General features: G+C 43.2%; 2 protein-coding genes across 3 annotated transcripts; one reads left to right on the top strand and one right to left on the bottom strand.

Moving 5' to 3' along the window:
- Window positions 1-11,069: 11,069 nt before the first annotated feature.
- On the top strand, window positions 11,070-46,777 carry lrig1 (leucine-rich repeats and immunoglobulin-like domains 1). 2 transcript variants are annotated; one of them, XM_086291669.1, is made up of 18 exons: window positions 11,070-12,034; window positions 22,037-22,108; window positions 22,979-23,053; window positions 31,364-31,501; window positions 31,725-31,868; window positions 32,846-32,989; window positions 33,437-33,580; window positions 35,222-35,365; window positions 37,487-37,567; window positions 39,148-39,219; window positions 39,402-39,473; window positions 39,600-39,763; window positions 40,055-40,411; window positions 41,097-41,378; window positions 42,628-43,062; window positions 43,200-43,334; window positions 43,564-43,848; window positions 44,306-46,777. In XM_086291669.1, the coding sequence occupies exons 1-18, from the start codon at window positions 11,832-11,834 to the stop codon at window positions 44,500-44,502; spliced, it is 3,144 nt and encodes a 1,047-aa protein (XP_086147795.1). In that variant the 5' UTR covers window positions 11,070-11,831; the 3' UTR covers window positions 44,503-46,777. The 2 variants fall into 2 exon arrangements, with proteins under 2 accessions (XP_086147795.1, XP_086147796.1); XM_086291670.1 differs by having other exon boundaries at window positions 44,309-46,777.
- A 1,938-nt stretch (window positions 46,778-48,715) lies between these two features.
- Window positions 48,716-106,733, bottom strand: slc25a26 (solute carrier family 25 member 26). The gene is made up of 10 exons (XM_086291671.1): window positions 106,569-106,733; window positions 105,900-106,056; window positions 103,636-103,754; window positions 97,121-97,225; window positions 96,317-96,364; window positions 70,992-71,036; window positions 61,995-62,064; window positions 59,186-59,250; window positions 54,336-54,409; window positions 48,716-49,145 (listed from the first exon to the last, which is right to left on the bottom strand). The coding sequence occupies exons 1-10, from the start codon at window positions 106,599-106,601 to the stop codon at window positions 49,049-49,051; spliced, it is 813 nt and encodes a 270-aa protein (XP_086147797.1). The 5' UTR covers window positions 106,602-106,733; the 3' UTR covers window positions 48,716-49,048.
- Window positions 106,734-139,002: the final 32,269 nt, after the last annotated feature.

Raw genomic sequence — 139,002 nt, forward strand, 5'->3', positions numbered from 1 at the left:
TTTGAGCCGACCATGCAGTTCTCTTCATACCAAAGAATTCTAGACAGGCAGATGTGAGGTCATCTGTCCAACAGCTAAAGCATGGATGAAACTGGATCTCGCAACAGGACAATAATCCAAAGCACAGCATCAAATCTATGAAAGAATGCCTGAAAACTAAAAGAATCTATGTGTTGTAATGGCTCTGTCAAAGTGCAGAAGTAAATCTGGTTAATCTGGAGAAAAAAGGCAAATAAGAAGAAAGAAAAAAGTGGACTTAAAGTCGTCTACAATGATATGTGAAACTGAGAAAGACACAGAAAAGGTGCAGAGTGTGTACTATCTTTTACTATGACTAACCAAATTACCAAAATAAAAATCATAATTATAATCATAATTTGATATAAATATTCAGGAGGAGCTGTTAACAACTTTGCTCACTAGTCACTAGTCAACTAGCACTACTATCACACTAAACTTTTATTCAAAGGTTTAATCCACCAACAGTCCAATGAGCTAGTTTGAAAATGACAGCAGTAAACATCTGGAGAATTCACAGAAAGTGACTCAGTGTGCTAAATACAATACTCTTTGCCTGGGTGCCACCCCTCACCTAAAAGACATCGTCATCAGGCCTCTAACCTGGACAATCTGCTGACAAAGGGCTGGGACTCTTGACCTAATTCCCCTGACACTGTCTGTAGTTCATGTATGAAAAAGGCTGAGGTAAACGTTAGCACTCTGAAAACGCTAAGGCAACAATGGTGAGCATGGTACCAAAAATTATACCAGCATATTGACTTCAATAGCCTTTTTAGCTCAAAGCGCCTGTGCCTGACAGAGCAGCTAAGGTGGTTGTAGCCTACTGTTGTTTCCATTGTAATTTGCTGAACAGATTACCTAGCCAAAGCATTTTTTCCATCTCTTTAACAATCAGAAAGGATACACATAGCAAGGGAGTGTATCTCTTTACATTCTTTAATCTTCTCATCTTTCTTCGACAGCTGGCAGAAGCTTCACTAATCTTTCCAATCAGGCAAGCATTTCCTGTCTGATCCACTGTCAAACAGAGCAAAAACAAAAAAAAAAAAGAACAAAAAAGAAAAAGAAGAGGAAGAGGGAAGAGAAAGATGAAAACCCACTGTGAGACGGAATAAACTCTTCCAGGAATCATTGGTGTCATTATTGCATTTGACTGTGCACGTCTGCAGGCACGCAAGCACATTTTCACACCTGCAAATGGGTCTGCAACTCACAGAGCAAATGTTCCCTCACATGCCGGCATGTAAGCATTCATGCATGTTGACATACTGTGTATACAGACACACATAGCAGGCAGGGCATGTGGAGAAACGCAATACGGCAGGCACACACGGCCATAAAAATCTGAAAGACAGAAAAGGTAAATACACCGTACTTTCACTATGGAATCATACTTTCAAACTACATCAACAACAAATAGATGTCCCTTTTCATTAGGAAGAGCTCCAATTAATTTGCTCGAGCTAAGTATGATAGTGTAAGATGGGGCCCTCGTCCAAACAAGATGAAATGTGAGACGAGGCAATCAATCTGCTCCACTCGGTGACTGCCAGACTTAAGGGCTCCACATCTCACCTCAACTCGAAATGTGATTTCCACTGCAAATATCCTGCTATAGTCATGTTTTAATCAACTTTGTGTGTTTGACTTGGAAGCGAGTGATTATTATTAGGATATTATACTGACGTCTCACTACATGAGGGACAGGCAGTTGCCGGGACACTCAAAATGCCTGTTTAAAAAGAAAATAAAGCCAAGTGTCATTATAAAGATTTCATTTCCTAGTGCATCATCAGTCTTTACCATTACTAAGTTCGAACAGACCGAGGGAAACAAAGAGAGCAGGTTAGAAAACAAGGGACAGAGAGAAACTGCAAGTGTCTGTTCGGAATTAGATATGCAGAACTGAGGCGCATCTGTCCTGTCACGCTTCTGGTCTCCAACAGCCGGAGGTGCCCACGCTAAATAAGCACAACAAATTCACCACAGGAGTGTGTGTGTGTGAGCAGGAATGGGAAACATCAGGAAGCTCTGGCGCGTAGCAGCACCTTTCCGGTAAAAACAAATTCAGCTGGACGTGTCTGCAATGCCAAAGGTTAAACTGATCTACAGGAGTTAAGTTGGAGGTGGAAAAGATCCAGAAGAGTTTGAGTTTGAAGAGTTTGGGAGTTTGAACGACAGTTCGTCGCTGTCAGCAGCTGTAATGAACTAACGAGGAATAAATGCAACCTGTTGAATGAGCTCAGCTCTGAAGTAAAATGATGTTTACAGCACGGGCCTCAGATGTCCATATCTCACTGTCAGCTCAGATCTAACGTCTCTGCTTCTCCACACATGCAGACATCTGCTGCGTGTTCATGGTTACGACGAATGTTGAGCAACCAGAACCACCAAGAAGCGACTAATTCGTGGGTGTTTTGTGGCTTTTTTTTTTTTTTTTTTTTTTGCATCATGCCAAATGCTACAAGGCAGATGGAAGAGATCGTGAAGATGTTGTGCAATGCGAGATGTTAAGTTATTACATTTGAAGACGGGGTAAATTTGATTTTGGAAAATTTAGTTTGCATAGCGTTTCAAATTTGCACGATGCTGCATGCCCTGCTGCTGATTTGTTTATCTTTTCATCATTGATATTTTATGACCCTGACAGACTGACAACCTGTGACAGCTGAGATGGACTAAAGCTCCCACCCCTGCTGCAATCCTGAGTAGGGCTAGTGGTTAAAAAAAAGGCTGTATAGATGGCTGGATGATTTATTATTCTTGAATTTGACATGTGCGGCAGTGTGCAGGGAATGTGCAGAACTCATATGTGTCTTCAGGTGTGGATGATAGAAGTTGCATGTGTTTGTTTGCCCATATGTGAGTTTATGGAGTCAGGTTGGATTTCTGAACTCCAGCATTCTTCGAGCTCGAGCTCCAAGGGATTAAAGCGTAGGCGTATGATAAAGTGTCATGAGTGTCCATGCCTGCTCTTTTACAGAGGTGAGAGCAGTGAGAGTTTCCCCTTTTGAATCATTCCCCATCATACACATACCTACAGTCTTTCTGCGAGAACAACTGTCCCGTGTCGCTTTAAGAACAGAAAAAAAAGCAAACATCTGTTATGTAGGTTAAAAAGCACCTTTAAAAAAAACACCTGGCTGAAATTCAGAAAAGCTCCCCAAGGTCTTAAGTTATTGTCCATTTTTCTTCCTTCAATAAACAGAAGCAGATAAATGGAACATATTTTCAGTGCCCTATAAATCCGCCTCTATCTCACTTGGTTCACCCTTCAGTAACAAGTGAATCCAGCCTGTAGAAGTGTCAGCGATTTTTTATCCAACATCTTACTTACCTCAAAAAATTACTCAAGTTTGTTTGTTTAAAAAAAAACAAAAAAACATCTATAAACTCTTATAAATGCTCCTCAGGGGCTAAAAACCCAGATGTCCCCAGCCCCGGTGCTGAAACGTTAAAGATAATTCACTCCTCCTGCAATCCCCACAAAGTAATTTTACATAATTTTAAAGACGTCCTGCATCCCCATCTCCACCCCCCAAACAGACAAACCAAGCACACACACACACACAGACACATTGACACACACACACATGTATGCACACAGCCCTCAGCGCTGCTCTGTGGGGCTTAAGTGTGCATAACATGGCAGCCATTATCCTATTAGCAGCAACAGTGGCCTGGGGGCAGGTAAGGGAGCAAAGGAAGGAGGAAAGGAACCGGCACTAAAGAAAAAAACAGGAGCTGCAGCCGGTGGAAGGAGGGTAAAGCAACAGTTCGTAGGTAAAGGGAGAGTATGAATGTAAAGTGCACGGGGAAGGAAAACAAGCTGACATGCATTTTAGCAGCTGTGGCAGCGCAGCAGTGTGGTTGGAGCTGTGGAAAGAAAAAAAAGATTAATAAGCGGAGAAGATAGATGCAAAAATTGACTAAAAATAGAAGCAGGGGTTTTACCCACGGCAATCTTCAGAAGAAAGAATTGGGAGGCCCTCTGTGTGCACATCATTACTTTACCTGGCATGCATTGGAAAGCTCTTTAAATGACTCATATTCTCTTTGAGCTTCAACAGACGCCCTGCCGAGCTTGATTTGGCCACCATTTGCAGATCCCAGCTCCAAAGTCAATCTCTCACTTTGAACTGCCCAAATAATGGACTTCAACCGCTTCACTACCGCATGCTAATTTCCTTTATGATAAACCAAGTTGCTCTTCTTCGCTGTCACACACCAGCCCCAAGAGCTGCGTGCACAGCAGGGGTGTTAGCGACGATGTGCTTATGCAAACCCCACATACCCTCTCTGCTCCCAATTAATCCCCCACCGCACCAACCTCCTCTTTATTCCCCCCCTTTCCTTCCTTCCTTACCTAACTTCCATTCCTCACTTTCTCTCTCATTATTCAGCTGCCCTGTCCAGGCTCTTTTCACAAGGTCTCTATTGAAGTCAGGGGAAAAAAGGCTCAGCAGCAGCTGGCCACTCTTTTCTCCAGAGCAGGTATAGAGGAGCTGAGAGCTCTCTGCATGAGCGAGCCCCATTCCTCCAGCTCTATTCAACTCTGCCTTTGCCTCCACTATTCACCAAGGCTCTACTTTGTCAAGAGCAAGGGAGCAAAGGAAGAAGGAAAAAAAAAGGAGGGATCAGCCTTTTCACTCTTTGTACTCCACATGGCTATACAAGCATTTCCAAAGCCTCCACTAATGAGTTGGCCACAGCGTTGTGTGAGCGGAGAGAGAGTTAGAAACAGGTTTGCAAAAGAGAAAAGGTTTGATTAATACGGGTTCATTCTTTTCTCTGATGGAATGCCGGTCTTACGTTCATCAGCCTACATGGGTGGCTTCACTTTATAAGTCCATTTGTGTCACGTATAACCAGCTCCGGGATATTTAGAGGGAAAGCGCAGCAATTAAAGATGATAATAAATGTACAAGTGCAAATGCAGTGGAGTGTGATTTCACTCAATCACTGTAATTTATGTGGTTCAGAGGGAAAATGTTTTGTGCCCGAGCTGTGAAGTGGCTGGTAAACATGCAGTCTTTGTGGCAGCAGTTAACACGCCGTCTAATTGCCATTTCTCCACAGTTAATGATAGACTCAAGATAAAGTAATGATGCTGAATGAATTGCTCGTAAACATATACAACGCATACCAAGAGGGAGGCCATTTGGCTCACTAGTGAATGGGTATCCAGTTACTTCAAATAAATTGAATTTTCCACCTCTGGTCTGCGGTGCCATTGAGTGTGTTTGAAGACCTAATTGAATTGAGACTTTCAGACCATTCTGATTTCGCTAGCTAATTAAACCGCTCACTGGCTATCTAAATGCCAGGCCGGTGGGTAACCAGCCGTGAAATGTGACAGATCAAACGTAGGCCTAGCGATTTTAAATCCGTGGATTTGAATCAAGTCGTTTTAAAAGCTTTTTTGCTTTAAGAAAAACGTGCACGGTGGAGACAGGTCACCGAGTTCGGTAATTCCAACTGTTTTATAGCTATATTCCACACAAACAACAAAAGCTGTGTTTAATCCCATTCAGAGCCTGAAGAGAGAGCAAAAGACAAGGGCAAGGGAGAGAAAAGACAGAATGAGATCTCTTTTTTTCGTACAAACGTGTTTGCACTAAAAAACACAGAAACAAAAAGCGCTGGCAGACTGAAAGCTGTTTGGCTGCTGCAGCCCTGCACCACCTTTCAAAAAGTGAAACAAGCACATTCCTCTGCTAGGACAGAACAAAAACTGTTCCGGGCCATTGCTTCTTTTATGAAATATTCTATTGACAAGGCCTATTAAAACAACCACAGCCGAATACACAAGAGAGTCACCTTTCCCCACCCTGTCTGTCAAAGTAGCTGTAAACCGACAAGCCGTGGCTTCGACTTCGCAGGGCGAGGATGTGAGCAATGTAGACACAAGCAAACACCTGTTGAAAGGACCTGGAAACTAACTGCCATTTTGGGCCCCACTTTCAACAATGCATGCCTTCACTGCAGCTGACACTGTGGGCTTGAAATGTAAGCATAGTAGACAAGGTGTGCGCTTCTCGCCACGCCTACCTCGTGATGGAACAGGTTAGGGAGCTGGTATGGTTTGTCTCTCATCGCTCGCCGTTGGGCTGCAAAGCTGCGAGTCTTACCTACTGACAGGAACTTGGCATGGCACAGCCTGATTCACCCTCGTCATAAGGAAAACAGTGATGTGAACTGTGAAGGTTAGCTCACTTTCTATGCAGTGAGAAAAAAACAGGAGAATAGCTGGAGCTATGGTGTTTAGACACCTGCAGGTTGCACCACACTTGAAGCTTCTTTGTTATTGTCTTTCATATACCCGTGGTTTAGTTCATTATCTGGTGAAATACTGATTCCTCTCGACGTAGCTATCACTCCTAGCTTATTTCTTTACTACAGGTGTAAATTTCAGGGGTAGTGAAGTGGCACGGTGGTTAGCACTGTTGCCCTACAGTTCTAGGTTTAAATCCACCATGTCGGCATGGCTTTCTCTCAGTGTCTGCATGAGTTCTCTCCATGCACTTCTTCCCAACGGTGTGCCCTGCCTCTTGTACCTGAGTAACTGGCATTGGCTCCAGTAACTCCCCTTGACCCTGGTAAGGCCAAGTGTAGGAGATGGATGCATGGTTGTTCTCTGTGCATTTTCATAATGATAGAGTTTTACACATGAATATCTGTTTGGTTTGTTGCCAGGTCAGTGGAGACTGTACGGTGGCCCTGAAAGGTCAAACGCAATGCAACTTAACAACACCAGGAAATAGAAAAATGCTGTAAAAGCACGAAAAGTTGAAGTTGAAAAAAACACAGCAGAAATACAAAAAAAAAAAAAAAAACCCCACTGTGATCATAAAAAAAATAATGCAAAACTAATGGGGAGATGATAATGTAACTGAGTAGCTGGGGAAGTGACAATGTAGCAGTAAAAAACAAATAGCAAGCATGTATCTAAAGTAATTGTGCAATTAAAACACACATTACCTGCATCCTTTTCTCTCTCACAACACTGAAAAATGCTCTACTCCATTAAATGTATGTGAGTGTAGCCTGTCGCATGCTTTGGTTTTATATCTTTACATTTATTTACAACACATATCTTCTTCAGACTTTTAAAATTTATAAAAATAAGTAGTCATCAAGTAATCAGTGATTATTCCTAATTTTGAGGAAACCCTAAGGTAGATCAGAGTCAAGGCCAGAGTCTTTCATCCAAAATGTCTTGCACGTGGAGTGTTTATAGACATCCTGCACCTTCTTGCCTTTACATTTTTCTTTCTCTGCATCTGTCACGCTTTCCTCTTCCCCCTCTTCACTCACGTCCTCTGCCTTGTAGGCCACGTAATCACGCCACTTAGCAGGCAGTCTGGTATCGACACAAGTGCCCAAACTGTTTCTGCTTCCTATTAGCCAGGCATCTCTGCACTCCTGCAACACCCGTTAGCCATCTAGTCCCAGTTTGATGAGTTGGCTGCGTTTCACGCCTCTCCACTTTATAGTTGATGAATAGCTGCAGCAGATGGTTTGTTATCTTTGAAGATTCCAGTAAGATGAGCGTGATGAATCGCTCCAGGCCTCGCACGTCCACCCCTCCTCTCCCCTCCTCTCGCCATCACGTTACCCCTCCAGCACTGAAATAAAGTGAAATGTGAACAATGTGTATTTGACTCATCGTGAACACATAAGAAGCTACTGCCTGCACTTCTCATACCGGCCCTGAAATCTGTGGACGTGTCTTTATGGACACTTTGATTTTGTTCCAGCTGCATAAACACCAATATGAATGGTGTTAAAATCATAAAAAACAGATATAAAAAAGAAGAAGACAAGGGCTCATCTGGTGCAATCGTTATCTTCTTTAGAATGGACTCTCATGACAGGAACATGTCCACTAACACAGACAAGAATGGGCGTGGGGTGAGTCTGAGGAGTTTCCCAGTTGTGATAGAAAAGGCCGTTAATGCTTTTCTTACAATGTAACATCGTTGTTTGACTGTCAGTTTAATGAACGGCAAAAGTAGTGCCAAAACATATGCTATCAAAGTAAAGAAATATCTGCTACTGAAATAAGAATAAGAAATAATTTGGAGGGAAAAATATGAGAAGAAATATTTCTCATTAGTTTAACCTGCTGTCTGCCTGCTGCACTAGTAGACATTATATGACCAGATAAATCACATTAAGAGACAAGTCAACAGTCCACTCAAAATAGAGCCCCAAAGTACCTGGTCCACATACCCTGTTTGTTGGGCTGGGCATTTGTGGCATAGCTGCGATGGTATATATGAATAAGGACATTTAAATAGCAGTTCAGTGGCTGGAAGTCCAATATAATAAACTCTAGCAATTTGATATTTATATATTTTACTATTGATATATTATATTACTGAGTATCAATTAAAAATATACTGAAAAAAAGACACGATTTAATACTACACCATATATTCCTAAGAAATAGAATTATATAACTGGAATTTACTTTCTAAATACATTTCTTATCAAACGAATAGATATAAATACCATATTATATTTTAAAGTTGAAAGTTTGTGAGATATCAAGCATTTAAAATATTTGAATGATTTTCACAACTCCAAAGAACAGTCTAAAAGAAATGCAGTTTCTGGACAAAACTATAGAAATTTGCAGTTCTCCATCACCATCGAAGTCATGTTTTAACAGTGTCTCATTTTGCAGATATTTTCCTCGCTTCCAAGAGCCAGAGGCCTCACCTGTAGGCCACAGCGCTCACTCATACACATGGTGCAATGTGAAACCTTATCTTATTCACTGGAAAGGAACCGCGCTGCTAAACTGCCTGCAGTGCTCCAGGTGTGAATATCTATGTCCTTGCTACTGTGATTAATAGCAAAGAAATCTGGGACTTCTCCCAACACGAAGCGATCACAATAGCTCCGACAGAGTCAATCAATACTTATCTTTCAGTGCTGAGAAAAGAAATGTGACGAGAAAAAGAAGAAAAAAAAGCGTACAAGGGGCCGGGAGGCTGACAGGGGCATTGATTTATCACAGATGTGCATTTTTGAGGCACAGGGCAAATATGATTTCAACATTTGGGAAATTTTTCTGCTATCATGTGGCCATTACTGGGCATGCTCAAATGGTGAACGATTATTCTGGATGGACAAATGACACACATGTGTATGGGTGTGTTTGCAGGCCCATACACACATACAATTATACACATCCACTTTGCGTGCGATTGTGTATGCAAATTGTCAGGTACATGTACACAAAACATTTGCAGCTTTTCGCGGATGGTTATGAAAAAGGTTCTTTACTTAATCACAACTAATTTTAAAGACACCCCATTCAAAGTCATTGTGCAATATTATCAACAAGATCGAAAATAAATCGATAATTTAATCACATTATGTTAAGAATTTTATAAGAGGCCTTTCAATTGCTTACAGCGTATGGACAGTGTGTCAATATGGAGCCAATTTGAGCTACTTGGAATGTAAGTAGGCTTTACTCATGCACCGAACATTCATACATTTTCGTCCGTTTATCCAATTCAGGGTCACAGAAGGGCCTGTACAAACCTATACCAGCTGTCATGGAGCAAGAAGCAGGGTAGACTCTGCACAGGTTGCCAGTTCATCACTTTCTACCAACATAGGGACTGGCAACCATTCACACTCACACCTACAGACAATTTAGAACCACAAGTTAACCTGTGGGATGAATCTGGAGTACCTGAGAGAACTTAAATACAGTTATATTTAATTATGCTTTTACTGCACTTTTGGTATTTTGACTTTACACTTTTTTATGCTCCACTACTAGGAAGCAAATCCAGTATTTTTCTCCAGTTTTATTTGTAAGATGTTATTATTTAAGATTAAATACATTTAATTATGATTGGATTAGAATTAGAATATAAAATGATTAGAGTAGATTAGATTAGATAACATATACATAGGTGGAATCATCACCACAGTCACCGCCATTAATGATGTTTGCACAATCGTCTATCGTTAAACAGAGTAATATCCAACCACCTTTCCATCAATTTTCTTAATCGCTAATCTATTTCAGGGTGATGAGGGGTTGAAGACATTCTCACCTATCACTGGGTGAAAGTGGACCAGAGTAATTAGTATATTTTATTTTGACATTTTGATAGCAATTAATTTAACCTTGATTTGAGCCTGATAAGTATCTACTTTCACTAGGAGTATAGCATTTTTAAACTTGCAAATTTTGAACTTTATAAACAAAGTATTTCTGTAGTATTGTTATTTTTAAGTGATGTAAAATGTCTAAATTACTTTCACAGCAACACTCACTGCTGGATTCTATTCTTTATCTGAACACCTGCAAAGTGCAATTGTTCTCTGAAGCGGAGTGGAGATATAAGGGTTCTTCTTCTTCTTCTTCTTATTATTATTATTATTAGGCAACAGTCGACTGAGGTGTTCACTTGGAAAGAGAAATGTACTTACTATTCCACAATTGTTAATATTCATGCATACGCAAACTTTACACAAGCAAATGCACATGCACAATTCAACTTTCTCCAGCTGGAACTTTATCGTATTTTACAGAAACTCCTTCAAATGCGCGTGGCTGAGGGGAATACAGCCAATTGCTTATAATCAGCTTTCCCGCTCTTTCTTCTGTATGTAAATCTTGATGTCAGCCTTACTAACAAATACTTAAATCGGGCTTTCAAACCAATTATGTTATTACGGCTTGTTATAATGCGATTACAGAGCTTGATCTGGGTGATTGTCTCTTTAAGAAGCAGTGAGAGTGAGAGGAGGTGGTGCGGTTTCACACCCCGGGGTGGGAAACATGGGCGGGGCCAGAAACCGCTGAGTGACAACTGCTCAAGGGCTCTCCAACTTCGCGAGGCAGTGAGAACCCGCAACGACCAATGAGGTTAGGCTGTAACCCGGCCGTCAACTCTCACCAGCCAATCACAAGCGAACCGGGGGAGGACCATTGAATTGCTGTTGTGTTTCCAACATGGGATTACCGAAAGGTCCCGTAGGAAAAAAAAGGAAAAGTAACTGGGTAAGGGGGAAAAACTCATGGTGGTACTGAACGCTCAGAAGGAGGAGGAGGGGGTACTCAATTTAGCTATTAATCGCATCGTCGAGATTTTGTGACCACAGACTGTACCTGATAAGCAGCTGGTGGAGAACACCGGGCGTGCGGGGGGTTTAAAGTTGGATGTATTCGACCGCCGCGGTATGGACGACATGCAACGTTCGGCTTGAGAGACCAGCGCTGGAGTTTTCACCACTGTTCCTGCGAGCCCGAAATTATTTCCTACATATTCAAATTTCTGGTTTCGTCTGGCAGTTTTCTTTTGCTTAGTGTTTACTTTTTTGTGCTACTCCGCTGATCAACTGTTACTTTGAGAGGTGTACAGGCGCAGTGTCCTTTAACGTCTGACTGTTGCATGTTTTCAGAGGTCGGCAAAAGCAATATCACTACTGACAAACTACATTTAGCCTTTTATGCACAAAGTTTGGAGAGTTAAAGGAGTTCGCTGTAGCAGAGTTTCGCTGCTAGTCCGTGATTTACCTTTCATTATTTTTTTTAGCCCGCCTCGGACGCTAGAGGAGAAAGTTGGAAGTGGGGGACTTGTGTCAGAGATGAATGTTTCTGGGACGGAAAACATTTGGCTGCCCCAAAGTTGTCCGTGCTAGCATCTTTAGTACAAGAGGACAATTAATGCGTTATAACGAGCTTTCGTTTTTTTTCGTAGCCACATTAAAGACACCAGGTTGTGGGCACCGGGAGAGAGCTCAGCAGCCGCGCTATTAAAACTGGATACAAAATGGCGGCCTTCCTGGGACGATTTGGATATCTGTCTCGGTGTATTTTTTATTTAATTTTGTCGGTCGAATTCTTTCAAAGTTACGGATTGAGTTCAGACACACCATGTGCCCAGAACTGTACCTGCAGTGGCGACTCAGTGGACTGTAGTAATCTGGAGCTGACGGCGACGCCTTTGGACCTTCCAGTTCGGACTGTTTCCTTGTAAGTAAAGCGCTTAGTTGCTCTAACCTATTTATTGACCAGCCCATAACGGGATAACAGTGTAAAAACGTGGACAGCAGCATAGAGTGTTAGGGCTTTATTTGCTTAAACACGCCGACAGCACGGCTTTGAAGCAGAGGACCCCTGTTGGTACGGGGCTTCTCCCCAGGAATCCCGTCAGAGAAGATTTTTGTGGTTCTGCTTAGAGTTGCATAGTTTTGCTTATGAACTAAAACAGTGGGGGGAGTGACGGGCAGCTGTCATAGAAGCTATGCCCGTGCCTCCTTTCTAACTGTATGTAAGCAAACAAAACTGCCCCCCTGCCCCGCGCGTTTTGTTTTCAGTTAGTTACCCCGTCAAAGTACTCCGGAGGCCCCCCGCGCCTCTAGAAAGTGACGGAACATTAAAACTTTACGCAGGTAGACCCTGAACATCATGTTGTAACTCCACTTGAGCTTTTTTGTTTTTCATGCTGTTCGTAAATTAAAGTCGCATAATCTTTCACAACATTGTACCCCCCAAACAAATAAAAGCATCTGTGAGTTTGACACTTGGCCAGATGCTGTGTTGAAAGACTTTTTGTGTAGTTCGGGCATTACCTGCTGATGTTTTTTTTTTTTTTTTTTTTTTTTGCTTAAATAGTCAGACTTGGGGAGTTTTATTCAAAGTAAGTAGGTTAACAGGTGTTTTTGTTATCGCGAGAAGAGCCACGTGCGCAAACGTGTATTCCAAGTTGTCTGCACTTAAAAGGGTGTCAAAGGCTTTGCTTTGTGAATTATCGTTAACTTCAAGTCATTATGTATTTTATAACGCACTTACTTTTAGAGATGTGATTGAATGTTCCAGGCTCTGGTTTATCTTCATGCTTAAAAAAAAGATTTATCTTTCTGTGCCTGGCACATGTGCCTTCGGTTGCATCTATCTGAAGGTGTATTCATGTTTCCAGTGTTAGAGTGAGCAAACAGTCCCTGCAGCCTGAGCAAACAAATAGACCCAAACATGTCATAACAAATTAACCGTCATTACTCAGTGAGACTTATGACAGGTATCATCCTGATTCCCCTTTCTGTCTCGCTAGATTCACTTCATAAATTCAATTTCTTGGGAAAGTCACCGGCTCCTGGAAGTAAAGCTGACAACAAATGAAACTCTGTCTGCCAGATCATTTAGGAAATGAGCTAATTTGGCACATTTTTATAAAACATCCCCCAATGTATGGGGAACTTAAGCACTTACCAGACTGAATTAGATAGTTTACTTACAGACAACACTGCTCTCTGTCCTCCCTGTTGACATGTTGTTTCTCACTGGAGTATATTGCACCCACTGTTTCCAGTGACTTTTACAAATCCTTAAACTTTTGAGATTTTTTTAGTGTTTGTGTGTGTGTGTGTGTGTGTGTGTATTCCTGGGAATTTAGAAAAAAAACGGCCTTAGGACTGTTCTGGCTCCCAGGTTCCTGTTTGAGGCAGTTTTTCTTGCCCCATGTAGTCAGGAATGCAATGGCTTTAAAAAGTCCTCAGAAAACACGAATAATGGCACTTGTGCCTGAGTAGCCCCGTTGCCCTGAAGCACCTCTTAGCCATTCTCAAGTGCAGATGCACGCAGACTCACAGTACTGCCCTGTCCTCTTGGACAATGATCATGTATTGTGGGACAAATGTCCCATCTGAAACTGCTGCACTGGACCTTTTGGTTTGTGTGAAGACAGGGTTCCCCGCGCAAGCCCTGTGCCGCTCCAAGTCGGCTTCTGTTATCTCGTCCAAACCTTATCAGGCAGAGATTTAAGGACCCGCAATCTTTGTTGTTTTCAAAGGGAATGGCTTTATGGCTTTGAATTATCTTTTAAAACACCTAGGTTGCATATTTCCACACCACTTGAGATAGTCACATTGTGCTGGCGGCTAACTCAAAGGGAACCAGCTCTTTGCCTCTGGGGTCCGTAAATGAGCCAGATTAGTGGATGATTACCGTAAACCCAAAGAGGCAAGTATGGACAATTTCACCTGTGGCCCAATGTGATCCCATCATAGTGAACCCTGTGCTAACTCTGTCCACTTATGTGAAAACATTTTATTTTATTTTAGGGTATGCAGCAGTTTGGAAGGTTATTTTTTTTATTTCTGTGCACTAGAGCTTGTCTCGTGTGTGGTGCATGATGTGCACAGCTGAAAGGGAAACTTTGGTATTGTTGAAAAAGACAAGATAGAGCAGGGGCTGTGGTACAGTGCAACAATAATAGTTTTAGCCTGTCAAAAGAGCTGAAAGAGTCAGTGTGCACAGTCCCTGGTTTCAAACAAAGTGTGCTTGTCTATCTCCACCTTCAGGCATCTTAGCCAAGTAATCAGTGTGGAATCAGTTCATTGTTATGATTTCCCCCTGGGGAGGGAGCGGCAGTGGTGGTGCAAGAAAAGGCAGCATTGGTGGTTGTCAATAAACACAAGGCACCCACACCAGTTTTCTTCTCTCACTCAAGTGCGCAGTGCAGAGGCTTCCCATAAAGGAAAAATTTCATCATCACCTGAGGTAAACGAGTAGAGGCTGTTAATCCACAACAACAAGCACCCTCCGTTAGTCAAACATACAGCGTGCATGCTACAGTCGGAAGCTTTTAACCCTTCAACCCTCTGCTCTGCTGTCTGTAAAATGAACATGGTTCAAGCAGCAAATAAATGAACATTTCCCACCCTTTTGTGTGGGTGAAGAACGATAGCGCTGTCATTTAGCTGCTGCAGTTATCCTCACACAGGCGCTTAAATTGGGATTACAGTAATGAACCATGGCTCTTATGACACAGCAGCGCACTCGAGGAAGCTGCTCTTGGAGAGAGTTATCATACCTTCACCAAGATGTTGGAGAATTTCAAAGCTTTTAGGCAGCAAATGATTGCAGCAACATTTTTCTTTTACACTTTGTGTTAATAGAACTGTATAATGTCAGGTTAAAGCCACAACCAAAGCAGCTCTTGCAGTTGTTCCCTGTGTTACAGAGTCAGGGAAAATGGATGAAGAGTGTAGTTTATTAGAATGGATCTGGAAAAGCCGATGAGCTTTTTGGCCAGTCAAGACAAGTGGCCAGTGGACCGGTGTTATACTGCAGTTCATCCATTACTAGCAGCCCCAAGTCCACAGAGTCCACATCCCTTGGTGGAGAGAAAACAGTAATGCTTTCCAGTTGTCAAAATAATCTCTCCTCAGGATCTTGTGAGAAAGTGGCCTTGATGGTGCATTCAGGGAAACAAAAGATGTTAGCACATCCTGCCTGGGCCACAGAAAGAACAGAGACAAATAAGACTCAAACTTTTAAGGGAAAAATGGGTGATTGACCAGGTGTGGAAATGTACCCTTAAAAAGAAGCGTATTAGCTACTTTTTGCTATTTTAGATCATTGATTACTGTATCGCAGTAATATTGATCACTATTGATCACACTAGAATGCTTTATTGCCCCCCCCCCCTTTAAGCACATGAGATTTATGAGTGAATGCCTAACAGCCTGGACATCCAGCCTCTTTGAAACCTCTGTGGTTATGAACTTCTTCGTTGCACTTGTCCTTTCCTGTTTTACATCAGTGCTTGTAACATTTAACAAACTGTCCACCACTCTCAGATGTTTGCCTATTGTTTCTGATTGATGAATAGCCTAACAACATATAAAGCAAGTTTACTCTCACAAAGTCACATATTCCCTCTCAGGAGTGGTGTCTTATCTTATTTGCAGCCACAGTAATGTGTATTAAAAGCATTTTTGCCCACTGTGCCACTGGCATAATGGGATTTTGCAAGTAAATAAAAGCATGAGCATTACAGATTTTGGCTGCGATTGCGTGCTGGGATAGAGATAAAGCAGATGGAGGGTGTCTGTTTGCCAGCGTCTCTCCGTCTTTTCTTTTTGCTATTTGTTGTTATGGAAAGTTCCATCTTTTCTACATATATATTTTTCACTTGAATACTGAGCCCTTGAATCACTCACCTGCTCTCAAATGACCCCCTGTGTAATGTGGCATTTTGCTAGTGGTTTCCCAAGTTTTTACATGTGCTGGCCAAACTCTCTGCTGCAAGTCATCCCCAAAGTGTAGCCTTCAACCTCACTTAAAGCCTTATTGGTAAACGCTACCCCCAACAGCTGGTTTTTGGCTTCTACCTCAGGAAATAGGTTTGTGTTGGTGGTTTCGGGATGGAGAGCCCAGATGGTCGATTGCAGACTGGTTACTGGGGGGGGGGTGTAACTCTGGATCACCTGGCCTGTGGGAGTAGGAGTTCGTGGAGAGGGATGCATTAAGCGGAAGTGTCTTGTTAATGCCACAGTCTGCTTCTGCTTACTGAATCTCAGCTCCACTAGTTGGTGAAAGTCCTCTCAGTGGTCAGAAACCTCAACCACTGTCACACATGTTGTAACACACAGTGGAAACCCAAAGGAAATTGCATGTTACACAGCCGTTTGCTTGACTGCCACATATATGCAGAAATAACACTTTTATTTTCAGGTAGTGTTTTGCTTCATCTAAGCTATTAATAGACACACAAAATAGGTTTAACCACTAGTACTATGCTTGCCCTGGGTTTACTTTTTCCATCATGGCCATTTATACTGTCAGGGATTTTGGATTTTATGTTGGGACTGACTGATGTATAAACACCACAGTGCAGAAATGTTTCGTCTCTTGCTTAAACACATCAACATTTGAGCAGCTGGGGCAGAGATACAGCAACAGCACTCAGCAGGGCTGAGCCCTTTGTGGTTTCTAGGGCATTTCTCGCTACGCAGCCTTGTAATCTTGTGGTATTGGTGATTATACCAAGTTTGTTTATTGTCATAGTTTTGCTGGCCTTGCGACTTTCATGTCTGGTAGATATTTTGTAGACCTAACTTGTGTGTTTAGAAGGCTTTAGGATGATATTATCATTGGAGGTGATCTTTATCAGGCCCACGTCACTTTTCCTCCCACATCAGGCCATTAGATTTTCAGGTTAGTAGAAGTATTGGTGGTTCTTAGATGGAAGATTAAATAGAAGTCTTGTTTTTTTTTAACCGGCTGAGATGATTCATGTAACGCATTAGCTGTGAACAAATTAGGAAGAAACGGCTAAAGCTTGATCCTCTACTCTAATAAGAGCAGATAAAGTCTGACATTAATATGGAGATATGGAATGAGCTCATAGCCTCACGCTGGCTCTAATGACAATCAAACAGCTGCTGCCACAACTCATTCGACAGGAATTCAGTCAGCAGAATAGATGGCTCTTTTGTGAAGACACTTTAGGGCGCCAAGTTTTTCTTTTTTCTCTTTTTTTTCCTCTTTTCCCTCTACCCTGAAGTCAGTATCTACAAAGTGGGCTTGATCAGTGAATCATCTGTGAATTCTGTACATCTGGTAAGAGTTTGGGAATCTGGAGAAGATGTTTGGGGGAGAAAAAAAAGTGTGACTTGGAAAGAGTGAGAGGTACTGCGCAAGTGAAGCAGCTTCACCCCAGAAAACAGACAGCCCTTCGAGACACAAGGGGAGATTGGAGTGCTAACTTGGGCCAGATTTTTTTTTGGCCTCTGTACTTTCTGATACTGTAGAAAACAGCATCAACTTAAATCCCAAAACAACCACATATTCATGTGTAATCATTATTACCATGGGTAATTATTGTTCTGCTAATAAAATAAACATCACTGGGGAAGGAAATTAACGAATGAAAAACTGTCTGTCTTTTTCTTCACTTTGAAGTTAAGAGCATTAGGCCAGACTACTAGACAGGAGTACAACAATACAGTGTTTATGTTATTCTTCGAGATTAATTTGGGACACTCATTTCCCTGTACTCGGAATGATCTAACATGGCGCCATTTGTAAAACATTACACTGTTATCACACTAGACGGCAGGAGCATGCTCCTGCATTAAACCCTTGGTTTGCCTGCTGTGCAGACGGCATCAACGGGTTTGTGCTTCTCATATGGAGTGCCCAGTCTCGGGTCTGTGGGCCCAGCCGTGGGTTCAAGCAGCGCCTCGGGCTGCTGCAGAAACTTTCCCCAACCTCGTCCTGGTTTGTTTGGAGTGCGCTGCTTCATCTCCTGCTATAACCCCAAAGCGGCAACACTCACAACGGGGCTGCACATGGCCCCAAGATGTGCCTGCATCGGAAAACTTCAGAGTCACGCTCCCTGTCGGGCTGATTTCAAAGGCAGGAGCAGCCTCTTTGAGTTATGTGTGTGGGGGCAGTGAGTATCTGTAATGCAAATGGTAAAATATGCTGAGCCCATCAGCACTACATCTCTCTGATCTTGCACCTAAGTTCTCCTTGCCCCCCCTTCCAAGGATCTGGTATTTACTGTGTTTCTTTGCTCCGATTTTAACGAGTCAGATTTATCACTTCTATAGTAACGCTTGTCGGCCAGTTTATGCTTTTAACCTTGTCGAAACTGATAAGATACCGGCCCCACTTCTCATTCGCTGTATGACTTGTGTGTAAAATGGTGGCCGGGAGCTGGTGTTAGCTTTGTGTACACTCTCACTGCAGTTGCCGGGCTATAAACTGGCCTTTAATGACAGGAAGAGCAGCGTCGGTGTGTGTATGTGTGTTTGTGTGTCTGTGTGTCTGGCTCTCTGACACGCAGGTTATTATTTGACCAGTTTTACGATGCCATGAAGTCGACCACATTAAAGAGCTTTTGTCTCACAACTGGGCTACAGAAGGCTCATCCCTGACATCACTTCACACTTTGAGCGAGCAAAGTTCACACTGCATTTATCTACGATAGAAATGGGAAAAGATAATGATGATGTATCTCTGTATGTCTAAGTCCCTGCACTTTTCCTCCCTCCTCACATCTCCTCTCCCACACACAGGCTATGCGCTGACTTACAAGTGTAGTGTCATACGCTATGACATCACTCCACTACTCACAGGCTTCCTCTACTCCCACAGTACCCATAACGAAGCAATTTTTTAAAGCTTTTTAATGAGTTTTATGTGTCACATCGGCTACACAGTCCAGAAGTGATGGTCTTCTGCAGGCGCTAGGCTCCATTTTTCTTTCTAAGACACCTGCTCTATGAAGCAGGCCTTTCATGAGTTTATCATGCTTGCTTTTGAAGCGTTCCTTCCCAGGTATACTCGGATTGAGTCAAACCTTCCAACTAGTTGTTAAGGCGACCAGCTTAGGATGTTGTCAATTGAAGTATGTCTGTTGCTGTTTCATAAAGAACCTTTGATATGTTCCATCTTTAAGTGTTTTAGGGTACTGGTACTGGGCCAAGTTGACTTGGTGGGGTTGTTGTGAGCAAAAACTAAAATTTTTAGGTGCAATGCACTAGAGACGGCAGAGTGAAAGTACATCCGAGTAACTAAAGAGGCAGCAGATTGTATTGTTCAGTTATTTATTTGGAGGATAAAATAATATTTAATAATTGAAAAAGCTGTTCCTCCACATAAACTCGCCCACGCACACCAAAGGACTCAAAATCTGAGGGAAAACATTGGTAGACTGTGTGATGAATGTTAATTGTGCCCCTTTTTGATTATCCAAAATGCTTTACTGGCATCAGCACATTAATCAGAACAGATTGAAGTCATTGCGAAAATTAGCATTTGATTCAACGTTTAGATTTTCCCACACTTTTTTTGGCTAACTACCTGGCTGAGAGTGCTTTTGAGTGTGATCCTGCTGACTAATGTCAAACAGTCCTGCCCATTATGAAGTAGTTGTACCACACAATGGAATGCAGTGTTTGAACCACTCTCAATTTTTTTTAAGGTAAATTGCAGTAGTGTTTGCCATGTTTAATAAAACACAGCTACACTTCGTTTTCCAGCTGGTTGAACTATACAGCATAAACTTGCAGAGCTTTATGGAACACTAAACCCAGTTTAGCATTTGAGAGGATATTTGGATAGTTCTTTTTTTTCTTCTTCTTCTTCTGAGCATGTTTGTTTCTGTTAGTGTTGGCGTCTGCATCTCTCCACTCGCGGAGCAGTCGAAAACTCAAAGACTTGTATTTTTCTTACCCGATGCAGCAAATTCTTTCAGAAACTGCATGAGTGCAAGGTCACTTTCTGGAAAGCATTAACAATGCTTAAAGCTGGAGTCACATTCCCTCCTTCTTTCCTGCCATATGAGGGAGTGTGTGTGTGGTGGCGATGGGGGTTGGAGAGGGAGAGAACCCAGCCCTTATCATCACCATCGCCTCCTTTACAGTAGGTGTTAAAATACTGTGAAACTTATCTCATCTGATAGGCAAGAAAACAGATTTGTCTCAATGAAGTGGGAAGGAAAAGACGGAGTTGTGTAAATACCATAGGTGACTGAGGAAAAAAAGGCACAGGCGTGCTTGCATATACACACATAAAGGGCCAGTTCTGTTTGCTGCTGTGGCCTTTGGCACCAACCCGACAGGTTTACCCCCCAACCTCGACTTTGTTCCTTCATCCTGCTTTATCCTTCTCCTTATTTTAAACCTTGAGTATCATATCTGCAGTCAATTTTCTCTGCTTAATTCAATATTAAATATGAAAGTTAGAAATTCACAAAGCTCCATGATTGTGGCGTTTTTGGATAAATCTTTTACTTGCTTGTTATGCAGCATGGACTGCTGAAATTTCTTCTGCTATTTTGTGCCAAATGCAGGTTGATTAGAAACTACTGATAGCTTGTCCAGATGACGGCACTGCCTCTCATGCTGTCGGTGTTGGGTGTATCTTTGGCTCATTATACCTGCCTCTAGGCAAAGGCGATCAATGGGGACTCTGTGTGTGTGTTGTTTTTTTGGCTTCGTCATAACAAGGTAATTTCCTCCCGTTGCAGGGAACAATAATTTAGCGATCTAGGCCTGAATGGGAGGTGCCCCAGTAAATGATCATGACATAGACATGCATACACACCTCTCTGTCAGCCCCGAGGGCAGACACACGCTCTGCTATTATCTCGTCTCACACACACACTTTGAGAGAAAGAAATGGGGAAAAAGACTGTCATTATCTGCAATTGAGCACAGAAGACAAGAAAGGGAAATCTGTCAAGTGAGATGGCTATTGAGACTGATGGGCATAAATTGTTTAAGAGAAAGTGTTGTGAGCATGAAGTATGAAAATGGCAGGTTTTTTGTGTTTGTTTAGCTTCAAATTTATCTTTTAAAAAAATATATGTCGCTGTCCAGTCTGTGGGCTTTTAAGGCCACTGTGGTAAAAGCCCACTGTGGGACAAGAGCAGAATGAGGAATGCGTTACATCAGGTAAAAGTGTCCCCAGACTCTGGGAACAAGTAGCCATCTCTCGGCAGGCCTGTGAAACATTCCTGGGCCGTCTCTCACGTCTGGACAGAGGGATGGAGGGGCGGGAGGCAGGCGGCTCGGAGCTGTGGGCTCCCTTTGTCTCGCCTAGCCTAGCCCCACCACGCAAACACAAACAGCGCTCTCACTGCGGCCTGCTCTGCCAACAGGCAGGCGACATGCCAGCTAGGCAGGAGGCAAGTGTGTGACACAGATAGCACTTGTCTACGCGAGATAAACTCGATTCATACGGCGTGGGAATCTCGGTGAAAAAGCAAAGGTGTGTTAGCTGTGTTTTTTTTTTTACCTGCACTCTTAACCGCAGTAAGGCTGTGTCACTGGACAAATCGCTCACTAATAAGCTTCTGTACAAGTCAAGTGCCAGCTATTAAATACACCGTTAGCTGAAAGTGCAGATTGACTGCTGCAGATGAATGGCCTGTGGGTAATGTTTGGAAAGTGAGCCAGGAGAGAGACGCTCTGTATCGATGGTATCGATTCGGGCCCTCCTTGAAGGCTGGCGTAAATTTATGTACTGCAGTGTTTTCAGGCATACTTAATGCAGACAGATGAGGGTGTTTGTCAAATGGGAAACATAATTGCTGCTATTGATTAGGATCCTTATTTAAAGTGCTGAAAAATGCCAAGGACAAAAGCAATAAAAGATGTGAAACACCATTGCCCTGCAGGTATTTCAAATAATTGTTGTTTCCTGTCTTGTAATGAGCAACTTTTTGTTTGTTTTCAGAAATCTCGGCTACAACAAACTGACTTCCATCAGTCCTGAAGCCTTTGCCAACCTTCCCAACTTGAGAGAGCTGTAAGTAGTCACCCGCAGAGCACTCATGGTTTCTGCTGACAGTCTCCTTAAAATCTCCTAAACCCTTTTCAGTAAATGTGTTTGGCCCTGTTGGATTGTCACCTGAAGTGTCACCTGTTTTTTTTTTTTTTTTTTTAAATAAAAAAATAAAAAATCAGTTACTTCATTCTGGCTAACTCCCATCTTTGCCGCGCCGCTTCCGAGCAGCATTCTCATATGTGTTCCCTTGAACTAAGTCCAATTGAGAATTAAGTGGTGGTTTTCTATATTAAGCCCTTTCCCCCACCACCTGATACTGTGGCCAACACTGGCCTTGTAAATATTTTATATGGTGAGGAGAGGGCTTGGTTTTGTGTCACTCAGCGCCAGTACACAAGGCACACACACACACAGATACAGGAACGTACTGGTGATACACACACTGGTGACATCTTTGGCAGGCCAGCGGGCCAGTCATACGCTCCCGGACATCTGTTTTACTCCCATGTTATTTTCAGTTTTTAAAAGGATGACTTGCCACTTGCTGTGCAGCAGACGTGAAAAGTCCTATATGTTGATTTATACGTGCTTTGACTGAAATTAGTTATAACAACCATATCTAAATATGTGTAGATATCTGTGCACACACATATATCTATCTATCTATCTATCTATCTATCTATCTATCTATCTATCTATCTATCTATCTATCTATCTATCTATCTATCTATCTATCTATCTATCTATCTATCTATCTATCTATCTATCTATCTATCTGTCTGCCTGTGTGTCTATCTATCTGTCTGTCTGTATATAGTCAATTTTCAAGGGTGCTCCTTTATCAGCGGTTTGCTTCTCTAACCCTCTTCTCTCTGTGTTTGTAACTTTCAGTCGGCTAGACCACAATGAGCTGACCTCCATACCAGATTTAGGACAGGCTGCATCCAAGATTGTGTCCCTCTACCTGTGAGTATTACTACACTTACTGATTAACATGGCACCAGAAGATCTGTATCCAAAAGAGAGACCTTTCCCTTGTAGCCTGTGTGTGAGGTGCCCCTGTGTGTTCACAGCTGCAACACACACACATGCCCAGACTCACAAACAGTGACAACAACAAAGAGAGTTAAACGTTAGAGAGTGCGGTCACACTCACGTCTGAAAGGGCACAGCAAATATTGCTCTTTTAGTAATTTTAACAGATTGATGAAGCCAGCCATGCCTATGTATCCCATGTCTGCAGAGGGCTTCTGTTACTGTATTCTTAGGTCAGTTGCCTCACTGGCGTGCTTTTAAATAGTCTGTTGACATATGTTGAGAAAGAATAGGCCTTTGCATCTCATAAGTAATGTTGAATTCATGTGAAGGTAGCCAAAAATTTGACTCGACTGCATTTAAATTAGCTGGTGTCAGTACGAATTTCTGTCTTCACGGATTAGCATGTGATGGAGTGAGCGACCAGTCCTTTTACCTTTCCATGTGGGCTTGTCTGCAGTGAGTGGTGCTGGCTGTTTGGAGTGTCAGCTCGTATATAGTTCTAAGTCGTTGCTCCCAGTTGTGAAATTGTGGCGGCGGGGGGGGGGGGCTGGCATCTTGCTGCATATTTACAGCCGTATTTGGAAAGGGCGTGGGTGCACTTGTGTTTGTCACAAACGTGGGCTCAGCAGTGTCTTTTTTGTTTTTGTTTTTTTGCAATGGAAGGAAATTGATGAAGTGGGGGTAATTCAGTAACTTTATTCATGCTGCTAAAAGATGGCGAAAGCAGTGATGAGGCAAGCCCACAGAAATATGTGATCTTTTTATTTTTAATGTTGTTCATAATAAGATAAAGTTAATGCAATGCAAAGTAATTGAAGGAAATAAAAGAGTTCTGACACCTTGTTTTCTCAGGATGTTACCTAAAGCAACTCATAATGCAAGAGACAAAGGTTTTTAAAAAACCGGTATAAACTTCAACAAAGGTAGTGATTAGTCACATGGCCACAAAGTGCAGCAGTTTCCCTGAACGTTTGTTAACAAATAGAAATAATCAATATTCTGAGGATGTTTCTCCTCGTGAGTGCTGAGCAGCGGTGGCCTCTCTGCACATGCTCCACACATGTGCAGAGCATGTGACGAATGCAGCGCCTAGCCCCTCAGCTCAGGGTACGGGGGCGGGGCTTGCCAAAAGGGGTTCGATAACAGCAAGGAAAAATATGCCATTATTGTCCTAAATTGCTTGTGTTTTAGTTAATTAAAAAATTATAAATATGTATACAGTAACAGTAATGGAACCAACAAAACGAGCTGAACTACATAATTCACTGTGCAAATATAAATGTAGCTGCAGTGCACTTCTTCCCAACACCTCCGATTGGGGTCAACAAGGCAAATAAATGTGGGTAGTGATGCTGGCCTGTGAATGGATATGGCAGCGTTGTGGTTATTGCGGTATCCACAAACATTCTCACAACTCGCTCAGCCTGAAACGAGCAAGTTAATCGGCCATCGTCGAGTGCGAACCATTAGCTTCACTCTGTATTTTCTTTCACACTTTGCTGGCATCCAGGCGGGCTGCATGGTAGTAAAGTACACAGCTGCTGGTTCCTATTACATTGGTCATCGACATATCAGATTCAGCGGGGATCTTTGTGGGAGTCACACGTCCGCCTCTCCCTGTGTGTCATCTGCCTGCTTCTCAGAATTTATCGTGATGCACTGATGTGGTCAGAATATTACTGTAAGCTGTGGACAGTTGGTAAGGGAAGCATCTGTGGTTTGATTATTCAACTCTAACAGATGTCTGTTGACGTGTATCAGAAGTTTGACCTTCTGTTATTGTGTGTCATGGTTTGTTTGTTTGGGGGGGGTTTTTTGGTCTGTATCTTTAAGTTTTAGCACAGTCTCATGTTCACTCTGCCTCTGATATAAAACAGACTGGAGCAAGTTCACCTTTACTTGCACAAACTGTGTCCAGTTGCAGGCCCTGCAAATGATTGGGGTGTCTTTTTTTGGGTCTGACTTGCAGCCTGTTGCTAGGGGAAAGGCCAGTAGTGCTGATGGGAGTGGAGGCTGGTGGGAGGGTCAGATTTTTACTAAGCCATGCAGCTGAAGTGAAGGCCCACCGAAGCACTTGCAGCTGCAGCTGTCAGTCACATAGCTTACAGTAAAATGGGTGAGGGTAGGGAAGGGGAGGAAGGATGAGAAATCAGGGAGGTAGTAATAGATCGTAGTATCAGAGCAGGATGACACCATCATATATCGAAAGAGGAATGGTTAAAGGAGAAGTAGTGGATGAGGCAGCAGGAAGGGTGCAGAAAAGAAAGGAAAAAGGAAGTGAGAAGTGATCTTGGGTTCAGTGTCATTCCCAAAAGTAAATCCAATGTGCTTTAACACACCAACCACTAAGTCCTCTGCAGTGTGTGTGTGTGTGTGTGTTCGCGCGCGTTCGCGCGCATGCACCTTGGCAGACACAGCAGCTCGGGCTGCTGGGCGGTGTTCCCGTGCTGTTGGTTGGAGATCGTCCGGAATGTAGTCTGACTAGAAGTTTGTGTGAGACAGTGGCTTGCATAAACATACAAACACCCAGGGAAGCAAATGGACAGAGAATCTGTCTTCAGCCGCTCATCAAACAGTAAACTCTCCAAAAGCCCAAGAGCATTTTATATGTGGTTGCTACTGACTGACAGGCTGACTCCCTCCGAGTCTTCTAGTCTATCGAATGACTTGTTGCAGACAAGGTATGCAGTCATGAATAAAAGGATCTATCCAGAAGGTGTCTTGACACAGAACCTGAAATAAATGGTGAGCTCCTAGTAGGGCTGGGCGATATATCTTTTTTTTTTTTTTTTTTAAATATCCATATATTTTCATACGAGATATAAGATGTGACAATATCGTTTATATCGATATAGTCTATGTTACGTTATAATTATACTTATGGAGCCGCAAGTTTGCCTCTCTTTCGTCCACTTTTGTCTCTACGCAACGTTACTCGGCCTCGCCTCTCCTTCACTGAACACAACTTCCCTCCCCCATAGCTTCACCTGCAGGCAACGACAAGATGAACACGGCAAATCTCCGTTAACGACTTACCGCGGATCGCCCCGTGCGTGGGGCTGGACGGCGTCAACGTGTTAGCGAGCTAACCGCGCTAACGACCTAAAATCCTTTCATTTTCTCAAAAATCGATAGTGCGCCTTATGTATGAATTCTGGTTGTGCTTGATGACCGCGAACCAATTTTATGTGGTACACGGCGCTCAGCAATCTGTCAAAAAATGTTTTAGTACGACTTTGGTAAGCTATGGAGCTGCACCGCTTGATGGATTGTCGGAGCATTACGGCTACCGTAGTCTGGAGCCTCGCTGAGTGCACGTACTGTGCTTCAACGTAATATTACCGTATTGTGTGTGTATAAGGGCCATAAATGGCACCTGTTAAGAGACATGGTTGCAAAGGCTATGTCCACACGTACCCGGGTCTTTTTGAAAACGGAGATTTTTCTATGCGTTTGCACCTTTCGTCCACATGTAAACAGCGTTTTCGGTCACTGAAAACCGAGATTTTTAAAAACGCCTGCCAGGGTGGATATTTTCGAAAACTCAGTTTTTGCTTTTACATGTGGACGAGGAAAACGGAGAAAACGCAGCGTCAAAGGTGTGCGCCTTTTTTGATGTCAGACTGTGCGCCATGTTATTGTTTCGGTGAAATGAATTTCTACAATGGGGGAGACTGTTACTGTTAATTTTACTCTCTGCAGTGTTTAAATGCTTACACATACACACACAGTCACTGTCCCTCCACACATAGGACTCGGTTCTGCTTCTATGCGCCATCTTTGTTTACTATCTCCCACCGAGGCTTCTAGACTTCTGATTGGCCAACATTTCTACACGGTTAGGAATATATCGCCACCTGTTGCTTTGGCATGTTCCTAGCAGCGTTTTCCTTCATTTTTGCGTTTACGTGTGGACGGGATTATTTTTTAAAACAAAAATGGAAAATCTCAATTTTTGAAAAATACCCGTGTACGTGTGGACGTAGCCAAAGAGGATTTCAAACTCAAGGCTGCCAGCCACGCAGTAGAACTTGGGAATAGAGCAGCTGTGAAATCTGTCTGTCTTTGTTATTATGCTCATCGTCTTTTAGTTTACATTTTGACTGCACAATTGTGAGCTTTTTGTTATGCACAAAAACAACATTGCTTTCTTTTATTTATGGAGAATTATTATTTAATAAATGCTGATAATTTATTTTTGAGTAATTTCTTCATGTACATCTACGCTGTATGTTAATAAGTGCCTGTGTGACATCTGGGACACAGCTTTGACTAAGAACTCTCTTTTTGTTCTTACCTTATGGCTTTAAAAAAATACCGAGATATATACCGTATATCGCCATCCAGCTAAAAAATATCGAGATATGAATTTTGGGTCATATCGCCCAGCCCTAGCTCCTAGGATTTTTGGCATTATAAATTTCTGCCAAATGAAGAACAATAATTGCAAAAATGAACACTTGTGGGTTTTTTTTTTTGTACATTCATTATTCACCTTCACTGGAAGGTGAAGAACGAAACTGCTGACTGATTCATGTGGGTGTGCAATATACAAAATGAAAAACAAGTACATCAGCCTGGCTTCAACGGAAATAATAGGAATGCTAAAAAGAGACGAGTGGGCAGGTGAGTTGCTTTTGTTCTCAATGTTTTGTTTGATTGAGAAATGACTCAGACTCAAATTTTTGGCCTTTTTGGTGCCTCTTGTAGCACTCTCCCTTTGGTGCTTTCATCCTTTCCGTACATGTCTGCGAGCTCTGTTTTTTGCTGCACTTTTTGATCGGGTACAGACAAGCATGGCGGGGTGGTCGAAACTTGTGGTCACTTTCAATTTGATTAGATGTCCATCAATCATCACATAAAAGACATGAATTACTATTAAGTCATCTGAGCATGTCAAACTTTCTGTTAAATCATCCAAAGGCCATATGCCAGGCACCCACAGTTCCACAATACAGTTGGCGAGCCTGCTGATGTCCTGCAGGCTCCCAGAAAGCCACAGCAGGATGACAAGCAAACCAGAAGCAAGTAAATGTTTTAAAATCAGAGTGTCAAAGCGACAGCAGAGCAGCACAAACTTTCCTATTGTGCTCATCGCCTGCTTCAGAGGGGCTCTTTAACACAGCTTGGGATAGAATATGTATGGCCCACTGGATGATCTAATTTTCAAATAATTCTCCCTTTGTCCTGACAGTGGACTTCAAACGGAAAGAGACGGGCCAAACAATCGACTTCAGAGATGGCACTGGAAACAGGAGAATGGGCACGCTAGTGTATCCCCCCCAACAAATGCACTTTCCATACATCAAAAGACGTGTCAAAATGAGCCGGGCTCATGATAATCAGATGGTCGATGGGGCAGGGTAATGAAATTTGGAATTAAGTGGAATCAAAGCGAATAAGGAACTCCTGGACATCAAAGGGAGCACGGGTGAACCGAGCTCCTCTTTATCAGAAATGTCACTAGCCGTATGATAATCAGTTTTCATGATCGCTACTATTGTATGTGCAGACTTCAAACACGATGAGCGCCGAGGCTTTATCCGTCTCTCACACGGTGCAGCTGGGCTCTGGCTGTGGGAGGGGAAAGTTTGATTGGAGCGGTGGAGGAGGAACGGGGGGGGGGGGGTTCAGCCTCTCCCACCAGTTTGAGACTGATCTGTTTTTCCACAGTGAAGGTCACCAGCTGTTGACCTCGCCTCACCCCATAATCCCCCCTCATTTTCTCCTCACCCCTTTGCTTCCTTCCTTCTTTCTTTCCATCCCTTTCTTGCTCTTATTGCTCACTGTTGCCACTGTCTGTTGCTCTGGCCCATGTGTGCGTTTGTTATTTGTGTTGTGTGTTTGCGCATGTGTGCTCATCCTTAACCATTTCTGCCACTGTTTATTCAGGTGGGCCACTGTGGTTTGAACCCTCCTACATCCCATACACCAATAAATGACTGTGTGTGTGTGTTCATCTGCTGGCTGCAGGCTAGAAAAAGAGGAGGGATTGACCTTGTTTTGATGAGTTTGACTGGTAGAGCACCTGCCACCTCACACTTTCCGTGAAGCACGCACACGCACTGCCCTTTTAAATATAACACTATCAAACTCTTAAAAGGTCAAGTGAATTGATTTAAAGATGCTGCACGTGATTTGGTTAAAATCTCTCTGTCCCTGATGTTTGATAAGTAATAAGCTGCCTAACTTCCAAGAAGACCGTGACCTTTTATTAACCGAATTGGTTCGACATGGTGATAGTGTGTATTATCAGATTTGGAAAGAATCTACAGTAAATCTGAATGAGGCAGGCCACGTGACAGTACTCTTAGGTTTGGATCATAGACTGTGTTTAAAAGCCACTGTGGATTTTTGAACGATTAACCTTAGCATTATGAAGAATGTGATGTGAAAGAACACTATTTTAGACCAGAAGGTGCAATGCTAAGCTATCAGCTACTGTCAGCTAGTGTGAAGCCTTAAGTGGGGTTTTGTTGTTGTTGTTGTTTTTCATTGCTAGTTTGCTGTTTTGAAACCATACATGAGATGTGCTCCTTTCTGAAAAACCGTTTTGTTTAATTGTGGCCATTCTAACTTAATATTTCATTCATTATTTCCTGGAATGAGTGACTTAGCCTAACAACTTATCGGGAAAGTCTTGCCCCCTCCCTGATCAGACGATTGGCTTCATTTTTCAGACCTATATCCGTGCTGCCTATCGCTGTACCTTCAGGGTTCGTACGGGTGCTTGAATTTGACCCTGAAAAAGGCGTATGAACCCTGTACCTTACAACAGGTTGCATTGTCTACCAGAGAATTACATTAAGATGCTCCAAAAAGCACCAAAATCCAGTACTGTGACTGGAATTAGGAGAGATGCAGCTTTACAGACAGTACCTGACGAAGGAGGGGAATTAGCTTCCAGCTATATTAATTTCATGATAGACGTTCAGCGATTAGCATTATGATGCAGCAGGACTACTTTTGGAGCCATGAGAGGAACTGTAGTTTTGTGGCACTCCAGACAGCTTTGTTTAAATTCAAGAGAAAAAAGAAGTTGGTGTCATTTGCTGGAAAAAGGCTCTTGGGAAGTTGTGATTAACTAGTTAGAAGCATCAAATGGTTTTGCCTTACAAGGTGATGTCAAACACGTTGCTTGTGAAAGCTAAAAAAAAAAGCCTCCGTCATGTAGCAAAGATCTCCCTTGAGTGGTACATGTCAGATGATGAAGTGGCAGTTTGCTTATTGCTCTGCCTTTTTGTGTTACTCTGTCGTGTTTCCTATCTTTTTAAATGTTTTGTTTTAGTTTTGTAAAAACAATGGATGTGGTACTAAATGGATCCCCTGACCCTAGTTAGCACCTAGTCATGTGTCAAACGTGTCATCCAGCAAAAGCTTTCATGTACACTCAGATTACACAGGCCTTCAGTCTCCAGACACACACACACACACACACACACACACACACACACACACACACACACACACACACACACACACACACACACCACTTTGGTTGCAACACGGATAAATGTCAAATATCACACTCCATCAGTCTATCTCACTCTTTATTATATCACTGTCTTTCTCAACCTCTCTGTGTGGAACACGTCTGCTCCACAAAATAAAGTCAAGTCAAGTCAACTTTATTTGTCAATTCTGCCACATGTACAGGACATACAGAGAATAGAAATTTCGTTACTCTCAAAGAGCACAGATGTGGAGGAGGTCAGAATAGGGTAAAGAGAGTCACCCTCATTTCTGAACAAGAGCTCTAAACAGGACAGCCTGAGAGGAAATTCAGTCTCCTTTCAGGCTTCTGGCTAAACCAGGCTAGCACCCACTGACAAAGCTCGGCGGAGATCGAGGTTTCCTTGTGTGAAAACTCCCTGGGTTCATTAGGACCTTTAAAGTAACTCCTCTCCCCATTTCACAGCATACCAAGATTTTCCTTCAAGTGGCTCTGGTTCATCACTGAGGCCCCATCCATCAGACAGATTTTGTGGCTGTTTTTTTGTCCTTGGGAGTTGTTTAAAGAAGACCAGCCTCTTTTTGGAAGCACTTAAAGTACTACATTTTGTGGTGGATGAAGACCACTTTGTTCTGTGTGTTGTCATTCTCTCACTCTCTCTTCCCGAATGGGCTTACAGAAGCCAGTGGGATTGGAGTGGCTTCCCTGATGGGAAGAGTACACAAAGTTTAGGTAACAGTGAGGACCACACCTTATGTCTTCTGTTTGTGTTCTTTATTTTTCAGACATCATAATAAGATTCGCAGTATTGATGGCAGGCGGACTGGGGAGCTGCTTTCTGTGGAAACCCTGGACCTGAGCAATAATGACATTACTGAGCTGCGAGGACAGTGCTTCCCTGCAGGCCTCCATATCCGAGATCTGTAAGTAGCATCTCAGAGGATTCCTGTGGCACGTCATGCACCAGCTATTTAATGAAAACAAAATTAAATAAATTAGTAAAGATAAATATGTTATTTATTATATGAGGAAACTTTAGTTCTGTAACTAATATTAAGTGATGTTAATGGACATGCACATGCAAAATAACATGTTTTCCAAATATAAGATTTCTAACAAACCTCACTGTGGCTTCCCTTTGTTCAGGTACCTCAGTAACAACAAGATCAATGTGTTGGAGCTCGGAGCTCTGGACCATTTGGGCGAAACCCTACAGGTTCTACGACTGAGCCGAAACCGCATCAGCCAGATCCCCGTGAAAGCCTTCCAGCTCCCGAGGCTCACCCAGCTGTGAGTGCCACTGGATTTGATCAGTTTTAACAATGTAGGCTAGTGTGCTGACAAGCTTGAGCTTTGATCTGTCAAAACAGTTCACCCTGCAAAAACATTACGCTGTTGTCATATCATATTTAGGCTGAAAACCGAGCGCCTTTCCCAATTGTAGTGTTTGGAAACTACACAGAGATGAGCCTTTTCCCTGAGAAGGAGCTTCTAGTGTCTGCTGATTGAGCTGTGTGTGTGTTTAACATTTAGAGTGCTGTTAGTGTGAGCTGTACCACTAGGGATGGATAAGACCTGACTAGGTAAACACCAGAGCCATATTATTGGTGATTTATTGCCTTCTTCCATATCCCCCAAAGTGGTTAGTTTAGTCCCCACACCATGCTCCTTTATCTTCGTCAAACTTCCCTCTAGCATAACGGTGAGGTAGACCCATTTGTAGCTCAACGCCTCCATTCTGGAGAGCAAAGGGACTCGCGTAATGGGAGTCTCTCTCCATTGTGGCTCCAGTAGTTTCCCCAGGTGCCTTTTGTTGGACATGGGGCCCCAGTGACACTGTATCACCACATGCTAGAGGTGATGCACATGAGACACAAAAGAAGCTTTGTGAATGTTTATCTTTGAAAAAGCTGAAGGCTTTTACAGCCTACACACACGCACACACACACACACACACACACACACACACACACACACACACACACACACACGCACACAGCGGCTGTACAGATTCATTGTTACATCCACAGGCACCTCAGGCTTTTTATACAAAGAGAAAATGAGTAAAGTTTTTAATCATCTCACTCTGTCTTAATTCAAGGGGTAATAACACATGTAGTGTACAACCCTGGCCCCATTCCACCACCAATGCTTGATAAATGCCTTTGCTGAATAAGGGCAAAACAAGGGGAAGATGTTTTTTCTGCTGCTTCTCTTTAAAATGGTCTTCTGTTTACAGTTATCTGTTTTGTCCTACCACCTTTCAGTGAGCTGAACAGGAACCGTATACGCCAAGTGGAGGGTCTAACCTTCCAGGGTTTATCCAGCCTGGAGGTGCTCAAACTACAAAGGAACAGCATCGGCAAACTGACTGACGGAGCCTTCTTTGACCTGGCTAAGATGAAAGTCCTGTACGTACTAAACATGACCTTTAATCATACCAAAGAGAATCATTTATTTAAAACTATTATCCGACTGGTTTTGTTTTACTTTCACAAGTTCTCCTGCACAGCAGAGGACAAATCCAAATAGTTGGAAAAAAAAAATCTAATTTAAAGAATTTGGGTGCTGCAGTTAGTTTGGAGCGAGCACTATCTGATTGGCTAATCCTATTTGCACTCATTTACTGCCATTACAGGAATACTCACTGACTAAAAAAGATCTTTTTGTACCCTTACTGGAACTTTCTCACAATTACACTTTTCCCCCCTCCACCCAGAACTTTTACATAATCACTTAAATTACACGCAAAATAACAGAGTAATGCTCACAAATTGCATTGTAATTTATGTCACAGTAATGTGGTGAAGTGTTGTGAGATCAACAGATTCTCACTGCAGTATCTCTGTGTCATGCAGGCACCTGGACTACAACAGCCTGACGGAGGTGAACAGTGGCTCGCTTTACGGACTGACTTCCCTGCAGCAGCTGTTCCTCAGTAACAACTCCATAGCACGCATCAATCCTGATGGGTGGAAGTTCTGCCAGAAGCTAAGGGAGCTGTAAGTACCAGCATTCAAATTAGCCCGAACGCACACTCTCTTGCCAGATGTACCGCTAAAACGTTTCACCGGAGAGTGGTTAAATATCCGAAAAACTCAGCTTGGTAACGACAAAAAGCGTATATATCAGTGCAGTTTGCATTTTTTAAAATAAAGGTTTAAATGCTAGCTCTTAAAGTTTCCACTAACACTAAATGTGGATTCTTAAAGCCTCGAGAGCCCAACTCTTTTGACCTGCCACCCATATCATCATCACCATCTCCCTTTCAGGGTTAAACGACATTTTGTTTTAACACTCAGTACGCTTACACTATTCTTAGGATTAAGCCTGTTTATCCCATAATTAGAGCTGGGCTCAACAGCACTCGAGCGCTTCGACATGAGTTTTTGTGCTCCGTGTGTAAACCTGCGGCAAACCGGCGTGTAAATCCTCCGCTGGATGTTGTGGTAATTACACTGAAGGATCACCTTCACTGCCTTTGTCTGCCGAGTTATTATCTGAGAGTCTTTCCTGCACTGTTGACACGACTGTCGTAATGCCGCTTTAAAGTGCTTCGCTCAGCTGAGGCGTTGCTAACTACGAGGTAGCCGGGGCTATCTGTGGCGCCTATGTTTGTTTATGTGTAACAGTCAGAATGGATAAAGTGGTAGATGGTGATCGCGCTAGTTTGCTCTGGGTATCTCAGCGCCGCTTCCTGTACGCTCCCAGCACACGTTTCTCCCAGCACCACACCTTTCCACCAGTTATATGATTTTATTATCTGCGTTTTGATGACCCTCACGGCTGATAGAAGTGAGTGACTCGTCTTTATGAGAAGCCTTGTTATTGCATTCCCGATTCGCCGGGCTGAACTGGTCATCAGGGAGAATCTCTGCACACATGACTAGTCAAGCAAACCTGAGACAGACAGAGAGGGCAATAAAATGCACAATACTGCCTTTGAGCACTGTTTGAAAGATACCGTTGTAAGATTTATTATCAGTGGTAATCAGGATTTGCCATAAAAACCACGAAAAGAAGAAACATTCTTAGAAGTCTCTTCAAGCTGTAGTTTCATTTCTTTTCTTTTTTTTCCTTTTCTTTTTAAGATTGCAAGTAAACCATCTCTCTGAATTCCTAAAACAGGGGAAATCCCTTGGAAACCCATGCAGTGTCGACACCCCATTAGTATGTTCCTCAGGCCTTTTAATAAAAAAGAAAAGATTTAGAGGCTGGATGTGAATATGAGCAACATTTTGAGGGTTCCAGGACACGAGTAGCAGTTTATTCCCCTGGGGTTTACCACACGCTTAAGTAGTCTTATAAACGGAGGTTGTAGACATGCTGAGTCCCAACCCAGAATTTCTTTTCTTTCCTGTCAGACGATGCGAAGCTCATTTAAGCTCTGACTTCTGCTAAATCCATTCTCCGTTAACATCATGCGGTGTGGAAAACCGTACAATGGAAAAACGCATCATAAACTGGCAAATGGTCATCGAGTGGGCTTTGAAACTGAAGTATAATGATGTCGTGAGCGGTCTCAGTGGTCTGCCAACCTTCCAGACCTCACACAGAATATTTCTCTCTGTCTGTTCTGTTTTTTTCCCTCACTTTCTCTCTGTCTCTCCTCTTCTTCTGTCTCTATTTCTTTCTCTCTCCAGGAATTTGTCTTACAACAACTTAACTCGTCTGGATGAAGGGAGTCTGGCAGTGCTCGGGGATCTCCACACCCTCCGTCTGGGCCACAACTCTATCAGCCACATCAACGAGGGAGCCTTCAGAGGCCTCAAGGCTTTACGCATCCTGTAAGTACACCAGCCCACCCCCAACCACCATTACCAAGCCCTAAACAGACCCCTAACTCACACATTATGCCCCTGCTGACCATAAGGTTAAGACGTGCCACTTGGGAGCAGTGAAAATTGAGATGCTTAATTTTGTTTTTTGCCTGGGTGACATTTGATAGTTAATCTCATGAAGTCCCTTCGTTTGACATAGGAAAGAGGGAGCTGTTGGCTTTCAGTGAGGGTTTACTGTCATTTGTATTCATGTCTTTTACAAGGTGTCTATTGTCATGGTTTCTGTAGCAACTTCTTACTTTTTTAGTGCCTTTTTTCACTTTGTTTCTTCAGTTTTGTCTGGGGCGTTTGTTTTGTCTCCAAACACCCAGCAATCTTGGATCTAAAAGGGTTCTGTGTCACTCGGCTCCCTTGAGATCCTTCCTGGCTTTTTTGAAGCCATGAATGAAGATAGAGGATTTTTTTTTCCTTTCCCTGATCCACCATGTGTACAAAAAGCCCAAAGAAAGAAAAGGGGAGAACCACAGGGAGAAAGCCGGTGGATAAATCCAGCAGAAAGACTTGGGGGTCTTGGTCCCTAACCAAGGTCTTCTTGGCTGAGCTGTTCACAAGAGAGCCAGAGAGGAGAGTAATACCAGAGCTTGCTAGAAAGGCTCTCTGACAGCAGGGTCAGAAGCCAAGGCACATAAGGCTTCTCCCTCTGCTGGCACGCTGGATGCCAGATAACTAGCTACAGAGGGTGGAACAGGGAGCTTTCACTGCCATATCTCAGCCCTTCTCATGTTTTTCTTTCTTGTCTTTAATTAACCGCTTTGTTTCATTTGGCTGCACACTTTCAAAGCCCTCTTAATGCCCATTTCTTCCCCTCTGTTATTCTAAGTGTGTTCTGTCATCTCCTAACGATATCCCACAATACATATAATCTCTGTCTTAATTTTGGAATTTTTTCCTCCTCTCTTGTACTCCTTCTGCTTGGTGTCTTTGAGGCAGGCCTAATCTAATCAGCAGTGGGGAGGACGTGCATAGGCTGGGCCCTGAAAAGGAGCCGGGGGAGCTTTAATTGGGCCGGAGTGGCTGGTTGCGCTGGCATGGGGCTGGAGCCTGAAACGGGGTGTGAAAGCTCCAAACAAGCCAGCCTGCCCTCTAATTCGGCCACGGGGGTCGTTGGCTCATCGGGGCCCCCCTCTCCGTGCCCCCATCTCTCCCTCACTCTCTCTCTCTCTCGCTCGCTCCTCTACTCTGCAGCCCCCGCCGCTGCCCTTGCTTTAACAAGGCAATAGCCTTTAACATCCACCCAGCCAGAAAGAGTAGGAAATTGGCAGCTCCAGTCCAGTCAAACAGACACAGTCGTCAGCACAAAGTGAAAAGAACCAAAAGGGGATAAGAGATGCTTGGAAAGCAAATGGGAGGAGGAGTGGAGGTGGCTATTGTGGTGGGGGCGGAGGGGTGGGGCTGACCATTAACCCCGAAGGCCCTTTCTCAAGTTTGAGGAAAGTCTTTTTTTTTTCTTTTTAATGGCTTGGAGAAGTTCTCAGACTCTGCCGCTTGTTCTTTTTGATCACCATGCAGCAGGGCGGAGCGGTGGCCCCTCTGCAGCTATGACTTCACTGAAAGAGGTAGCTCTCAAGCAGAAGCATTCAGCAAGTGTTCGGAAACCCCCAACTTTTGTTCACTCAATCTCTTCTGTCTTTGTCTGGCCATGACTAAGCTTGGCTGCTAACCCCGTCGGCACTCTTGGCTGCGCCGTACCTGCCAGCATCGGACTTGCAGTCCGAACTGTCTGGCTTCTGGCATTGTGTTCTTGCCAGTCCCTCTACGCCATCATGAATTATACATGTTTCCCTGCACTAGGGTTTGCCTCAACACACCAGCGCGCATGCACACGTTTTCACACGCACACTCCTTCTCCACCCCTCTAAGGAAAGAATATGCTTGGTTGGCAGAGCAGAGCGGGAGAGGGGCTCTTTAAGCCAGGTGCAGCGGGGGCGAAGGGGGTAACCCGTGACTTCCAAGAGCAGCTTCTGCCAGGGCTGTGAAGCGCTTCAGCGCTGCCAGGACCAATCCCTGTTCCTCTCCTCAACCGCCTTCCGCCGTTCTTATCCTCCTCTTTTCTCTCATTCTCCACAGGGAGCTGGACCATAACGACATCTCAGGCACAATAGAGGACACCAACGGGGCCTTCTCTGGATTGGACAGCCTCATCAAGCTGTGAGTGTCTCCCCTCCTTTTCATCCCTCAGCCCTGGCCTGCCACTGTCTCTCTGCTCTCTTCAGAAAACAAAAATAGAGAAAGCGAAGGGAGCCGCCTCCTTTTCTTGCATCCCAAAGCCACTCCAGTTTAAGTTTGTTTAGAACTTTGAGACACTATCACGACCCCACACTTTACTTTGAAAAAAACATGCTCACACTGAGCAACAATTTAAAGGTCCCCTCTTTATTTAGTTTATTAGTTTTTTTTCTCCTCATCCTATAGAGGCCACTTTCTCTTCAGTTCATTCTAGCGTTCATCTTGTGATTTGATTGTAAGCTTTATGGGCAAACTGGGTTCTCTTTGCTGATAATGGCTGGAAAAATGAGTCATGTTTTTAATTACTCATTGGTGCTTTCAAACGCCTTGTATAAAGTTCAATATCAAAAGTTAGTAAGCTTAGAAATTACAGAGGCGTGAAGTTTCTGGCAATGAGCAGCAATCATCAACCCACAGGATGAAAAGATGATGTCCAGCCAAGATGGTTCCCAGTGTGAGCACCGCTGAAAGAAAGAATGAGAGAAAGAGGGGAGAGAAAGGGCTTTTCTTTGAGCTGGCAGGGGTTCGCTCCCCAATAGGCGAAGGACTATTTCTCCTCCATAGCCGCACTCCCTCTCATCCCCTCATTCCCAGTCTCTGTTGTTAAGAGCTGAGAGAGGGTGAAATTGAGGGCCGCATTCAGTCATCAAACATCAAACGCCTCATGAGCCCCGCCCTCTGACCCTGCCCCTTTTGTCAAGGCGTTGTCGGAAGCTGCCTGATGCATCCCAACGCTGGCAAAGCGAGCCATGGGAAAAACAAGAGAGAGAATCTTACATCAAAGTGTCCATTACACACACAGAGTTCCCATTTTAAAACTGTTTTTAAAAAGCTGCGTGGGAATGCCGCCACATGGGATGGAAGTGGATCTTACTGTTCAAAAGATGATTTTTGGATTTGATTCAGTTACAAGTGCATGTGACAGCTTCATTGAATTCCTTCAAAAACAAAAAATTATACCGTTATCTGTGTGACAAGACTGCCATTTGTTTGTGTACATGTGGACGAGTTTGAACACTGGGCTCTTCTTTGTGAGCCAGCCAGCCATGTCTCCTCTTCCTGCGATCCAAAGGCTACGACGGGTATGAAGAGGTGGCAGTGGCGGGATGAAGGAAGGGGATTAAGACCCCAAATCAGAGCAGCTAGACTTTGGGCTTGACAGACACTGAAATGATTACACGTATGTCCTGTTCGCGGGGGGGCTTTTAGATTCTAATAAAGATAAAAGTGGTCTTTGAAGAGCAGCACAGAGCCCAGGTGCCCCCGCCCACCTCCACATCCCTGTTCCATCCCCTTTACCCTTCCTCTTGGCTAATCTCCACACAGTTCAGGTTTCCAATAACCCCCCCCCCCGTCAATCTTATCAGATTCAAACCGGCTAATTGTGCTTCTCTCTCTGTTTTGTTCTCTCTTCTCATCCCCTTTCCCCAAAATGTTCCCTCCTCCCTCTTCCTCTCCCCCCTTCTTCATATATTGACACCCCTCGTGTTTGGAAACGGCAGGACTCTGTTTGGAAACAAGATCAAATCCGTGGCCAAGAAGGCCTTCTCTGGCTTGGATACCCTGGAACACCTGTGAGTATCCCAGGAGAGAGAGCGGAAGAGGGGAAAGAGGGGGTGGAGTGTAAGGGGGTGTGGGTTTTGTAAAAGTAGTTGGCAGGGGGAGGCTGCTAGCGTCGTGGTGAAAGAGAATGATATCGGTGTGGGTAACACTAATCTGTTCACACTTGATGAAACAGTATTTAATATTTCAACAGGAACTTGGGGGAGAACGCTATTCGCTCCATCCAGCCCGACGCCTTCACTAAGATGAGGAACCTCAAAAGCCTGTGAGTTTAACACGGATCTTTCTGGTTCTGAGTGTGCTTACAGAACCTGCCTGCAGCAACTCACTCACAAATACAGAAAAGGGTACAGTGCACGTGACATATGCTTGTCTGTTCCCTCTCCTCCAGTCTCATTCAAAGCAACAGCTTGCTGTGTGACTGCCAGCTCCACTGGTTGCCCGACTGGTTGGTGGCACGTGGTTTGCAGGTCGGTATCAATGCCACCTGCGCCCACCCGGAAAGTCTGAAGGGAAAGAGCGTCTTTGAGGTTCCGCCCAGCAGCTTTGTGTGTGGTGAGTGTGTGTGTGTGTGTTCTCTGGTTACATGGCTGTGTCATTGCTTTGTGATGAGAAGGAGGCGTTCAAGGCACAGATGGGCCACATACATGGGCTCCGCTGTCCTGTTATTGACACATTTGCATGTATTTGGGTAGTGTTTTTGTTTAGTTCTGCGATAAACTCTCCAGCAACATGATGTCAGTTTTTATTTTCCCTTTTTACATTCAGACACCTGCTGAGCAACGCTTGTGATAATATCCTCACGCTTTTTAAACACACTTTATTTCACCCGCTGCCTTTTTTTAGACGACCTCCCCAAGCCTCAGATCACCGTACAGCCGGAAACCACAATGACAGTCCTCGGCAGTGACGTTCGTCTCACCTGTACAGCTGCCAGCAGCAGCTCCTCCCCCATGACCTTTGCCTGGCGCAAGGACCAGGAGCTCCTTCGTAACGCTGAGATGGAGAACTACGCCCACGTGCGTGCTCACCACCAGGCCGCGACACCAGATCTGCCGGGCGCAGGAGGAGGAGGCGTGATGGAGTACACTACGATTCTCCACCTGCGCCGCGTCACTTTTGCCCACGAGGGTCGTTACCAGTGCATCATCACCAACCACTTTGGCTCCACCTACTCGAGCAAGGCCAGACTCATCGTCAATGGTATGTTACGTCGTTAATAGCTTCTTTGGGTCACTTTTATTCATTTATTAAAACAGACGAATTGTTTCAGCTGTTTATATTATTCAACTGAATTTCAAAATTATAGGGCCCACAGTGAGTTTGTCTTTCGCTACAATAAAGTCCCCTTCCTCTCTCTCACTCTCTTGAGCGTCCTCTCCTCTAGGCTGATATTTGGAACAAATTGATTTAGCTGCATGTCATCGCTGACAGGCTTGATCTATTCTGCGCTCTGGCAGGGAACAAACTCTGAATAAATACTGTCCAACTGCAGAAAAGCAGTGTGAAAAAGCCTCCATCAGACCTCTTAACCCTTGCTGTAGCCAAGTGCTCGCTCACAGCAGATCCTGTCAAACTGAATTTAGCATTTTGGCAGATATTTACCTGGTTGTTGCTTTGGCTTACTCATGTATAAATAAAGGTTTCCTGCTTTTCTAACTGAAAGTTTCTTGATTTCAATGTCAGCAGCAGCTGGGAAAATGAATGAGCAGCTCTGTAATCCTTTACAACTGCTGTTGCAGTTCTACATCCTGCTCGGGTAGACTGCCTATATGTTTGTAAATGAGGAAATTACTCAAACTATGAAGTGGATTGTCAACCTTCCTACAATATATAAAGGTCATATTGTTTTGATCTGCTAATACTGAAGGAATTTTTCCATCCGTAGTTCTTCCATCCTTCATCAAGACTCCCAGGGACAGCACCATCCGAACTGGCCACACCGCCAGGCTGGAGTGTGCTGCAGAGGGTCACCCGGCACCTCAGATCGCCTGGCAGAAGGACGGTGGCACGGATTTCCCCGCCGCCCGCGACCGCCGGATGCACGTCATGCCCGACGACGACGTCTTCTTCATCACGGACGTCAAGCCGGTGGACATGGGCGTGTACAGCTGCACTGCCAAAAACACAGCTGGCACCGTCTCTGCTAACGCCACCCTCACCGTACTGGGTAAGAGCTGGGTTTGGTCAGTCCGAAGCAGAATGAGAATCTTTATATTTTGCTTTCTCGCCAGCTGTGGCCTTGCTGCAGGTCAGGGGTCAGAGGTCACAGTTAGGGGTCAAAGGAGGGGATCGAGGGGGATCACAGAGGGGAGTTTGTTAGGCATTTACACCACACACACACACACACACACACACACACACACTCTCTGTGAGGGACAGTCATGGCTGCTTCACTGCAGGCCTCAGTGCTCCCAGTTTATTGGCTGTTTTACACTGTTAAACAGAACAGAGCTTCTCTCTTATAACCATCTCAGCACATAGATCATCATTGTCCTTTGTCTTTGAACTGAGCAAAACAACCCACTGTTGTATACAGATGGGATATATTTTTACTTATACATTTTTAATTGACCTTTTAAATTAATCTGTAACATACCCACAAACATTTAAAACACTGCTTTAGCATAACATTTGCATGTTGTCAAGTTTTAATCTACAAAGCACTACAAAATACTGAAACAAGATACCGTAGAACCACTCTGAATTTCTAATGTTTGAGTTTAAGTGACGGAGAAGGAGGGGTAGTGTGTAGTCAAGGGGCCCCTAACTGAAAGAAAGTGGTGGAGGAAGAAAAATGGGAGCCAAAGAAGAACTGCAGCGGTGGAGTGTGAGTGCGCATATGTAGGGGGAGGAGGTAGTTAAAAGGGATTTAGAGAAAATAAGAGGGAGGGCAGAAAGAGAAACAGGGAGAAGGAGGACGAAAATATTGATAGACGAGAACACAACTGAAGTGGGTTAAGTGAGATGTCTTAATCTGTGTACATCCCACTGTGAAGGGAAGTGCTCACTCTGAGAGGAGAGGCCACCCTTAACACGCACACCATCGCTCAGTCCAGTGTGCTTCATTCACTGAAATGTGAAGCTGGCAAGGAAACAGACAGGTCCTCTGAAGAGGATCCTGCCCCAGAGGAAATGTTTGTGCTCCAATCAAAAAGCTTAAGTTTCAGGAAACTTCGGACTTTATCAGCATTGTGTTTGAGTAATAAATATCAGTCTTAGAAGACGGATAGGCTTTCAGTGGCTGGACATGTCCGTTTGTGCTCAGGCTGTCCAGCTGAATCACCACAATCCGGTAGTCTGTCATCAATACAGTGAACAGAAAGGTGCTAAAGAAAACCGTAGAACCACCAAAACCGTAGTTCTAGAAATCCTTGGGCTCTTTTTATGAGGAAACTCATCACCCCACTTTTCCACAGAAACGCCCCACCTGGCTCAGGACCTGGAGGACCGCAGCATTACTGTCGGGGAGACGGTGGCGCTGCAGTGCAAAGCTCTCGGCAGCCCGCCCCCGCGCATCACCTGGCTGCACAACGACCAACCGCTGCGCCCCTCCGACAGACACCACTTCACGCCGGGAAACCAGCTGCTTGTCATCGGCTCCGCCTTGCTGAAGGACGCCGGGCGCTACACCTGCCTCATGTCCAACACTCTGGGCACAGAGCGCGCCCACAGCCAGCTGGTGGTGACTGAGCGCAGGAACGCTTGCGCCACGCCGACAGGCCCGAGCACCGTTACTATAGGGATCATCGTCATCGCTGTGGTTACGAGTATTGTGGTGACATCGCTGGTGTGGGTGTGTATCATCTATCAGACGAGGAAGAAGAGCGAGGAGTGCAGCGTGACCAACACAGGTGAGCTCAGAATGACTTCTTTTTGCTTTTTTAATTTGTAAGTTAAAAACACATTTAATCTAAAAATGAAGAAACCACTAAAACTTCATGCAGCCCACAGTTCTGGCTCTGATGTCTGCCTCTTTTCTCTCTCCCAGATGAGACGATCGTTCACCCAGATGTATCCAGCTACCTCTCCTCCCAGGGGACTCTGTCCGAGCGGCAGGACATGTGCATCCGTGTGGAGACCGGCGGTGGCCCTCAGCCCAACGGACACGTTGTAGACACCACAGGTACCGCTAAAGTTCGCTCTCTGCTTCCAAATGTTTGCGCTCTCCCCGGCAGTTTCTCCCACGTCCCCTGGTGGGTTACGTAATGATGAGACGAGCGCTGCTGTAAAGCTGTAAAGACCTGCTCAGTGTCAAAAATAATCACAGGAGACGCCCTCAGCACAATTTTGACATGCATTTGTTGACTTTCTGCCTCCAAATCATTTATTTGTTTCCCCGTGGCTGCCCGCAGGTTTCGACAGCACAGTGCTGTGCACAGATTGTATGGAGAATGGCAACAGCTACTCCAAAGATCCCAACTACCTGGCACACGGGTTTGGTCCTGCTGCAGGCATGGAGTACCAACAGCAGCTTATTCCACCACCCTACTCTTACTGTTACCCCGGGGAGCAGCACGACACTGGGTCACACACAACCCCACTCTGCAATGGGACCCCCAGCAGGATCCGAAAGAACTCTGAAGGATCAGTGTTTCCAAAAAACCATAATACAACACTGAACCAACACGATAGAAAAGGTACGGTGATTAGTGTAGTGAGTTTAACTGTACTTATCCAGCCTTATCCCATAAATCCACTACTCTTCTTAAAGCTCCACACTGCCCTGATGGAATAACAGTTTTATCAGGTGATGCCATGAGAAGCTATCAGCCATTCTGGAGTCTTCTTTCTGCAAGTGCCTTTGAATGTGATCTTTGATGGATTGTCTCCTACCAGCATCTGACACTGTATCATAGTTACATGCCCAGAGCCCCTCAGGATATGTATCTCCCTCCTGATGATGCACGCCCAGGCCTGTTCTGGGCTTCAGCTCCTTTAGTTATATAGCAGTGGTATTGGCCTTTGAATACCAATTCTCACCTCCACACAGCTCTACACACACATTCCACTGACTCGCTTTCTTCCAAAGCCGAGCACATATTTGTCTTTGTGCGTGCCACGTCACTGACCCCGCCTGTTCCTTCTCTGTTTCAGCAGTGAGCAAAGCGGGACAGACCAAGACATCGCAGGAAGACTCCTTCCACAAGCCGGTGAAGCTGGCCAGCGTGACGAGCCACGGACACATCGACACGGACTGCGAGCCTGAGCTCAGGCAGACTCTGCTGTCCAATGGACACGCCCTCAGAGCCTCTCAGAATGAGAGCGCCTCTCTAAGGAGAGCCAGTGACTAGCAGCCCCAAAAATGTGGACCGATATATACAATAATTTTTTTTCTTGCACTGGGAAATAACCTGCTACCTCATATCGAGGCAAACGGTCCCGAGCCTCCTGCATCTGAACTGACGGAGGAGGGGGGATGGGCATCCGGAGTTTGAAGGCGGAGCTTGTGTGGGGGGCGTCCCATCTGAGCGTATCAGCTGTACATAGTTAAAAACCTTCCTTTGGGAGGTGGCCGCTAAAAAAAATAAAAATAAAAATTTTAGCTGCAAAAAAGAGGAAAAAAAAAAGAAGAAAAAAATGTGACTTGCATTTGAAGCATGTAAATGTGGGGAATCTTGTACAATATGTATGTGCAGGGGGACTAAAAAGAGAAATATGCCTTTTGGACTTTTTTTTTGACTGTACATAAGAGTTTTCTTATATATTATATAACTTTTACAAAAAAGAGTGTTTAAATATATGTGCATGGCAAAGAAAGGAGTGATGGTATTTTTATTTTTCTTACAACAAGAAAAAAAAACAGCCTTTTTTCAGCTTTTACCAACATTCAGCTGCAGTGCCTTATTGCATGATCAAAGAAAACTCAAGTTGTAATAGCATATATCCAGAGACTGTTTCTGTGAGAGATCCTGGTACACTTTTTATCGCAAACAAAACACTTGATCGCACTTGAATGTTTTACCTTTTTTTTTTTTTTTTTTTTGCCAGCTATGGCCTTACGGAAACAGCTCGCACCACCGTTTTTGTATGAAGGAGGAGCTCGGATGCTGATTATTTAGGTACGTTAGATGTTGGTGCGAGTGGTGGGATATCAGTTAAAGCACTTTTTTCTTCACTTCACAAACATGCAGACTGTGTGTACACGATCCACCGGCAGGAATGCAGTAGCCTCCTCTCTGAGGAGACGTTCCGCATATCTCGACGCACTAAAGTCAACAGTACATACTGTACCCTTAAGGCTCTTCCACCTGTTTCACAACACTACACGTTTACTGCAAAGCCGCTCTCATCGGGTTGGGATGAATGCTTCACGTGTTTTAAAGAGGACTTATTATGCTTTTTGGTATTTCCTTTTCATATGCAGATGTACGTGGAAACTGTTACAGTGTTGGATGCTCGTATTAAACATAGCCAAAGTTTTCACATAACGAGGTCAGTGCATGTAGAAGTAATCCCTGTGAGCCCAAAGCTCAGGCTTCAGACTGCTCGGTTTTCACCCACCTGCTGTTCAGACACTCTGTTTGCCAGAGGATGATTTGAGGGGGCTGCACTTAGGCCCAGTGTACAAACCTAAATAATTGTTTTGAACTGTGAATCGTGCAAAGCTGCTCAAGTCAATGCCAATAATTTTTTACAAAATTAGATCGATCGATCTAGAGAGAGAGAGAGATCTGCAATAAGCATAATAGGTCCTCTTTAAGTTCGATTTTTTTTTTATTTGTCCCAGAAAGTGACTTCGGTACAATTCTGCAACCACATGTGGCTGCTAACAGCTAACAGCTGTTGCTTGGAAGCTGCAAAAGCCAGTAATAATCTCTCAGTGCAACTGCGTGACACCTGTCATGAGTTACGGCCCACATTCATAACCGAAGCTGCAATTTTTGGATGTTTAATTGGCCGGCTGCCCAGCTGTTTTTTTTCTCTTCTTTTTAATAATAAAATCTGAATGCTATGGAATTAGCAAAAGATGCATTGTGATGTTGTGTCATTCAGTTACTGCTGTAATATGGGTCGACATCCGGGGGGGAAGCTGGGGTACGGGGTGGTGCATTTGGGAGCAAAAGATGGCCAGTACTCCACCTGAATCACTGCAGTTCAGTAATAACGATTCATGCCTGAGGTGGATAAAGGTGCAGCTCACTCCTGTGAACAGTTAGGGAGGCTTGTGAAAAGTGCCGTAACCAAACTTTGGGGGGTGAACTGTCACAGTCCCTGAATGCTTTGGTACCATTCAACATGAATACACCAGTGGCCTTATCAAGGTAAGCTGGAGGACATGCTCCTCTGGTTACACCTGATAGCACTTACTGAGGTGATTTTTACCAGCAAGACCAATCAGAGAGTATGTTTTTTTTTTTTTTCCTCCTCTTCTTTGTTTTTTGGGCTTTGGGAAAGCAACCCCCGTGTAGTAGGTAAAAGGGACTCGAAGGAGCGAGGGTGCAGTTCATATCCTGAGTAATTTATTGATGCAGACTGTCTGAAACCGTTGTCCCAATGTCAAAGTTAAAACAGTGAAGTGTCTAACATGGCATTGAAGTGTCTAATAAAAATCCCATTTTGCTATTATTACAAGTGTTGGGCCTGTTTTCTTGCTCATATAAAAAAAAAAAGCACACACATAGGGAGGATGTTTCGACAATATCACAAACAGCTGAGTTAGCATTTAACGCTGCTCTCCTGTCACAGCGGTTATGGAGAAGCCATCAATTCAAATGGAGCATGCACAAAGACATGAAATCCACAGTCCTTGATCTTCAAAGTAGTCAAGTAGCCACGCACGCACGCACGCACACACACACACACACACACACACAGAGAGAAAGCTAATCTTCCAACCAGGAATGTCTTTTGGCTCCTTGGAGCTGCAAAGACAGCAGGCTTTTTTTTTTTCCTTCTGCGGGCTGTTAAAAATATTTGCTATTGAGTCGAGTCTGACTGAAGGTCAGGATGTGCATTCCAGATGGACGTTTGTCACCAGATGATTGACGTGCCCCTGGCCGCGGCCTCCACCAATCACACTCCGACCATTGTTGTGCTACAGCCTAGTGACAAGCAGCATGACAAACAGTCCCACCTGTGAGGACATTTGTCTTCTCGTGCAGTTTTACCTTCCAGACCGGCTGCTGACAGATGAGAGGAGCTAATTCACTGAAAACACACTGATACCTAACTGTTCTTCCATATGCCAGCTAAATAATCCTTCAATAAGATGTATTGGAGCATTTTTTATTAAATTGTCCTCTTCTTTTAAAAGCCTGAGGAGCAGGGAGGGGGTGCATGAATACTTGTAAAATTTAAAAAGGCCACACTGGAAATCACATCACGCAACAATTTAAATTAAACTCAGAGATTCTCTCATTCATTTCCAAACTTTTCTTATATCTCGTCCTTGTGGCCAGGTCGCGCAACACTTCTGTGGTCCAGGAGTTGGAAACCGCTGCTCCAATAAACAAGATCAAAGCCGGAGTAAAAATGTGCACGGCCTTACCTCTGCTTGATCCAGTCATGCAGATCGGTTCAGCTGTGGGACTGGACCGCTGATATCACACAACCTCAGCAAACAAAATCAAAACCATCTGCTTAAATGAAAGAGCAGAAAATGAAGCTTCTTTGTGAAATCTGGTGTGCTGATCCCTTCAGTGAGTGTATCAGAGCACAAGTGATTTACATAGCCAAAATCAGCATGTTTACCAGTTTCATGACTTCTAATCAGGTCGATCACTTACTCTAATTCTGTTTGACTTGAATGTTTGTACATTGTGGAGAATGCAGTTGCTCAGAGCGTCCCACAACATACAACTGCCATAAGAGGAAAAGCTAGCATGGCTTTCTATAACTGCCTATCAGCACCGCTAATGTGCAGCACTTGACATCAAAACATGGGGATGTTAAGCAAGTGCAAAATTTCAGAGAAGCAGCCATTTTTTATGCAAACTACCCCGTTTTCAGAAACTCAACAAGTCAACTGGTTTATAAGCAGGTTTCTAGCCCATGAAGCCCATTCCTTCTTTCTCTCTTTACAAAATAAGCAGATAACAGATCTGGAGTGTTTGGTTGCTGTTCAGTCGAACTTCATTTGAGTTCCAAAGAGACACTGATACTAGTGAAGGAGGTCAACAAAAGGTTAAAAAAAAAAAAAAAAGCCTTACACAAACCTATAAGAGAGACAGCAAAATGCTTAAGCAGTGGCCGAATCAAAAATCTGATCTATTCATAAATAAAAGATCTGAAGAGCCGGAGATGACAAAGTGCGTGATTTTGTTAATAAAAGGCTTCTACTGTTCTGGGATTCTACAAGAAAAAAAGGACAAAAAAAAAGGCTTTTGCATGTGGATGAGGTCAGCTTTGCTGCAGCAGGATTGTAACAATGGTGAGATAGTGCTGTGTCTCTCTGGTGGGTCTTTAAAGCAGGTGGCTTAGTCCAATAGAGAGGAGAAAACGCTAAAATGATCATTAAACTGTGCAGAGTTCCAGAGAGTCAAAGAAAGCCCCAAACCTCACTCGAAAGATACAAAGACCGTTTTTAATCACATAACTCATTCTCTCACAAACACGTGAAACATAAATGGTCCCAGTCACTGCTGACTACAATGACTGCGTTGTCCTAGGTGATACAGTGTTGCTTCATTTCAAAAAATTCTGTGGTGTTTTGAGTGCCTAATCAATAAGTATGAATGTGGCACTCTGGGTAATGCAGTCATCCCCGTGAGCGTCTCCTCTCTGCCTCATTTCAAAGGACTCAGCAGGATGCTGGATCCTCCATTTCCAGAGACGATTTCCCTGCTGTTCTGGTTCTCTCCATCAGGTCAGGACTCAGGACAGTCACAGGTCGTGCTGCTATAGCAGAGTGCGGCGGACCTTCTCATAGGCTCCGAGGAAGATGAAACCGCCCACGCTGATGAAGGTCATCCTCGGTATGCTGCCAGCAAACAGACTGGAGAAAGGGGAGAGAGCAACATGTGCTTCTTAAAAAAAAGATATCTTTGCAGCATTTGTCAAAATTGCGGTACAGTAATGCATTTGAGACGCTACAAGACTATCTACAGTGCTTCTGTGCAGGATGAATGGAGTCCTCAATATAAAGAGCAAAATGTCAGTCCACTAATGTTCGCTTACTGTCTAACAACGTAAGATTGCCTTGTTCGTGACACCCTGTTTGTGAGCTAGAGTATGTTTTTTAAAAAAGAGAACACTTGGTGTTTTGTGCAGCACACTTCATCCGTATTTCAAGGGCGTGGTTAGAGGAAGGACTAGATTTTCTTACACTCAGACGTGTGATCAACTCTCATAAAAGTGTGCTGCAGCTTAAATGACTGCCATGAAAAAGCGCTGTGAAAGGAGGGGCCCGGAGCGTCTCGTGTCCAGCTCTGCATGGTGTTTGGGTGCAGAGGGGTCGATGAGAGCGCCTCAAACATGAGGCCATGTTAGTGAGCCACTTTCACAAAGAGCAAAGGCTGGGGCCCGTGTTACAGCGACCGAGGCTCAACGAGGAGCTGCTAACATTGGTGGTGGTCAAAGGATGTGATGGGCCATAAGAGCCTCCCAAGATACCCCCCACCTCCTGCTACACACAGCTGTTTTTGGGATTAGGCTTCAAGCCTCCACCCAAGTCCTCTCTGGAGCTCTCACTCCCCCCACCTACCTCCTTCTCGCTCTCTCTACTCTCTCTCTATGTGACTGATGGCCAGATGACATCTGCACATGTCTCTCTGCTGTCCATCCATCCATTTCTCTGTCTCTCCGCTCAGCGACGTCCCCCTCAGCTGGCTCACTTGTTTGGGGATTTCTCCTCTGACTCCTATTCGTGCTGCGTCATGCACTTCTAAGACACGTGCTCACTCGGTCCTGTCAGTTCATCCGGCTTTTTGTGTCCGTCTCTCCATTTATTTTCCCCCCCCCCGCTTCACTCTGTCTGACTTTCTCGCAGTGCATTTGCCTACCAACACCTTCTGTCTGCCAATACGCCCCCACGCTCACAAGGTCTGGCCCAGTCCAAGCCAGATGAGAAGTATTGTGTGCTGGTGGATGTGTGCTTGTGCTCGCTTGTGTGTGTGTGTGTGTGTGTGTGTGTGTGTGTGTGTGTGTGTGTGTGTGTGTGTGTGTGTGTGTGTGTGTGCGCGCGCGCGCACGTGTTTGAAAAAAACAAAACTGTCGACGCATGCAACATGTCTGTCTCCATTCATCATCCGTGTGGGTGTGTTGGCACTTGTGTTCCTGTCCACTTTCATTTCTAGAGAAACTTTTGAAATATTGCAAAGTTTAATTTGGTTTTCATCAGCCTTAAAAATGCTTCTTGAATGCAAATACATCACACACACGCACAAATCAAAAGAGAAAGAAAATAATTCTGAAGAGCTGACAACTTCTGGGCAACCTGACCAGGCCGGTTTTGTGCTTAGGCATCACATTTTTAAGGTTTCAGGTTTTCATAGAGAAGAAATTAAAACAGGACTTCCAGCTAGCAACTGAGAGGTAAAGTATGCAGATTATTTTCCATATCACATTTCAGAACTTCACACCAGCTTCTGCTGCAGAGCCACCCAGTCCAAGATTTGCTATTACTCACTATTAGAGGAAAAAAAAAAGCTGTATTAATGACACAGCTACTGCGGCGCTCCGCTGTGCATTTACTATACTGATGTTAGCATTTAGCTCAAAGCTCTACTGTGCCTAACCATCGGCCCTGCATGTTCAAGTGGAACAGAAGATCTTCCTACAACAGTCTCTGTGTAAGCTCTGTCATCTTCCTTTCAGTGCCCTACATGAAGCTTCTATTTCTGGACACACACACATAGTTAAGTGCAGCTCTTTTGAGAAATTTGAGATCAGAGGCCATGACAGACTTCCTACTTATGATATTTTCACGTTGTCCGTTGTAAAGTTATACAAGTGTCCAAGCATGCCAGGGATCTTCCAAACATCCCAACCATTCACACGACTCCACCTTTAAGAATGCTCCAGGCCTAGGTCGCCCGGTCTCAACAGACGGCTTAGCTTTGCATGGCTGGCTTTGATAAGTGTGTGAAACCGAGAGGAAGTTGGAAGTGTGAGAGACCTTATACAAGTGTGTTTATCAAAGCATGAACCGAACTGCTGCAAATAAACACGGGACATTAGTCAGAGGCTGTTGCCCTGCCCTTCGACGTGCTCTTTCCATCTCGGCACGGCTATCTATCACCATCTGCTGAAACAAAAGTCGCAGGCTTGCACCGGGGGAGTGCTGTGCATTGCTTACACCCTGATATCAAATACAATCCAAAGCTAATCAAAACCCACTGACAGAAGTAACAGAGGGCAGGTGGAGCGCCTAACGACAACACAGATCCCTGTGTATTCCACTCAACCTTCTCCATCATGTGATGGTCCGATAGCCGCGCTGCGAGGAATGAACTAATTTTAAACTCAGCGCTCATGTTTTGTCTCAGCTCTCTGCTGCCGTTACATTTCCTGTCTGGGATCAGGCCCACCTGTGGACGTCAGAGCAGAGCCGGAGCTCAAATATTCCCCCTGGGACTCCTCGACATCACGGCCTGGCCATTCACAGAGAGCCGTCATCCCCCTATTGTCGGCCAATCGCCTCTCCCGAGGAACCGGGCTAAATATAGTTTCAAAGCTCGGCAGGACAGTATGGAGGAACCGCCGTGAGCTCACGCAAAATGTTTTGGTTGCGGTGAAGAAATATGCCGGTGCTGCTTAAGAAGAGAGCGAGGGAGAAATCTTCAAATGTATCTGAAAGCAAATTTCTGGCAGACAGAATGCGTTCCATGAAAAAAATAAAATAAAAATAGCCGTCCTCGGAAACTCTTTGAAAGGATAAATTTAAGAGGAAAGAGGACCGACTCTAACATGTTTGGGTCTTCAACAAATCTGAGGAAAATCAATCTTTTTTATGTCCTTCTAGCAGGGAGTGGGTGTAGAAAAGTGGACGATAGCTGCAGAGACAAAAACAGACTCGAGCACACTTTCCCTTAAAAAACACTAAATAATCAGTGTCTGGAAAACAAATTACTCATCTGTAGTCACCCTGTTTCCTCTGTGTTATCTTTATCTGTTATATAACTATAACTGCAGTGATGGTGGACATTTTTCATCTGAACAAATAGCACAAACCACTGAGCCTCTAACAAGCACTTTCCGTGTTGTGTGAGTCCAAAACTATAAAAAAAAGAAAGAAAAAGAATAAGTGACATTTTCTTTAATACTGTTCAGTTCTCGTGAGAACTAACAAGTTTGAGACGTGGCTGAGGAATTCTGGAAGACAGAGCGCTACATGTATTTGATAAATCCTTGGAAATAACTCCCTCTGTAGTCAACACCTGTGCTACAGGCTGAATTAACATGGCATTCTAGTAAACATGGTTTCTCCCCACTTGTTGCAGAAGGAAACAACAGTCTGTAAAATGCTATTTAATCACTTCTGTGTTTCCTCAGCGCAGCGCCTAAGAAAAGTTTGACTCCAAAAGAAGAAGACAGACACCTTTTCCCAGAAATCCTATCTAAAGCAAGAATGTTCTGGAGTCCTCGAGATATTTACGAGACAAAAACAGGGACAGGCTTAAATGATGGGCGGACAGCTGCTCATCATTGTGTCTTTGCAGCACAGCTTTACTGTTTCCTGCAACACAGCACGACTCCGTTCATGCTGTGTTGCAGGACCAATAACAGTAAAGTACAATTGCACTTTACCACAGGTTTCTGTGTGTGAGTTGAGAGCATGTTACTTATTTGCTTTTCTTCTATTCTGGTTTGCACAAGGAGCCAATCAGAGAGCCTCGAGGACATGTTGCCCATTAGTGTTTATTTTGACATGACTCATAGCCGTGTTTGGTTATCCTGCAGGTTAGTGGGGTAGGCCAGTGAGCTGCACTGCTCTCTCCTAACCCGGGCTCTCTGGGGCATGGCACACACATGGAAGCACTTTAGAGCTTCACTACACAGCAATTGGGCCTATTACCATAATTACAGCTTTAAAGCCCCAGCAATCTGTATCAGGCATGCACCAGTGCAACCACCGGGCCACCGGGCCAAAACAGACCCCCCCATTCCTCCCTTTGTACTTAAAAAAAAAACTTTTTAAACACTCTCCTTTGTTTCTGCATTTAATGTGTCTCTTAGCTACTCTCTTTGTTCTCATTCTTCACCTTCTCTGGTTACATCGCATCATGAAGGAGAAAAAAAAAGTGTTTGTCATTTTAAGCTCATGGTCCTTGTTCTCTGGGTGCAGCTGAGACACAGCTAAGCCCAGGATGATGATACAATGAGTAGAAGGAGAAGAAGAGGGAGACAAAAAAAAGATTTCCATGTGCTGCAGAGTTGGAGGCTGTAAACAGTTCTCCTGTGCTCCAGCAGGGACAGTGGGACTTGTAGTTAGGGTTTTTCCACGGGGGCCTGCCAACTATCAGCTCACTGAGATTTAATCAAGTCTCAGACGTGATCTTTATTAAAAATGATGCCCAGAGTGTTACCAATGTTTGAAAGAGGTTTTTAGGGAATCACCCTTGGCTCTGATTGGATTCCAGGACTGTGTCTGCTAAAAACAAACACAAAATTTGCCTGTGTGTGCGTGTGTTTGCGAGTCAGGGAGGGTGGAGAGCATTATCCTACTAGCGTTTGGCCCAGCCCCAAACCAAATCTGCTGCGAGCACTACGCCGGGGTGCATCCCGATTAAGCGATGGCAGCCTGTACACAAGCAGGCCTATTACTCACCGGGACTGAGGGTTTGTTTTAGTGCTGGCGGCCCTCTGTGGACCCCATTAGACCTGGCCTTTTGTCCAGTGCGCATCATAAACACATCAAAACACTTAAATAAACCCTTTCACTTGGCCCCTCGTAACACCTTAATCAATAAGGCGCTGCAGCAAGTCGTCAGGAAAAGCTTTTATACAGCTCATTTTTCAGCCGTGGCTGTAAATTCACGCTCCCTGGAGGAACCGCTCTATCAAACTTGATTACGCGAGGGATCGGGAGCCGGGTTAAATCAAATCATGTAAAATACGAGCTTTCTAAAGTGGCCTGGGATAAAATGGTTTGTGTAAAGAGGCTGTTTGGTTTTAAACAATCACAAGGGTCTTTGAATGTTTCACCAAAATCAAGATACACACACACACACACACACACACTCACCCTGCAATGCCCCTACTCCTCCACACATCGTAGAGCACCAGTGGGATGTTGCCGCTCGCTGTGGTTGAGCCGGCCTGCAGAGAGGGAGAGAGAGGGAGAGTGAGTGAGTGAGACAGAAAGAGGGACCTGGAGAGCACAAATAGAGGTGCGATGACTGATAAATTGTCTCCCGTGCTTCCTGCTCCTCAGACAGACACCCTGTTTAGTCTTTCTTAGCCCAGCTTCCTCCAGCCTCCCCTTCCCCCCTCTTTCTGCTAATGGACAGCTGTGTCAGCGCAGGTGTCACCTCCAGCACCCGCTCAGAAACACACCCAACCAGCTGCCCACCCAAAAAAAACACACTCAACAAGTTCTCCTTGTCTCCCTCTCCTCCTGCCAGTCCGGTCGTTTTATTTATACTAAACGGATTAGCTGGCCAGAGAGTTTTGAATCCATCAGCGTGGAGCGTCACGGGTATGAGAGCGGCACGATAAGGCCACATTGGGTTAAGTGATGGTGGGTGGCTTCAGTTTAAAAGGAAGGAAGATAAAAATGGAAGAGGCAGTTGTGAGATTCGAATAAGCAGGAGGGAGCTGAGCACAGGCTTGAGGAGTTTGTGTGTTGGTGTGCGCACAGCGATCTATGCTGCAGCTTGTTGAACATGTAGGAAACAGTCTGCAGCATCCGCTGTAAATCTAGAGTAGGATTCATGCTTCTTTTCTTCACGGAAATGGGAAAAACACCCCTATTTCTTGTGTTTCTGTTGGAGACAGGTGGTTGAGAAATGAATCCACCCCCGCCCCCTCCTCTTCTGGCCTGACAAGTTTTCTTTTCCTTTACTGCTGTGGAATGGTGGAACGAGGGAATGGAGGAACAGGGTGTCCAAAACACACACACACACACACACACACACACACACACACACACACACACACACACACACACACACACACACACACACACACAGTCCCTGTCTAACTTATGCTGACATACAAAAATATCTTTATGCATCTCAGTTTATGAGTTTCTTCTCCCGATTCGTGTTTTTTTGTTGTCCAAATATAAGATTTAAAAGTGCTTCTTGATGTGTTTTTCTGGGTTTTCTGGCATCCACTATGCTTCCTGTGAAAAGTCTGAACAGTAACGGCTGCTCTATAAAGTGTTGCACTGGCTCCTGTCTTTGCCACAGTTGGTTTCAGTGGATATTAGTAAACATGACACTGATGGCAGCACTGTGATGAACAGGCAGAAATCTCCGACTCTAAGAAGACCAGTGTTGTGCGGTAGCAGCATAGGAGGTATGAGGCAGCTCTGTGGTACAACAGGCACGCTGCCACTGCTGCAGGCAGTCCTGTCCTGGAGGGGCTTTGCTCCTCCAGCTGTGCCCTGGATGTCGGCCTGCCTGGGTCTCGGTTGCGCTAGGCTGCATACTGTACAACGCCAGTCTTTCATTCTGTGTCCTGTGGGAAGAAAACTGATGTGACAAGTTCCAACACCCAGTTTCCCCCCATAGCCCGGATCTAAAGCGTCCACAGTCAACACGAGCCCTGCTCTGTCTGTCTTTCTTCAACGCTCCTGCCTGGACTTGTCACCCACAAGGAGCCAACCGAGCGACACCAAACCTGAGCCCCTAAAAATGAGAGTTTAAGATCACTTGAAAATGTATGTTGCATAGTTGGATCTTAACAAGGTTCCAAGTAGAGCTTCAACATGCAACAAGAAAAAATGGGAGTGAGACAAAACATTTTTTGAAAACAACGCTTAAACTGGAACAGGTTGTTTTACAGCTGATCAAAAGTTTAGGACCAAACCCGCCCTTAGTCATGAGGGATGCTCTCTATAACATCTGGACATAGCCAGCGGCCGTTTGACGCCCCTGCACCTCCTGAAGCTCTGTTGTTCCACTGAAGGAAAAAACACCCCAGACCGTTATGGCGCCCCCTCCGCTGTGGCACATAGAAAACATCTGGTTACATTTTTCTCATCAGAGAATAAAACTTTCTTCCAACTTTTATTGTCCCATGTTTGGTGCTCGCTTGCAAAGTCCAAAAGTCAGCTCTGTGGCATTCAAGGAGATTTGTTTTTGAAGCCCTTCAGTTTCAGATGCCGTCTGATGGTTATGGGGCCTTAATTTGGCTCGAGGATCGTCCGGTGTCTTGATTGACAGCCAATTGGATCCTCTGGCTCAGTGCTGGTGAAATTTTTTTGGGTCTTCCACTTGACTTCTTCGTTCCATAACCCCCAGGATCATTTAAGAAATTCCAAATAACTGTCTTACTGTGTCCCACCTCAGCAGTGACGGCGCGCTGCGAGAGACCTTGCTTATGCAGTTCAACCCAACCACGTTCAAAAAGGGAACGTTTTTTTGCCTTTGCCATCAGAACGTCATGACAGTGTGACTACCTGACAGAAAATGACAATGAATCCACATTTTTGCACAGATTTGGCCTTTTAAATGCATGTGGTCCTAAACCTGTGATCAGCTGTAAAACAGCCTGTTTCAGTTTAAGTGTTGTTTTCAATAAACTGCATGTTAAAAAAAAAAAAAAGTTGTATCTCACTCCCATTTCTTCTTGTTGCATGTTGAAGCTCTACTTGGAAGCCACCATGCAAAATATAGCTTTTTGCAGTTTTTCAAGTGGTCTTGATCTTTTGATCGGGACAGTATAAATTCTGATGTCACAGGAAATAATTTATAATTTTCACAAAAAATAGTTTACAATTTCATTTTCAGCACCACTTTAAGAACTATCGGGACCACTGGTTGCTAATTTGGCTGACAGGAAATACATCACAGCCATTAAATATGATGTTTTTCTGGGGGGGTTTTCAGTAATTTAAAAAAAAAAAAAATGCCAAAGATTTGTTGTTTCCAGGTTGGTGAATATAAACTCAATATCACAGCTTTAAACTGTTAATCATAAATAGACATTTATTGGCATTATTATCACTTTCTCCTAACTCCTAAACATAATGATTTGAGGTTACTGGAGAAAAAAAATCTGCAGCTTAGCTTAGCGATTGATGTTCATGAAAATTGAAAATCCAGTATCTCAAATTATTAGAATTTTTCATTTAAAGTTTGACTAAATTACAATTCAACAGTATTTATACTCAAAGGTAGTTCAGTGCACGCCGCCACGATTGGAAAGCCTGCTGACCTAACCGTTGTCCAGATGATGATGATGATCACTGACACCCTCCATGTGTAGGATGTTAGTAGAGTGCTGTGCTGAAGAATAAAAAGCAAGTGGACTGGAAGGGGAAAGTGTGGCAGGAACAAGCACAAGCTTCAACAACCACTGCTGCTCAGCGGCCCAAAGTCTTATTTTCAGATCAAAGCACATTTTTACTTTACTGAAAAACAAAGGTCCTGGAGTCTGGAGGAAGCATGCAGAGGCACAGAATCCAAGGTGTTTGAAGTCCAACGATTCATGCAGACTTTTCACTTCAAATTAATATTAATTCTACAGCACCAAATTACAACAACTGTTACCTCCAGGTGCTTTATATTGTAAGGTAAGGACTCTAAAATAATACAGAAAAAACCCTAAAGATCAGATTAGCCCCTGTGAGCAAGCACTTGGCGACAGTGGGAAGGAAAAACTCCCTTTGAACAGGAAGAAACCCTCCAGCAGAAGCAGCTTCAGGGAGGCCATCCGCCACAACCAGTTGAGCGTGAGAGGAGAAAGACAAGACAAAAGACACACTGTATAAGAGAGCCGGAGATTAATAATCACTCATTTCTGAGATATTGAGTTTCTGATTGTCATGAACTGCAAGCCATCATCCTAAAATTTAAAACAAAAAAGGCTTGAAGTTATTTCACTTTACATGTCATGAATATAGCATATATGAAAGCTTACATTTTTTGAGTTCAATTACAAAAAATGAAAGTCTGAGATGCACACATTTAATCCTCCTTGTAGTAAAGTGGATGTGGACAGACTTTAAACAGGAAGTAGAAGCGCTTTAAACGGCATAGCAGCACATTCTCGTTTCACTCTCCTTTTCTCACCTGTGGCGCCTTTAGTGAATCAAAGACTTGGCCTTATAAAGTTATAACTGAAACTCGATGCAGGCCAAGTCCTCTGCTGGTGGTTAAATTACAGCAGCTGTGTTTCAGATAATGTTTACAGGAAGCTTCTGTAACACAGTGTTCCACCTACAGCCAACGGCTTCTCACCAGAGATCAAGACTGTCGGAGTCTTATGTTAATTCCAGTGTCTCATTAGTTAGGACGGGGTGGGAATGGAACACTGTGTCTTCTCCAAGGACAGTGTAAGTGTGCGTGTGTGTGTGGGGGGCCGATTGAGGTTACTCTGAACTCACTACCCTTTATACACACAAACACACACACACACACACAGGACAAAGTGAGGGAAGCCAGACATACAGTTAGAGCGAGCCAGAAGAGAAAAAAGGTGGCTTGGAGAGGGAGGAAGAGGAGGATTCGCAGAACACGAGGATTTTGGGGGGGGACGCCTTGGAAGACGGACATAGTAGGAGAGTTAACCGGAGGGACAATGGGCCTCTGCTTCACCTCTCAGTGACAAGCAGCCTTGGGATGGAAATTCTCCTGAAGTAGTAACATGTCCGCACTCTTAACACTAACCATTCGCACAAACAGCGTGTTCCCGAAATGGTCCATATTCCAGGTGAGGTGATATATGTGCACACAGGTGTCACTAATGTCCCGGCGCTACCTCGGCCTGCTCCGGTCCTGCATGCTGACACTGTCAAAACGTGCTCACGACCACTGCGGGGGTCGCTCAGCTCCCCGCCTGCGAGGCATCACCTGACAGCAGTGTTTATGAATTCGCTGCCAGAGGAGGCGTTGTGCTGTGTGGCCGTGTTTAAAGTGTGTATACCTTTGCGAGCATGATCCTGGTCTTTGCCACGTCAAGAGGAGTGGTAACAAGCGCGGCTACTGCACCTACAGAAAGACACACAAACGCGCTCAGCAAAGTGAAAACATAAGAGGCCTTTACTCTATGCTCTCAGAACAGACTTTAAATATTAAAAATAAACCCATAAAAGAGACCAATTACTTAACCACAGTTACAGTAATGTATTAATTCAGCAATAAACACAAGAACTATTGGCCCTCAACTCCATTAAGTTCATAAAATCATAATATTCCAAGTCCCAGACCTTCCCCTGTTATTAGACCACAAAAACCAGAGACGCGCTTCTATTCCCAGCACCCCCTTTTCTACAGCTTCGTCCAGCCTACGTCTTCCCCTGAGCTATAAACACACACACACACCTGATTACATGCACATGCATGCAAAAAAAAGCCACGCAGACCCCCTAAAACACACACTCACTCCTGTGAGCTTTATAGAGACGTTCCACCCCAAATTCCCTCCCAACACTCCAAGTTGGAAGCTGGATAGGCAGCAAAATCCAGAGCAGCCTCCAGTGAGCAGAAGAGTGTGTATAACTGAGAAAGTGTGTGTTACGTGTGTGTCGCCCTGACACAAACATAGCAACTGTTCTTGGTAAACATATCTATATGGGCCACTGAGGAGCAATGTGACTGTAAGTGAGGTGGAGCTGCAGGAAAACCGCGTTAGGGTTTATAGTTAATAGCTAATTATAATAGATGGCTTTTGTTCTCTGCTGTGGGAGGGGGATAAGTTCAAGAATAAAACAGTACAGCTGTCTTACTGTGGCATGCTTTACTACGATCATCCCAATAAATAATCTCACATGTCTAGCGCTCAATTAAATAATCTACACTTAGTAAGTGGGGGACGTGAAGGTGATGAAGGTGACTGATATGATGGTGTCTACACAGGCTGAAAGCTGCCATAAATCAACGCAGGATACTCATAGAGATATCTGGGATGATTAAACACGCATGTGTGAGCATTTCCAGCGTCAAGCAGATTATGTATGAGTGAGAGAGAGTGAGTGTGAAGCGCAATGTTAGGGGAAGTGACTGAAACTTGAGGATCCCTCTTGGACAGCAGCTTGGTCACGTAGGGACGTGAACTTGACTCCTACCCTGGACCCACAGCACCCTGCCCCCCCGATCCTTCACCCCACATTGTTCTCTCTACAAATACATATTCTCAAACCAATGACCAGGCCGCCTGACTGCTTAAATACTCAAATACTATTTGCATATAGTGAACAGTGCAGTCTTGATCCACTGATTTTGTATTATTTCATGAGGAACTAACGAAACAAGGAATTAGGTGCAGCAATTTGACATCATTCACAATTACTAGCTGCACAAGAGGTTCAAGCCAGCTCGTGCAGAAATCCTTCAATAAATCCAAACGGGGTTTCCTCTTTAAAATGACACCCACTGTCACACTTGTTTCTTTTGAAGCATCTCTATCTACAATCTTCCTTTCACTGAGACCACAGCCCAGATGGGGGATGGCTAAAGGCCACGTCCCAATTCCTCAGGGTGCTGTGTTGTGTGTTTTCTCTAAATCAGTCACACTTCAATCTCAGCATCACGCCCCCAGATCACCTAACCTCCATCTTCCTGTCCTGTCTGGCATGCTGTAGCATTTTAAGAGTTATGGACTGAAAGCTGTAAAAGTCCAATAAATGCTCCACAGACTGAACTACAGAATTGTTCTTTTGCTGAAATATGTCTTTACATTCAGGTTTTAATTTTTTTATCTCAAAAAATGCAAGACTGGGTGGAAAGACAGATGTTGCTGCAGATTTTCTTCCATGAAGGACAGCGCTGCCGCTTTAAATGGCCCCGGGTCGAGATTTCTCTCTCTGGTTACACTGAAACTCCAAGTACGACAAGTCACTATAATAAATACAAATAATAAACAAACAAGCAAAACTCTTTAAAATGATAACAGAGAATCAGTTTTACAAACTCTATTTAGTATAAGCCTGTCGTGTTTCAAAGTTCCATTTATTCTCCAAATGAATTGAAACCCTACATTTAATTACAACTAGTACAAAAACAACATGCAGTAAAATGTATTACCTCCTGAAAATGTTTTGTTTAGTTTAATTTTGTAAAATCTTTGTAAAAAAACAAACCAAAGGAATTTCCCAGATCTGGGATAAAGAAGGTGCATCCGTACCTCATTTATTTAAAAAAAAAAATTCTCATTGTGAATTTTGTTCTAATAAACTGTCTAATCTCTTTCTCCCTTTCTTAAAGCAGCTTAGGCTCCAGTGCCCAGGATGTCACAGCGGTGCAGGGGCGCGTGGCCAGAAACGGCTCCATCTCATGCTTCCCGTCCTTTCCTCTGGTTGTCTGTATATCCCATTCACCCAGATCAAGACAGAACAATAAAGTCTGCAGTGGAATAATAGTCACTGGCTGAATGAGCCGACAACTGTGATAATGTGACTTTTCTGTTGTGGAAACAATCCAGGATCAATGCACCGAGGACTGCCAGTTTAATGCCATCTGTGTGTAAGAAAAATACTGGAATTCATTTTCTCATTTTCTCCTTAGTCGTCTTTAGCAAATCCCGGGTGGAGGAGAGAATGGGATTTGTCTGCAGAGCTCACACTTGAGAAACCTTGCAATAATGTGGTTTTGGGTAAACTTGTGCTGCCCTCCTGCCCATCTATTCACCTATCCTATCTAACATCCATCTGTCCGTCCATCCATCCATCCCAACCCCTTTCCCTCCCCTCCTCCCTCTCTGCCTCTTTCCCAGCACAGCATATAATCCCCTGCACCTGCAACAGCTCCGCACACTGCTGACTGCCAAGAGTAGAGCGTGTGACCTTGCCTCGACGACCACAGAGTCTGGGAGAAAGAGAAGAAATGTCAAGAGAGAGGGTTGCAGATAGAGGAGGATGATGAAAGAGAAAGAAAATGGGGGAAGAGAGAGAGAGAGAGAGAGAGAGAGAGAGAGAGAGAGAGACACTGCAGTTAGTGGGACTATCAGACACATTGAAAACATATTGTGAACCTTGGTCTGGTCTGGGGTTTAGAGCCCACAGCTGGGAAATGAGCTGTCCAGCTATTTTTGTGTTGCCTTTTCTCCCCAGTGATGTCATGCTACTTGTTTCCCAAGACATGGTGTGGGATAAGAGGGAGGCAAGAGAATATACTTAGTACAACAGGTCATCTCATACTCAGATATTCAGTATAATTATTAAATTATATTAGGATATACTGACACTTTAGTAGTTTTACACCAGGAGCTCAAAATCAATGTACTGGCCAAGCAGCTGTGTCAGTAAACCCCTACTTAAATGCTTCTTTACATATTTCATGGAACATCACAGTAGCAGATTTATTCTTAATGAAAAGATGGTTAGAAGTGTTTCACTATTGTCTTTGATTTCTAAATTTTTTATTTAAAATCAAACCGCTTATAAAGGTATTACTAACATACTAACACATAGTGGGGAGGATTCTAAATCCTCTAATTAGCACTAAATACTAAGTACAGTTAAAGGTGCTACAGCTTACAGCCTCAAGCTGTACTTAGCATTTAGCGCTAATTAGCAAATGTTTAAGCTAACAGTATGTTATTAGCCTGCTAGAACACTATATTTGCTAAATGGCTTTAAATCTCTACAAGTGTTCATCTCAGACAAATGACTTTATAATTTATTTATTTTGTGGCCAATATACTAATTAAAGCTTTCTTTATATAAATGTTCTGTTGAATATTGGTATGCAAAATGTTGATGTTGTTGGTAAAACTGTCCAAGGCACTAGGCCTGCGGTTCTTTTTCAAATTTCAAAGTCGGTCAAGGAATTTTGGTGACTGTTACGTCTCCACATATAGTGAATGTGAAACAAATGCAAAATACCCCACAAAAACAAAATAAAAAAACAACACCTTAATTAGGTTGTTATTAAGGTGTGGCTAACTCATAACCAACAACAGCCTTAGCAACGCTATATGATACTAAACACAAAAGCTTGCATGAACTTCACAATATCCAACATAAACATTTAAAAAATTGAATTAAATTAAAATGAAAACCCACAAGTATCTCATACAGTAAGAATGGATAAAAATCCCCCCCAAAAGAACTGAGTGACTCACCAGCCAAAGAAAAGCCTCAGTAGGCTTTTTTCTGAAGCAGATGTTAAAAAAACTGACCATGACAGTCCCTAAACTTTTCTTTTTTTTGTTGTAGTATTTGCAAATACCAAAGAAATGTTGAATCTTTAACTTTATGTTTTTTTTAATATTTACTCAGCAATGAGGAAACTTTTGCATGCAACAACAGTTTATGTAATTAAACTAGATTTTTTGTGTGATTGGAGCTATATTTATTCTTCCCCTTAAATATCCTAAAAGATTTGAAAATTATTTTAGCGTTGCAATTTTACAGACCGAACTACACCGACAAAAAACAGCCCAGAATTGTATCAATAGAATATATTGTTTATATTATATAGATAAGTGTATTTTCCAAGTACTTACTGTGTATAAAAACTCTCACAGTTAAGAGTGGCTACTGAGTGAAACCACCTGATGTTTCTGTTTTAAGATTAAAGTCAGGATGAGAAGGGAGGATGTCTCTTTTTCTGCCCTCACCACTTTTGGCAAAATGGCGAGGAGCCCAACTCTGCAAGGTTAGCCTGCGTATAAAATACATGTGGACAGCTGGGCTGCCTCGGGTGCTGCAAGTAATGATTGCTTCTCAGTGAGAGCAATTGAGCAACAGCATGGAGTGATTACTAATATTTTCTTTGTCTATTCACTCCTTCACAAGTTGAATCTGTTTCATGTTAACTCATTCTACTCTTTTTCTCGCACACGTGTGCACACACAAACAAGTAAACACAAAGAGAAAGATAGAAGGAAGAAGCAAAGGCAGAGGCCGTGGATGAGCTCAGGATATGTCATGTGTATTTCATTAGAGGGCAGATTAAAAAGGAGATTTTGTTTTCCACATCAAAGGCCTCACGCTGGGGGATTCCTCTGTTTCTCTCCTATTCCGACTCTCCCCCTCCCTTACTGCCCGTTTCATGAATAAATAATAAGGAGTAAACCTGGGAAAACAAACTTTTTGACCTCTGAACCCTTGTGTCAGGATCAGCCTTTGCACCTGGTTGCCTTCCCACAGGAAAGTGGGCGGTGGGTCTGTGTATATCACGTGTATGTTCGAATTTCTGTCCTGGGAAACGTCCTTTAGTAAAGATGCAATGCTGTGAAAAAGTCTTGAGCCATCCCTCTTTTAAAAAACCCCAATATATCTTATTAGGAAAATGGTAAATAGGTGCAGGGGTTAATACATGTGCAAAACAGAAGTGGAAACACAGTATATAGTGTAGCAAGCTTGAAAGTCAATATGACCACCTTTAATTTTCAACACAGCTTTCCTCTAATTTCCTTAAGTAGCCTTCAGGAATAGTTCATCAAGGCTGAAGGACATTTAAAGCTCTTTTTTGGATGTTATATGCATTTTGTTCCGTCACCAACCCATGGGCCGGTCCGTGAGTCGTTTGGTACCAGCTACCAGTTGAGGCTTGGGTGTGAAATTTATGGTTTTCAGGGTTTTTATCATTAACTCGGCTTCCCTGGGTCTTTTCCCGTGTTGTAGTTGTGTGTCTTATTTTGAAAGAAATATTTACGCCTTACCATAGCGACCGGACAGCATTAAGGGGCAGACAGGAGGATGTTACTCTCAATGTTGTTGGCTCATTTCAGAAGGACGCTGCTAATAAAGTTACACAATTACACAGTGAATTTGCGTTTATTATTATATTTACAAAATACCAGTTTTTGTCTTGTTCATTTTATTTTGTTGTACAGTGGTCCCTCGCTATAACTTTTTTTTGGTGCAATTTTGCATGATTTCGTTTTTCTTACAGCGCATTGTATTCCGTTTCCTGATTGGCTGTAGACCGTTGTCAATCACTGTCAATCTCGTGCCGTGTCTCCTTTACAGTACAGAATGCTTCAGCTCGTCAAATTTACATAAATTGTCGATCGCTAGCAGTGTGACTCTGAAGTGTTACATTATATGTTTGTAAGTTGTTTCCCCAACAAACACAACAATGTCGACGAAACGTTTTGCACCCTAAGGCAACTGCGTGTGCCTTTGGTTTCATTCTATAACACTGGACTTATTTTTCTACGAAGGTTTGAACATTGAAAGCGTTTAAACAAGAGAGAAAAGTGTGAAAATGTTCCTGCCTTTCTGAGAAAAGTGTCTAAAGTGTGTAGTGAGGGGTTTTACAGCCTTAAAACCAATATTCCCTCTAAGCTGCGCGCGTGTGCAATTGCGCACTGCTGGCACGGTCTCTGCGCACAGAAAATCTGCTTTGCGCACACAAAAAAAAAATCCAACCTGAAATGACATTAAAATTAAAACTTTAACAGTTCTGTTTTGCAGTGTTAGTCAGTAAGTGACTATGGGATTAGAACGATACCACCTTATCCCATAGTCCAGCCAATAATGCGATTCACATTCGTATATACGCAGCTAATCAACGTCATTGACAGGCTAGGACAGCGTCCTTATGTGCAGACACCGGTGTTTCAGCTAGCAAAGCGGCGTGCCTGATATGGAGTGAAGCCACGTCAATGACAACGTGTACAACCATTGGAGATGTTGTTTATATTTACTGTTTTATAAGGAAAACGCTCAAAGCACTCTCCGCCTGTGAGCAAAAACAAAACCAAAAAAAAATCCCACCCTTTCCTATTGGTGGAAAAATGTATCATGTTGACCAATCAAAAAAATGATATGGCAACATGGCATTTAGTTGTTTAGGAAGGGGGAAGTTTTAGGAGTGACGGCAGTGGTTTGAGATGTGAGAGATTTGCAACGTTTAGCGCAAATCTTGTGTAGTTAGCGTGTAGTGTAGTCAATAGTTTTGTTGTGTGTGTCAGAACAAGCTGATTGTTCTGTAAATAGTTTGAAATGTTTATTTAAAAACACTGCCTTGGCTGCATTTTTAGGTAAGCAGCTGCAAAAAACTTTGTTGTTTGCATAACTCAGTTAACTATATAATTAATTACCCAACATTGGTCATTATAGTGCGATCCTCTATGCTGTTGCATGCTGGCACGTTCAGTGAGAGACTGAGATTACCGAAAAGCACCACTGAACGACACAGGAAATCTTTCCTGCCTGTGGCCATCTCCCTGTACAACGCTTCCACTTAACACACTGTTTGCTGCTATAACTACACATGTTTCTTGTTCAGCTATTTATTTATGAGTGACTTATGTATGCATATATATATATATATATATATATATATATATATATATATATATATATATATATATATGCATATATATGCATGGGGATGTGGCGTACAACACTAGAGGCCAACTCCAAGCCCATAGCACAAGTCACCATCAAGTGCGGGATCTACCAAGGAGATGCTCTGTCCCCACTGCTGTTCTGCATAGGCCTGAACCCCCTCAGTGAGATCATTAACAAGACTGGCTACGGATACCGACTACGGAACGGAGCAGTTGTCAGCCACCTCCTGTACATGGATGACATCAAGCTGTATGCCAAGAGTGAACGAGACATCGATTCACTGATCCACACTACCAGGCTATACAGCAATGACATTGGAATGTCGTTCGGACTGGAGAAGTGTAGTCGGATGGTAACAAAGAGAGGGAAGGTAGTCAGAACTGAGGGGATTGAACTACCAGAAGGCAACATTGCAGACATAGAGGACAGTTACAAGTACTTGGGGATCCCACAGGCGAATGGGAACCATGAAGAGGCCGCTAGAAAAGCTGCAACCACCAAGTACCTGCAGAGGGTCAGGCAAGTCCTGAGGAGTCAGCTGAATGGTAAGAACAAGATCCGGGCCATCAACACGTAAGCCCTGCCCGTGATCAGGTACCCTGCTGGGGTAATAGGCTGGCCAAAGGAGGAGATAGAAGCCACTGACATAAAGACAAGAAAGCTCCTTACCATGCATGGAGGGTTTCACCCCAAATCCAGCACCCTGAGGCTGTACGCTAAGCGGAAGGAAGGGGGCCGGGGACTGGTGAGTGTCAGCACCACAGTCCAGGATGAGACAACGAACATCCAAGAATACATTGGGAAGATGGCCCCAACTGACCGAGTGCTCAGTGAATACCTCAGGCAGCAGAAACCCAAGAAAGAGGAGGGAGACGAGGAACCATCATGGAAGGACAGGCCCCTGCACGGTATGTACCACCGGCAGATAGAGGAGGTGGCTGATATCCAGAAATCCTACCAGTGGCTGGACAAAGCTGGACTGAAAGACAGCACAGAGGCACTAATCATGGCAGCACAAGAACAAGCTCTGAGCACAAGATCCATAGAGGCTGGGGTCTATCACACCAGGCAAGACCCCAGGTGCAGGCTGTGTAAAGATGCCCCAGAGACAATCCAGCACATAACAGCAGGGTGCAAGATGCTAGCAGGCAAGGCATACATGGAACGCCATAACCAAGTGGCCGGCATAGTGTACAGGAACATCTGTGCCGAGTATAACCTGGAAGTCCCGAGGTCAAAATGGGAGATGCCCCCAAGGGTGGTGGAGAATGACCGAGCTAAGATCCTGTGGGACTTCCAGATACAGACGGACAAAATGGTGGTGGCTAACCAACCGGACATAGTGGTGGTAGACAAACAGAAGAAGACGGCCGTAGTGATCGATGTAGCGGTTCCGAATGACAGCAATATCAGGAAGAAGGAACACGAGAAGCTGGAGAAATACCAAGGGCTCAGAGAAGAGCTCGAGAGGATGTGGAGGGTGAAGGTAACGGTGGTCCCCGTGGTAATCGGAGTACTAGGTGCGGTGACTCCCAAGCTAGGCGAGTGGCTCCAGCAGATCCCGGGAACAACATCGGAGATATCTGTCCAGAAGAGCGCAGTCCTGGGAACAGCTAAGATACTGCGCAGGACCCTCAAGCTCCCAGGCCTCTGGTAGAGGACCCGAGCTTGAAGGATAAACCGCCCGCAGGGGCGTGCTGGGTGTTTTTTATATATATATATATATATATATATATATATATATATATATATATATATATATATATATATATATATATATATACACACATATACACATATATACATATACATATATACATATACATATATACATATATATACACACATATATATATATATATATATATATATATATAGTACTATTCTTAGTTAGTGTATTGTCTGTCTTGTCTTAATGTTGGTTTATAATGGAGCACTGTAACAAAAAATAATTTCCCCCAGGGATCAATAAAGTATTCTGATTCTGATATACTGTGTTTTGCAGACAGAGAGTTACAGGACTCTCTCCAAGACCACAGACTCATAATACAAGTCAGAGCTTTATTTAAAAAAAGAAAAAAAGTTGTGTTTATAAATTGGAGTTCAAGTTATTTTTAGTTCCAATAGTGTTAACATGCTGCACAGGTCAAGAACAAGATTCTTTTTTTAAATTTTCATTGTAAGTGGGCTAAAGCACTTAATTAAAAGTAGTCTAACATAAATGCTGTAATTAGATTATTTTAATAAACCATGTAACTTGGATGGATTCGATGCTGGCGTGACCACAGTGCACACGTCTAATGTTGCTCACAGCGGTCCAAGAGACCGCTCAGGGAATTTGTGTGTTCGCTCCGACACATGAAAAATTAGAGGGAACATTGCTTAAAAAATCTACAATAATTGTATAAATTAAAGCTGGCTACTTCGCGGATTTCACCTATCGCAGGTTATTTTTTAGAAAGTAACACCCACCCACGATAAACGAGGGACCACTGTATTTACCTGCGACACCTTAAAGGCCGGTCCATGAAAACACTGTCTGCCATTAAACCAGTCCGTGGCTCAAAAAAAGATTGGGGACCGCTGAACTAGATGATTGGAGTCCCAAACCATGACAAAGCCTCCACCAAGCTTTATAGACAGCTGTAGAGACTCACTGCTGTAGCTTTCTCCTGACCTCCTCTGTCCACATATCTGATGATCATCTGATTTCAGTTTCAGCAGCAGTAGATGGATCAACTGAATTTTCTTAACGACACGTTTTACACCACGCTGACATATATAAAGCTTTCCGCTAATAGCTCTTTTGGAACCTTCTTGTTGGAGCAAAAATACTTATTTTTTGGCTGTGAAACTTATTTTTGTTATTTGTATAGACTGGTTCTTTGCTAAGTTATCTGTTATATGTAGACAACACTGGTTCATCCCTCGAAACTCAAGGAATGGAGAACTATTGCTCAAGACACTTTAAAGAACAGAAGAAAGCATAGCTCCTTGGAAGCAAAATATTAGTAAGGAGGAGAAATGACTCCAGATTTTTTTTTTTTTTTAAACAGTGCTATATCTCACTGGCTCGTTTTGAGCTTCCATCATGCCTTTGACTCCACATTCCCTGGATTTTTTGTGGGTCTAAGTTGGTGTTCAATCATAACCTAAAAGTGTTACACCCTCCTGTTTTGCTAATGTTATTTTTGAGGTCAGAACAGATGGAGCAAACTGTGCACTTTATTCTGCAGATGCTGTTGGGAAAACAACTGCGGGAAAACCAAAATATTGTGAAATTAATGTGTGAAAGAACCGTGAGAATTATTCACATGGATATTGAAATCTGGCGTGGAGAAGCTTTAAATCTCAGTGTAGTGACCGATTCCCTCATGATTTACTCCCTGACTACTTGTGTCTGCAAAATGCTGCCTCTGTGATATGCAGATATTTAGATGCTTGGCCATTTTACGACGAGACAACAGCACTGGGTCGTGGGTTTTCTTCATTTGGCTCTCTTTTCTTCCCCCCTTCTCTCTGACAGCTGTGCTGCCTCCATGTGAAATTAAAAAGGAAAAAAAAAAAAAGCCATAACGCAGCACATTACTATGCCGTGAAGCAGATGGGAAACCATGCCACACACATGCACTGTCTCAAATTCCTTCGGTTTAGCATTTTTTAAAAGTATATCACATTATTTTTGTTGGAGAAATCCTCTTGAACATCCCTGTGGTCACTGAAGAAACAGCAGTAAAAACTTGCTTGCCTCTAAGCAATTGCTTTTTGGGTTTTTATTTTCATCTGTTTTCTTGGCTAGTCTGCCATTAGAACTCAAAAACGGCTCGAGAGGAGAGGTCCAGATTCCAGCAGTTCATTTCTCCACCAACGGATGTGTCCAGATGGCCTGGAGAGAGGAGGCCTTTGACTGAGGGACAAAGAGACACTTGTGAACGACAAAATCTAACTCCCGCAAATGCACAGACACACAGAAACGCATACACACACACAGCTGTGCGCCGTATTGTTCGCCTTCGCTCGGCCGTTAGCTCCCAACATTGATGGAATGTTTGACTGGCCGCCTCTCGCGCCCTTGAGACATGATGTCACTCCAACAAAACGCCATCTTTTCAGAGAGAAATGGCTTTTTATCTGTGAAACGCGAGGGGAGAGCAGCGACATGGGGCAGAAAAAGACATTAAGGACGAGAGGAAGCAAGAAAAAGCTAGAGGAAGAGCAACACGGCTATTCTCAGAGCTCGTGATAAATCGAAAGGCTGGTTTGATGACAGTCGTGACAAGCCATTAAACCGGGGTGCAAAGTCCCATTTTGGCCTGCCACAATGATACAGGAGAATGCAGAGGGTGAGCGTGCTGTAAATGTGTGAGTTTTGACTGTACAGTGGATTTATCCTCGACATAATTTTCACTGGAAATGATGCTACTCTGATAAAATAGATTAGCAATAAAGATGCAAAAGGGAATAAAATAAGAGATAGATGCATACCTTTAAATATTCCCAAAGCGGAAACTGAACCAGAGAGAATGGGATCTGAAAAAAAGAAAGAAGGCAGAGTGTTAATCATCGTCATTATGTCAGCATTAGTTTTTCATTTTCTTTAGGTTCAGGTTTCATCTTTAACCTCTAATCTCTTACACTTGTCATTCCTGCCACCTTTCTCTATTTCCTCTAACTCGTCTGACTGCTCCCTTGTTCCTTCTCAGTGCTGATGATTAATGAATGAGACGGGCTGTGGTCTGGCAGTCCTGACAGACGGATGGATGGATGTATAGATGGAGCAAAGTTGGAGAGAGGAATAGAGGGATGAGGGGATGGTGGGAGTGTGTGTGTTGCTGCTGCTGGAAAGACTAAATCGGCTCAGGCAGGAAGTTACAGTGGAAAGAAATCGATGGCAGTGCCAAGGCGAGGTGCAAATGACACGCAGTCAGACCACACACACATTCTCCCTTTCTCTCACACACACACAGACATAGGAACGAGTATACTTTCTCCATTTGTGTACTAAGCAAACAAATAGAGAAAACACACACGCGCACATATCCTGTCATCCTGCAGTGGACGAAGACAGGCAAGACAGGAAAAAACAAAAGCAAAGGAAGAAATAAATAAAGTGACAGTGAGTTGTGTCATCAGGCTTTGATCACACATACAACAGGATCGTTCATCCATCCGAACCACCCCCTCCAACATGTTCCATCAGACCATGTTAGCACATTGGCAAAAACTGAGTCAGCCAAAGCACAAAGACAATGCACCAAGTGTGTTTACGCCACCTAATGAGCTTAGTCCAAATGCACTGACCTCATATAAACACTCATTCTGAAGTAGATTCAATTAAAGGGCATCTGCTTTTTAAGAGTTTAATATAAGACTTTTAAAGATCTTCATAGAGGCCCAGAGTTTTATTAAAGTAAAGACATAAAGCTGTCAAATTGAGTGCAAATTCAACTAAGTGGAGGAAATTGAGTTTCTGAGATGAGCTGATAAAAGACCTAATGCAAGTATGACAAATAAAGAACATGAGATAGTATTACGAAGGGGCAGAGGGTGGAGGGTGGAGGTGGGAGGGGTACAGATTCAAACTTAAAGAAACACCTACTGAATAAAACCAGACATCCATGACAGGTTAGAGCTGTTACTGATACATTTGTACTCCGCTGCTTGTAAAATGTTTGTAAGTAATCCCCATAACACTGTCCCACCCACACAGGCACTGCAGCTACACCTGAACTCACCTAGACCCTTAGATTTAAATGCAATTCTGCATTAGTGTAGTTACTACTCAAGCGTTAAAGCTGAAAATACTGCAGGCGGCTTTTGACTTTTCCTTGATAAATGGGCCTGGCATGTGCAAGGTCAGAAATCTTCACCCATCTGGTCTATCTGTGCAGACAGAAGCAAATTCTCTCACTCCTCTAAGATTATCTAAAAAAAAAATTTTTGGGACATACTGGAAGCCTGGTATCCAGCCCCCAGAAAGTGGAGTGTTATAAAAGTGCACCTGTGTTTTATTACCACCCTGATGAGTTCTGCTATTCCAGGCTGGGAAAAGAGACGGACAGAGAGAGAAAGAGGGAGTACAGGGATGTTGGAGGGGTAATGGGTACTGCTGCTGAGTGCAAGGGGAACATGTTGTACTGATATGAGTCAAAGTAAACTGAGAGTCAACCTAAGTAAACACATCCTGACAGGTTTTATATTTATATTTTATACTAGAATTCTTGTGCACATAAGTGCAAAACTACTGTAACGTCACCTTAAATAAGGCACAGATAGATGCAGCACAGATAAAGCGACAGTAACTTCTGTTTACAAACTGAAAAAAGCATTAATTATCAAAAACTTGTTTAAATTTAGCCTTAAATGCAACTGACAGGGTTTTTTGTTTTTTACTACATATTAATTTACAAAATTTCATCCAAAAAATACAAAATCTTTGGTTGCAGTGAGTGCAAAGACAGAGAGAGCAAGCGAGACAAAGACAGATGGCTTCAGCAGAGGATCTGGAAAGAATGATCCACCGGTGATTTATGGCTCGCTTTGACACTCCTGGCACACTGAGCTGGAGAGGAGTGCTCGTTTTTTTGAGCGCGTTGCCCGGCAAAGATGAAACATCTGAAAAACCACATGAGGTCTGATTAAAATCGATGAGTAATTTCTCATTAAACCGAGGCAAACCGAGGAACTGGGAAGACGTACCAACCTGACTCCATGTGACATTTAGAAGAATGTCTGCTTGAGTTACAAAATCAAGAACGCAGGCTGGAGGGCATATGAGCTAACGGCTATAGAGTTGTTTCTACAGCATTAATGTGAGGTTCTGCACTTCTACTGTAATGCTTTAACCTGAGGTTGCTGTAGTGTCAGAAGGAGATCAAAGAAGGAATAAATTTTGAAGATGGGTAGAGACAGAATGGGAAGCTGAAAACAACAAAGGGGACTGAACATGTGTTTCTGCTTTCCCTTCTGCTTCTTAGACCATGGAGAAGAACTAAAAACACAAGCAAGACTTTGGGGGAAAAAAAAACAAAAAAAGCCCAGAAGAGAAATTTATTTTCCATTGTTGGGAAAAGACAGACATGCACATCATGTCACACCTGACTGACTCGCTGTTACTCACAAACTAAGTGAAAGTTCAAGCCACTGCTGAGTGGGACAAACTGTTTTAAACTCTGTCCCGTATAAAGATCAAGTCTGATGACCTCCTCTGTACCCTTAATGATGAGTTTTGACCCTCAATATAAATCAATGCAGACGCAGTTGGACGTCTTTCTTGAGAGGAACCCTCACTAACAAGCACATCCAGTCAGAAACAGTTTCAAGGGTTACAGAGTTGAAACCTGCACCATGTTATAGAAAGGGTGAGAGAAACCTAACATATTCTATAAGTCACAATTTCACCAACAACACTGTAATCAGATAAAGAGGGGCCTAAAATATTCAACTGCTATCCTCTGGAAAACATGACTATGACTATTCTTCAGGGATAATGTGTGACTGTTATTATTCAGTTGGATCATTGTGCAAGTTGGGAAGTACTATTTTTACAGATTTTTTTTGGAGCGTTAGCCCTCTGCAGTGCTGGTGGAAAAACTAAAAAAAAAAGCCCAACTGGCTTTTATAAGTGAAGGAGGGACAGTAAAAGTAGCATAAAAACAAAATTACCATTAATCCCTCATGAAAATATCTTACACTTAACTCTCGATATTGAACAAATGACTGTTTAGTGTACTGTTCTGTGCACTGCTGCTTTTAAATGGTTGCAGGTGCTAAATTTCATGGCACACTTTACCAAAGTGTTTGCCAGTGGGCAAAAACAGCATGGTTTTGATATTCTGAGTTACAGACGCGTCTGCCACAAGTGTTGAGGGCACATTTAGACCTCAGCTATGTCATGCTAGACTAACACAAGGCCATGCAGGCATCCCGGGTTATTCTAAGGCTGGTTAGGATGAAGGCAGCCAAGCTGCATAAACTCCATACTCCCCCACGGTGCTAACTGCTCACTCTGTCTCATCCCACCGCCTCATATAATGCCTCAGCTACCATGGGCTATTCAGCTCTGTGAAGCCAAGTTAACGTGTGCATGTGTGTGGAAGGTCCAGGGCTGTTGTGATTATCCTAATAAACATGACTTAATGAATTCCTTTAAATGGAAAAGAAAGTTAGGATTATCAGGCCACACAGGCGAGGAGAATCGCATCATTATCTCATCAATTAAGGTTCAATTTAAGAGCTAATTAAAAAGAGGACATTTCTATCTTGTTTCCTTGTGTTTTTTATTTGACATGGAAGTCACAAATGAGTAGCTGTTTGTTAAAGTGGGATAAAATACTTCCCTGAAGGCTGAGAACTAGTATTGTTTATGTCCACTGAAAAAGACTGAGGTTTTTCTCTGCTTGCCAACATTTTACTAGCTCAACCCCAGCTTGAGCCAATCAGTAGACTTCTATGGCTGCACGGGCTACAACCGAATCATAACCATGGAGGCGAACACACCCAGTGCAGTAATCACGTTGTTGAGGTCTACAAACATGAAGTATCACTCGACATTAAAATAAGGACACACATGCTTAAGGAGCAGAGGCAAATAATTTAAATATTTTAACCAGAAAACAGATCATAAACCTTCCAGTTTATGATGTATTTCCAGCTCTTGCTGCACTGCCCAACAGTATCTACTCATCTGTACATTCAAGTAATCCTCCAGGGACAGGACTCCACGCCTGACAAACAAACAGGGCCCTCACTCAGACCCGTTATCCTGCATATGCATGCCTTTGTTGTTGTTTTTTTGTATGAATACATTGGCGTGCTTAACCATATTCTTGCTTATGTGTGCGCATGTGTGTATGAAGAGCAGCGTTCTGTTTTCTCGCTGATGTATTTCACAAATGATCAAAAGTGACAGTGCCACTTGCTGTGACTGTCAGGTACGATATAATGCAAATATGGAGATTGCGTCTGCTGTGTCATTCTGCTGACAGTGCTCGTGTTTTTTGAGTGTGTACGTGTGTGTGTGTCCTTGCCAACTGTATTAGTCCTAACGTTATTAGTATTCAGAGAGGCTCCGGGCTGTCACAGGTCCTTAGGCACTCAGCGGAGGGCAGGAAAAACACATGTCAAAATATATTCACATTGAGCCTGATTGCAGGCAGGCCAGTTGGCTGCAATTTGACAAATGACTTTTAATAGGTCATACTGCAGCCTCTGCATACTGATGAGCATTTAGCAGGAGAGAAATAGTAAGTGAGATGGATACTGAGACAAGCAGACACATGTATAGATGGCCAAACCAAGCGATGAAAGTCATGGTTTATTTTTTCCAAAAGCTTTCTTTCCAAAAAAAGTATGTCAGCCCTCAACGTTGAATGCTTTCCTACTTTAGAAACTGGGCTACTGGGCTACTGTGGGTTAGCACTCCAAAATCAACTTCACTTGAGGCCAAACTCAAATCTAAAAATTTGCCTTGATACGTCTGACATTTAGCATAATACACTAGCCAATGAGATTAGTGTGTGAATTTGATGTACTTTGATTTAAACTGTTTGGAAGATAGTACTGTAACGTTCACAAGAACCAGACGGTTGGGGTCTCAGTTTGTCCGTTTATTCGGCACATAAGCCAGCGGGTTGTTAACTCAGGGGGAAGCGCTCTCGAACTACACCTCTCTTCAGCCTGGCACACACACAGAACAACCAGGTCCCCCCACCCCTTCCTGTACACCACCCTCACTACTTCCTGCAGCCCAACCAAACATGAATCTTAAAGGAACAACAACAGTGTGCAGAGAAAACCAACATGTCACTGTCCAGTAACACTTAACCATCGTTACACTGCCCCCCCAGCAATAAGTTCCTCGTCCCCGAGGGAACGACACAGTCTCTGAGGCGGGGCGGTAGCCTACGTTACCTCCTTGACCTCCTGAGCCCCTGAGGAGGACGCGGAGCTTCGGGGCTTTGGGGTGAAGAGTCCGAGGGGGGGGAACGCAGCCCCGGTCGGGGGCCCCTCTGAGCAGGGTCATGGACGCTCTGTACACGTCCCTCTGGAAAGGAGGGGAGGGACTGTCCTCTGTAGGGGGCCATCCGGTCTCTGTGCAGCGCTACTATCCTCCCCCTAGGAGGCAACTGCACCCTGTAAACAACCTCCCCCACTCGCTCTAGGACGCTGCAAGGCCCCACCCAGCTGCTATCCAGTTTAGGACACCGTCCCTTCTTCCTCTTTGGGCTGTAGACCCACACCAGCTCCCCAGCACGGAAGTGCCTCCCTTTAGTGGTGATGTCGTAATTCCTCTTTTGGCGCAGGCCTGCCTTCGCCAGCTGCTCTCGGGCGTAGGAATGTGCAGAATCCAGCCGGTCCTGCAGCTTCCTTGCGTAGTCCCGGCCCGGTGGTGCCTCTGGCGCGTCCGGGGGTTTCCCAAAAGCCAACTCTGCAGGAGTTCTCAGCTCTCTCCCTAACATGAGCAGGGCAGGCGTACATTGGGTGGAGTCCTGCACTGCCGACCTGTAGGCCATGAGGGTAAGGGGAAGATGGTAATCCCAGTCCCGTTGGTGTTCTGAGGTAAGGATGGCTAGCTGCTGGGCCAGCGTCCTGTTAAACCTTTCCACCAGCCCATCGCTTTGGGGGTGAAGTGGGGTGGTGCGGGTTTTCTTAGTCCCAAGGCGTTCACACATGGCAGCAAATACCTTGGACTCAAAGTTACGCCCCTGGTCACTGTGGAGGGTCTCTGCTGTTCCAAAGCGGCTGAACATCCCCTCCACTAATACATCAGCGACCGTCTCAGCCTCCTGATCTGGGATGGCGTATGCTTCCGGCCACTTGGTAAAATAGTCCATGGCCACAAGAACATAGCGGTTTCCTCTGTCTGTGCGAGGAAATGGGCCCATGACGTCCACAGCTACTCGCTCCATTGGGGCTCCTGCTGGTTGCTGCTGAAGCTGAGCCCGGGACTGGTCTTGTGGCCCTTTGTGTGAGGAACATGCATCACAGCTGCGGCAAAAGTCCTCCACATCCCTCCGCTGTTGACCCCAGTAATAGCCCTGGCGGAGGCGGCGAAGAGTCTTGGAGACCCCAAAGTGGCCAGAGCCAGTGCTCCCATGGCAGGCTCCCAGTACAGCTGACCTCAGCGACCTTGGCACCACAACCTGCCACCTCTCCTCCCCCGTGGCAGGATCCTTCCAGGCACGCTCCAACACCCCCTCCTTCAGCCTGAGAGCTGCAAACTTGGCCCACAGCCCCCTGGTACAGATGGAAAACCCAGTGACCTCATCCCAAAGGGGTTGCTCCCCCTTCTCCAGCGACTGCAGGACCGGCAGCAGGTCTGTGTCTTGTTCCTGCCGTGCCCTCCACTCCGCTGCATCCACCACCAGAAGAGCCCTGCAGGCGAGCTGTGCTGCTCCGTCTATTGTCGTGAGTTCCCGCTCTATTTCCTCTCGCTTCTCACAGTAACGGCAGCCAGCTGCAGCACATGGGCGGCGAGAGAGGGCATCTGCGTTAGAATGGTGCGTCCCTGCTCTGTGCTCCACGGTGAAATTGAAGGCTTGGAGCTCCTCCAGCCAGCGAGCCACCTGTCCCTCTGGCTCCCTGAAAGACATCAGCCACTGAAGGGCAGCATGATCAGTTCTGACAACAAATGCTGTGCCGCACAGGTAGTATTTAAAGTGTCTCACCCCCGCCACCACAGCCAACAGCTCTCGTCGTGTGACACAGTAGCGCCGCTCACTCCTGTTCAGGACCCGGCTGAAGTACGCCACCACCTTCTCCCCTTCCGGTCCAACCTGCGACAACACCGCTCCCAGCCCCACATTACTTGCGTCAGTGTCCAGGACAAAAGGCAGGGCGGGGTCAGGGGGGGCAAGGACTGGGGACTCTGTCAGCGATCTGCGGAGGGTGTCGAACGCCTGCTGACAGTCCTGGGTCCAGATGAAGTCACGGTCCTTCTGCAGCAGGTGGAAGAGTGGTGCGGCTATGGAGGAAAAGCCCTTCACAAACCTCCTGTAATAAGACGCCAGTCCTAGGAAGCTTTTGAGCTGTTTCTGGTCTGCTGGTGTGGGCCACTCGGTAATGGTGTGAATTTTTTCCTCCAAAGTGCTGATGCCCTCACGACCCAGCTTGTGGCCCAGAAACTCCACCTCCCTCCTCATGAAGTGGCACTTGTCGGGATGCAGCTTCAGGCCTGCAGCCGCCACCCTCTCCAACACTTGTCTCAGGGCATCCAGGGCAGCATCAAAGGAGCTCCCGTGCACTAGAAGATCATCCAGGTAAACCAGACACCGTTGCCGTGGGACGCCAGCCAGCACACTGTCCATGAGCCTCTCGAAGGTCGCAGGAGCGTTGCAAAGGCCAAAACTCAGGACTTTGAACTGCCATAGTCCCCTGTTAGTGCAGAAGGCTGTCTTCGGTCTGGATTCCGGGGACAGTGGCACCTGCCAGTAGCCACTCCGCAGGTCCAGGGTGGAAAACCAGGAGGACCCGGCTACTAAGTCGAGGGACTCATCAATCCTGGGAAGGGGGTAAGAGTCTTTCTTCGTCACTTTGTTGAGTGGTCTGTAGTCCACACAGAAACGCATCCTAGGACTTTTTTTCTTAGGCACCATCACCACCGCGGAGGCCCACGGGCTATCAGATGGCTCTATGATGCCCGCCTTCATCATTTCACACAGCTCCCTGTCTGCAGCCTCCTGATGAGCCAGGGGCAGGCGGCGGGGGCGCACTTTAATAGGCTGGGCATCCCCGGTCTCAATGACGTGCTCTACCAAGTGTGTCAAGCCAACATCACTTTCTTTCAGGGCAAAAATGTCACTAAACTCTTTTAGTACCTGCCATAGACTCTCTTGCTGCTGTGGAGTCAGCCCCTCACAGTTCTTTGACCAGATACTCCTCACTGCTGAGAGCCTCTCCTCCTCCTCCTCCTCCGCTCGCTGTTCTGCTGGCGGGTCTGCAGGGGTCTCTGCGGTGGAGGTGGACGCCGCGGCAGATGCTGTGCAGACCGGGGGAGGAATAAGCGGCACCTTCTTCCCATCAGGGAGTACGAGGAGGCCTTTGCCTAAGTCCAGTACACCACCAATGGCTCGTAAAAAATCCAGCCCAAGGATGCAGGCGTCCTGCACGTCAGCCACCCAGGCAGCATAAGACACACCGAGGTCCCCCACCTTGAACTGGAACACTCCCTTCCCTCTCATTGGGGCCAGATCACCGGTCACAGTCTTAAGTTGCACGTTAGTCGGTTGTACAGCAGCTCCGGTTGGGACAATATCGGGTCGGACCAGCGTTGCATTGGATCCCGTGTCCAGCAGGGCCGTACAGGACACCCCCGCAATCGTCACTGGAACATGGCAAAAGCCGCCAACCTGGGTCCAGCCCACAGTGATGGCCGCACCGGGTGGAGGTGGCGGTGGTGTGGGGATGTCGTTCTCCCAGGCCCGTGTACTCCCGCCTACACGGGCCCGTGGGCGTTTCCCTGAACCGCTGCAAGCTTGGGGCACTTCCTGATGAGGTGTCCGACTTGTCCACATCCCCAGCAGCTCTGAGGTCGGCGGTGTGGGCCAGCCCGAGGGGAAGGCGACTGCAGCGAAGCTGTCTGCACCAAACTGCACAGGCCCGCTGGCGTCTCCATCTGTTCCACAGGTGCTGACACAGCCCTCACCACGTGTGCGTCGTCAGCGCCCCCAGAGGATCCTGCAAGCATCTCCCTCTCCAACGCTAGCTCCAGGGCTGCACTGAGTGTGGCCGGCCGAGCAAGCTGAGTTTGCATGCGGAGCTCTTTAGGGCTCAGGGCCTGCAGGAACTGGTCCCGAGCTAACTCCGCCTGCACTGATGGTGGCATGCTGTCATACGCCCTCCGGCAAAGGCACTCGACTTCATGGGCCAAAATGCGGAGGGGCTCACCTGGCAATCTGCGTCTGTTGTGGAACTCCGACCTCAGCAGCACTGGTTGGTTATACTGCCCGAAGCGCCTCTGAAGTGCTCCGACCAGAGCATTATAATCTCCCCTCTGCTCCTCGGTCAGCAGCAGCAGGCATGCAGCTGCATCCTCACACAGGCACAAAGCCAATTGGAGAGCTTTATGTTCCTCAGACCAGCCAGCTGCGACAGCTAACAGCTCGAACTGTGCGATAAACACTTCCCATGGCGTCTTGCCGCTGAACTTAGGCGTTTTTATATTCGCTGCAGCTTGCTGGGCGCCGCCATGTTTGTTTACATCACGTGACGGCGCGCCAAGCGAGGTCGACTCCTTCCCGCCGGAATCGCGGCCGCTGTGCGAACAGTTCCCGAGCCTAGTCAAACCTGGAGAAAATCCAGCCTCGGCAGACAGCCGCAGCGCCGTTTCCCTCACTCCATGGGCGGGCGAGCGCGGGCGAACCTCCCTCTCCTCCGTCTCCTTCTTAATCCTGCCCGGCAACATCCTCGTCTCGTAACGGCAAGCGTCGCCGGCAACAGGGTCTCGGGCGTTCTGGGGTTCTTTTTTCTTTCTTCACTTCTGACACCAATGTAACGTTCACAAGAACCAGACGGTTGGGGTCTCAGTTTGTCCGTTTATTCGGCACATAAGCCAGCGGGTTGTTAACTCAGGGGGAAGCGCTCTCGAACTACACCTCTCTTCAGCCTGGCACACACACAGAACAACCAGGTCCCCCCACCCCTTCCTGTACACCACCCTCACTACTTCCTGCAGCCCAACCAAACATGAATCTTAAAGGAACAACAACAGTGTGCAGAGAAAACCAACATGTCACTGTCCAGTAACACTTAACCATCGTTACAGTACTTAGTAACAAATATCTGTCTATCAAACTGTCTGAAGTCTACTTCTGTTGACAAAGTTTCATAAATTCTACACACAACACAAATTTACAAAAGCTCCACTTGGAGGTACGCTAGCTGTAGCATGTTAGCAGTGTTAGCCTTAAAAGCTACATGGTTTTCCCTACAATTTTAGTCAATCAAGCCATTTCCACACAGAGCGTGTTTTTAAAAAAATTTCAGATACAAACTTGTCCAAAAACCTCACTGTGAAAAACATGAAGTCAATATCAAGCCATGATGAGCTGGTCCTAATGTTTCTAAACAAGAAACCAAGATTCTGGTTTCATTCAATTCTCATTAAAAGGCAACAGCAGAGAGTATTTCTTGGTTTGATACAGAAGTTGAAGCAATGGTACATATTTCAGGATGTCAGTGGGGCAGTTTGAGCTCTTGTTAGCAGAGTTGGGACACATAAGGAAGCATAGGAACAATGTCAGAAAGCTGATTGACCCAGAGCAGCGTCTAGCTGTGTGTCTGAGTTTTAACAGCATTGTTTTACTATCTGTATATTCAGTACCGGGCCTTTTTGAGCTACATGTACACTTCTTGGCAAATGCAGTGGCCTGATTGGTCACATCTGTTTATTTGCATTTAAAAAAATGTGGAAAAATTAAACTTGAGCAGAAAAAAAATGCTGCAAATTTGGTATGAACGTGTTTAATGCATGAAATATTCACATACACATCCGATGTGTAAATGCTTTTAGAGCCAGATTTACTGATAAAACTCCTAAAAAAGCTACACTCTGTGTTTACTAAACACTGGTTGCAGCTTCCCTTCTGTGAGCCTTTTTCTACTGGAGGTTTCATCCTGTTAAAAGGGAGTTTTTCTTTCCTACGGTCACCAAGTCCTTGTTCAAGGAGGATCATTTGATTCTTGGAGTATATTATTTTTGGGTCTTTACCTTACAATATAAAGCAACATGGGGCAACTGTTGTTGTGATTTGTCGGTGTATAAATACATTGAATTGAACTGAGTTAAAAGAGACATAGTTTATGACTTTCAGTCACGAGCCAAGTATTTTTTCAGCTGCCTTATGAAGGAGCTTTTGTTTCCAAGTGCAAAATGTTGTGTGGCAAATATTTTAAAAAATTACACAAATATGATTTACTAAGGTTTGCTGTTTACTTCTCTCTAGTATTGGAGCCATTTCAAACATACTAAAATCTCGGACTAAATCCAGCTATTATTTTTATGAGACTGTGTTAGCGTGTTAGATTAAGGTCTGAATGTTACAATATGAGAGAGAGAGAAAAAGCACATCCACTGAGGATTTATTGCCTAATGCATACCTTACTCTAATTTAACATTTATTACGGTGTTCCAGTCCAAGCTAAAGTGGTGACCTGGAACACACGCTATCATTTCCATCCATAAAGGCTGGGATTGGACCGATTTAAACGCAACTTGTGTTTAACTGTGGCAAGTGGATAATTAACATCTGGTGTATCTTTCCCTAAGTGGATCACACAGCTTGGTTTAATTATCTGTGATACCAAAAAGCATATTACCAGTTGTGCAAATTTGATTGTTCACACTCCACTAGAGCTGATAATTCACTCTTGGTTGAGCCTTGTGGAAACCCAGCTTCAGTTTTTATTACCACATTACTCTCTCCCTCTCTCACACACGCACACACACACGCGCGCACACACACACCAGGTTTGCCACCTTGCTAAAAATGTGTTCAAACACACAATTCATGGTCTCACAAAAAAAAAAATTAAAAAAAATAAAAAAATGAAAAAGTAAAAAAGCCCGGGTGGTCTTGATGACACTGTTTGCCATCATCACAATGACGGTAAAGGATGCTCTCAAAGATTTTTACAGTTACATTTTGAAATCCCAGACACAAATAATAAATACTCACATTGTAACTCAGTCAAGACACGGTGGTGCAATCTTGAACTCCCCCCTACCCAATTCTTGCCACCAGATGTGGAGCAAATGAGCAAAGAGCAAATGATTCATGAGGCAGAGAAGTCTAGCATATCCTCAGTTAGCACTCGATACTCAACGACCATTCCAAATCCATTTGGCAAAACCTCCTAAATCTGTGGATTTGGAATTTACCAAATGTACCATTTCAAATGAGACCACGTATGTTACGTCAAATTCAATTTATGCACAAGTGAAAACAAACATAAGGTCTTTTCCAAATGTTTAAATAGTCATTTTAAGAAACAGTGAGTCACTTAAGAGCTGTAGCTGACTTTGGATGGTCCAATTAAGAAATAGGAGGAGAGGAAAGGAGAGGAGAGGAGGAACCTTTTTAAAAAAGAAGCAGATGGAAGTCAGATGGTGAAGCATTCAGTAGGAACCTTATTCGAAGGGAAGAAGGACTATAGACCTCTATGGACCATTTTCTCTCTCTCTCTCTCACACACACACGGGTTATGCAGGCGCAGCAAAGCCCACAGTCTAAGTCCACATTTATTACCTGCTAATGCAACAGGGCTGCAAGCCGGATTCACTTTCCAAAGACACATGAGCGCGTGCATACGCTTCTCACACAAACATCGAGACACACCCACATTCCATCTGCTGTGTGTCACGAAAGTATGACGAGGAACTGACTGCGGTGACACGCTGATAACAAACAGACAGATCATATTTTAATATGCTGAAAGTCGATAAAGTCATTAATCATGTCAGACGGGCAGGTGGTGTTGGACGCTTCTGTAGGTTATGGTGCCAAGGGCTCAACCACAGTCGCTAAAAAGTCACTGAGCGAGAAGAAGCCAGACCTGTTGGACTATCTGCTGACATAAAAAGTAGGTCTGCGTGCAAGGGCAGCTGAAGACAAAAATACGAAAACAATCGATCGCTTAAAAACAAGTTTGTGCATGCCTGCGAGAACGAAAGAACATTGAAAAAACAAACACACTCACCACAGGCATGCTGCTAGTTAGTGCTGTTTTAACGAAGTATCACTGACATGCGATATGGATGCATGTTGCAATGCCCTGAGCTTTGAGCACACAGCGGGCCTGTTTTAAATACAGGTCAGGGGATGCGATTGATACGTATACATGTTCCAGACCAGTTGGCTACAATTTGACGAATCAAAACCCAAAGTAAAACTTGTAAAATGGAAATTTCTACACTTCGCTAAAGCCAGTCGTACTTATATTTCTATCCAAACAACAGTTAAGTAGTGCCATGATTTAAAAACAGAGCTAGCTAACTCCACCTGGCCTTTTTTTTAAATCTTCAAGGGGCTGTTAATTATTTTCCTCTTCTGCACAGGCTCCACACCATGCATGTAAACGCTGTACATCTGTAGTAATGACACAGGTAGTAAGTGGAGTGATCACACATCTCACATCCTGCAGTGACGCAGCAAAAAAACAGAAAACAACAACCACAAAAAACCTGCCTTGGACTGTGAGAGGAGTTTGAATGTGTACAGTCCAATAAGAGAGACAAAGGGATCCTCTGTGTGTACGTGCGTGTATGCACCTAAGTACACTCTAGGGACAGAAAGGTTCAGGTCTTCTTAAATAAATAAACAAATACACATTTAAAAAACACAAACAAACGCGCACACACACACACACACACACACACACACACACACACACACACATAAAAGTAAATCAATAGAAAGAGCCTGATCTGGCTCTCTGGGCCTCTGTTTGGCCTGGGGGTGGGGGAGCGAAAGAGAGAGGCAAACGAGAAGGCTCGATTACTTCTCTCTTGGTGGTTGTATAGTCCCGGTTAGTAGAAGCCAAGGCCTGCTCTCTCAATTACAGAAAACAGACTCCCATATGCTTTGACAGTTGAGGCATGCATGTGCATACATACACACCTGTCTCTAGATTCCCCTGAGGCACGCTTCACACAAATCATAAGCTTATCCAACCTAAACCTACAACACAAAAAAAGCAGGACTTCCCTTGTTCTCAGAGCCTTTCCACCAAACCTAAATTTGTCACAGATTAAGAGGGTTGGAGGCCGTACATCTGCCGTGCATCCGGCAGCAGAAGCGCATGTCCCTTTAAGGTCTATACGGCGTAAATGCGAGGAGCATTCAGCCGCAAGCGACAAGCGATAGCTCATCCCAAAGTTTCTAGCCCCTGTGCGCTGTAAAAACTAGTGTGAGTGTGACTGCACTTGCTGAAGAATTCCACCTGACAGTGTTGAATGCCAAGGGCAGCAAGCGTGTGTGCGTATGTTTAAACAAGCCAAAATAGGGAGAGGTTTAAGCGCCGGCACATCACGCTGGAGCCAATCAAATGGCAGCTGGAGTTGGGTTCCCATAAGCTGCCACGGCCCACCAAAAATCTCAGCACAGCGGAGTTATAGTCCTGACAAATTAAGACTTGTTCGAAGCTGGAGAGAGAGAGAGAGAAGAAGAGAGAGAGACTGAGAAAGAGTGGAAAAGAAAAGCCTTAAGGAGGTGGTGGTGGGGAAACAGTGTGCTGGCAAAGATTCAAGAGAGCAATTCCATCGACATGAGAGAAATGCTTCCCAGAAACTGAATAATATTTATGTTGTGCTGGAGATCCCCCCCCCCCCTTCCTCCCACCTGTGTGCAGCTTTGTGCAGCTTGTTGCTTCAGACTGGACACACGATACTGCAGAACACGCAAAAACACAAAGGGTCCTATCAACGGATACCCGATGCTACTCGGCCTTTACGACGTGAAGTCTAGCCCACTGCAAATGCAACACTGTTGTGAAGCAAAGGCATCCACATATGATGTCAAAAGGAAAAATATATAAAATTATTGCAAACTTAGTTAAAAAAAAAAAAAAACGTTGAAGATGTTGAGTTGAACTTGTTATATATGAAGTAAATGTCATACTTATTCTATGGCTGGCTTAAAAGCATGATGGTTTGACCCGCCACAGCCATTGATGGATGACATCAATAGCAAAGGGCATATTAGCCAATCAATGGTGATGTGGTGTGATACAGGATGCCCTGAGGGTCGACCAATTAGCTGTTGACAGGAACAGAGATGTATTGCTGCCTCAGGACTTCGGTCTGAAGCTGAGCGCGAGACATGAGGGAACAGAGATAGAAAAACATGTTGGTGCTGGGAGCTGAGGCGCAGGCAAGGAGGCTAGCTGAGGCTAGAGAGCTGGACACTTGGTACTTGTCTTCCCAGCACACTATACAGCAGGGCAACTGGAGCAGGCATGTTCAAAGTAATGACCGACACACACACACACACACACACGCACGCACACACACACGCACACACACTCTTTTCAGAGGTTTCTGGTTGACTAAACTCATTAGAATTCAAATGTACATCTCCTTTGTCTTCTTCATATGATAAAGTAGCTCAGACCAGGCGAGCATTTCTCTTTAATGTCAACTATCTCACTGTTAGCACCAAAGATAGCTGGTGTCAAGAGAAGCTTCCAGAGATACTGAGATCTGAGAAACCCTGGGTAGATAATATCTGATCAAAATCAAAACTATGACACACAAAACAGATATGGAAGGTCATAAGGGTAAAATATTTTAAGTGTATCTGCAAAACTGCCATGTGACTCAGCTAAAACATTTCAACGAGGATTTTTCTGGAACCAGTCAACATAAGGCATCGTTTAAGATAGTAGGCTGATATGATAAGATTAATCTCACAATGGGGAAACTCACATTATTACAGAAGCAAAACAAAAAATACATGCAATATACCCTATAACACCAATACTACACAACAAAAGAAAAATATGAACTACATAAGGTAGAGGAGAAAAACTAAACTATAGACTGTAGAAAGAAATATAATTTAAATACGTGTGTTTATATTTGATACAAAGGATGACATTAAATTGTTTTAGATGCTTAGTAGGAGACAAGATAAGAAGCTTTGCACGGTCTGACTGAAAACTATTGCACATTGAGATATAGCAGTGAGTGCATATGTATATACACATGTGTATTTATACATGGGGTCTGCAGCAGCGGGAAGGAACCACCTGCTAAATCTCTCCTTCACACACCCTTGGTACCACAGCTTGTCTCTGAAGGAGCTGCTTTTTCAGTGACAGGCTAATTCAAGCTGGTTACAAGCATGAAGTATTATAGGTGAAGGAGTAAACCTGGAAATCACGATGCATCAGTGACACTATGCAGGAAAAAGTAAAAAAACAACCAATTGTGCCAATTTCAGTAAGGTTATTAAAGTAAGAGCAAAGCACTAAGGTAGGTCCAGAACAAGGCCGCTTGCTTTTATATCTCCAGCATGGCACTCACACATGCCCATCTGAAACCCACATAGCAGAGGAGCAGACACACACTGTGCTCTCTGGGAGCAGTGCCCACGGCAATAAAACACAGACCAGAGTCATTCCAGCTAACCAGTTGGCCAGCTGAAAAGTAACACACACACACACACACACAAGCTGTACCTTATCAGCTGGGAATCAGATAAGCACAGCAGCAGCACAGCTGGAAATAACAGAATCTCCACAGTGAGAAAAGTGCATACTGGCAGTGACGCAACTATTCTGAAAAACACACACACACACACACACACACACACACACACACACACACACACACACACACACACGAGTAAAACAAGACCATGTATGGGCCTGATTGATCCGTTGAAGGGCTTGACAAAAGGCAGCACAACATAATGCTGAGATGAAACATCGTTAGTGGAAATAAAAACACACACCCTTCATGGATAAGACATCTTAAATCTTAGTTCAACTAACACACCCATCATTATTCAGTCTTCATGCGCCTCAAAAACAATAAATAGTACAGATATCCAGTTACCGGATCACCCAGAATGACATTAAGACGGTTCCTTTAATTCATTTCTAATTCATCATTTACTCCAATACTGGCTTTTGTTTTAGATTTTCAGATGACTGGGCTGAGCTGTCTTTTTTTTTTATAACACATTATAGTTCAGGTGATATGTTTACTATGGTCACTATAGTATACTATGGTATAAAAGTATGAAACTTTTCTAATACTTGTTTACTTGTTCTTGTAATTCCCCATTTACTAGTCACCTGAATGAGATTCACCATCACCTGGGATAGGCCCCTGCAAAAAATAGATTTTTGCTAACTAATCCTAAAAAACAACTTAACTTTTATACACTTGGAGCCCGTTTTTTATAAAGACACAATACATTTTCAATATTTGATCTGATGATGGAGTTATTGCAGTGTGACAGCTAAAGTTAATCATGTGGTTAGGGATGGGTACCGGTATCCGGTGCCATCTGACTTAAACGATAGTAACCAGACCGAAAAGCAGCGGACATTTCGGTGCTTTATTTCGGTGCTTTTTTTTCCTGAGCTGTTATACACTTTAGATTCTAGCCAATCATTTTACGTTTCCGAGGATAGTAGGCGGGTCCAGGTACGCATGTTCTTTTAGAGCAGAGCTACAGATTAAAAATGCCCAAGGTGAAGCGGTCAAAAGTCTGGCTGTACTGCACAGCAAAATATGCAAACTGCTGCGGTTCCCAGGTTTTTTCCTCCCACCGGAGCCCGCAATGGCCAAAAACTGCCTTCCCATGTTCCCAGAATTTATCTGCGAGCTAACAGCATCATGGGACAAACCTCTGTCTTCCCGCGTCACTGTACAGTACATGGAGTTGGACAGCGCCGAGGAGGCTAGCTTAGCGAACCCACCCCCTATGGAGCCATCTATGGCTGCTTATCTGGCCCCGTCCCATAACCATTGTGTCGGCGGCCCCACAACTCTGCCGTCCAAGGACTGCAGATTCTCTGCTTTGCAGCTGGAGAAGATTTATCGGGCAGTGCTCACGCCATGAGCTCCATCTCCATGCTCCGGCATGGAGATCGGCGCCCACTGCTGTAGTGTGCCACCAGCAGGAACACATCCTCCGGCCCGACCTCCATGCCAGTCAGCCTGGAGCAAAGGCCCACCCTGGTTGGACGTTACAGCCCCTTTGGTGGCTCATGCTGTCCTTTCTGCTGGGTCTACCGCTCACTAAGGTGGTGGTGGTCTGATTCCGGTTCGGTGGCTGCTCTGCGGGGCGTGTATATATGTCCCATACTTATGTGTTGTACGGAGTGAATCGACTGAAAGGGAACAAATAGTTATGTCTATAATTTCTGTTCCCTGAAGGAGAGGAACGAGTTACAACACAAGGTGGCCCCACTGAGCAGTTTGGCTCGGTGAAGAGCGGCCATCGAACTGAGGGATGACTGTGATGACAGCGGCTATATGTGCAGGCGGGGCCGTGCGCGTGTCATCAAACGTCATCTGCCTTAAAGGTGTGAATAAAGGTTTCTTCAGCCAGGACACGCAAGGGCGCGATATCTCATACTTATGTGTTGTACTTCATTCCTCTCCTTCAGGGAACAGAAGTTATAGACATAACTATTCAATTTAAAGTCAAAAAGCCAACTAATTTGACAAGGAGCGATAAGTTACATTTTGAATTGAACGTTACAGTAAATCCACAGGAAAGAGAGGTGGTTGGCTTTGGAAAGGAAGTGAGGGGAAAGGGGAGGAATAAGGATCTGCATCACTGGTTTTCACGAAAAAAAAAAAAAAAAGTTAGGTTAACCTCTAATTATGGGGTGCTTCCTCACATCTGGCTTTTACACAGCACTGATTTATCCTTCTTCCACTCCCACAGCTCTCACTCTGTCCTGTCACTCCAGGATAAAGTGAAAATGAGACACTGGCTATATAGAGTGGATCTGATTGATGAGTTGCCTCATGTAAACATTCTTTTTCAGCAAATGCAGTAACTTATAAAGTGCTGATTGACTGCGATGGGTGTTAGAGTAATTAGGCTGTTGGGGTATTATGTCACTTAAATACCTGCTAAACTCAAGTGGAACAGGGATCCAATTCAAGCTAAATCTGCATTACAAGTATGGCTGTCAGGGGAATAATGCATCACTCTCAATCTTGTGTTATGGCACCAACATACAGAAGCACACTCCTGACACTTATTTCCTTCCACATGACATCCAAAACATAGCCATCGCTTTTCCCTCCATTCCAGACCCCCACCAATCCCACAAATACTCACAGACCGTAAGTCCCTTGCCAGGCTGTCGGCTGTGTGTTATTAGAAACACATGTGGATTACTAAAGGTTTTCTGCCTGGATTGAGACAAACATGCATAAAGTTGTGGGAAGCAAACACAGCCCCAAGACCCCGAGGGATTCACTGACTAACAAGGCCACTGTGGTCATGAATGCAGCACTTACACAGGCACTATACACCGGAAAGCTACTATAGCCGTTAAAGGCAACAGTGCCTTTTTCCTGGGAATATGTTTGGCAGATGATATCGGTAATAAGTCTCAAAAATGCACAGAGTAGCCGTGCATGATGAACTGCAACCAGAATGATGGATTTCGGAGTCGTCGTCAACGGGGACCAGCGTACTTAACATAAGTGTGTGATCCATGGCTCTCAGTGGTACAGGCTTCCAATGTATCATCCTAAACAAGCCAGCAGAGAAAGCCCGGTGCTGTCCCCCAACCGAACTTAGCAAAAGCCACACGTGGGGGTCTGACAGCATGGCAGCTAACTCCTTTAGCCCTACTGACTGCAGAACTCATCAATAAGACCACATGTTGATCTAAGGAAGGTTACTGAGGTTTAGTCAGATTTGCAGCAGATGTCCTACTGCCACCTCAGAGGGACTGGATATACGAGTGGGCTGCAATACGCTACGTGCATGCCAGTATGGCTGCATTAGGAAACACAGAAGAGGAAAAATATATAGATATGATCATATTCACAAAGGCACATTGATGGGAATGACAGGTGCAGCCAGAACCGCATTCATCCGTCATCCATAATGGCAGTGGGAGGAAAACCATTATTCCCTTGAGTGACATCTATGATAAAGTGATACAAATCATCCAGCGACAAGTGGATCGCTTAAGAAGGTCATCACTCTTCTAACAAGAGTCAGCCTGACCTGGAAGCAATGCAAACAGGGGCAGGATTCAAAAAGAGTATCCCATAAGTCAAGAAAGTTGACAGTAAAGAAAGGAATGATACGAACCGAGAAATCAAGCTAAGGCCTCCAATCGTGTATTCTTTAAATTTATTTTATCAAATTCACTGCTTGTCATTAAATGTTCTGGAAGTCACTCAAAGCCTTCTGTTAATGAACTGGCACTTGCAAGGACATCCCCAACACCAATCACCTAATTTGATTGAACATATGGACGTTTCAGCTAGCCACTGGTGACAAATTAAGGTAAACACCAAATAAATCTACATCATCCTCCCCTTACTTTCTATTATCTTCTTTAATACACACTATACAGTCGTACTTTTCTTTGTAATGATAGCTGGACTTCCTGTGGAACAAACTGACTTATTTTGCACTTTTTTTCTTTAGGACATCCTTGGCTATTGGTCCTATTTTTAAATGGTTCCCTATATTATATTATATTATATTATATTATATTATATTATATTATCCATCCATTCGCTTCCGCTTCTCCTTTTCAGGGTCGCGGGGGGCGCTGGAGCCTATCCCAGCTGTCATAGGGCGAGAGGCAGGGTACACCCTGGACAGGTCGCCAGTCTGTCACAGGGCCAACACACAGGGACAGACAACCATTCACACTCACATTCACTCGCACATTCACACCTAGTGGCAATTTGGATTATCCAATTAACCTATCCCCACAAGGGGATATTATATTATCTTAGTATATATTATATTAGTATATATACATATTATATGGGGTGGTCCAACTAATTGTTGACCAAAACAGTTGTAGTCAAAAGTTTACATAGACTCAGTTTGGGTAATTTAGGCTTTTCTGTTTCCAGTGGTACTTGAATGCTGCACAAAGTGGATGGAATAATGCAGGAAGACAACTACCTCTACATTTTTCAACCTCACCTCAGAATCAACAGCTAAATAGTTTAATCTTTACACAATTGTATGTTCCAACATGACAATGATCCCAAACACACACGAAAACGTCTACAATGAATAAAGCAGGGTGACACTAAACTTTTGGAAAATACTTAGAAGATCCCCAATGTCAATCCCATTATAAATTTGTAAACTAAACTTAAATGCCAAGTCAGTACCAGGAAACCAATCAATTCTGCCAAGAAAAGTAGTGACATATTTGCCCATGAAGAGTGTATGCAAACTTCTGACCACCACTGTGTATGTATAATGTAAATATACTTTGAATGTGTACTCTGACAGTTCTGACTCAAAACACCAAGATGGCAGACAACCCTCTACGGTTCCTCCATATCACAGGAGCACACGCAAACACACACATATAGCCCTTCACAGGTCAAGGATCAGATCTACTGAGGTCAACAGGCTTCTTCAGTCCTCTTAGCCTGCTCACTGATCACAGAGTAAACAGATAACACCAGCAGCTCCCATTCGCTTCTGATGTGAACCCATCGGAGCAACGCTCCATTTTATTAATTTCAAAGGCTGATAAAAGTCTTATTCTATAACTGTATAATAGCAAACAGTTATGAAATGAAAACGGCTCACACAAACAGTGCAAAACGAATCAAGAAAAGGCCCAAAATAAGTGAACACATTCATCTCACTAGTGAGCCTTCTATTTCATTTTCGAATGACAGCTTAATATTTTCCTTGGCTTAATTTCTCTTTTTTCCAGTGCACTTTCCTTCTTATTTAATCCAGTCTTGTTAAGCTTTTAAAGGCGTTGAAGTAATTTAAGAGTTGGTTTGCTCTCTGGGTCTCTGAGACTAGCGGCAGCTGCTCCGATGAGCTCCAACTCTAAAGCACAACGCAGGAGGAAGCCTTCACTCCTTTACACGTGTCACACAAATCCTACCTTTACATATTAGAGGAAAATAAACAACCTTCGCTTCTACTACCATTTCTTTTTTTCCCTCTTTTTGCTCTGTCTCAGTCATATGAGGGTATATAAACATGAGCCTCTATGGATCAGTGTGCACAGACACAGGATATAGAGTGATTCCACTTTTGAACCCACATCAAGGGTGGACACAAAAAAGGGGGGGGATGGGGAGAGGGTTCTCACACACACACACACACACACACACACACACACACACACACACACACACGCTCTGCTGTGTGCCTGTTGAGACAATTTCAACCTTAGGATTCCACCAGAGGAAGCAGCATCCACCCCCACATTGTTTCTGACAATTATAACCCAGTTTACACACCACAAGACCTGAGCTGTCAGACATGTAAACATGGTACACGCTGAGTTTCCTAAATGACCCTAGTGTGGTTACCATTTAAACGCAATTACTTAATGATCATTATGACATCAGAACACTCAATGTAACAATATATTCAAGCAGAGTTAAAGAGAACTCTGTTTAAGCTGGTCAAATTGTGGCAAAATGCGGTCTTTGGTTCATGTTTTTCTCTCATTTGTCACTTTTCTGTAGCTCAAATACAAATCAGCTCCGATTTGTATTTGATCTGTTGGTAACAGTTAAATCCCAGGTTAGCGTGTCTTTCCTTACAGCTAAGCCCTCTGCTGGAGAAGGGGGGGGGGGGGGGGGGGGAAATCGGCAGCAGATTGAAGAGGAGATGGATAAATAGAAAGCAGAGCTGGGATGGGGGAGCCTGGATGGAGAGGTGTTTCATAAGCCCAGCTGCCAGAGCCTGTACTTTGCATTGCCAGGTCCCAGCTGCTGAAGTGGGGAAGCTTTGAGGTTGACGGAGGGGTTGTATTAAGCAAACTATATGTAATGCTGGTAAAGGGAAGTCATTCTAACACCCGGTTTTGCTTTAACTCAAATGCCTCCCCTGTCTGTGTGCTTCCTAGATTAAATGTGTTTATTAAGAGCATTCAGAGCAGACACTTTCCAGAACATAACTATAAGTGATTATATGTAGACTGGCTGTATGTCAGAGTCACTGAGACAAGGTGCATTTTACAGAGCCAGCTTTACTTACACCTGCCACTCCGCAACCCACACAACACTGCATTACTAAACACTATCTAATAACCCACTTAAGACTCAATTACTCAATATTGCCTCAGAATATGTTGGATCAGAAAAAAAAGGGCTCGATATAAAAATAAATAATTTCTTTTAAAAATCAGTAACTGCTGTGCATAAATGTCATGGAGCTGGATTGGTACTGATAGGTGAGGAGAGGGAGGAGGGGAAGTACAGATTGTGTGGAATTCAAACAAAAGTCAGGCACAAGCTTCATAAAGGCAGTACCAATCTTAACATGCCATCTAGTGGAGAAAGATGGTACAATCCAAAACCGCGCAAGGGCAGGAAATCCTGACGAAATGAGGACCACTACTACTGATGACATATAATTAGAGTCTTGATTAGACTCGGAAGATTACCCTGTGTGTTTTCATACAATGAATGCAAATGAACACACAGACAACATCAACAGCTTATGTGGGATATGGGGCAAGTGTAGTCTCTCTCAAAGTCCTGAGCAAAGTCTTGCTGGTGTTAATTAAAAAAGGTCCTTGTTTTTTTAGAGCAGAATAAAGTAATTTTTCACCGCGCTCCAGTTTCCTTCACCCCAATCTAAATCTTAGTGATTTCATGCTCTGTTCAGTTGGAACCCATAAGATGCCAACTCAGCAGAAAACTTGACAGAAAGGGTATACCGCAATAAAGATTAATGTGGTGCAAAATTAAAAAGAACTGAAATCCTATTAATCAATAATTTAGATTTAAGTTTTAAAGACAACTTTGGGCAAAGCCGGGGTGCGCTGGGCAAAAACCGCCCGTACATGTAGGCTGGCGCAACAATGACAAACGGATCACAACTGACGTGACACTTGTACTCCTTTACTCCACCCTCCAAGATGATCAAAGTGGATTCTTGCACACTGGGCGCTAATGCGATATCATACCCATCAGAAAAGGCTTCTGAAGGCTGCCTAATGAATATATAGCACAGATAGGACCTCAATTAGTGGGCCAGTGAGAGCAGGGAGGCGCCATGCCGTACCACATAAACAAACTTATCTTGACAGGGTCTCTTGGCCAAAGGAGCGAGATGGGCGGATAGCGAAGGAGGCTGAGAGAAAATGAATTACCTTCCTGACACACGTCAAAGCCAATCACCACGAAGCATCCTTTGCCGTTCCCGTGCCCCAAATCCCTGCCGCCACCGCTGCGTTTCATCTGCCAGTGTTAGTATGCACACAGGCCGTGCGCCAGCCTCCAAATGTATTCATTTATTCAGAGCCCCTCGGAGAAATCACAGTGTCTTGTTGTCCTTTTTTTCCCTGGCTGTCCAGATGGAATTTGCGTGAATAACATCAGTTTAGTGAGGCAGAAAATAAGTACAGGCTAGCACAGCAGAGGGGACTAGATTACGCCCTCACCCACCTCCCTAAAAAAAAAAAAAAAAAAAAGACAAGTGTCACCTTCATATACTTCTTTCTCTCTCTCCATTTTCTTTTTCCACTTCTATTGAAACTCAAAACACCCATACAATGCTTCCCGCAATTATTTTGCAATATCATGCACTGCAGGTGCAATTAGGCAGAGGATCATGAATCAAAGAACTAGAGCTGCTTTTTTTTCTCCATTACAAAAAGGTGAGCGCCTATCAAGGGAGTTTAGCCCAGAACTCATTTATCCTTGTTTTGTTTTGCATTTATAACCAGAGTAATTGAATTAATTAATCAGATTTAGCTCTAAAAAGGAGAGCACACATCTTGTGCAAGTAATTGACTGAATTGAAAGTGAGGGAGGAAAAAAGAAAATCTGTAAATCAATACTACAAACTTCAATCCAACCCCAGAGAAATTAAATTGTCTTCAGTCACAAGCGTGGAAAGCCTCAATATCTGTTCAACCTATCCAAAAAAATCCACCACACATCTTTCAAAGAGCTGAGGAGCTGTTTTTAGTATTGATTTCAATATGATCTGTATGACATACTTTGTAATTACCTGGAACTAAACTTTACCAAAGACAGACATAAGTGCAGGATCTGCTGTGGAACAGGTACTGATGATGGTATCAACAGTGGATGACAGACACAAGTGAGCGACTGAGTGTGAAGTTAACCCGTGAATGAAACCTACCTCTCTGAGAACCGTACTGCCATATCCTCTGTACAAGCCTCGAACCCCCTGCCCCGAGAAACAACAGGAAAAAAAATGTTTAAATCTAACGTATAAAATCTAATTTTTGCTTTAATGCACATCAGTCAATGAACAGATAAAGCACTTGTATAATTCATCTGTGGGAACAACGTTTATTCAGCTTCTTCACAGATTATAGCAGCACATAACTGCTGAGAGCTGTTAGGGTTAAGGCGCTGGTATGCTCCAACCAAAGCACTCGTCTTAAACCCCCCACCCCACACACCACACCCACCCAACATCATAATGTTTAGATGGGAGCGGCAGAGTCTAACAATTTATTACAATTTATGAAATCAGTGACCCAACATCCACACCCATTCAGAACAGTGATTGGTGGATCTGATCGGTACATCTGGCTCAAAGCAGAGGGGACTTCAGAAACTTAATTTACTTATATGTTCAAACATATGAATATGGACAATATACTCATTTAAATCTTCCCCACCTTGATCTGCTACCTTTTGGAACTACTATCAACACCTCAGCCTTGAATCATGGCTTCACATGAACTAGCAGTACACTTCATTACTTGTAAACTCACAGTGCGAGTACTTTAGTTCTGGATTTCAGATAAGTTTGCTTTTTGATAATCTGCTTGCATTTCTTGGCAACAGGCTTGTTTTCATCAATGGCCTCAGATCCCATATCTCAGCAGCGTTACTGATATGAACGACAGCCAAAAATCACACACACATAAACGCAAAATTAATGGCCAAAAACGAGCTTCTGATTGCCACATACCTCTTCTCTAAGAGTAGCCAGCAGTATGTTGTAGGTAGAGGATGAGAGGGAAGCTTGGGCCCTCTGTTTGACCACCTCTGTGGGTACCCGGATCAGACACGCCACCTACAGGATGAAAAAACAAAACATTAAAGGCCTGAATTTGTAGTTGTTGTATTACACTATACTTTCATTTTATAGACCCTTTATATCCATGTTGTGCTTAATTGGAGGTTAGGAAACCCACATCTTTGTGTGCGCACATACCCACGCCACTCCCCTAGATGCCCTTTTGCTGTACATGATATCACCTTCTGTATGTTTCTGCTACGTGGCAGGTGGCCATGATGTGGCACGGCTCGAGGAGAGCAATTACATGAAGCTGGCAGGCTAACGACTGCTTTAGTTAGTGCGCAACTGGGCCAATTAACAAACTGGTACACAGAGCGGACATGACACCAGAGCAACAGTTGTCATGTTCGCAAAAGGTCATCAGGCTGACTGTGTATCTGTGTCCAAGGAACATGCTACCGTCAAACACCCTGATAGATCCAGACACGCATGCACACCCCAGCAGCCACACTCCCTGCTCAAGTCCCAACCCATCCACCATATGTCAACAAAAATATGGACTGCCAACAGCTAGTGAAGACAGACATGAATATTTATGCTTCATAACTCCCATGGTCCGAAAGGCAAGGAGAGGCAGGCAGGCAAGCACAGCTGCCCACCTGGCGGCTTGATTTCCCACTTATCCTGCACCGGAGTGGAAAAACCGGCTAACAGCAAGCAATCTTTGAGAGCGATTTGTGAGCCCCCCCCCCCACCCTACTGTGACTTCCCTTAGTCGCACAGATGCCAGACGCCACAGCAACACCAAGCTAGTAGGATAGCAAGGAGAGAAGGAATGTTAGAGGCAGTGTATTAAAGACGCTTCCCGTTTTGCTCCTTTCCCAGTTCAGCTGTCGCTATAGTGATTTAGCATTTGGGCTCTTTAGGCTCTTTTGGGCCATACCCTGTAAATAAGAAGGCAAAGATACACCGCAAGCTGTTAAAGGGTTCTGGTGGACACTTGCTCTCTCGGTCGTCTCTTATTTTTCTGTACTGCTATAATACCTGCTGACTGTTGAGCAACAGATGGACCAATTCTCAACTTTGTTTTGACTTTCACTACATCATGTTTTCTGCAGGCTACGCAAGTTGTTCCTCTTTTCAGCACACAGTGAACACAGCAGCCTTAATCTCCATACATAACAGCAAAAACAAACGACTTGAATGTGCCTCTATAATTCTGTGCAGGCTGCTGGTGTTTCACATCAGTGTGTCCAGCTGCAGCACAACCACGGAGCAACACTACCACCAAGTGCCCAAACTCGCACCTGCATGACCCATTCGCAACAACTGAGCTTGCTGCATCTGCCTCTGAGATCTCATTTACCCTCCCCCTTTGGTCAAGTTAGAATTTCTAATACATTGTACATCATGTTTACCCCAAACCAACTCTCCAAAGGAGCAGAAAACAGCAGCTAAATGGAAAGAAAGTGGCTATGACAAGTAATTACTGATGTAATTGGCTGGGGGTTTGGACTTAAGATGGCCTTTTCCTTTCCTGTCACTGCAGCGAGGAGGCCAGAATGAGACACAGATTACACCAAATAAATGAGGAACATTGTTTATTTGGGAGTAATTTGTGCAACTAGAGGTGGCGGCGATGATGCTGAGTGGATAAAAGATCGAGTGTGTGGTCTCCGAGGCTATTTCAGATACAGTATCAGAAGCGGCAGCAAACGAGGGAGGGAAATGAGTGATGCTGAATGAGGACACAATGAGGTATGGCTGGGATGAAGGAAATCTAAATAATGGCTAGAGATGCGGAGGTAATATCTCATCGGAGAGCAAGCGAGATACAAAGAAATCAAAGCAGAAAAAGAAAAAGAAAGGAGCACAGAATCAAGAAGGGGAACGAAAGCAAGCATGCAAGCATTCAACACTTTCCTCCGGCTCGTAAACTTATTAGAAATCTGTTGGTAGCCTTTTAAATTTCTGCTACCATTTATCTTTATTTACAAGCTGCTGGATATGTCAAGCAGCCTTCATTAGGAAGCTGCCTGTCTGTGTTTGAAGCTCTTCAGTTTGGCCTGTTGTCGTTAGTCCAAATGACAGAGTATGTTTTCTGTTTGTAGTGAAAGTCCAGCACTCAGTCATGGGAGAACCACAGTAAGGGATGGGAAATTAGCAGAGACTCGTAGCACATTAGAGTCATTAAATCCCTCCATCCGGCAAGCCTTTGCCCCCATGCCTCTTTTACCACGTCTGGCCATCAGGACACGGTGGTCGGTCAGTCGGGACCGGGATTGCCGTTTGGCACCATAGCAACAACAGGTGGGAAAACATATAGGCTGTAATAACTGCATTGGGCCTAACTTATTTGGATTTATTCATCATTAAAAAACAGTGCGATCACCACCAAGAAACAAGATTGCCCTTTTGTGGACAATAGTAAATTTTAATCTTTTTTCTTTGTTGACATTTGGCTGCAACTATAGTGCAGTTAACACAATATAAAAAATAAAAAACAAACAGTAAGAGTGCCTTGAGCTGCCCTTTCAAAAAGACAATACTGTCTGTAACCACTGTTTCTTTGGATTTCATTATACTTCAAATGCATTACAGTATCGCAAAGGATAAAGTAAGCAAGGAAAATGGAAGAAAGAAGGAAGATGGAGAAGAAAAAGGTCATGGAGAAGAAGGGTAGAGATGTCTCCAAGTCTGAAACAACAGCCAATAAATCACAGAGCGTGGCGCTCCTCGAAGGCGATGCATGGATTATTTCTCAGAGCCAAGTTAAGTGGCTGCCAGTTTCTCCTACCTCCCTCCCAAAAAAAGAAACTCCTCCCTTGTGCTCCCTCCTTCTCAATGTCTCCCCTATCTTGTCATGTCACACTGTATTTTCCAGTACATCCTCCCACAGATGTGTGGCAGTAAGAGGGTGTGGGGAGGGGGGGTTATAGATGCGAGAGAAGCCTGCTGCCTGGCCTTGACAAATGAGCTTTCAGGGCAGACGTCGAGCGAATGGGAATGAAGATAAATCTGATCTAATGGCTGGATAACAGCCTGCTAGAGCCTGACAGACGCCATCAGCTTACACATTCTTTATGGGAGCGTCCCACCACTGCGGTCGCACAAACACCGAGGTGTTTGTGGCAGTGGGGATTTTCTCTCATTGTCTCGACCCTCTTGAGTTCTTTCTCTCTACAACTCTCTGTCTGTCTGTTATTGCCTGCAGGTGAATGCAGTGGTAACTAGGTTAATATAGACACTTGAAGAGTAAGATTCAACAGCTCTAGTAAATTTCTGGCTTCGTCCACAAAGACTGTGCACTTGTTAGACCAAAGGATTTTAATTCCACTATCATACGTTGGTACAGAATAAAATCTGAGCAGCAAACTCCCTTTGGTATGGCTATAATAGATTTAGTCTACATTTATTAATAAGATATTGCTAAGTCAAGCACACAATCCACTGAGCTTGGACATCAAAGTCGCAAAGCAATAAGTGCCCGTAAAACATCTGTAGTGAACGTTGTGGAGTGGAAACAGTTGGTAAAACACACTAGCCTCCTGGGGGAAAGGATCGTAGACTGAGTGGGTTAGAGAGGGGAAGTCAGGCGAGGACCAAATAACAAGTTGCTTCTTCTTTAAGTTGTGTGTGTTACACAACTGCTGCTCTGGTCTCCACAAGAGAAAACGAGAAGGAGGTAGAGCAATAAGGAAACAATCAAAGCGAGTCACTCTGATCTACAGTCGCCATCCATCCCACCATCTTAACTGCTTACTAAAGTCAGGCCTGTTTGTAAAGAGGGAAAAAAATGAAGATTGATTAGATCTGGTTAAAGATAGGTGGTCATTACGATCTGTTTGACATATTACATTTGGATGAAAATGGGGAAGCTGCACAGTTTTCATAAAATCTGTTTGTGAAATATTTTCCTTGATCCCTCAAAATTTTCCTTTGGCAATTTGTTGCCTAATGTCCTTTTTATTTGTGGCTTAAAGGACAAAAACATTTTTAGCACACTGTATATTAAATTATAGCACATATAAGTGCCAAAATAGAAAATAAAGTCTTGTGTGACTGTGTTCACTGTGTTTTTCTGTCACCCATCTCACACACATCTGACAGAGCTGATGTGCTTCTGCTTTAACCTGTTGCCTGGCACTGACTCATAAAACATTTGGACAAGTGAAAAACACACCTAGCTATGATTGGCCAGTTATGATATAATCTCAGCTCAGATGAGATGGACTATTAAAAAAAGGAACTTTGGATGAAACCAAGTGAATAACGTAAGATTCAAGTGACCCTGTCAGCAGATAAGAATTGGGTTTTATTTTATTACACTGGTTATGGCCTGTGTAAGGCCATGACCAGTGTAAGGAGAAGAGAGAACAGTCATGAACATTCAAAAGGAGAAAAACTACAGGAGAGAATCGACAAAATCAAACTAAATGCCCACAACATTATATACATGAGGACTAGAAAATAAGGAAGGGTCAGTACATCATGGGAAGTCCTACAGCAGCCATAGCAGCCTAATTAACGGATGGCTTCAAGTTTACTTATCAAGACCAAACTATAAATTCAATTAAAAAGAAAAGATTTATGCTCATCATAAAAGTAAAGAGGGTGTCTTGTCTCCTGAAGCTAAATAAAAGAGTGCTAAAGTAAGTCAGATACACCTCTCATGAAACAAAACTTCAGGAAGTGAGGATTACCAGAATGTTTGTTAATCACGCATTTTCTGCTGCCTGTGTTATTAATTATTTTCTTGGCAAATACTAAGAAAAGTAAGAAATTGTCACCACTTCTGTCAGACACTCAAAACAAGACTGTTATAAAAAGTCATTAGCACCTACTGAGACAAAGAATCATATTTGGCTGCTGTTGCATCACAGTGCAGAAGTTTAGGTCTTGTATCTAACTCGGGGCAGCACTAGGGTAGGCCTTTCATGGCTAAGCCTGAAGATTAGCCTCTTTGAACAAGACGATCTCAGCTGGCAGAATGCAGGAGGATACCGCCCCTGCTCTGCTCGGCTCCATTCTGTGGATTTGTGCCTTTGATGTGCTCAAATCCACAATGAGGTTAGAGGTAGTGGCAACCTCTGCCTGACCTTTCACATTCAACTTGACTGTAGTATACATAAAAAACCTGAAAAAAATGTTCTGATTGTTAAGTGTTAAACACATACGGTAACCCCAATAACTGATACACTAATTCTGAGAACTAGGGGAAGATTTGCTAATCTTCGAGTATCATTATGTCCTCTTGCGAACACTGTGAGGCCTGAAAAGTTTAGAGACTCCATCTAAAAAAGGCAAAAACTTTTCCCTGATCCAAGTTTGGCTACAGACTTCTGTAAATTAAAAAAACAAAAACAAAACAAAACAACAACTTGTGTAGCACCGCGCTGTTCTCTGTGCTTTGCCACACTCGGATCGCTCCCTCCGGAAGTTCTGTTCTGTAAGCGCCTTAAACGACCCGCGCTGGATCTCTTCCACCAAGTCAAAATGTCAAACTTTCAACTTGAATTTCATTCTGGGAAAGAGGAAGAAACATCTGCATGATGCATCAGATCAAGCTGCTCCTAGGAAACTCTCCCACTAGAAGGCTTGTTGGGCTCTAGGTCTTAAACCATGATGCCATGCTTCGCTCCGTTCTTGCAGAACAGGCTCAGTCTCAGAACTTTCTGATCGCACCTCGTAGGTAACCTAAAGTACAGTGAACAACCTGCCATGTGGAATAATCCCATTTCATAAACATGCAAAACCTGGCTAAATTACACCCATCCAAAAGCCATGAATACTGAATGTCTAGCATTTTGCAGACAGCCTAGGGTATACCAAGGGGGGCATCCTATTTTCCATATCCCCCATTTCATGCCAGTGTGAATACCCATGGCCCCCTTATGGCTCAAATCCTGCGGTTCACTACAAGTGACTGGGAGAGGATTCGGCTGAGGAAATTGCGCTGCTTCTCATTGGTTTCAAGCGTGAATTCCCCAGACTAAATTGTCAGAGTCTGGGGTACTGAGATGGGAAAGTAGATGAATCAATAGGCAGTAATGAGGTCTTATTTACCCAGCTGGTTGAGAGAACTGCTGGGACAGTACCGAGGAAGCCCCCTTAACTCACCCAGCTGGACCTTGAGGCCTACAGCCAAAACCACATACTCCCTCCCCAGCTACTCCATTGAAGAGCGGTCTACGAAATTTAAAAGGCGAAAACATTAAGAGACATGCCATTGGTTTTCATTTGGGACATACATTGGTGGGAAAGAAACAACAAGGGCAAGAACACAGAAGAGCAAAAATATGCATGTAAAGACAGCTGGCCTTCTAAAGATGGAAGTGCTGGGAATCATTTAGACCAACAAAAGAATACAAATGACTCAACAGTTTACTGCCAGAGTGAAACAGGGATAGAAATCCACATGAGAGGAGACAAAGGATGGGAGAATGAGGGACAGGCTGACTTACTACTTCTCCCAGGGAGGCGGCCAGCATGTGAGTGACAGGTGCCATATGTGGTAATGCAAACACTCCACCGGTGCCGAGAAGGGCCTTTGTGTATTCGTAGGTGACGAAGAAAGCAGCGGCTGAAACCAAGCAGAACCACAGGCGTTTAAGGCCCATTAGTCAACCAGCATAGAGCAATTAATATCCCTCACTACCACTGACAGGGGAGGAACTGAGGTGTGTGTGTGCGTGTGTGTGCGTGTGTGTGTCTGCCTGCACTTAAACCCAAAGAAAGTTAACACATTCTGCAAAACAGATGAAATCATCAAAATCACTCTACTCTACTCAAATAAAGAGATGCTTATTGTATTTCCAATTTCTGACTGTGAGAGTGGTAGACATGCAGAAAAAACATACTTTCTTTAAACTGATGCTCAAATATTAGGTACGTTGGAGCTGCTACCCTGTAAGACTGTGCTTGGCACCTTCTCAAATGCTCTCCTTGACCAGGATGCTGCCTGTGTGGAAAACACTAAGCTACAGTTAGAGAGGTTTACATCTATAGGCCCTTTATAGACCACTTCAACTACAAGGCAATTCAAAGTTCCCAAATTAAATCCTAAGAAAACAAACAGATATAAAAGGGACATTTAAATAGGATTGTAAAGCAAAATAATTGATCGAAATGCTAAAAGGAGAGCATCATTTAGTTTAAGGTTCCAGTGAATTCAAATAATCACTAAATTTTCAGAAAGCTACAGTGTTATTTGTGGTAAATTCTTTGAGTGCATGGTTAATTTGCTGCAGCTCAACAAATAAATGAATCAGCTTCAGTGTTATTAATGTTACTTTTTTCAGCAACTGTTTAAAGGAGTAACAAGCAATTGGCAGCACTTAAAGTTGTGAGAAAAGCACAAGTGCATTCCATGGAGATTTTGAAGGGTTTTTTTTTAACATTTGATCCTCTTTGAAGCAGTGACTGTAGAAAAAGTTAGAAAGCCTGAACACAAACACTACGAATATGCAAAAAACACGCGATAACCTTAAATGAATGTCATGTTTTTAATTCCGCTCCGGACTCGTGAATCTCAACCCAGCAGCAGCGGTAACGTTTGCACGTCCTCTCCCGTTAATGCGGCAGGTAAATAATCAACTAACAGTGCATATTATGTTAGCGCGATCTGCCTTATTACAAAACCTGCTATTACTGTGCATTTAGGTGACCATGATGAGACAGACAGACAGAGTCTGGCTCAGATGCTGGCAGTTCTCACTGCAGTCTACCGTTAGCGTCTCCTTTCAGGCCAGGATAGACGAATGTCACCGAGCAGTGACTAAGTTTGTGGTCAAAGGCTTGAACCCATTTGCCACAGCAGATGCCCCCGATTTTCAGTAAGTGAATGTGTTTAATTGTAGGCAGGGACATTACTGGATATTCTTGTGTAATTGCTACAGAATAATTTATGTTATACTTTGTTATTGCTACAGAAGAATATTTATTTTATTATTTTACATTTAAACATTTTTTTCCTGGGGACCCTGTGACACCCCATTGAAGAGCCGTAGGCTGTGGATCTCTTAAGATCTCACTGTTGGGTTTGTAAGGCCAAGTTACTAAATTTCTATCTTGTTCGAAGAGAAGATATAAAACAAAGTTCTAAGCTAATCGAAAATGCCAATACTGATAGATTAACAAAAAACTAATATCGACTGACAATATCGGCCCACTGAAAAATCAGCTGGCCTCTTATCAAACTAATCTGATTGTGAACTACCAAACTAAAATATCCAACCAGACGTCTATCAGAAGAGCAAAATAAGGTTATGTGTGAACGGTAAAAGATTATACTACCAAACAGGTAAGTTCTGTTAAATGCTGACAGGTGTAGGAAGTGTAGGAAAAGATATGTTCCAAAACAACTCATGACCAAGACATAAGCTATGATTGCAGTTTGGAAGTTCTTCTTTTTGTTGTTGTTTTAAAAAAAAAATTAGATATATGTTGCTGTCATTTCTGGTTGCATTACTCAGTAATCCCTCCATATACATGGACACAGAATCAGGTGAGATTAAGGTAGATTTTTTTTAATATGAGATATAATTTTATATCTTCTTCAAGATGAATGAGCTGAATAAGTCACGGTGTAAATATTATTATTATTTACACCGTGACTTATGTTTACAGATACACAGTGAGACACTGACAGAATAACACAAGAACAGAAATAATGCAAACAATAGTTCAGAGGGAATACATATCCAGCTGTCACAATTTAACATCATACCATTGGGGAAGGAGCCGACAGCAGCAGATGGGACTCCGGCGTAGATGCCCCTAAAGCCTCCAGCCTTGTAAAAGCCCTGCTGACTCTGAAGTCTGGTCTTTATTGTGTCGAGTGGAAACAGGGTCAGATCCACACACATCCCCGCACAGCCACCTGCCTGCGGTGACAGTCACATTGTGAGATGTACAGTAATGCTGCAACACTCACCCACTGTCCACTTAAGAAACAGAAAACACTGCTATATTGTCACGTTAATGTCTAGCAAATATTTAACTGCAAAACAAGGAGAGCTGAGAAATGTTGGTTGTGTCTGTAAGAGTTCATTTAAAATCGACTCTTCAAGGTCGGTTCAAGTCTCCACAAAACTCCAACCGAAAACAGACTGGCTAGAAGATTAACTGAAGTTTATCAATTTATATTTATCTATATATTTATATTTACATTATAATAACGTTTACATATATTCATTTCAGTACCGTTCTTTTATTTTCTCGAGCTAAATATAAAGCGTCATGGACTTTTACCTGTTCAAACAGATTTCATTATACTGTCTGAACAACAAGGAACCGGCAAAGTGGCGTTTTTTAATCCAGATATATGAGAGGGGGGTTAACAGCTTATATTTGTCTGTATTTAAAGTACGACTCTGTGTAAATAAAATTATCTTACCACCAGAGACGCCACGAACTCTCGCCTCTCCATGTTTCCGCTCTCAAAGCTGCCCTTGTGGTCTTTTAGCTCTTAAAAATGCAACTGCTACACATTATCTGACACTTCAGTGAAACCAAATCATGCCTGTGAAGGACGCAGCCATCTTGGTTAAATTACTTCCGCATTGCGTCACGACGCATATGACGTCGACCGCTTGAGCCGAAGCTTCACGTGCGTGTTTGTTTTTCGGAGAGTGTCTGAACGAGAGGGAAATAAAGCAGTAAGACAGACTCTCTGACTGTAACATGCTCTATAACAGTATAATATGTGCCTTTTAATACCTGTGGTGTCATTTGATGAGCTGTGGTAAGTCCTCCACGTGTTTGAGGCTCTGAGGTGTTTGAGGGATGCTGTAAAATTACTTAAAATTATAAAAATTTCCCCACTTTTCGATAGCTCGTTTCTATATTCTGGCTAGCAGATTGGCTCCTGCTGGCCGTTATTGCCTGCTTAATTGAGGAATATCTAAATATTAAAATAATTAAAGACTAATTGAAACAAAAACATACTCTGAAAATGTCAGATAACTCTGACAAACAGCTTGGCGCGTTTGGAGGGGAAAAAAGCGCAAACGCAACAGCTGTCCTTGTATGATGGCCATTTTGAGAGGTAATAGTAGGTAGACTACGGTGCTGCTAATCACATTAATTAAAGTTCTGTTGTAATTAGTGTGATTACTAACACATGTACGAATTCATATCAAAATGACTGCAGGGAAAAAGTTCGAGGCTTTAAAAGAAACGTGGTTACAGCTGGGTGACCATGTGTGATTGTCTGTAAGAAAGCTGTAAAATGTGACGATTTGGACCTTTAGCTCAGATGAAATGAACACCTGACAAATAGTCATCATCTACAGCCTAAGTGGATGATTGCAGGTTTGCTTTTTCCCATAAGAAATAAAGAAAAAGGGAAATTGCTCTGTCCTCAGCTCCCCAGAACGCTGCTCAGTCATTATGATGACCTGACAAAAACACAGATGAACTGGTGGCTAATTTAAGCCACCCTAATGTGGTTTGAAAGTGTGGCACAAATCCTGTTTGATCTTTTTAATCAGACCACATAATATGTGCTAGGGAGCAAATAATTTGAGACCTATCTTCACACACTCGTGTTGTCATTCTGTGTCTGTATGGCCTTGTATTATTGCACCCTGCTTCTCCCTTGTGGTGCCCGTGAGTGAGTGAGTACGCTCAGGTGAGTGTGTTCTTTTCCAGTGACACGTCGACTGGGTTATTTATGGGCTGCTGTCAGCCAGGCAGCGCCTCCTATTAGGGAAGAGCAGGCGAGGGGCCACCACCTCTTTATTCAGCCCGGACCCAATGATGTCTGGGCTGGGTGCGCCCAGTTTGAAGCTCGGCGTGCGCCATCCATCTTGTTGAAGGTGGTCTCACTGGGATCCCATTGGATGAGAGCCCCAGCTGGATCTGGATGGACTTGTTCTCTTCATCCATGGGCCTGAGGATGGCAGTCGCACCACTTACTCTTTCCTTCTTGTGCTTATGTTGTCTTGATGGAACACTTTAAAAAACATGATGAATGTGTAAGTTGTTTTTTTTTTTTTTTTTTAAATTCTGGATTTCATTTCCACAATTAAGATGTGAATGATATCCTGTATTTTGGGGATTTTCACCTCACAGCCTAACCTGGGGGACTGAGGTGAGGGACAACAAAAGTTGGTTGTCCCTCACCTCAGACAGAACCTAATCTCGGTTCAGCCTGAGTCTCCAACCACAGTTTTCCCTTCTGTAGCATTAGAAACTAGTTTGGTTTTAGGACCGCAAATCTCCAACCAGATACATTTCGGTTTGAGGCAGACAAGAACTTAGCAACGGCCTGCGCCAGTATGCTCCATGTTTCTCGATAAAAACAGTGCGAGCAGGAGGTGAATTTCTCCATAGGAGTGGATGCAAAAGCTAGCGGCAGGATGAGAGTAGGAGCGCTCAGTTACCCCCGTGTAAGGTCAATGAGAATCACCCAGAGTCTGGGCAGATTTGCAGGGAGCACCATTGATCTTGACCCACTCAGAGTATGATCTCAGAGATAAAAGGGAGGAGACGAGAGGGGAACTTATTCACTGTCAGCCACAAGTCAGCAAAGGGCACTTCTAGCCCGCAGGCTGTCTTTAAAAACTGAAGGGCAAAAGTACGGAGGATTAAGCCACGAGGTGGGGAGGGAGAGAAATGCAAGCAGCCATGAGGTTTATTGCAATAACACAGAGCTAACATCTATTGGTTTCACTCCCCTTTAGAGGCGTGCGCCGGTGACAGCCAGAATGAACTCTGAGTCAAAAGGTTATGTGACTTGCACAGGTGAGAGGCTGCTCAGAGTTCCAGCTGAAGTTTTATATACTTTTTCTTGCTTCTGTGTGCGTGTGCGAGGTTTTTTAGACAGGACAGGTTGCTTACATTTTAATAGTTTAAATAAATTTTCATTTCAAATGCCTAGCTTATTCTTTGGACACTGTTATGGAACAACAGTTGTCTTCTTTTCTTGGATGTAATGTGAGAAAGCACCATCTGTAATGGTCGCTGTTTGAGAGCTGAGAGAAACACACATCTTGACTCTGACACGGTGCTTTTATTCATGAGGCGGCAAGGTGAGCTTCAGCCCAAACATAGCTCCTGCTCATTAGCTGGCCTAACATTTGCATCATTAGGACACCACAACAGCAGGGGTAGAAAGAAATGCGACTAAGCACCTTTCGTATAACTCTTTGTTTTTACTCTCGGGATGATAGGCTACATGAGCCTGTGACAGGGTGGGGTGGGTGAGAGGTGTTGATGCTCTAAATGAAGAGAGGAGGGGAGGTGAGATAAAGGGAGCAAAGGAGAGGAGAAAGGTTAGAGAGAAAGTGGAGCATAAAAGAACATTCATTATAAATTCACTGAATCGACAAGCTGTCAGGCTGCCCCGTGTCCATGCTGCATTTAAGTGTTTGCTAAACTACTGACTCCTGCGTTACACACAAAACTTTTCCTTCCTTATCGCCTCTGGACGCATCCCTATCACCTGTTTCTGCACCACGCTTTGTGTTTTGACCCCCCCTAGAGCCTTGCAAAGCCATGTCATCATCCCATCTTTTCCTTCCTATTTCTCCCCCCGTCTGCTTTCTCATCCCTGCCGGGCCACCAGCGAGCTGCCTGTAGCATATTGATCCCATGCTTTGCTCCTGCCAAAAGACAGACGAGGCAGAGAACGGTCGACACCTTCTTTTCTGCAGAAGCAACCGTGCCAATGATTTCAGTGGTTGATATTGATTGTTGTTATCAATTTTACCACGGCGCACACTGTGCATTTGTTATCGTTGGGTCAGCATGTGCAGGTAAACTGAGAGAAGGGCTGTCACACCAAGTGACCTGTGATGGATTTGGATTGGTTGGAAGGTGTGTAATCACCCTTGCGTTATAGCTGTTCAGTGGCCACAGTCAAAGCATCACCTGTCAGGGCCATGTTCAGACTTTGCAGATAAAATCTTTGTTTAAAACCTTGTTTATACAGCAGAATGACTACAGTCGTTATAAACGCATGAGTTCTGCTCTTCCAAGTTGTCTTAGGTCCTGCCCAGTATCTGATCAAGTTAGGTTGCTACTTGGCTAATTTTGTTTTAACTTATGAGAAAGCTTAAGCCTTGAGACCTTTAGTGCAACACATGCAGGACTAAGCCACTCTAACTTTGAGTCAGTCTTATCTCTTACGCAATCCCTGTCAGCCTCAGCTACACTTTGTGCTTGGTGCAAGCAAATGTGCTATACTTCCCAGCTGTTTACCATCGGCATGGTTGTATCGTCACTGTGAGCATGTTGACATTAGCTCAAATCACCACGGATGATTTTTCATACTGAAAATTATTTACATTGTTGGCATTTTGACTTTTAGTATCATTAGTCTGCAGCACTTGTTTGCTCTGCTTATGTACAAAAACACAGATTCATTACAATTTATTAAGTTAGTCTTTTCATCTTCATTATATCACTGTAGATGTATATATCTGTTATTGTATATTTTACACATGTTGGTATGGGATATTGTATTTGTTTTAAATGTTATATACTTATGTGGTATGTGTATTTTGACTTTTGTTGCCATGATGCCAGGTCTCTCTTGGAAATGAGATTTTTAATCTCAATGAGGTACCCTGAGCAGTTTATATAATAAGTTTCATCCACATTGATTAAGTCGTGTAGGAGGAGTAAGGGAACAGACAGCCACACATATATATGACTGTTTTGGGTCCAGTTTTGACTTCCTGGAGGCTGTAAACATATAAACATTTAACTTTTATTTTATTTATTTATTTATTTTAATATCAAGATTGAAACTTGACTAGGACAAACCCCTTAAATTTTGTGCTTTACTTTCTTGGTGCCTCACAGTCAATCAGAGTGCTATTGCATATAATAAATAGCACATCATAACATCTTTTAATAAGTTCTTTAGGAGAATCTTGTAGTTGTCTTAATGCAGCCCACTTGGTTTCTTCCTTTGGTTTTCATGTAGTAGTGTGCAGTTGTAAATGTTGAGAAATGGGAGGAAGTGTGATCTCAGAGAGACGCCAACAGCCTGAAGTTTCCTAGAAGAAATTTGCTGAGTGGAAAAATGAAAACTGAAAAGAAAGCCACGAAATTACCTTAAAGAATATATGGTATCTATTCATCACAACTAGTGTGGCTGAATTTCCCCCTCTGCTGGTATTAACTGACTGGCTTTTTGCTGTTTTGGCTCATAGTCACAGATGACACTTGCATTTGTCATTGCCTGAGCGTATCGAGGGAGAAGGTGAGAGCATCCAGACTAGCTCGTGGTACTTGGGAAAATGAGTCACAGCAGCTTTGTTTGCAGCATACTTTTTCCTTTGATAAATATGTCCACCAAGTCTCAATTCTTTATAATTCTACCAGCTGCTGGCTCTTGCATTTCCTATTCAAGCACACCTTTCTTCTCTGCAGTATGGACTGCACACATAAGAGATCAACAGGGTCACTGGATTTCATAACAGTCAGATTGAACATTATTAAAACACAGATATTTCCACCCTTTCTCTGCTTTCTACAGCGCATTATTCTCCTTCACTACTAAAAAGTAAATAATAGTGAGTCAGCCACGTATTTACTAACGCAGTCTTTGCATTTTCCTCTAAATGGCCCTCTAGTGGCTGAAGCCCCTAAAGTGGAAAAAACAAGAACAGAACAAGTCTGGAAATAAGATATACCTTTGTGGTGCATTAAGCCATAATGGACTCATTAGCTACTCCCTCTTGAGGGATTAAGAAAAAAACACACACACATAGGTGATGCTGAAAAACTAGTTCATACATGTGTTACTTCTAAGCTGAACTTATTCAATATTATCAAACTAAAAGTTCCCTGAAAAGCCTCCAGTTGATGTGTGGCCTGCCGATAGGCCGCGCCGTGCCAGAAACAGACCAGATGTGACCACGAACAGAGGATTTCATCTTCTCTGGCAGTCATGCCCTTCAGGGAACTGCAGATGGATCAATAATACCGGTCCCCCGTCTCAGCCAGAATGAGAAGTCTTGGAGTGGCTGTTGTAGAAAAAGCATGTACAAAACCATTCACTTTTTATGGATCGATTCAGGACACGCACATCAAATAGGAGCAGAGCGCTGGGATAGTGTGCACATGTGCATCCGTGCATGCCCGCCATACTCTGCGTAGGCCTCTCTATCACCTCTGTTGGCCAATGAAGATAGAGAAGTTGGATTACAATAAAATATGCACAAACATGCTTGTCAATCCAGTTCTATCTGTTCTGACTGTGGGGCCTGATAGAAATCTGCTCTCATGCAGCCCCTGTCAGACTGACATTTGATTCATCCCTTCATGAGCTTACACTCTGGCTCCAATTTAGTCACATGAAAATCATTTTCATGCTGTTGAAAAACTCCTAAAGAGGCCTATTATCTGGACACAACAGGAGAGATGACACTTTGACGTCATGTGGCCTTCTCTTCTCACCACATTCACCTTAGGTTACATTGAGAAACTTTGCGAGGGTCTAGAAATTAGAGTGTCATCTAAACTGTGATAGTGATCAACTCTTCACCCGGCTGCAGACAGTGATTATGATTCAGCAACACAAATGTTACATCAGATTGTCCTCTGCCTGCAAATGATGACCTTTAAATAGCAGAGTGAGCGCTAAGGGAGAAGCTAACCTTTAGTTTTGAATAACATCTGGACAGCTTGGGGTGCTTTACTACAGTCTCAGAGTGCCACCTAGTGGTCAAATGGTTCACTGAGCCTGTGCTCTGGCTGTAACCTGAATAATATTTGATTACTCAGTGTGGCCATCTGCAGTTAGCAATTATTTTACACTTTAAAATATGCATTACAGCTCGCGTTTTGGTAAATAATTGCATAATATTACTCAAGGACACAGACATATTACAGTAAAATGTGTCTAATTTGATTGAGATGCTCTTTTGAAGTCAAAATATCATGTAGCTCCATTATGCCTGCATGTATAATTCATATTATTTCAATTTATCAGCTGTTGAACATTATGTATTGTGCCTTTTCCCCTCTTCAACACAAGGGAAAACTTCCATCAAACACATGATAGAAGTCTTTTGGGACCAGTGCACTGGATTGTGTGATAATAACCAATTAACATGCTAATTTCACCATGCATCACTGCAATAATTGCCTCCATCAATATAATTGAGACAGTGCAGCCTTCATCTGTAGAACTGGATTTTTTTAAACATCAATTATGATTTATAATGGATGGCACAGGGAAGGGGCCGATAACACCGTGAGTGATTGTCTTTGTTCTTTGGATGAATTAGTGACTCTAGGATATCTATTATTCATAACATAAAAATGCAAGTCCCAGTGTCTCAAATTGTGTCTTTCTCACTTTTCTGCAGTTGTCATATGCAAATACCTAATAACCTAGTAGTGTTAAACCTAGTAGTGTTTTTTTTAGTACGAACAAGCTTCTCTCATGTGTTTCTGAACTTAACAAGCAGCCTATGACCACCACAGTAGTCAGAGCCAGAGGTCTGCAGGATCTTCTAGGAATGGTAATGCTATTTTTCTGTAAAATTGATTGATCAGTAGTGCCGGTGGTTTCATACCTGCTGATCTCTAAGCTGCTCCGTAGCAAGTTTGGTTTGCATCATAAGTTACCATGGCAATGTAAGAAGTGATCCACGTTTATACACCTTTTCTAATATCACAGTTGATATGAATTCATCACGATAGCCTCTTTTCTGTGATGGCTAACCTCCTCATGAAAGACGTGAGCTTCCATATACTGTGGTTGACTTCTTCTAAATTGCTTTATCATCACTGGTGAAAATCCTGAACAGAACAGGCCTTATTCATCGATAAACTGCTCCACGTCTCTCTGCTGGTAAGGATTAAACACCCACTTTACTGAGATACAAAATTCTGCATGTTTGCATAACTTTTTGCTATTTATTTGTCAAATTATAAGCTGTAACCTCAAGTGTTGTAATCCAGAGTTCTTCCTTGTTGCATTTTTCTTCCTGGTTTGAAAGGAACAGATCAATAGATGATGGATAAATGGAATTGTAAACTCTGCTCCAGGCATCCATATTTTCCAAACTTTTTTGAAAGACTTTTGTTTCTCAATCCAATTTTAATTTACTGAGATCAGCTAAATATCAGGGGTTATCAATCAAAACAGACAAAGAATCACTACCATCCCATAGGCACAAAAGTAGTATAATAGTTGTCATTCTAGCGTCAATGATGCAAATGGAAAAATGACACATTCTTACTGCTTACAGCAGCACCAGATGTACTATAAACATCTGCGAAACCATTTAATAAGATTACAGCTTTACACCAGCATGTGTATGGCCACCTACATTCACTAACCACAGAGTTTACATGGCTAAACCCAGCATCAATGCCACACATTAGAGACCCTCATCATGGAGCGCAAAGAGCATGGCGGCGTGAGCAGCTTCGGGAGGGCTTCAGAACTCACAAGGAACTTAACAGACCTGAAAACCTGGATTGTTCTATCCTGATGGTGGGGAGAGTGGGAGTTCCATCCTGATTGCCAGTTTATCCACAGGTCTAACACCAACCACACAAGAACCAAACCAAACCATAAAGGTTTGAACCACAGTCCTTCACGCTATAACAGCAGTGCTAAACACAGCTCTGCTATGCCTCCCCTTCTCAAATCAGCGAGTGAAAATGTTGCTCTGACTAGATGATGTAGTAACCTTTTCAAATTTGGCCTGTGACCTTTTGATAAGCGATATCCCTGGGTTGTGTTTAAATATACAACAGTTAGATACATAATATAGATCAGTGCTCTATCAGTAGCATTGTAAAAAAAAAAAGTCTACCTATTTTAGTCCTTTCCTTTCTTACCCTACTGTTGCATAAGTGGGGTTTTAAATGGAGGACTTGTCATGTAATGGACTTCTTCCACCACTGTGACTTACCTGCCTGCCAAACTGACAGATGATGGATTGACTGTGTAACTTACCATTACAGACCCATTTCAGCTCTATTATTGAGTCCAGCAATTTGAAATCACGTCTCCAGGCCACGATTCACTTTGCTGAACTGTGCATGTAATTGCATGGCAATAGTATTATTAACTCTACTGAACAAGGCGAGGCCCCATTACCTTAAACAGCTTGTTTGCAAGCATCACAAATTAGTGTTAATGGCTTGGACAGTAAACATGGCTAATTACACTCTAACAGTAAATTTCCCTAGCTTTTTTTTCTGACTGAGGGACTGCCATATGTCTTTCCATCCTAATTGGTCCCCCCATCATCTCCCATCTTAGGAAACTGCTGCCATGTAATTTTCCCAGTGGTAATGTTCCCAGACGCCTGCAGGCCTACTGAAAATGACTTCCATGATGTCTTCACTGATTACTGAATATGCTCGGCGCTTTGCTGTGGTTGAGGGAAGGCAATCAAGACGAGAGGCATTAGATACATTAGAAATGGCTCCTGACAGTATAACTGTGCAAAGTAATATTAATAATGTCTCTTGGGGAGGTGGGGGATGGGGTATTGTTTAAACTAAATTACAAACATTCTGCTTTTCTTTTACTTTTTCAAGGTTAAAATCAGCAGTGCAGTAAAGTTATTTCTCATAAGTAAAGAGTTCCCCTTTCGATCTCAGGGCTTGTACATAGGATATTTGTCGAAAAAAAACTTTAAACATTCATTTTTTCCACTACTTTTGCTTTACCTGTTCACTTTTGAAGGTCCCTCATGGTATTTGTATAGTGCAATGCATAAAAGCACCAGCAGGGAGGGCCCATGTCATTCTGTTGCGATGCTGAATCCGTGCAGGGTGAAAGGGTATTTGACTACATGTGTTGTTCCTCAGGCTGTTGATCCAATTGACACCTATGCATCATGCATTACCTGGCAAACAGAAAGCTCTTTCGGATCACAACATGCTCTCAAACGCAGTGCCCATGCAAAACTACGTTTTGGGGGGAAAACAATCCTTGATCCAGTTTCCGGCTCAGTCTGGTCTTTTCTTGATCTGCTTCAATCAATAGTCATAAATGTTCGTGTCAGTCATTGAAGTCCCTTGAGCAGAGGGATGAATGAAGATCTATTTTTCTAGTTATGGAGAGGAGGTGACTCCTGTCCTGAACACACACACACACGCCGATGTTAGGAAAACAAATCATAACTGAAGATTTACAGCCATCTGCCTGAATCGAAGGTTGATGTAAGGACAGACAATAAAGTCATAATCCAAAGGCTGACCTGTGGGACGAGAATTAAAAGGTCTAAATGCAATAAGTCAGCAAGGATGGAAAAGTTTCTCAGGAGAAAGCTACGAAGGGAGTGATGAGAGGTAAATGGAGGGAAAGAGTTATAAGCAGAGGCAATAAAGGTGAGATAAAAACAAGATCAAATTTCTTAAAAAGCTGCTGCAGGAGCAGAAAGAGTAAGAAAGTTGGCTTGAAGTTGTGAAGGATGGGGGAGTGATTTTTCATGCCGTGCCTGTGGCTAATGGAGTCAGATAATGGCTTGTCCCTGCTTTCATCTAAGCTCCAGGTTGTTTAATTAGATCAAAAGCTGATAAATGAGTCTTGACTTTCAAATGAGCTCCTGAAAGGGTTGGAGGTGGAGAGATCTCTATCCACGCTGATAATAAAGTTGGGTCTAATCTGCAATTGATCAGGGCCTCTGCAGAAAACTGGGGAGGATTTGTTTACAAACACATGTGCTCTCAACCACACGCACAGAGTCCTGAAAGTGCATTCATGCAAACTGCGATCCTACACAGCTGATGCTATGGGGCAAATTCATCTTTTCATCACTGTGTTTTACTTTAGTAAAATACTGCTGTTCATCTAAATGTATGCCTTTATCTACACACAAACGTTCCATGGACACTTTCCTGTGGGGCCTGAGCATTACATCATAATACCACAGGCATTTAATCTGCCTCTCTTGCTCCGTTCACCTCTCATCTCAGCTTGTCTCTACTATGGGTCTAATCCTCTGTGACTAATAGGCTGGATATGAGGATTATTTTATACCTGCAATAGGCACAGTAAAAGGAGAGACGAGGGAGAGATGAATGGATATGTGAAGAGCTGATCTTTTAATGGCATGACAGAGCTGTCACCGTCCTGCTCCAGAGTCAGTTGGAGTGTTCGCTTGCTGAAATAAAGTCTGAAAGCCAGAACAGTTTCGTGGTTCAGTTACGCAGGCGTTTTGCCTAAAAAGCGTTTCTTCTCCACTAATAAATTTCACAGATTTTTACAGTACGAGTTGAAGGGACTGACTTGGGTTACAGTCACACGAATGAAGACGTAAGTGCAGTGAGACAGTTTAGCGTACGAAGAGATTAATCTCTTTCATCTCCAATCCACTCTCCTTCAAGGATTCATGCTTAATTTAAAGTATCTTAAATACTTACGGTGTACTTTATAGTTCTGTTCTTTTCATATTAAGAAAGTCAGGCATGATATGGTAAATCTCATGGCAGCCACATACTAAACTGCTAAAGCAAGTCTACTAGCATGCTACTATGGAATAAATTCCTGTAAAATAAATAAATAAAATAAGAAATGTGCAGTAATGTACCGCTCTTTGTGAATATGCTGAATGCTGATGCATGTGAGGAAAACGGTAAACAGTGTTGGAATTACACAGTTTTATAACATCTCTGTTAAATAACATCTCTGATGGACAGAGTCTCCCACCCCATGCATGTAAATGTTGCTGAACTGCAGAGCTCCTTCAGTGACAGACTGCTGCATCCTCGATGCATGAAGGAGCATTTCCGCAGGTCCTTCCTCCCTGCAGCTGTCAGACTGCACAATCAAAACTGCTCCCAACAAACACAAATGTTTACATCAGCGCTGTAACAACTGCTACTGTTATAACTGCACATTACTTTTCTCAGCTTATATATACACTAACTTATCGGAGGTTACATGTCTACTTTTTAAGGCACAGGTAAAATACACAATCTTTCTAATTATTCTAAATATTCGTAACTATTTAAACATCTTTCAGTATCCTGCTCTGTTTGCACACTACAACCTGGGTTTGCCACTTATCTGTACTCTAATTTTAATAAGTGTACAGTACTCTATTGTCCATGATGTAAATAAAAATTGTGTTTCTGTTCTGTTTGTATATGTGTGGTTTTTGTTGGGTTTTTTGTTTTTTTGCTGCTGATACAACCAAATTTCCCCTTGTGAGACAATTAAAGGATTATTCTATTCTATTCTATTCTATTCTTTTTTTCAATGTAGTTCAAACTTGAGTCTCACCCTGTGTGGTTGAGAACATTGTAAGGGTTGTGGGCCAGCATCATCTTCTTCTTTTATGGATTTTAAAGTAATAAGTTGTTTATAGAGACTATATTCAAAATACTAAAGCAACAGTGTTATGACAGCTGAAAGTATTACATTGTGAAACGTCCATTCTATAGAGCACGGTACATAGTATATTTTAAATAGAGCCAATTTTGTTGTAGATAACATAAGTTGTAAAATAAGTTGTATAAATGAGTATAAAGTTGTAGTTAGATGCTATAATGCTTTCAGTTAAATTCTGAGATAGAAATGTGTGCTCAAAGACAAAGATACAGGTTAAGCAGATACAGATGTTTACTATAATTACCATAATTATGTCCCGGCTCGCTGATCCCTGGTTTTTCATCTGTGGGTTTTGAGCTGCTTTGGAGTCTTTGTGGTTCTTTTTGAGAGTTTTCTGTTCATTATCAGTGTTGTTCTAGTTTTTGATTATTGATAAGTTGAGGTTTTGTTTCTGGTTTGGATTTCAGTATCACCCTAGTAATCTTGGTGATTACTTCTAGGTATTTGACTTCCACAGTGGTCACAGTTTTGGACCTGTGTTTTGACTTCTTTTATTCTGAATGTGAGTTTAGTATCTTGTGGTATTGATGAGGATCTGATTTCCGTCTTTGGTACTTAGTTCCCCTTGGGAGAAGTTTCTGTTTTGCATTCCTGTGTTTTGGAATTTATTGCTACAATGAGTTGTAGCCTAACAGGGTTATTGAAGTTCTAGTTACTGTCAAATTTCCATGTTCATTTTTCATGGAGTTGTATTTGCTTGATTTACTGTTCTAGTAGTGGCTGTGATTTCTTGGTCTTTATGTACCTTCAGTTTCCATTTATACTTGGTTATTACGTGTGTGTAATAACCAACTCTAAGTACTCAGTGTTTCTATGTCTGTTTCTTCCTGTTTCGTCTTCCTGTGTTGATGTTATCCTCCTCCTGTATCCCGTGTAATGTTTTTTTTTTTTTTGTTTCCGTTTACTATTTGTCTTTAGGATATTTCCTGTTTTACTTTGGTTGCTTTTCCTTCATGACTTGTGTCAGTTTTGCTTCCTTCTTTATGATAGTCCTGATTAACTTCAACCTTGTCTCGTTCCTTTCCTGTTTGTCATTCCCAATCAACACTGTATAGTGTATAAATGGTCCCACCTCACTCTTTCTCCATGTTGGATTATCCGTCATCCTTCCTAGTTGTCTTTTTCTGTGTCTATGTTAGATTTTATTCTGTCTTTGTCTTTTGGACTGTTCATTTTTGAAGCTTACCGTAGACCTTTGTTAATCTGTTTTTGTCCAGCTTTTGAGTTCTAACTCTACAAATTATGAGAAATTAGTAAAAAAAAGAATAGGCCTAAATTTGGGACCAATGGGAATACCATGTGGCAGGCATACACTTGTGTTGGACAAATATCAAACAGAAAAGCTGATGAATCTGTACAAAATCAAAATGATTGCACTTTAATGAGTCTGAGGCAAAGTTTTGGATCATTCAGAAGACTGACACTGCATCTCCATCATGTGGGTAAAAATACTCCCAAACCTGATCTAAAGAAGAGTTCTATTGGTTTATGTGACTGTTATCGTCTCTCATGTGGAGGAATTCCTCACAGAGAGCAGCACTGCATCACCGGGTGTCCATTTTTGCATGCTCCAAGAACTAATTAGAATATTTAAAGACACAAAGCTTGCTGGTCAAACCTTTCTCATGCTCTTTCTCCATGTGGTTCCCTCCTTTGATTTCAAGAGCATTGGCTTGTTAAGGCTGCATCGGTGCATAAGCAGATTGTGCAAAGAATGAGCCAGTAAAGCTTTATGTCTCAGACTGATGGGACACAATAAAGCCAATCTTATTAAACAGCTTCCATAGTAAATATATGCAGTGATCCTCCCTTGACTGGTTCACATTGTAATCCTATCACAAGGCTGTGGGCAAAGAGGGGAATGTGGTCCTCTCTTGTCCAAGAAAGATTCACTAATTTATTTCCACTTGAGAGGGTGTTGACAGGATTTGGGATAACTTGTCTTTAACTCAAGGCATCATAATGGCCTTTGGATTGGAGTGGACCCCAAACAGAGAGCTAATATGAGGAAGAAACGCTGAATTTATAGCACATGAAAGAATAACAATAGATATAATGGTTTCTATGACATTCTTGCACAGACATAACCACAAGGACTGGGTTACACAAGCTATTCGTGAATCCAAACCCTTAAGTTTTCCTTAAATGATCTCAACTACTATTGCAGTGATTTATTGAACTGGATTGAACCATTCCATCTGAGGAAAGCCGATAAACACTTCAGTAACGTGTGCACTGTACACATCCTATCATTAAATCAGATCAGGTTCTCCTTGATATTTTTCCCCACGTTGTGCATGAGCCCCTCGCTACAACGATAACACTGTTGACTTTAAGATATCACATGGGATAATCACATTCTGCCCTGACTATCTCTCCTGTAGTATCAGATTACCTTCATGAGCAACTTCAAGTATGTCAGTGTTGTGCAACTGATGACAGAATCCTATAATACACTCATTATTCTCAACTATAATGTGTGTGACACAGAACACCAACATTAAATAAAAGCCCAGATTATTGGTGTTGAAATCAACTCTATGAACACATTAAAAGACCTTGCTCTTGTTTGTCCTTTTAATTTGTGCATTTATTCCATCCAGATGATTACTTTTGTAATCTTGTGCTTTAAAAGCTCTCTCTCAAGCCTCTTAGCTCTTTAGTCCTCAGGTTTCAGTCTGAATTCATTAGGCCTTATAACTACGCTATAGTTTGTGTTTGTCTGTGATCCTGCTTCTTGGCCATCTAGACTGCATGGCCATTCATAATTATCTTTTTATCTTTCTCTTTTTCATTGTATGTCATTGTCTGTGTTCTTACTTTTTACAGAGGTTTCACTGTATTATCACCTGTCATCCCCCACCTCTTTCCACATGTTTTACATCTGGATTTTTGCCTTCTAAAAGGTTCAGCTTCTCTTCTTGTTTCACCATCTCTCTTCTGTGAATGTTGTCCTGCGTCTGGACTTCTTTAAGTTGCTTGAAGACGTTTCACCTCTCATCCGAGAAGCTTCTTCAGTTCTAAGGTCAAATGGCGGACCTTAGACTCCCACTGGGTTTAAATCTGGGACTCTCCACCATTTGACCTTAGAACTGAAGAAGCTTCCAAACATCCATCCATCCATCCATCCAAAACATCCATCCATCCATCCAAACATCCATCCAAACATCCAAACATCCATCCATCCATCCAAACATCCATCCAAACATCCATCCATCCATCCATCCAAACATCCATCCATCCATCCATCCATCCAAACATCCATCCATCCAAACATCCAAACATCCATCCAAACATCCATCCATCCATCCAAACATCCATCCATCCATCCATCCATCCATCCATCCATCCATCCATCCATCCATCCATCCAAACATCCATCCATCCATCCATCCATCCATCCATTTGCTTCTGCTGAGACAGGCTCCAGGGGGGCTGGAGCCTGTCTCAGCTACCATAGGGCAAGAGGGAAACAGACAACCATACACAGTCGCATTCACACTTATAGGCAATTCAGAATGACCAGTTTAATCTAACCCCACTACCTTTGTGAGAGGAAGCCAGAATACAGAGAAAGAACCCACGCAAATACAGAACAAACACCACACAGAAAGGCTCCAGCCAGATGGTGTCAGAGTCAAACTCAGGACCTTCATACTGTGAAGCAACAGTGCTACAACACTGAACCATCGTGCTGTGTAATACAGTTTTTCTCAGTCGCTTTGGTGCATTTCTCACAACAGAATTAAACATTGCACAACAGTTAGTTCAACCACCACAACATGTAGTCGTTTTGGCACAACCCTGTGGCGGTTTCACGTTCACTGCGTCCAAAGGCAAATGCCTTTGGACATGAAGCAGTTGAGTGAGTACAAATATCTAAAGAATGGTCACGTTTGACTTCCTATTCATCACTATCTCCTTTCTTTTATCATGAATGTCACAATTATTTATACTTGTACCGGCTGAATAGTCATTGTCCTTACAACTAATAGTCTTCATTGCATTGCTTGTGTCAGTGCACTCAAAATTGTTGAACATCTTGTCAAACACTTTGTACACCCATTTTGAAAACCCTATTTTTAAGGAGTTTCCATGAAACCCCTGCACACGTTTGTATATCTTGACGAAGCGGGATTCAATCTTGCAAAAGGCGTGAACGAAATCACATTGGAGAAATAGCCACCATTGATGTCCCAGGCCAACGAGGAGGAAATATTACAATGTGTGCAGCAATCTCAGAAAATGGCGTTCACACCCATATTCCTCGTATTGGTGCATACAATACACAACACCGGTTGGCTTTTCTGGACGCTCTTTATAGGGACCTAATCCCACAAAATGAAAGGGATGATCCTGGTGACAATCGGACAATGTATGTAGTGGTTTGGGATAATGTTAGCTTCCATCACTCTGCTGTAGTCGGGCAGTGGTTTGCAGCACACGACAGGATACTTATGGAGTTTCTTCCTCCTTACACTCCATTCCTAAATCCAATTGAGGAGTTTTTCTCCTCCTGGAGGTGGAAGGTATATGACAGGCATCCACATACCCAAATGACCCTGCTAGCAGCTATGGATGCAGCTTGTGATGACATCACAGCAGAGTCCTGCAGAGAGTGGAGTTGACACTCCAGAAGATACTTTCCCCGATGCATCGATAGAGCTGACATTCGCTGTGATGTTGATGCAAATATGTGGGCAGACAGACGGGAGCGTCTAGATATCAATGATTGATATGCAGCAGTGTCTGTTTTTCAGTTTTGTTTTTTTGTTTCATAACCACTGGAGTGAGGTTTACTGTCTAAGTGAGTTTATGTTTGCTGTAAAATGTTTGATTTACTGTATTTCCCCAGTTTGCACAATGCTGTGAACAGTTTCAATTAAATATTATCAAGAGTGCATATGGAGTGTCTTGATTTTCCTTTACAATTTATGGTTTTCAACATGCCATGCATGCTGTCCAGACTTGACATGTCATTGGGAAGCACCTACAAAGAAATCCGTCACAATGAGAACATGTTCAAACCATTTGATTTTGTGACCAAAGGTGCTGGTGTAATGACTTGTAATTGTGACAGCCCTGACACTTTGTTTGGTATCAGTACTTGCTTTTGATGAATGTATTGTCTGTTTTGCTCAAGGGATTTGTTGTTGATGCATTGACAACTTATTTTGGACACCTGACTTTTCTTTTTGATGGAGTGACTCACTTTTGCAAGTTATCCACCATGTTTTGCAGTTTGCACTAATTGTTTTGAGAAGTGCCTTAGTAGTGGTGGAGAGTTCAATTCTGTTGTGAGAAATGCACCAAAGCGACTGAGAAAAACTGTAATAATGGGAAGTCTCCAGCCAATACCTATCTTAAAACCAGGATAATCTTGAACTTATAAACAGCTAGTACAGCTGGCTGCTGAATTATAAATGAACACACTCCAGCAGCATCCACATAAACGGCCCAGCAGAGCCTAACATTTTTATCTGATAATGTATAGATAACACTCTGAATGACCCCTGTAATGAAAACAGTTTTTCAGGCCTCAGAGGAATTGGTCTGTTCTTTGAGCATCTACATTGATGACCAGTTTCACAGCAAACTCAGTCCACTGGGATCTCATTTACTCTGGGTTTTCATTAACTCCTGGGAATACCAATTGCATTTGTGCCCCCCAGTTTACTGCCTTATATAACTACTATCTACCACTCACAAAATGAATGCACACAACACACAACAGTCTGTTTACTTGTTCAACCTGTCTGGTCACATCTGGGTGCAAACCCCTTTTTGGTTAATGGTAGACTTTTTCATAAAATCCACATGCATAAAAACACATGCACTCACTTAGGGGTGTAAAATGAATAGGGGGTTAGGGGTTACCACACACACACACACACACACACACACACACACACACACACACACACACACACACACACACACACTGTCCCCGATCTAAATCTACGATTCCACTCACCTGAAAACAACGAACCCTAAAACTTAGCTCAACATTAGCTCAGGCAGGCCATGAACTGGTCTGATCTGGTCAGATCAGCTGATCTCAGTGGTAGCCATCATTAGCTATTGGTTCAGCTGATACCTAGCTGATTCCTACATATCCAGCAGGCATATGTCATGTGGTAGTTAAGCTACTTCAATTTGCCAAGAGTGTCTGCACATCTGCAAGCTGCTTTGAAACCCACCTCTGCTCTTCCTTTCATGCAGTTTCTGGCTTAATCTGAGTCCTATCAGTTGCTATTGGTGTCTGCTCTGTCCTGTGGGGCTTCACTGCTGCTCTCGCCACCTCTGGCTTCCCATGTATACATGTGTAATGTCCCAATAAAAAGACATTCTGCTAAATATTTTGTCTTCAGATGGAAATGACTTGTGTTCAGCTATAGTTTACCTGACTGAGACTTAATAGGTTTTCATGTTGACTTGCTTTTTATCCCCTTGAGGAAGACAAGTCCCTGGTGTATAAAAATATTTAGGTCCCCACAACATGAGCAATATGCAGACCATGAGGGTGTCTTTTGGTGTTCACACATGGTAGCCTTTCATACACACCCATTACACATCTGTTGTTTGTCTACGGCTGCCTTTAAGCTTCACTTAAAGGTGGAGTGCCTGAGATAAAGTACTCGTTTTCCCATTTCTTGAGCTTCTACTTTGATGGTGGCAGTGGGAGAATAAGGCAAAAAAAGATGAGAACAAGTAAATCTAGTAAAATGTAGTATTGAGATGTGAGTACTGACCACTCACGTACAGAAATCTAAACAGCAGAATCAAAGATGCTCCCAAAAAGCTTATTAGATAAACTGTGTAATCGCCAGCCACAGCCCCAGTGACACAGCGTAAGCCTGACAGGGCGGAAGGGTAAGAAAATGTGGAAAAACTAAAAAGACTTTTATTCTACTGAAAGGCCAAAACTTTGCTCCAAGACTCCAAAATGTGAGCTATAGAGGACATAGCCTCCATGCCTTGTACAAAAGTTTCATGACATAATAATGGTATTCCAGCTTTGTATTCTGTGATCTTGTTGAATAAAGCATTTTCTTTCCTCCTATATATGAGAGGCCAGACATGTGAATGACCTCAGGTCATGCCAAAATATTTTCAGCACAGCTACAAATTTACTTCAACTGCTGAAAACCTTCCCATAGGGTCAAACAACATTGGCTTTTGCTGGCCTTGTTATGTTCATACTACTTTCCTTCTCCGGGAGATGCCTGTAAAGTGCATCAGAGGCAATAGTGTCTTTAGTGTGTCAGTTACTTGTTTTTAACAGTCCATTTTCACTTGCCCTGGTATGCACCATGCACCATTCTGCGTCACCTCCATATAAAAGTCATGCTTGACTAAAATTTGACACCCAGTCTGTGTGAGATCAAAGTCATATAAGGATGCCCTCTAGACATGTTCAGAAATACTTTGCGCTCTGGCCATAAAATAAATCTGTTTGGGCAGAAATTATTATCCAACCAAAATGTCAAAAACCTATGAATATGGAAATATTTTTAATTTCAAAAGTTCATCTGGAGACAGTACTGAACATCTGTCCTGTTGCCTGAAGGACCACGATTGGGTTCCAAGTCCAATAAGGCTTGAATGTGCAAGTCTTAAACATGAAAACAAGCCTTCTGGTGTCAAACTCTGAACATGCATTATTCTGCCTGTATCCAAACATATAAGGGATGTAACTACGATCAAAACTTTTAAATTGTGCAAAACTCTGATGCCAACATGTGTACTAATAATTGAGAGTCCTCCAAGAAATGACACAATCATCACAACCTTCCTGCAGTTATAACAGTCTCTCACGTTGTCATGGTGATAAACCTTGACCTAAACAACTCACATTTCAGCAAACTGCGCTAATGCAGACACATCCTGTCTGTGTTTATTGGAACTGAAGCACACACAGACACAAAACCTACATGTTGAATTACACACCATCTACCAGTTCACGCGAATGTACAAGCACGCTAATGCACGGACACCCACGCACACACTGTGCATCCCTGAGTTGGTGCAGCAGCAGTGCCACTTTGAATCAGTCGTTGAAGACATGCAGTTCTGAAGCCCAATCCGCTTCTGGGTGAGGCAGATTCCTGCTGAGGACAGTAAACGCAGCACAGCGCAGTGTGACCAAGACGATCCCACTCAACACAGAGAACAACTGAGTCCTCCCAACCCACAGAGCTGCTCACGCTTTGCTGGCAGCTCACTGAAATGGATCACTTTGTTTGCACAGCCACACAAAAAAAGCGTAACAAGATGGGGTTTTTTTTTGTGTGTGTGTGTGTGTGTGTGTTCATGCATTGCTGTGTCAAAGTGGACTCAAATGGCTTAGAAGCCCCTTTGTGGTGATGTTTAAGTAGGTTATATGTCGTCAAAAGTAGAAAAAGATGATGAAGTTCAATATCCCGCTCAATTTAATGATCTTTTTCTAACTTCTAATTAATTCCAATGAGAGAGAGGGAAAGGTTCTTAATTAGATACAGCTCTGTTTAGGGAACAGGTAAACAGCGTAGCTTTCTAAATCCGGTTACTAAATCTCACCTCTCGTAGCTCGAGAACAATCTTTGCAGCATTTGTAGTGTCATTCTTCATGGAATACAGCATCACTGATGAAACATGTCAGTCACAGTGACTTCCAGTAGCAACAAGAAGTGCTGAAATGCCCAGAGATTCCTTAGCATAATATATCTGTCATTTTCCAGGCATATGCAAAGAATATTCCTTTTTTCCCCAAAATACTTTAGAATGTACTGTTTCCATCTGAAAGCTCCTGCGGGCCTGTTTTGTTTTCTTTTATGACTGAATGCATGGATAGATGACATGGTTTAAAGTCAACATATCTGAAGGCCCTCTTCTGTTGGAGCTCTGTTTTGAATTATTGTTCACTTCCTGACTGTAGACTTCCCTGCCGTTGAATGTTCTCCCAGACTAGTTCCCTGCCTCTCCCTGTGAAACCTTATACAGCTCTGACATACAGAAATGTAGCATAGTTACAGCCAGGCACTCCCAGGTCCTCTGGCTCTCACCCCAGCAGCACACAGCCGCTATCTCAGGGGGACAGCTAGTTTAACTCCAACATCTCCTGGACTTCTGCCGAACTGTCATTCAACGTCAGCAGCAGAAGAACATTTTGACTATTGTTGAAGGCCTAAATAAGAAGCGCTAAAGCTGAACTGTAATTGCAAACTGCAGTACATGAACCTAAAGCTGTCCCTAAAGATGTTATTACACTAACAACTGCTCAGAATGACTACATGCACTGCGAAAGTTGCCACTCATACTGACACCCTTACAAAAATATTCCCTCTGCTAGTTAATATCCGCAGACACATTTTAAGAGGCAAATCTCTGCTAAACTAACTGTATGCAAAGACAAAGTCATCAAGTAGCCACTTAAAGTACACAACAGAGTTAATATTTCGCACTCACAGTTCCACACAAGCAATGCATCCTTGAACGTTTAGAGACATGCCTAACAGAGCTGAATGTGAGAATGGAAATCTTATTCTCCCTTCATTCAGATATTAAACTGTCATGTGTCCTGCCTCCAGTCCACTCTGCATACTGGAATTTTGTGTCCTAGCAGGAAGTCTACGCCTTAGCTACCTCATAACTGCAGACCCCTCTGAAACCCTTCGATCTAACTTACGGTTTCACTGGATATCCACCTCCCTAGAAATGTAACTACATGTCCGGTCAGTGCAGCCCATGCACAATTGTGACTGGCCTGTTTAGCACTGTTGGTCCTTTCCGGCTATTTTCTCATCTCAGTTTTTTGAGAGTGTCAATAATCAACTTAATATAAGGGAAAATAATCATAGCATTGATATAAGGACTTACATATGGCATCAAATTCCTTGAGGTAGATTGCTGAAATTATCAGAATGGGTGTGAGGTATCGTACAAAGAAGTGGAAAAACTAGAGGGTTAAATATGTTTGCCAAACAAAAAAATCCTGACCACAACAAAGGGCAGAGACCCAGGAGGGAAAAAAGTTACCGCGTGTTATATTACTGTCGGCTCACACCACATATAAAACACTGAGACACACGCACAAGGCAATTAACACGTAATGCACCAGCATGAGCATAAATGCCAGGAACGACAGCAGCCAGTTATGTAGGTTACATTGTAGGCTCTGCAAAGACTCCCTGCAGAAGTCTAAATCAGGCCTTAGAGCCCATACCACCTTAATAACCAGTGTGCTCTGTATTGAAGGTGTAATAGGCAGTAGTGAGATATAGAGGACATAGCCTGAGGCAGACTGTTGTATGCTACAGATGAGAAAACATAATTTTGGACAACAACCTGTCCTAACTCAGTGTCCTAACAGTGTCCAGATTTAATGTGTGAAAATGGTCCGAGTGAACGCTAAACAGCACTTTGAAATCTGACAAATAAGAAGCCTTTTGCATCAACGACATTATGCCTAACTTTGTCCAGTAGTTGGTTTGTCTTTGATGCTGGACGCCAAAATTTGTTACAGGTGCTTTATGCTTTAGGGTTAGCATTGTGCTAGCTTTAATTTATTATGACTGGGTCTTTAATTACAAAGGTTCAACACAGTACATAGCAAAGATTCGTCTGCAGCTCAGTGGCCTTCCATCCATTAATAAGAGCAAGCAAAGTAAATGCTTTAAGTGTCACCAGCATTTTCCAGTTGACATAGTGTTATATAATTTGAGTAATTCCACAAATTATACAGCTAACATCTTTCTTCCCCCCCCCCCACCGAAACATGTCTGAAAACTCATGATGAGAGACAACAGGACATTCTTAGCCTAATAATCATCATCAATGGCATCCTTTGCCCCAGACAGTGAACCCATGACAACAATCTTTTTTCTCTCTCTCCGTAATCAGCACCGGGTTCAGGCACAAAGCCTGGCTCTGTGTGTTGAGCTTCAGACTGAGGATGGTTTGAGTGCCACACACTGCTCCAGGCAGGTCAGCTGAGTGGAGTCATGTTGGTCCATTGATGCTTGTCTTCATCTGTCTATATATATATATATATATATCAGTTGGTATTTGCTGTTGGATTGCAATATACTACTCTGACTTTTAATGCTTACCAGAGAGTGAGCAGAATGACTTTACACTTTATTGTGAAATGTACATATTTATCAACTTGCGACAGAAAAATGATCAACTTTGTTTCTTTTTTTTTTTTGCATAGAAGAGATGTAGCCTTTCTGGATCAGTTTCCAGCACTGTGGAACAAAGCTTTGTTGTCTATTTGATGGAGCAGGTCCATTCTGCTTGAGTTAGCAAGAGGGGAACCACCTGCACTCCAACAGAAGGGATCGTATGCTTCCTCCATTAGAGTGTAATAAGCACTCAGGCTTTGTTCCCCATTCTGAATTCATGCCAGCTTAAGAACCCTTATAACCTGAACACATGTTTTCATTTGTGACCCTGTCTTTCCAGCTAGTCAGTCTACTTCAGTGGAAAAATATTGGACCTATGTGCTTTCATAGATGGGACTCCATTGTTTCTAAACAACAAAGAGAGATTTGAAAGTCTGGATTTAAGTCCAACTTGGTGCACCCAGAGGTAAATACTATTAGTGACATAATACGTGAAGAAAATATAAAAATTATTCTTTTCATTGTGCACTAGACCCCAATCCAGTTTCCACTGGATTCAGTGTTAAGTGTGCAGGGGCTCTCCTGACATTTTTGCCCATGTGTGTTGCTGTGTTTAGAGGGTCTATAGCTGAATAAAATACTGAAAAGTGCAGAGCATCAACAATGTGAACATTACACACCTACTGTAGGAATAACAGGATATCAGTTACAGTTTGCAAGCTGATACCAAATATAGCTTAAACATTGAAGCTTGGCATGTGAAATCAGCAATCGGTCATTGTAATCCTGGGACTCTGAGGCAAGTTTCCCACCAAATCTAAACATAGCAGTGGTGTGGAATAGTCACAACAAACGTGGTGTATATCCCAAGGCCACTGGTAGCTGCCTACCTCTCTTTCCCCATTGTGTATCGCGGTTTTTCGTCATCGAGAGTAAACCCAGCAGGGTCAAGCAAACAAAGGAGCACCTGGACACAATAGCAGCCTTGTTTGGTGCCACATGACAGCATGACAGGTATTTCAAGGCTCACACTGACAGCAGACTGGAAGAAAGGTCCTTTGGAGTCACTGACATTTGAATAAAATCACAGACTAGCACAAACACAGTCTATCAGTACCAGGAAACAGCCCATGTGAGAAATGTAATTAAAATTAAATCACTCACAACAGATTTCAAGAAAAACTGACTTTTTCAGTGACTCAAATTTTCTGGTCACTCTGTGGAAAAGGTGTGGCATTTTTTTTTTTTGGATTAAAGAACTTTTATCTGCATTTTAGCTACTCTAATATCCTGTTGTATAATACAGAAAGGGGGAAGAGAGTGTGAGAAAGTGTGGGAACATCGCCACTGGGATACGGCTAGCTGTCCACCAAGTCTTTAATGATACAGCTTTTTTAGAAGACATTTTCCTGAGATCCATATAACAATGAAGATGTCCTCATCCATGAAAGTGTCATGTCATCGGTTTCCAGAGGTTGACACTGGAGCAGTAACTGTATCAAGAAGTGATGCATTTTCCAAGCAACAACGAGCTTGTTGGACTGGTGGTAATGATCCAAAATAATTACAGTACTGTGCAAAAGCCACCTCTCATTTCTTTATATTTTCCTAAGGAAGTCGGACTGTCTCGTAAATTCTTAAAATGGTCTTGAGAAAACTTCTTGAGGCTTTCTGAATGTCTTTTAAGTAGTTCTTTGGCTATTGGCTGCTTTTTTAAAATTTTCAGTCCAGTCCATGTATCGGACCATTTTCAGAGGATTTTTTTAAGCCACTTAACGCCGACCTATGAATCATTCAAGTATAAAAAGACATCTAACTCTAGGGATGAACTAGTGTTGAGTCTACACATAATAGACAACTTGGAAAAGAACTGATTTTAAATTGTATCTTTGTTTCGAGCAGCCTGTGGCCAAAAACATCATTTATTCCAATTTTTTCGTTGTTTCTACAAAATCACTAATGATAGCAAAGTTTGACACAAGTCTAAATGAGCATTTCTACACCAACAAGGGGATTTCCAAACACCTATTGACTCAAAACTTGGCATATCTCAGCTTGGTGTGCTGTGTGTCCTTAAAATCTGGGGAAAGCAGACAATTGGAGATAAAAGTCATGTTCTTAAGAAACTGGAAATATCCAGCACAGACCTGACACAGGACCTGAGCGATACATCTGGCCGCTGATCCCAAATGATCCCAAACACACTGCCAGTGGTGTAAAAGCATACCTGGATAAAACACACTCACAATGGAACGCTATCGGTCATGGACTAATCTCCTCACTCCCCGGACCTCTACGTTACTAAAGCAGTGGGATCATCTTGACAGAGAACAGAACAAAAGGCAGCCAACATCCATTAAGAGCTATGGAATGTCCTTTAAGAAACCTGGAAAACTATTCCTGAAGGCTAGTTAAAGAAATGACACAAAACCTTGTCCAAAAGACTCAAGTTTGTGGTGAAGATTAAAGCTGGTCGTACCAAATACCGACTTTCAGGCCCAAAAATAGAACAGTAACTACTCTGTCAGCTGTGTTCCTGTATGTTTGAACCTATTTCAATACATCTCTGCCCCTAGTACCCACTTTCCCAGCAAAATATAAAGAAATGAGGGGTTGCTTGACTTTTGCACAGCACAGTATATTAAATAGATACTGTAGCAAATATAGAAAATAAAGAATAAAAAGTATGAAGATAAAAGTCCACATAACAATAAATATTTCCCCTTTTTTCCCATTTTGGTTGCATGTGAAGCCTTGTGAGATTTTTACGTTTGTAATGCACATTTCATTTACATGAGCTGATACCACATAGCCCCCACGAAAATATTCCTTCATGTTGCGCTTGCAGGGAATCAGTTACTTTAAACTAATTCCACTGATTCTCGGGGCAGCCTTCTTCGGCTGGGATAATTAGAAACATGCCGCTGCACAGAGTAGACAGCAACAAAAGAGGCAGAGGAATAGCACAAGAGAAGGAGGTGGAGGAGAGCAAATGCCATCTCATGTGGCCTGGCCAAGCGGCTTTAAGTAATCACATCTGAAATCAGGAGGAAACACAAAACAGTTGCTAAAGGCAAGAGAGGGGGAGCATCGAGGGCAAGCTGGGAGGGACTCATATGGTCCTAATGTGAATTATCCATCTGTGAATACAGCACACTTCTCCACTCACAACCCCTTTAATCAGCCTTTTTCTTTCACAAATTCTTCTGTATTTTATCGGGCTTAGAAACATACCACAGGAGAACACAGGATATCAAAGCTAGTTGATAGACACATAGTTCCTCACGGTTGTGCTTCACCCATCAGCACATTCACAAGTAGAGAGTATCAGCAGCCTGTACAGCTGGGCTCTGACCCTAAAATGTCCACTTAAGTTCCTTCTGTTTTATTCTAGACAGTGTGGTTGCTGTGCTGGGATCTGTAGCAGAGCACTAAGAAAAGCCTTGTTCTGTGCAGACTTTATGTTGTTTTGAATTATTCAGTTATGCTTTAACACGGCACACGTGATCTGACCCAGTCATATCCAGCTCATCAGCGCATATCATCATCAACGCCACCAAGCTTTTATGTTGTGCTTTTCTTCTATCTTTATTTCTTTCATTATTCTTTTTCCTTTTTGTCTTCATCATTGTTGTATGAGTTTGCATGTGAATGAGAATCATACTGTGACATGCTCTGTGTTGCTGCTAAGGTTATAAAAAGAAAAAGCCCTGTATAAGTGCAAACTGTTTTCCATTTAACATTTTAAGGACATGCTTAGTTTCAGAACAGAAAGGTTTGCATATTGTTTTGAAGCTGAGTAGTTCTCCACTCGTACCCTAATGGTGGGGGAAATAATTATTTGATAGAATAATTATTTCCCCCAGAATACTGAACAAAAATCCTGAAAAAACATATTACATGAAAGTTATAAATTGATTTGCATGTCATTAAGTAAAATAATTGTTTGATCCCCAAGCAAAAACAATGCTTGGAAACTCGAAACTTTAACTACCTCGACAAATTTTCTACAGAATTGAGGTCTGCAGACTGGGCAGGCCACTCCATGGCCTTATTGTGCTTCTTCTTTAGCTGTTGCTTTGCTGCCTTGGTGGCATGTTTTGGGTCATTGTCATGCTGGTGTGCAGGTCTACAATATTGTACCCGGCATCCGTTGACAGCTCATTGGTCTTGCCCATGATGGTGGAGAGGTTGTAATGGGAGAAATTGATTATGTGGACACATAATAAGTTGAGATCAGGATTATTTGATTGCTTGCTTGATTGAGCCTGTGTGTCACATGGGCACATGGCAAATCTTTGGGATCAGATACTTATTTCACTCTATCCATTAAAATAAAACTTCCATAAAAAATAGAGACTGTTCATTTCTTTGGAAGTGGGTGAACTTAGGATTTTTTCCTCAATTGTAACAGCTCAAATTAAGTCCAATGTCTATTGTGGAACTGTGACTGCTAACATTAAATTAAAGCTAACACCAAAAATTCACTGTTACCAAACACAACTGCGAGTAGCATCAGTGACAGCCTTTAATCTGGATAATGTCAATACAATAAAACCATATGTGCACTGGTGCAGAACATATACTTTCTTTTTCTAAATGAGAAATGTCAGCGCAACAAGCAGAACTTCTTAATTTGAAGTAAATGCACCAATGTCCTGGTCTCTTTATTTAAATGTAGTCAGTCCCCCTTCATAAGGTCCTGAAATTACAGATAAAAAAAAGAAAAAGACACTTAACTCTGCTCAGCTGCCAGTCCAAAAAAGGAGATGATCCTCTCTGGGTTCCCACTGACAGGACGAGCTTTGGAGGGCAACACAGAGTGCTGACATGATGACCCATATGGCATACATCTGAAGGCATCATCAAAGCAGGCAGTAGTAGTGTTTAGCAAGTTAACAGTAGCTGGAGGTTCTTATATTCAGGGTGTCCAAGAGTAAAACTCATTTGTAGACCTGAGCGTGCCGAGGTGTATTTGTCGTAGCGACAAAACAAAACACACCTTCCAACTGAATTATCTCCTTTAGAGCGATGCATATTCGAAACCCAGATGGGCTTAAATGCAACCATTCCTGCATCCAAATACAATTATGCACACAAGAAATTTAAAGACAACGTTTTCCTGCAGGTATTAAAAACACTGGTTGGAAGCCTGGGCTATTCCTATATCAAAGTGACGCTTGAGCCAAACATTCGCAGCATCCAGATCCAGCCTGTGTTTTATTTCTTGGGATCACAGCCAACTTTGAGAATGTGCTGACGTTTATTTAGGCTCCTTAATATGCTGAATGTGGACAATTTACTCATTCCTCTCCTGTCTGGCCCTTAGTAAAAAAAGACCTCAATTCAGAGTGCATTTTAGTACAGTAGAGCTCCAGCACAGCACAGCTTACAGTAACTATTCCAAGTAACTCATTAGTCTCTGTACTGACTCCCCAGCCTCTTCCCCTCCTGTCACCAGCTTTGATATGACAGCTCTCTGCAGCCCCGTTGATAATCTGTTGGCCTTTTTGTGCTGAGCCATTCATCCTTAATCTTCCAGGGCAACACTGAGCTTTGCAGCTCTGCTTTAGTTAAAAGTAGGATTGTGCTCTTTTTCTCTCACTCACTCCCTCTCGGCCTGCCTCGCTCTCCGTCTCTCTCGCTTTGCCATCAATGCTTTGTGGCTATTATGATGAATGAGGCATTATCAGAGCACGGAGGTAAAACAGATTAAAGTGACATCTAAAGCAGAAAAATGATCCTCCTCATTTGCAGAGCTTGTTAAGTGATGAGCACAGAAAGGTCACAGGTCAGCTTTGACGTGACCTGAACAAAACCCGTTTGTTGTACAATGCTGGAAGCTGCTCAGTGGGTTCGACTATGATGCAGTGATGTAGACCTCAGGGAAGGTTTGCATGGTTTTCGTGAATTATGATGCAGATGTGCAAACTTGCACATCAGTACGCAATCAGCTCAGATATACACAAGCATGTGCTGCTAGGTTTCCATCCCCGAACCTCATTTTCTTCCTCTTGGCATGTATCACGGGTGGGGAACTCCAGGCCACAAGTGCCGGTGTCCCACAGGTTTTAGATCTTACCCTGGGTCAACACACCTGAATCAAATAATTAGTTCATTACCAGGCCTTTGGAGAACTTCAAGACATGTTGAGGATGTAATTTAGCCATTTAAATCAGCTGTGTTGGATCAAGGACACATCTAAAACCTGCAGGACACCGACCGTTGAGGCCTGGAGTTCCCCCACCCCTGGCATAGAGGATGGTGCACAGATGAATTCATCCCTCAAAACAGAAAACGGGTTCGAAAAAACTTTACAGACTTAGGATTTTGAGATCATGCTAACCCATTAGAGATCCTAAGGATTAAAAAGAAATGTGGAGTTCTGTTAAAAATTTATATGGAGTTCATTCACATACACAAAGTGTGCAAAGATAGCAAAATCATTAAAGATTGAGATGTTGAATGTCAGAGGGAAAGCTGTTGGAAATTTTCAAATCGAAGGAAGCTTTGAGGTACGAGATGTACCAGAGAAGAGAAGTCGCTTACAGGAAGGAATGTGTTGAAAGGTCGCGTGGTGGGCCCCGTCAGATTATACACTCCACTCTGTTTCTACAGCTGTGGCGGCCATTGTTAAGTTAAAGCATTTTTCTCTCTCTTTCTCTCCTGCTTGTTAATGTTAATAGAGATATAAACAACAGCGATATGATTGCAACTTTCCTCCTTTTACTTGCTAATCTGTCACCTTTTATTGCTGGTTTTGTTTCAAAGTTCTATCCAAAGACTTACATTGTTTCTGCCTACATTATTCAATCATCTGGGAGTGAAACTTCTGCTGAATTACAACAGGGGCAGCCTCCGTGTCCACGATGCATGTGTCACATTACACAACTTAAAATCAGAAGTGATGGATGGCTCGGCCGCTGTGCACACAATGAAAGCTACTAATAGTGGAGGTCTGCCACAGAGCGGTCCCAAAGTCATCTGAGCACAGCTGTCAAATTTGAAGGGTGCTTTATTACTGTTGGCCATTAAGCGCGAGCTGCCGTTACTTGTCAGCGGTATCGCTAAGCTCATCACGCAGAGTGAATGAATACGGTGGCTAATAATAGTTTATGACACGCAAACCATTCTTATCTGTGTCTTCTTCTTTAAATGCTGTCATAACAAGGGGGCACAACGGCAGAGTGCGAGCGTACGCAAGTGCTGTTTTAATGAGAGCTGTCAGTGACAAGGTAATAACTTTTATAAATAACTCCACAGAATCTGCACATAATCAGCAGGTTTGTGTTACATGTGTGAAACTGGACGTGTTTTAGAACTTATAATGCACGGTTGCAAAATGACAAACGTGAGAATGGCTGTCTGACTGCGTAGGTATACCGAAACAATGACTGTGATGCCACCAATGGTTTGTGGCTCCTTCGTGTTTGCGAGCGAGTGAAAGGCAGAGAGAACGTGGCAGTCAAATAGAGAGAGGCTGCAAAAGCTAAGGAAGAAGATGTTGACATATACAGAGTGATGGATGTGTGTAAAGGGAATAGGAAACTTTGGGCCCGTGGCACTGTGTCTGCCTCTGTCGATCTGATTTGGGTGACACTGTATGACAGGAAGCTGGCAGAGGAGCTGGCTGAGCCCCACGGAGGTCACATTAGAAGTTACTGGCACATATACACATGCAGACACAAACGTGCATACATAAACCCAGTCACCACCACTTAAACTTCTTTTAACCCCTTAGCATCCTCCTTCTTACTGGACTTCAGGCAGACATGATCTCAGAGTTAACCCTGACTTCATGAATAGAACTTCCATGAACCAACCCTACTCCATTTTCCTGGAGGCCAACGGGCCAACCAATACCAACCAACCTACTGTGGCAGGTCAGGGATGTTTCCAAAGTGTTTCTTTGTACATCAGCTGCTTTTCCCTCATGTTCGGTTCAGTCATTGTACCTGACCCTTTCCAGGGAAACGTTTTTTTGTTTGTTTGTTAAGCCATTTAACATTGGGCTAAAGGGTTGAACCAGTGTTTTCGTAGTGTGTTCTTAAAAAAACTGAAGAAGACGGTCAAATGGAAGACAAAAGAAGAAGTGCTATCCTCTATCCTCTCCTATTCTAAGTTCATCAGCACCACTAAAAGTATAACCGTGTCTCTCAGGAAAAGGACAAACTTTGTTTCTTGTACTACATAATAGCTTACCTCTGGTTAATGCATTTTTTATGGCATAGTTAGCAATGCAATGTTAGGGCTGTTTAGTTTAATGGTGCACTGTGGATGAATGAAGGTGTTTATAATTTATGACACTTGGGCCCTGTGTCATGTTTTAAGTACTTTTTCCATATTAATGTTTGTTGTTCATCACTTGCTTGCAAAGAGAATTTCCCCTGGAAACGGACCTGCACTGAACGGAACAAATATTAATCGTGCATTTCATGTATGAGCAGCTAATAATAGATGAAGATGAGGGAAAGCTACAGTTTGAGCTATATAAGTGCATTTACTATTTCCCCGTCCCATCCAGGCCACTAGTTTTCTCTCTCTTTTTTTTTTTATCTGCTGGGACTAAGAGTGCTTTACTGTTATTTTTAGGTTGGAAAAAAAAAGTTCATCTGCCGCTCCCAAGGTGAGAAGCCCGGCACATGTGATTCCATTAGGCAGTCTATCTATATATGTCCATCTCCATTATTATTTTTAAGCATCTCTCAGATTCTTAGATGTGGATCAACAAGTATTTGTGTTTAACAAAAACAGTAGCTAGGGATACAACTAAGTATGTAAATAGTACCGTCTCAGGCGTAAAGAGATTGCATAAGCAGAGAGGGGAGGTTTCAGCCAAACATTAAAACATGGTTTGACACCTGTCTAACCTGAAATACAAGAATTCCAGACGTATGTGTGATCACAGGGTTAACCTCTGACTCACTATGTTAGGAAATCAGCATTTCAGTCAGATTCATTATATCAAAGCTCGATGGATACTGCACATTCTATAATTTTACCAGGAAGCGCACTTTAATTTAATTTGAACCGACTGAAATAAACAAACTGACACCAGGCTCTAATTTAGGGAAAGCCAAAAACCTCTTTCTCCCTACAGCAGCACGCATGCGCTCTTTAAAGCGCTGCGTTCAAATACCCTTTTTGGAGTCTGACATTCAGTACTCGAAGTTATTTTGACAGCACTTCAACTCACCGTGACCATGTTGATACTGTAAATACTAATGTTGTAAATCACGCAGAGAGGTCTTTAAAGAAAACACGTGAAGGGTCATTTTTTTCAGTTTGTGCCCGATGATAAATTATTTAAGTCGCGTACTTGAGTCCACAGTGAAGTGTCAATTTAGGCGCTACGTTTGGTTACAGTCGTGATTTAAAGGTGTCGAACATTATTACCACAGAGC

Source organism: Aulonocara sp. 'chitande type north' Nkhata Bay, linkage group LG5 (assembly GCF_057382095.1).
Source record: "Aulonocara sp. 'chitande type north' Nkhata Bay isolate Kocher_YH1m ecotype deep benthic linkage group LG5, A_spYH_male_GT1.1, whole genome shotgun sequence".
Lineage (NCBI taxonomy): Eukaryota > Metazoa > Chordata > Actinopteri > Cichliformes > Cichlidae > Aulonocara > Aulonocara sp. 'chitande type north' Nkhata Bay.

What these genes read in the sequence shown, in the direction of transcription:
- lrig1 (XM_086291669.1), top strand. Translation starts at nt 11,832, where the DNA reads ATGGCGGCCTTCCTGGGACGATTTGGATATCTGTCTCGGTGTATTTTT. An exon ending in TTGGATACCCTGGAACACCT is followed by an intron (nt 39,220 to 39,401) that starts GTGAGTATCCCA and finishes ATATTTCAACAG; the next exon opens with GAACTTGGGGGAGAACGCTA. An exon ending in ACACGTTGTAGACACCACAG is followed by an intron (nt 43,335 to 43,563) that starts GTACCGCTAAAG and finishes GGCTGCCCGCAG; the next exon opens with GTTTCGACAGCACAGTGCTG.
- slc25a26 (XM_086291671.1), bottom strand. Translation starts at nt 106,601, where the DNA reads ATGGAGAGGCGAGAGTTCGTGGCGTCTCTGGTG. An exon ending in TGGCTACTCTTAGAGAAGAG is followed by an intron (nt 96,365 to 97,120) that starts GTATGTGGCAAT and finishes TTCTCGGGGCAG; the next exon opens with GGGGTTCGAGGCTTGTACAG. An exon ending in AGGAGTAGGGGCATTGCAGG is followed by an intron (nt 49,146 to 54,335) that starts GTGAGTGTGTGT and finishes CCCTTTCTCCAG; the next exon opens with TCTGTTTGCTGGCAGCATAC.